This window comes from Pangasianodon hypophthalmus, chromosome 11 (assembly GCF_027358585.1).
Source record: "Pangasianodon hypophthalmus isolate fPanHyp1 chromosome 11, fPanHyp1.pri, whole genome shotgun sequence".
Taxonomy (NCBI): domain Eukaryota; kingdom Metazoa; phylum Chordata; class Actinopteri; order Siluriformes; family Pangasiidae; genus Pangasianodon; species Pangasianodon hypophthalmus.
In genome coordinates this window covers 6,373,793-6,517,971 of record NC_069720.1, presented here as the reverse complement: position 1 = coordinate 6,517,971, position 144,179 = coordinate 6,373,793, and the positions used below count along the sequence as shown (strand labels likewise).

Genomic DNA, 144,179 nt, shown 5'->3' with positions numbered 1-144,179 from the left:
ATTTTCTATAACAGCAGCTCTGACAGTAGCGCACCTACAAATCATAGGTTTATGTTAATATTCTAGTACTTAAAAGTTTATATACTAACGTGCAGCACTTGTAACGTGCTGATGTCTGTAAAAAAGAGAAATGTTTGTGCACTGCACTGTAATTGAATTTATCATTTTTATGACTATTTAGAGTGGAGACGAGTCTTAACATTTGGAAAATGATCCTGGAACATTGCTTTGTTGTCGAGTCTGCAAAACCAACTTGGCCCAAAAAAGCTGAAAATTAATTTTTCATGAGCATACGGTGCTGTTTTCCAGAAATGACTTCCAAAAATTGCCTGGTGTTCTGTATACAATTGTGTAAAGTGGTGGTGGCCTAATTAAATGTTAGGGTGCACTGCTTAAATGGGGCATAACCTTAAAAAATGACCTCAACCTCACCATATTAAACCAGAACACTATTTTTATACAACTTTCGAAACACTGAAACTCAATTCCTTACTTCATATTGTGCAGCATTTCAGTACATTTTTTCAAATAAAATAATTTCACATCACAACATTTTTCTATTCATAAATGCTTAATTTGTTTATCACACATGCACACACACACACACACACACGCACACATCCTGTTGGCTCTCTGTCAGATCTGTGATCTCAGATGTACTCAGCACCTGTTAGCACCCGTCCCTCAGGATTAGTCTCATTATGTCAAGTTTGTATCACCTGCATTTTGATCTGTTGTAATTCTAGTGTATAATACACTGCTTTGTTTCTCTTGTATGTAGCGCTGTTTTCCTTACTACTATGAGTCTTGTGTCCTTAGTAACCTGCATTTTTATTTTTCTATGCTCTTTGGTTTTTGGCTTGTCAGTTGGTGGTTGTTTTTCTGGTTTTAAACTCTGCCTCTGTTTTTTGACCTTGAGAATGGATTTAACTCAACCTGATGTCATGAAAAATAAGAATTTCATACACTAGGTACAAAAGTTAGCTCTGACCCTAACCATTCTTCAAGAATCTTCATTTTTAGTCTTTTGTTTTCTTTTCAGATAGCCTTTAAGAATGTCTTTGACAAAAGAAGAACGTACTGAAATCATTTTCATGGCTGGACCGGGAAGCTGTCTCAAAGTTGTGATGGTCTTTAACAGGAAACATGGCAGGAACATCACACACCTTGTAGATTAACCTTGTCTGCCTGCTATCTGACTCCATTTAAGGACAAATAAAGAGGCTAATTTGTGTGAACAGTTACCCTGACTCCATTTAAGGACAAATAAAGAGGCTAATATGTGTGAACAGTTACCCCTAGGTGTGTATGAGCGTGTGATTGTGTGTCTGCATGGTGCCTCATTATGAATATGGCTACCTTTCTACCTCAGCCTATTGTATAAATACATTTTAAATACTTTCTACTGTTTCCATCCAGGGCATTGCTGAACTGTATTAACCAGAAAATCACCAGATCTGCTCTTATTTCCTCTTTCTCTTCCTCTTTTACCTCCATTTGTATTCCAGTGTGTCCTCTCAGCATGGGTACAGAAATATGCTTCTCGCCGTCTTCATTTTTATTAATTTATTGTATTTCTCTAAACTGCAGAGACCACTTGTGTGTTGACTCCTTTTGGGTCTCTGTTTTCATTTAAATGAACAAATTACTTATGTAAAAATTTCATTGCCACGGTTGCATTGCTCTAAGGATTTAAATCTGCTCCTGGCAGCCCACTTTGTGCAGCACTGAGGCTTCAGCAGCCAGCAAGAAACAGAAACAGCCAATAACCATGAAATGACACACCCTGCACCCGCCTGACCCCAATTTCAGCTCTAAAAAGCCCAAATTATAGCAGATGCTGCACTTTCGAATATTTTTTAAAATGGAAGCAAATGAGACATTTGCGTATGACTCGGCTAACTGGGAAGCTGTCAAATCTAATGTGTTTAAGTGCAAATTATAGGGTTGATTACCTTTGACATGCAGTATGTCTTGTAATATGCAATATTTTCAGTGGTTATTGCAGCTCTAAATATTTCATCAAGAATCTACATATAGGAAAATTTGACTGGTTCCTCTATTCAGGAGTAAACATTGAGGAAAGTTTAGCATAAAACTAACAGCAAGTGGACACAACATAACACTCAGAATCGCTGTACTGCTACATGACTTTTATCACTTGCGATTTGGTTTTTTTTTGGACATAATGATGTGTACACTATCGCTAAATCTGGCTTTCTCTTGAGAATAAACAGCTGTCTATTATATGCCTGTGTCAAGAACAACTGGCTGGAACAACTGGAACTGGAACAACTGGAAAAATTTGGAGGAAATATTGGCTGGCAAGGTGTAGGCAGTGAGGATTGTCTGTTCTGCAAAGAGAACTGGAGGCATAGTTTAAAAAAATGTAGTTATTTACTGCATATACTGTGCGTCACCAGAAATCATGTTGTGTTTGATTTTATTTTTGCTGCTCCTAGCAACCATTTGACATGCCCAAAAATGGCATGTGTGGACATAGGCGGTTATGTTGGGATTGCATAAACACAAACATTCTTCGAAATGAGCTTGAGGAAATATTTTAATAAGATATTTTTCTGTCCGGTAGCATGTGTTTTTTTAATATGTTTCATCATTGCTACTATTGTATTTGTATTTGTTTGCCATCATCCTATACTGACCTTTTATTGGCGGCTTCTAGATGAGCATCGTGGCAGCACTCACGCACTGAGATTTGAATTAAAAAAATTGCTCACACTGCCAGAACCTTGCTGTTTGGTCACAATGGCACTAAATCATTCGCATTATACACAAAATTCATCCCACACCCAAAGAATTCTTTAGCGATGTGTGATTTTTTTTGTCTGTTACAGCAAGATTGTTCTGAAAATCATATGGGGTAAAACTGGTCTTAGTCTGTTAGAGGGAAAGCGGGGATCAGCATAAGGCAAATCAGTTGTCAGGTGCCATTTCAACTCAAATCTTTGAGGCTTAATTCTGACACTGCTCCCATTACAAGTATGCAAATCAAACTAAAGAAAAGGTGACATTTAGACAAACAGAGTGTCACATATTCGATAGATCCAAACTGTCAAAATTGATGGATGTCTTGTGGTCTTTATGGACCCTGACAAGCATCTTCAGCAGGATCCTGCATTTAATTCTCCCCTCAGGTGTCCCTCACACACTCCAGACTATTTGAGCTCAGGGCAGCACAGGCATGTGGTTTTAAATGAGGCGTCCAGGCCGGTTTAGTGCGGCTGCAAATGCCAATTGAAAATGGGAAACAGTGAGCCTGCATCTGGCTCGAGGGCTATACAAATGAGCCTGGCTGTCTGCTGAGCCACTGGCATACACCATTTCTGATGATGCAGTTCTGAAACGCATGGAAACAAAGTCAAACACACATTTCCTGAAAGATGGAGTTATCATGTTCAGAAAGCACAAAACATATTCTTTTATTTTAATACCAAAACAAGTGATTTTACAGAAAGCTTTTTCTTTATCCATTGGTTTTATTTTCTTACTTAATTATGATTATGTGTGATTATGTTTATGGGTAACACTTTACAATATTGTTCAATAACTCACCGGTAACTATGCAGGTGCTAAGCAGGAATGAATGAGTAGTACTATATTAACACCTAGGTCAACTACTATTGACTACTAATAAATACTGAGTAATTAGTCATTAAGTAATAATAACTACTTACACTATGGACTATGCAATGATTACAGAGCATGTAATAAAATAAAATAATATAATGTTCTATAGAATAGAATACAATAGAACAGAAGAGAGTTTGACCAGAATAGAAAAAAAATAGATAAAAAGTCTGACACCACAAACTATCTATGTATTTACAACATATATAATGTCTATCAAGAACACGGATGACATGAAGCAGTGGTGGTGAGGAGTTTTGAAATGGACTCGAAGGAAACAGCTACGGATGGAATAACTGACTTTTAATTACTGTAAATAGCACCAAGAAGAGAGCTTAAAATGAAGAAAAAGAAGTGCACGGGTGGACAAACAATGCTGATCAGTGATTGGTCATTGGAAATAATGCTGATCACCGATTGGTCATTGGAAATAATGCTGATCAGCGATTGGTCATTGGAAATAAAGCTGATCAGTGATTGGTCATTGAGAACAATGCTGATCAGTGATTGGTCATTGGAAATAATGCTGATCAGTGATTGGTCAGTGGAAATAATGCTGATCAGTGATTGGTCATTGGAAATAAAGCTGATCAGTGATTGGTCATTGGAAATAATGCTGATCAGCGATTGGTCATTGGAAATAATGCTGATCAGTGATTGGTCATTGGAAATAATGCTGATCAGCGATTGGTCATTGGAAATAATGCTGATCAGTGATTGGTCATTGAGAACAATGCTGATCAGTGATTGGTCATTGGAAATAATGCTGATCAGTGATTGGTCAGTGGAAATAAAGCTGACCAGCGATTGGTCATTGGAAATAAAGCTGATCAGTGATTGGTCATTGGAAATAATGCTGATCAGCGATTGGTCATTGGAAATAATGCTGATCAGTGATTGGTCATTGAGAACAATGCTGATCAGTGATTGGTCATTGGAAATAATGCTGATCAGTGATTGGTCAGTGGAAATAAAGGTGACCAGCGATTGGTCATTGGAAATAAAGCTGATCAGCGATTGGTCATTGGAAATAAAGCTGATCAGTGATTGGTCATTGGGAATAAAGGACAGTTGCTAATGTCTGCTCAAAAAATCACTAGATTTGTAACTAGATTCTTTTTTGAAATAAAGTCACTAAAGAGAGCTAAAAAGTCAGCAAATCTAGTGAAGTCGCTAAGATTAGTACTCATCATCTTCTGCTTGGTAGCCCCATTCTGACTTTTTGACTCAGTGCTTGGCTTTTGATTTTGATATATCACATTGATGCATTTTCTAATTCTAGTTACTCCCACAGCAAGACTCTTTAATTTAATACCTGCTGTTTGATCTCTAGTACAATCTATATTAATTGTGTGACAGCATTGACATCTGGTCAGTAATATAACTCTGTTAGAAATAAGCAAACATTTTTAGCAGACTAATGCTATGTGAGCCAGTGATGCTTTGTTATCCATCCTCCAAGATGTAGGTGAAAATCCTGCTAACTTTATCTATCCTTTTAAATCAGTTTGTCCTGTTCTGCATCCATCCTCCCACAGCTCTTTGCACTGTGCACTGCCTACACTTCTTCTCATTTTAGTAGAGTTCTCTGAAACCTTTGAAACTCATAGCAACATAAAGTAGTTGATACATCATATGTTCTAGTAAACCTGCCTTTCTCTATAAATAGACAAAGCAAAGCTTCTTCTTGTCATCTGCATCTGATCACCACAGGCACCAGATCAAAATTTGTTGTATGTGTTGTTGCTTCTCAGTTGCTGTTAAAGCGAGCATACTGGTCTTGTTCTTGGCTGATAAATTCTTGATAAATTTGTGGATGGCAGCTGTGCAGGTGGTGGGGTTAGTTTTTCCTCTTGATTTTTTTAAACTTCCAGTTTCTACACTAAACTTAAACTGAAGTCATGCAAAGGTTGCATGAAAAACAGAAACAAACAAAAAACAAAAAAATCAAACAAACTAAACCAAGGCAACCCAAGCAAAATAAAAGCAATAAAAACAAACAAAACAAAAGCAATAAAACCCAAACAAAAGAAAAACGATAAAAACAAGCAAAACAAAAGCAGTAAAAAACAAATGAAACAAAACCAATAAAAACAAACAAAAATAAAAATAATAAACACCAAACAAATCAAAAGTCAGTAAAGAACAGTAGAACCACACAAACCATAACCGATTAAAACCAACAAAACAAAACCAAATAAAACAAGACCAATAAAAACAAACAAAACAAAAAGAATATAAATTAAACAAAACCACTAAAAAATGAGCAAAAATAAATGATTCGTTTTCTAAGGCCATATTTCTAGTTTTAGTTTAGTCATAGTTTTTGACTTTGTTTTTGTATTTTTAATCATACAATTATTTCAGTTTTAGTCCTCATTAACGCTACCTCTTGTATAGGCATTGTATGAGGTTGTAAGTATCACATCCATCTCTGACACTCGTCTAATGTTAAATCTTTACTTTCCTCCTTCACAGCTTGCAGTGTTGCTTCTCCATGCAGCTCGTGCTCATAAACCTCCCACCTCCAGGGGGAAAATAACTACTCAACTGGATTAATAAAGCAGGGAGGATGGGGAAGGAAAAATGATTTTAAAAGAAGAGGCTGGGCTTTAAAACCCTCCCGGATGTTTAGCGGAATTGTCCCACATGACCACACAGAGCATGTCTGTTCTGTGGGTCATTACACCAGGACTAGTTACGTCTGCACAGGATGATTCTTCATCTTCTGTCTCCAGCCTCAGTTACCATGCTGTACTAACCAATCACAACTCATCACTTCCTACTTTTCCACAACATGACAGACAGTAGGGATATCGTTAAGCTCCATCATCCTCTACAATGTATGCAGATGGTTAGGAATTTATTACTGTATGATTTGATGCTTCCTTTATCCTACCTGAATCAAAAGGCAATGACTAAACCTGCCTTGTGAGGTAAACACTTCTCTTTAGCACTGTCAGTCATAGACAAACTGCAGTGCTGAACAGCTGATTGTTCTGAATACTCCATTCCTGAATTTCGTTGCAGTGTATGGTATTATTTTGAAAACCAAAAGAAAAAAAGATGGACTTTATTTGCTCCTTTATAAACTGAAGGATGACTTTTTGTCTACTGAGGGGGAAAAAGAGAAAATGCACACCGAAAAGCTTTTTTCATGGATTTTGGAAAATTGCCTTGAGTTTGAGAAAGGAGCTAAATAAATAGATTTAAAAAAGAAAAAAATTACTACAGATAGATAGATAGATAGATAATATATTTATCATTTTTATTATTATTAGAAGTGGTAGTAGTAGTAACAGTGGTAGAGGTAATAGCAGTGGTAGTAGTAGTAGTAATAGTAGCAGTGGTAATAGCAGTGTTAGGAGTAGTAGCAGCAGTAGTAGTAGGAGTAGTAGTAGCAGCAGTAATAGTAGTAGTAGTACCTTTCAGTGATTTTCCACTAAGACTGGTAGTAGCAGTAGTAGTAGTAATAGCAGTCGTAGTAGTAGTAGTAGTGGTAATAGTAGTAGTAGAAGCAGCAGTAGTAGTAATAGTAGTCATAATAGCAGTAGTAGTAGTAATAGCAGTGGTAGTAGTAGTAGTAGTAGTAGTAATAGTAGCGGTAATAGTAGTAGTAGAAGCAGCAGTAGTAGTAATAGTAGTCATAATAGCAGTAGTAGTAGTAATAGCAGTGGTAGTAGTAGTAGTAGTAGTAGTAGTAGTGGTAATAGTAGTAGTAGAAGCAGCAGTAGTAGTAATAGTAGTCATAATAGCAGTAGTAGTAGTAATAGCAGTGGTAGTAGTAGTAGTAGTAGTAGTAGTGGTAATAGTAGTAGTAGAAGCAGCAGTAGTAGTAATAGTAGTCATAATAGCAGTAGTAGTAGTAATAGCAGTGGTAGTAGTAGTAGTAGTAGTAGTAGTGGTAATAGTAGTAGTAGAAGCAGCAGTAGTAGTAATAGTAGTCATAATAGCAGTAGTAGTAGTAATAGCAGTGGTAGTAGTAGTAGTAGTAGTAGTAGTAGTAGTGGTAATAGTAGTAGTAGAAGCAGCAGTAGTAGTAATAGTAGTCATAATAGCAGTAGTAGTAGTAATAGCAGTGGTAGTAGTAGTAGTAGTAGTAGCAGTAATAGTAGTAGTAGAAGCAGCAGTAGTAGTAATAGTAGTCATAATTGCAGTAGTAGTAGTAATAGTAGTGGTAGTAGTAGTAGTAGTAGTAGTGGTAATAGTAGTAGTAGAAGCAGCAGTAGTAGTAATAGTAGTCATAATTGCAGTAGTAGTAGTAATAGTAGTAGTGGTAATAGCAGTGGTAGGAGTAGTAGTAGCAGTAATAGTAGTAGTAGTAGTAGTAACTTTCAGTGATTTTCCGCTAAGACTGTTCCAAGACCATTTTTAGCTCTTTAATATTATTTTTAGTTATTTACTAGAGTTATTTAATTCTTGTATTGTTACGATGATCATGATGATGATGAGTGTTGTTGTTTTGTTGTTGTTGATTTGTTAAATTTAATCTTGTTATTAAATATTAATAGGTCGGATTTATAGGAATATTTGAGATTCTTCAACAAATAAAATTCATACATTTCTGCTTCATGGTCTTGGATTCAGTTTGAGTGAATAAGAGGAAACAAATCATCTCCTAATGTAAAAATGGCCGCACAAGAATCTTATCTTAATCACAAGAACATAACTAGACTATCATAGCTTTCATATCATAAACATTTTAACTGCAGTGTATATCCTGAATAAAAAAAACTTAAATTCCATACTGAACGAATTGACTACTACAGTCGTGTGTTGAGAATTTAGCTAATATGAATGAGTGACCTGCATGTTAAATGTATAAATATTGTATATCACTAAATGGTTTATGTTTTTAACACCTCAGAAGTGAAAGTGATGACGCCCTTTAAATGAGTGTCTTCAGGACACTTATTTTATAACAGTCACTGCTACTAGACATCTAAAATGATCTGAAAGACTGGAGATCTTCACATGTACATGCACATATGCAGGCACAGAACAAAAGTCCCTAATTACTGCTATTCACAAACTAGACACATGAAAGGCTTTGGGAAAGGATCCTGTTTCATTATTCTGCAATGATACACTGGCAAAAATCCAGACTTGCCTTTGGTTTAATGCAGAGAGTCAGTGAGTTAATGGCTTCTTCCGTATCACCATCAATGGCAGCACTTCTTACATCAGTCAGCAATTAGAGTGACCCATTACAACAACTCTCCAGACATGTCTTAAAACTACATGCCAAAGCGTGTATATTATAAAAATGGGACTTCTTTATGTAGAGACCTAGCAACTAAGTGTAGAAAACAAATCTTATCATGCAGTCCAACATAGTAAATGTCTACACATCCAGCAGTTTCTATCTGCCATAAATAACTAGGGATGCTTCGTTTGTATTTATTTTAGAGTACGAGTACATGTTTTTATGGTACTCAGTGACTAACCTACTTAGTATTAAGTGATCAGTGGCATCAGGGAACTTTTTATTTGACTCTGTATGTTTCAGTGGTTTAAATGAAATGAAAAGTGCACAAGTGTGTTTTCATGCACTTAGACTAATAGATTTGTTCTTTGTACTGTTTATATTTGTGGCATATGGTAGACACCCTTATCCAGAGCAACTTACAGTTATCTCATTTATACAACTGAGCAGTTAAGGGCCTTGCTCAAGGTCAACATACTAGCTAGGTACTTGCCTAGCATCACCTGTAGACATTTTTTCCTCACCTAGCCTGCATTTGCTGCAACATTGTTTGCTGTTAGCGATAAACTCCTCATGCTGAGTTTTATGTTTAAAATGTTTTATCTTGGTTACTTTTATCAGAAGTGGCACCTTGGCAGTGCTGGGATTTTTTTGGATTTTCTCAACCTCCCAATCAGAAGTCCAATGTCTTAACCACTGAGCTACCACTTCCCACGTTAGCTAATTTTATAACATTAGCTAGTGCATTATCTAGCTACATTGGTTACAATGTATAAAGTAGGGTTTTGTTTTCACTTCGGAGAAGCACTTTTGATAGCTGTAAGTAAAGAACGCTTTTGTTTTCATTGCACTCGAATCTGTCGGTTTCGATGACCGATAGCGGCTGATTGTCAGGGTCAACATACTAGCTAGGTACTCGCCTAGCATCACCTGTAGACATTTTTTCCTCACCTAGCCTGCATTTGCTGCAACATTGTTTGCTGCTAGCGATAAACTCCTCATGCTGAGTTTTATGTCTAAAATGTTTTATCAGGTTACTTTTATCAGGTTACTGTAGGAAGATGCTATCGTTCCTCCTGTCATTGATATTTTTACAGAGTACACTTTACACTCTACTTTGATTGCCATCATTAATCATGAAATACATCCAGATTGCTGTCATGTCATGTTGTCTCTTCTTTAGTTTGGCAACATACTGTCCACTAGCTGGATATTAGTATATCCTGAGCATGAGTAAATGAACATTATATTGGATGGAGACCTGATACCAGTATCAGTATTAGTGCATCCCTATACATGATGACGCATTTCCCTTTTGTGAAAATTCGTGTCTGAGAAACAAACTGAAATGGTTAAGTGAAAAATTCACTCAAATTGATTTTAAAGGGGCAAAAAAAGCTTTACAAGCAATTTGTGCTGTGAGAGAAAGGACAAGCAGGCAACACTTGGAGCCAGAACAGAGCTTCATATACTGCAGCATTTGATGTTCAGTATACAGAGAGAGAGAGAGAGAGAGAGAGAGAGGGAGGGAGAGAGGGAGAGGGAGAGAGAGAGAGAGAGAGAGAGAGAACGCTCAGCATAAGAGCATCAAAGTGTGGCCTAAATCCTTAATATTGAAGAAGCACAAAAGTCCAAGCAGCGAGATGCTCACCAGTCCACAGACCCGCAGTTAAAGCATAACAAGGCTTTCATTGCGATTGATTTCCCCTTTTCTTCAGAATTAATTAAATCAGATTTGAGTCTGGGAGCCTCCCTGTCTCTGACTCTGTCTCTTCTGCTTTTGAAGTGTAAAGCAGATCTCAGCGATGGAAGAAAAGAGAATTTCTCTCACATCAGGTCCTGCAGCGTTTTAACAGCACAAAGAGCATTCACAAGGTCTCACTGAACCACTGGACTGAATCCACAACAACTGGATAATTTCCTCACCTGTGTGAAGTTGTAAACACTGGATTTACTGTATTAGTATCTTTTCACTTACTATAACTTACAGGTGATATCAGCACAAATTAAAAGCTCAATCAAGAGTGAAAATTACATCTTTTACTTATTCAGTAAAAGTGATTTTTGTCCATTTACATTTTTTAATGGAGGTCAAAAAATATTTAAGGGCCTTTACACCACAGCACTGTTGAATCCATGAATCTGATTAGTCAGAAGGTGTTACTGTTTTTTTTTTTCTTTCTTCCTAACAGCCAATTCACAGGGACTTTAAAATGTGTATAATTGTTGATATGGTGATGTTTTCTGTGAAGAAACATTTATATAGCATTTGTGGAAGGAGTCTCCAGTGTCAGCGCTTTGTAAAATTCAGAGATAAAGCTCTTTTTTTTGAGTTTTCTGACCTGGGAAAGTGATTTTTGTCTTATTATAGAAAAAAAAGCAAAATGCATTTTTGTCTTTTTAAAGAAAAAAAGAGAGGCTGGTGAAGGAATGCTATAGCTATAAGTGATAACAGAAACTAACATTCATGGTTGTTCCACAACATTAAATGTAACTATAAATGGGAAAAAATTAAAACATCATTCTTTAATAAACAGTCTTAATCACGGATAATTTGCTTTGGTCTCGGAGGAATAAAACACTTTGGGATGTGCTGTTATTGGAAAATAATCAACTTTGGGGTGTTAAAGTAATTTCACTTCATCACACCACCCTATCGTTGATTATTTTCCTATAACAGCATGAAATTAAGAGTTAAACAAACATCTCCTTACAGAAAACTTCACAATATCAATGTATGTTTTTCTTTGTTAACTCACAGCACATTTTAGTTCGTTCATTGTTAGATTTATATTATGTGAAGCGTCTGCTCTACAAGTCCCTGGGTTAATTTCTTAAAGCAAAGGTAGAACATATTAACAGGGTGGAACGTAATATTAGGAGCAGACACCAAAAAACAAAATATGACTGACTAAAATGAAACATCCATTAAAATTAGAATTAATTTAACAGGATTTATGTAGGAGATTGGGCTAATTTATTATCATAACAGAGTTTGAGTAAATTAAGTCGCAAGTAATATATGGGGACATTGGAAACCACACACACACACACACACACACACACACACATATGCGGCCAAACTGCTAAAATAAAGTTTTATATTAATACCTTTTTGTTTCAATAGACAACTAAACAGCTAAATATATAAATAAACCATTTAAACTCAGTCTTAAACTACACTTTATAGTGAATATCAGATGGCTTTCTTCACGGAACAAAGAATGACCCTTAGAGTGATTAGTCATACAGTATAGGAAAGAAATTGATTCTATAAAAAGAAGACTATTATAAGAAAATGGATGGAGTGCTGAGAGAAGGCATTAGTATCATATTACCTAATGGACTGTGACATCTCAGATCAGACGGTACATGGAGCATCAGACAGTGATGACTTCACCTTCTGTCACTGGCTCTCCTAACGTTTTTGAATCTCTGGGTATTTTTTTTTCTGGATCTAAAAATACACCTGCATTGTGTTACTCTGACTGATTGACTGACAGTAAAGGCATAAAGCTGTATGTATTTTAAAGCGAATGTCTCAGACATCGAGCAGCCAGATTGTTCTGCATATTTTACAGACTCAGCACTTGACGTCACATCAAACTGACGGCTTTATTCAGTCATACAACTGTACTACAAGAAGTGCATGAATTTGCCTGCATTTGCAGTTCTACACCTTCTTGGCCTGCATGACAGCTGATTGAATATTGATGTAATACCTGACAATAGCTCTTCTGCAACTCTCTGCCCTCATGTGCCTTGTTGAAATCTGACTTTCGTGACCCCATCAGTGTCTTCATTAGCACTCGCCTCTCACTTTCTCCCTGGGCGGCTCTGACTTTTACTCGGTGCTGATCCGTATTGTTTGGTGACCTCAATTTGCACAGCGTCTGCAAACCTTTCCTCTCTTTACCGAAGGGAGTTTCAACCTGGAGAACTAAATAGGTTTGGAGAAAAACTGTGTTTGCACATATGCTCATAAGTCACAGCAGCTGTGTTTTTTTTCACCAGCTATAAGGATGCAGATAACATGGAAGGACCTAGGGGCATGCTGTTATAGGAAAATAATCATCAACAGGGTGGTCTGATGTAGCCTGACATCAAGAGGAGCTACCTTTACACCCTGAAGGTGTTTGTTTCCTGTACCTTGCTAGAGCAGTAACTAAATGCTAATATGTAATTAAACAAAGTAATCAAAACATTTTTTTTCCCATATAAGAGGAAAATTAACACACGTCTGGAGGCCCTGAGAAGGCCAGGCACACTTATTTAATCATTCAGACTCTCCGATTGCAGTAAATGCAAGTCTAAATTATTAAACCATCAAGAGTCAGAACTCTGGTGCCTGTTCTACATCGATTTTGTTCTCATTTACTCTAAAGCTATTTGAAGGTGCTGTTACAGCCCAGACATGATTGGGTTATCTGAGACCATCAAGGCATCGTGTTTCAAGTCAGTGAATTAAGCTACGAAAAGGCAATTATGTCATGATTCGATAACCTTTACCTTTAATTTGATTTTCCTTCGGGCCAGTAAGGAAGAGGTTTGGAATTGTGTCTTTAAAAGGAGGAGTTCATATTACTTTAGATTGGATCAGTTACAGCATCACTTTACTGGCTTTCAGGGGTAACAGAGTTCAAAGTGCATCCTTGGTAAAATATGTTCTTTCACCAAAATATTTCACCATCATTAAGATAATATTAGTTTTGACAAGTTGATTAATAATTATAAAGGTAGTGCAGAATAGTATTGATAGTATGCCATACCGACATTGCATAAATAAGAGCTCTGTGACAGTTGTTATGTAATCCCCGCAGCCTCGAGCCCTAATTCCTGCCGTCTTCAATCCTAATCTCCACAGACTCCAACCCTAATCCCCACAGACTCCAACCCTAATACCGCCAGACTCCAACCCTAATCCCCGCAGCCTCCAACCCTAATCCCCGTAGCCTCCAACCCTAATACCTCCAGACTCCAACCCTAATCCCTGCAGCCTCCAACCCTAATCCCCGTAGCCTCCAACCCTAATCCCCGTAGCCTCCAACCCTAATACCTCCAGACTCCAACCCTAATCCCTGCAGCCTCCAACCCTAATCCCCGTAGCCTCCAACCCTAATACCTCCAGACTCCAACCCTAATCCCTGCAGCCTCCAACCCTAATACCTGTAGGCTCCAACCCTATTCCCTCAGATTTCAAGCCTAATGCCAAAAGACTCTAATCCTAATGCCAGAAGACTCTAACCATAATCCCTGCAGACTCCAACCCTAATTCCCTGCGTATTAGAGCCCAGCCCTAATACCAAACTCAATCCTAATCCCAGTAGACTCTGAACATAATTCTTACAGATTCTAACCTAGTCCCCACAGACCTCAACCCTAAACTTTGCAGACTCCAATCATAATCCCCCAGAGTACAACCCTAATCCCAGAAGGCTCCAATCCTAATCCCTATGGGTTATAATACTAATTCCTGGACACCCAAACCATAAACCCTGAAGACTGTAACCCTGATCTCCACAGACCCCGACCCTAATACACAAAGATTTCGATACAAATCCCAGAACTTTCCAACAATAATCTCTTGCAGATTCCAATCCAAATCCCATGGGTCACAATACTAATCCCTGGAACCATAGACCCTGAAAACTCTAACCCTAATCCATACATACTGAGCACGAGGCTGAGGGCTTCAAGATCTTGTGCAGAATTAAGTGTATGCTATAAACTCATTATTATACACTATATGGCCAAAGGTTTGTGGACACCTGACCATGACACTCATATGTGCTTTTTGAACATTTATACATTACCTATAACATTATTACATAATAATTATAATGCATATGGTCAGTAAAGTAACTGCTAACTAAAATGTATCTATCTAATGTTATTATCAAACCAGTTAATTAACTGGTGCTAAAAAGGTTTTTTTTCACAAATTGAGCTGATATTCAGTTCTCCCATATCTGTTTTTATATAATAATGGGGGAAGTATGTGGCTATAGCACTGTTTTAAAAAGAAAAATCGACCCATTCATCCTATCTAAATAGGCTTGAGTACCCTTTTTGAGGGCCTTTAGCACACAACATCATAATCAACAGCTCCAGAGCTGTAAGAGACCAGTAATCAATCAGCCATGCAGAAGCTACGGACTGCAGGCAGAGGGGTTATGACCCTGATCTCTGTGAATCACCACCTAGCCGAGCTCTTCACAGGAGAGTCATTCAAAGTGAATTATCTATGAATGCCACGAGCTTTTGAGAATCATGAATGCTGTCATCTGTAACATTTAGACTGAAGAGATGTAGCCTTGGTAAACAGTATGTAGCCACAAGCCTCCATCAGTTTGCTGAATGTATTTCTACATGTTCGTATTATATTAAAAAATGCCCCTGAGGCAAGAAAATAATATTTAATCATGGCCATGTCACAGTGGAATTTAGATTTTCTTGGTGAGTCTCTTTGAATTTTCCTTATCATTTTCCTCATATGATGTTGGAAATGTTAGATTTATATTATTATGTAGTCATTCAAAAAGACTAAATGGCAATATTTTTTGACTACGTACCTTCATTGAATTGTAGCTGTTATAATGAATGTGATGGAGACCCTACTGAGTCCAATGGCAAAAGATGACTCATCATAAATATATGAAATCATTTTTAAACTCCAGCTTTTTATGGTGAAGAAATGGACTCTTAGCAATTGTGTCTCACCACAGAAGTCATGCCAAGAAGTTGTCAGCATTCATTAAGTATATACTCACATGGATAGTACGATGGTGTAGCAGAGGGTTGAAGGTTGTTGCCTCAGGTCTCTAAGGTCCGAGGTTTGATCCTACTTGATCCTAAGCTGCTGTCTATGTGGAGTTTCACATGTTCACCCAGTGTATGTTGGTTTTCATCAGGTTCTTTTGTCTCTTCCCACATCCCAAATCCATTGTGGTAGGTATATGGGCTTCTCTAATGGCCCAGAGATGTGTATACATATGTATATGTATATGAGTATCTGATGTCCTGTCATGTATTATTGCCTTGTACATGGTCTAGGCTCTGGATCCACCATTACTTTGACCAGAATAAATTCAATTCAATTCAATTCATTTTTATTTGTATAGCGCTTTTTTACAAAGGTCATTGTCTCAAAGCAGCTTTACACAAACAAAAGTAAAGTGAAGTGTGTGTATGTGTGTGTGACGTCTCACTAAGACGTCTCACTGACGCTTACTAAGGATAAATCAGTGTATTTTCACCAAATTGACCAAATTTCTGAGCCAGCAAACTAACATGAGCTAACTGGACAAGATTTATGGTAGGTTTTATAAGCTGCATGAATATCATAAGCTAACCTGACAAATATATTTCCGAAAATGTCTTTGAGCAAACTACCCCTACTACAAATACAAAATGTTTGAAGATTTGTCCATCTTTTCCATTCTTCCATTCAAAGACAAGCCCACTTGCCTCACTCAGAGACACATCCACATCCGTCAGGTCTGCAGACAGATTCTCACTCAAAGTGCATTTTGTACTCTGGGAAATGACCTCTGACCTGTGTAGATCTTTTTCTTCTTACAGAAACTAGATTGTAAAAGCTATAAAAACATGTTTCATCTATAACTGTATAAGTTTCATCTACATACACCTTTAATTAATTATAAACTGATTTCAGCAGACTGCCAGAATGTGTAGCGACTTAGACGGCTCAGGTCACGTACAAACACGTTGTTGCATTAGCATGATGGTTTTGGCACCTGTGGATATTTTCAGTCTCACACTGCACCAAAAATGAAGATGGGGAAAAACAACACTGGATTTTTACCATCTGTGCAAATGCTGTAATACATTTACATTTACATTTATAGCATTTGGAAGACGCTCTTATCCAGAGCACCTTACAGGAGTGCTTTATTGTCTGTATAGAAAGCATATCCTCGTGCAAGTACAAATCACTCAGGGTCTAAGAGTACTATCTAGCTCACAACAAATCAAAAAAATTTTTGTTGTTTTTTAAGTGCTTGGTGAAGAGCTGGGTCTTCAGTCTTCATTTGAAGACAGCCAGTGACTCAGCTTTTCATCCAGATGGGATTTTATTCGTCCATCTGCGTGCGGGACAGAAAAGAGTCTTCGGGCATGTCTAGCTTGTATCATGCAAGATGATGGGTCAAGTTGATACCCCCATTCACGACCATTCATTACCATCATTAAGTCAAAGAACTACAGTAGAAACAACTATTATTGGGGAGGTCAATCATTTTCTGGGTTTTCTGAATACATTGCAACTCTTTTCTTAGACTATAGTAATAATAATATCAAAACTCAACAGGAAAAATTTTATTTCACTGTTTTCTCTTTTCTTTTTTAAGTTTTAACTTAAGTGCCACCCAATCTGCACAACCATGTCATATCATATATCCCTGAAAAGCATTCTCCTGATGTTTCCTGATATAAACGTCAATTTACGTGTCATCATGATATACAGTACATGTCAGTTTCCTTTATAAACCTTAACAACACATCAAAACTACAATGTACTTTTCTCAAAATCAGTTATTTCTAAATTTTGGACCAAAAATCTCTGTTTCTAGATAACCTGCATTCATGAAACACAATGAAATATTTATTCCTATTCTTATCTAGAAGGATGTTGCAGAGGAATGTCCAAAAAAGTTTTTATTAGTTTTCGTACTGAAAGAAATGTTATAAAATCCATCAATAAGTGTAGATTTTTGAAAAGGTTCCAGTATAAAATATACTTGTAAGAATATCAGCAATCAGCAACTGACAAAGATTGATTGCCATATCTTTTTTTTCCTTCAACTTGCGTAAAAGCCTGCAGCGTCTCTCCTTAAAACAAGTTTCAATCAGTGTTTTGGGCTTGTTTTCAGGTGACTGTTCAAAATAAAATTCTCACAATGGATTTCACCAGAAAGACCTCAAAACAATACTTGAAGTTGTCTTTGGGGGGCTTTCAGCTTTACAATAAGCCCAAATTGCAGGTTACACAGAGGCACAATGCACCATTTTGGTCATTTTACTTTTCTAATAGACTGTGGCACAACAAATAATTGTTCTTAGATACACAAAAAAAATCATCCTTAATAGCCCTTAGATACCAAAAAAAAGTAAATGTAGCAATCACATCATCTCTACAGTCCATAGTTCTGTTTCAGGATTTACTTTAATGAAATAAATTTCTTGCTGAACTGATCATTAGAAGCTGCCCTTCTTAGTCCAGAAATTCATCACAGAATTATGTATTTCATTCATCCTTGTAGCCGAAGTTGAATTTTCACTTATAGTTTATCCTCCCTCTTATTAACAGTATTATTTTGTATCTGTATTATTATTTTTTTTTTTACATTTTGATGACTTCAGTTTGTAGTTGTTGATCATCTGCACGCATATATAACTGATGATTTAGCCTCTTCAAGGCTTTAGTTTCTCATTTCTTGGTGCTGTAGAAGAAACCAGTTTGAGCCAGTTTAATGTTGCACCAGCACTCCAGTAACCTCATGTAACCCCGTTTACTATTCCTTTGTTAGAATGATATGATCTACTTACTTAGAATTTGATCTACTTACTTAGATTTACTAAGAAGACATAGATCCATAAGCTTTTCTCCATAACCAATCTTGTATTAGAATGATGAAGTACATGAAGTGGTATATCTGTAATTGCAGGTCGGTCTGTTACTTGAATTGCTCTTGTATCAGATGCGCTGAGAGGATATGCCTGCTTTTTTCTATGGTATAATAAACACATTTTTGAATGAGCATCTGGACTCGGCATACTTCTCTCCACTCCTCTTCAGGGTGGAATTTTCTCCAACAATAATAATTACCCAAATATGTATACTATTTCTTTGCTTACAATTTTTTTGGGATTCAAAAACTAATCCTAATTCCTTAACCTCCCAAGTACTATTGGTGGATCCAGACTTACATTCGTCACTGCACAGCTTTTCCCAGTAACTGAATAATTCATAGTAGTCAGTGAATAATATGCTTTAAGACGAATAAATGAATAATAACCTTGGAGAATATATTGAATTGGTTTGGAGTAAGAAGAATTGTTCAGAAAGAACTGGCAGAGTCTGCTGTAGAGCAAAAGAATTTACAGTTGAAATTCAGATGAGAAAATTTCCAATAAAATGTGTAGTGGTCTTGGATTATATTTCACCAAAACAGTGTGGAAGTATTTTTGTTTGTTTTCTGGTTCTGCAAAGACCATGTTGTGTAAGGAGGAAGTTGTGAAAAACAGTCAGTCAGCATAAAGATGTCGATAGCTAACTGATTTCCTCATGCAGTGAATGTCATGCATTGATCAAGTTGTTGGATAGCTACTTGATGTGCCTAAAAAGACTAATAATTTCAGTTTGTAATCAGATAACAGCAGTCAAAATGTCCATGATGCTCCAGTGTTGCCACATCATCATCAAAATAGAGAAGAGCGCTTACACACTCTGAACAGACGAAGACGAGGCTTGTGTTTAAATGCCATGAGTGACTTTTACCTCATGATGAGACAGAGAATGATGTGGATGATGCTGATAATCAAAGTAAGAACTCATTTTCCATAAACATAAATGTAAAATTCTTTAAAATTTATCAGTAATGTTGTTTTTCAATAAGTAGATTAAGTTATAAATGTAGCAGTAGGCGTAGTGTCTTTCAGTGGAAATGTAATGAAGTACTAAGGCGATTTTTCTTAATGGATCTTAAAATGCTAGAACTTTACTTTCGAGAAACATATTTCAGTTCTCAGAAATAAATTCACTATGGGAAGTGTTTTCCGAGACTGCCACACATTATGCAGTGATGGAAGAAGGATGAACCATCAAAGTGGTCAGTGTCTGAGAGATCACATGATTCATCTCAGTCGTGCCCTTGGAAAACCTTTGAGGAAGCCAATAAAGCAGCACAGATCCTCGGGTCCCTCCCACTCCATCTCTTTAAATGCGTAAGCAGCGATATCAGATAAATTAGTCATGTCGGCTAATGTGTGCTCTGTAATCCCACATCACACAGAGAGACAGCAGTCACGGCGTCTGCCTCATTCTGTTTACTGTCTCTATAGTCATCAGCCATGCAGACATTAAGATGAAGTGTTTTCCATGAGGGTGTTGAAAAGATTCTTTAGTCCTCGGTGACCAGACTTCCTCGTACTGTATGTGAGTTTTGTGCTGATGGTGTGCATCTGTTGGTTTGTGTGTTGCATAGTCTTGTGTACCCAAACAAATGAAGATAGATGATATAAACTATGCATAATTTAGCATTTCTGTTCATTATTTTCACCTCGCCTCCCTCCCTCCCTCCCTCTCTCTCTCGCTCTCTCTCTCTCTCTCTCTCTCTCTCTCTCTCTCTGGTGGATTTAGGTGCACTCCCACCTGGCAGGCCATCACAGTCAATAAAGAGACTGCAAGACAAGCTATTTTGTGTAATACACCTGTGTCCAGCCCAGAGTATCAATTTTGCTGATGGATCGCCAAAGATGCTGGTTTATAAAATCAAAAAAAATAAAACCAGATTGATGGCACTTGCTGTTAAAAGAGAGACGCTGACCAATTTGCTTTTATTCATAAGGCAGAAAAGCTGCGTGAATACTGGACGATTTTGATCTGCTGATGAATTCACAAATATTGCCCAGTGTATCATGCTTAATTTAGGTTTTGACAAAAAAAAAAGCCTACTAACAGTGGAGACACATTTTCTGCCAATATTCTGGGATGTTTAAAAGGACTGACCTACTGGATAAATGAACGATAAGTGAGTTCACTTGTACTTTGTACTGCATTTATATCCTCTGATGGTTTTCTCATCATTCAACCAAAATAAACTGCAACATTTCTTTTACACTCTGAGAAGAAAAGGGTAATAAACTATCCCTTTCCTTGTTGGTGACATTGTACCATTAACATACACCTTTAGTCCCTTTAGTGTGTATGTTTTACCTAGAAAGATGCATGTAGTGTACCTTTAAAACTAGTTACATTTTTTGGTTTATATATCCACGTTTCCAGGTGAAAGATACATATTAAAGGTACTAAGATGTGCTCTTGATGTTATCACCCCAAGACAAGGTACAGTTTAGTACCCTTTTTTCTGAAAATGTAGGGTGGTACGGTGGTGCATCTCCAGAGTCTTTGGTTTGATCCTGAGCTTGGGTTACTGTCAGTGTAAGTTTCCTCCATGTTCTTCAGTTTCCTCCTAAAACATGCCAGTAGGTGGATTGGTGGAATCTAAATTGCACCTAGCTGTGGATGAGTGTGTGAATCTGTGTGTGGTGTGTCCAGTGATGAACCAGCATCCTAGTCAATATTGCCTCACCGCAACACTGCCCAAGATACTGAAGATGAGTCGATGGTGTCTATTGTGTGTGTAGGTGAAGGCATGGTCCTTGTATTGCTATGTCTCTTTATCTATTTACTCAGATTTGTGGTGTTCAGTAAAGCTTTTGTGTGCTCATGCTGAAACTAATTGCTTAATTCTGCTGCAACTCAAAGCTTTAGAGAAGCTCAGACACTGAGTGTGACTTGCTGTGATTGTATGCCAGTCATAATTACCACTGAACATCCCAATGCCAGTGGATAAGAATAACACAGCAAAGATATTTGAATGGCGTTGTGTATTCCACAGCCCACGGAGGAGGATGCTTTAGATGTTAGGTGATCTGAAGTAATGAGAGGAGACAGAAGACGTCTTCCAATTAAGCCAAGAAGAACATACAGCATGTACCATTTGTCTCTGTCGCATCTACTGACAGGATGTTCCCAAAGCTAAAACCGCCTGCTTTGGAGCTGAGTTTATTTCCGTGGTGCATCAGCACCTGAATTTAACTCAGGCAAGTAAGGAATAAACCACTTTGGAGCATGCTGTTATAAGAAAATAATCACTGATCAGCAGAGTCACTGTTATCATCTTTAACATCACATCCTGAAGTGTTTTTATTCCTCTTATACCACAGCAATTTGCCAACAATAAGTTTTTTATTAATTAAGGAATGACGCATCATACTTTTTATCCATTTATAATTGCATTTAATGTTGTATTCCCTCACCAGGATCTCTTTTGAAGTTAATAAGACAGAAAATGCATCATCATCTTACTCAGGATGTTACAGCTTTACCTCCGAATGTTATAAAGTGCTGACACTGGAGACTTCCATAAAGACACACGTTTACACACGTTTTTTAAAATCTATTTATGTGAAGTGTTTGCCATCAAAGTCCCTGTATTAGATGTTATTATAGAAATGATAACATAATAGAATGAGCGCATTAATATAAACCTGTGATTTGCAGCTTCACTATTGTAGAAAATTAATCAACCAATAACTTTCTGACCAATCAGAATCAAGAACTTCACAGCACTGTGGTATAACTGCACTCGATTTTGGATCTACAAGGGACACTACAGGGGTCTTTTATGTTTTTTTTTTGTTGTTTTTTTTTTAAATCATGGATCATGGCCAAAATGGCCACCCTATCAACATGACAGAATGAAACAGTCTCAAGTCTGGGTGCTTACTCATGTTCTCACGTTTTATTTTTTTCCACTGGATTCAACTTTCAGAATGATGTGTCAGCTATTTTGGGTGGAGATTTGAGCCAGCTTGCATATATTTTCTTTTTTTTTTTTTGTATACATAAGCAATGCTCTTACTTTTTCAGTGTAATTTAATCAAAATGCTTCCATGGAAACCTGTTTGCAATGTCCGAGCTGTTTGTTACTCCGATGGTGTGAGGTGTGTAGCTGTGTGAATAAGGAAGAATGACAAGGATTTTGAATATCTTCTGTATCTAGTCAGTGTAATAAGGAAAGTTATCAGGATCAATGGAACTCTTAATTAAGCACAGAAACATTATCACCATAACATTAATGTAGGGATGCTTATTGTTTTTGTCACTGCACATTTATTGTTCCTTGCTGATTTTACTATTTTTTAAAATAGATTTCACAAAATAAACCACAAAGTAATGTTATTGCGTTAATTACTAATAAGGTAGATCTCATGGAATAATTTCAGAACAATCATTATTCAAAATATCACAAATTTGTCTGGTTTAAAAAGAAATAAGGCAATGAGTCATTTGGGAGCCAAAAGAGTCAACTCTTATTTGGGTATTGAGCCAAATGATCTGACTCACTGAAAGGAGGTGTAATACAATCACACTGTATCTGTTTAGTGATCTAAATATTCCTTTTTCTATCTGGGCACAATCCTAACCAAATTTTATTATTATTATTTTAAATAGAGGTGTGTGAAGGACTGTTTTTTTTAAAAATTATAATTAGTCAGTTATTATTTTTGTTGGTACCTCCCACGATATTTTCTTGTGAATTTAGTCATTTCTATTTTCAAAACTGTAAACCAACTAGTAGCCTTAAACCACTGTGACCCTGAGCAGGCGGTTACTAACCATGAGTGAATGAACGCTGAAAATGGATTGTTCACATTCACGCCAATGAACGTGGTCTTTCCTTGTAGCTCGAGCTTCATATCTGACCGCTCGCCCACATGAGAGTAAAAACTTCCCATTTGCGTGCGCACCTCTAGTCTCATCCAGATGCTTCTCCGCAAAGCTTTTTAAAAAAAATAAAATAAGTACATCCACATCTGTATCTGTATTTGTATTCGTTATAAACATAATATCAGTTCATTCTGAATAATCTATTTGTATTCAGCATCCCAACTGTTTACCTTGTTTGGTATGGACCAAACTTTTTCTTTAGTTTGGCTCATTTTAACAGACAAACACTCCATGCACACCAAACAACTCGATCCTCATCCAAGTGAACCGTGGTTCAGTTTGTTACTGACGGAAACATAGTTTAATGACAGGTGGTAAGCTTAATTTTATTTTCAACTTGTCATTTCAGCTCTAATTATGTTGAACAGATTGTAGAGGCCAATACATATTTACATATTTACAAGAGTACAACCACCGAGATGAGGCACACCATGATATTGGACATACCCAGTGTTAATAAGAGAGAGAGAGAGAGAGAGAGAGAGAGAGAGAAAAAGCCATTTCTGTGCAGAATAAAGCATTTAATTTTAGGGCAAATGTAGGTCAATGTACATGCATTTGCAGTACATTAAATGCCTTCCATTTTAAGGAAGGATCTAAAAATAGCTCGATGATGTACAGTATATGCATGTAGAAATTGTTATTGATCTAGAACTATGGGGAATATTGGTACTGCTACTTAACCACTATTGTATTCTCACTTTTGTCTAATAAAATTGCACCCGAATGACCTGCAGAAGTAAATCATCGTTTAGAAGAACCAATAAGAAGCTTATATCAAATGTCCAAGCAACCACTGAAGAACAGGGTTGAATGTGAAATTAACTGAACTAAATGAAAATGATGAAAAAAAATCAAACTTTGATCTGGACTTTAGCAAACACAGCAGGTGTGCAAACTTTTTTTAAACATTTATTTAGAAATTAGACAATTACATGTGCTGAAGTGCACTCGAGATAAAAACCGATCATTTTCAAACCTCGGTCACATCTCATGATTGTGTGTAATCTCTCCACGCTGCGACCCCTAACCCCCACCCCACACACACACTGCGATCTACTCCATTCAATCAGTAATGTGAAGCACTTGGGTGATATACAAGCGCAAGACTCAACATAATTAACAAGCAGATCTCCTGGTGGAAAATCAGCCTTGGCTCATAGGCTATATTCAGACTTTGGGTTGTCTTGTTTAAGCACTCCTGCTCAAGTGGAATATTTATTCTTTTTATACTTTCAGTCTGATTTCTTGAGTCATGTAACTGAGTTTTTTTGTATCACATAATCACCCAGCAGATCTCTGCGTTTCTTCAGCTCAGGCCTCTCAACTGAAAGCCAATAACTCGGACAGTGGGCAAATCCATTTGATGAGAATGCATCGATCATGTAAGGCTGAGTCATTCTCCCACACTCCGCTGACATGGGGAGGGAGATGGACGCACTGATACGGCCCGCAGACATTTATCTCCTGGCAAGTGGAGTCCATGGAAACAGCAAATCACAAGAGATCCGCTTGTCTATATTTTTTGCCTTTGAAAATTATTTTGTAATCTTTTCCCATGCACAGATGATTCACTTTTGGTTTTCATCCATCTACATAAAATTCCTGCCTTACAAAGGTCTGGATAAGCAAATATCATGACTGAAAGGCTTTAAGGTTTTAATTCTTAACCATTACAAATTGTTTCATCGTTATAAATAAGACACAACAATTTAAAAGATTTTATGTGTTGCACCAGCTCTTTATGTTACCACTTGTAAATCTTCAGTCTTGGGATTTGACGAGATTAAGGGAGCTACAGCACCTTCTTAGGAGGTATTGTTTATTTGTTACACCACTCACACGTGCCAGACTACATGGCTACAAATCACCTCCTACATAAAGTGTACTAAATGTTTTTCACACAACTTTTTAAATGAAAACAATGCACTTATACCATCCGCAGACAGTTCACCCATTTGATCTGGTTCTGTCCACCAGCAGCGGTAGGTATTTGAATTACTTTCTACACCTAATTCAGTTGCTACACTTATTTGACTACAGCCATGATATGTTTGTTTGATTGTATACTTCTCTGCACTGGCGTTGTCCCTATAGTTGAGAAACATGGTGAAAGTGCCCTATAGGATGTCCTTATGGTAGATAAAATAGGATAAAGTGCCCTCTAGGGTGTCCTTACAGTGCAGAAAATGTGAAGAAGTACCCTATTGGCTGCTCTTCAAATAAAAAAAAAATCAAATGCCCTCTATGCTGTGTGCGAGAAGTTGTGATAAAGGGTGAAAAAATGTGATACCCTCTAGGGTGCCCCTACGTATGAGAAAACATTTCCTCTAGGGTGCCTTCCAGTTGAGAATACATGATACAGCGCCCTATAGGGTTCCCCTATGTGTGAAGACATATTGAATAGTGCCCTAAAGGGTGCCCTTGAAATGGAGAAAACATGATAAACTGCCCTTTAGGGTGCCCTTACAAGTAAAGAAATCTGATTAAATGCCCTAACAGGTGCCCTTGAAATGGAAAAAATGTAATGAAATGCCGTCTAGTGTGTCCGTACAGTGAAGATAATGTGATGAAGTGCTCTAACGGCTGCCCTACAAAATAGAAAAATTAGAAATGCCTTCTAGGGTACAGCTGTATGAGAGAAACATGATGAAATAACCTCTAGGGTTATATCCCGAATATGTGAAGAAACAGGATAAAGTGGCTTAATGGCTGCCTTTTCAGTGGAGAAAACAGATGCAGTGCCCTACAGGGTTCCCCTACATGCAATTAAACGTGAGTGCCCTATTGGGTGCCCTTGAAATGGAGAAAGCATGGTGAACTGCCCTATATGGTGCCTTCTTGTGGAGAATACATGATGCAGTGCCCTATGGGGTTCCTCTACCTGTGAAGAAACATGATAAAGTTCCCTCTAGGATGCCTTTTCTGTGGAGAATACATGATGCAGTGCCCTATGGGGTTCCTCTACCTGTGAAGAAACATGATAAAGTTCCCTCTAGGATGCCTTTTCTGTGGAGAATACATGATGCAGTGCCCTATGGGGTTCCAGTACATGTGAAGAAACAAGACGAAGAGCCTTAATGGGTGCCCTTCAATTGAAAAGAAAAACATGATGAAATACCCTCTGGGGTGTCTTTACAGTGAAGAAAGTGTGATACAGTAACATAGAAGACCCCCTAGGATGCTACTACTTGCAAGAAAACATGATGAAGTGCCCTCTAGGGTGCTCTTCCAGTGGACAATATTTGATTCAGTGCCCTATAGGCAGTGCCCAAAAAATAATGATGAAATGCCCTCTAAGATGTCCTTACAGTGAAGAAAACATGACTAAGTGCCCTATTGGATGCCCTTCAAACAGAAAAAAAATGCAACTACATGAGAGAAAACATGGTGAAATGCCCAATAGGGTGCTCCAACATGTGAAGAAACAAGATGAAGTGCCTTAATGGCTGCCTTTACAGTGGAGAATATGTGCTGCAGTGCCCTAAAGGGTTCAGCTACATGTGAAGAAACATGACGAAGTCCCCTATTGGGTGCCCTTCTAGTGGCAATAACATAATTCAGTGCCCTATAGGGTTCCTCTACATGTGGATAAACACGAGGAAGTGCCCTCTAGGGTGCCTTTCTAGTAGAGAAAACATGATGCAGTGGCCTATAGGGTTCTGCTACATGTGGAGAAAACATGATGAAGTGCCCTAATGGGTGCCCTTCTAGTGGAGAAAACATGATGCAGTGCCCTATAGGGTTCCGCTACATGTGGAGAAAACATGATGAAGTGCCCTAATGGGTGCCCTTCTAGTGGAGAAAACATGATGCAGTGCCCTGTAGGGTTCCCCTACATGTGGAGAAAACATGATGAAGTGCCCTAATGGGTGCTCTTCTAGCGGAGAAAACATGATGCAGTGCCCTGTAGGGTTCCCCTACATGTGGAGAAAACATGTTGAAGTGCCCTATAGGGTTCCCCTACATGTGGAGAAAACATGATGAAGTGCCCTAATGGGTGTCCTTCTAGTGGAGAAAACATGATGCAGTGCCCTATAGGGTTCCCCTACATGTGGAGAAAACATGATGAAGTGCCCTAATGGGTGTCCTTATAGTGGAGAAAAAATGATGCAGTGCCCTATAGGCTCCCTCCTTCGCTGTCCAGTCGTTTTTCCTTTTTTGTATTTTAATTAATGTGTTTTAATTGATCGGTTATTACATGAATCACCGCTGGCTGCTGTTTTTTTTTTTCTAGAGAAGACCATTCATGCAAGCGTTCTACCATTTACATTAACACTTATTCATTTTCCAAAGAGACTTACAATTGAGCTGAGCAGTTGAAGGCTAACGGATTTGAACTCAGGACCTTCATCAGCTTTATCTGCATGGGAAGACATAAAACTGCTGGAAGAAGAAATATCAGAAAATGATCTAATGTTCTGTGGGCTGGCAGAGTGCGAGCGCAGATAAACAATCTGAGTCATAATTTTTAAGCACAGTGCTGCATTCCCGTGAAGCACAGATTTGTCATAATTAGCCATCTTTAATTTGGTCCGGAGAACAGATTCAGCCTGCAGGGTTCAGCTCTCTATACTTCCATCATCCACCCTTCACCTCTGTGCAGCCCTTCTCTCATTTCACTACGACATTCATCATCGTTCTGGACACACTGCTGTTACCTCTGCGTGAGAGTTATGACAGGGAACGCTCCGAGGGACAATAAACCTCCCTGCTTCTTTCAAACCAGATTAGTTGGCCACAGGCACTGAGAACACCTTCTGTAGCTTATTGGCCATGGATCTCAATTCCTACGCTCACAGAGGAATGTGACAGACGCTGTGTGTTCCAGTCAACTCGCATTTCACAATTAAACAGGCCAAAGTGTTTTTGAGGGAATTAAAGATGCATTAGGTGCATTAGAATAAAGTGCCTTTTTCAAGTTCAGGAACTAACTCTCTGAACAATAATTGTACTGTTCCTGGAATAGTTCCTGCTTTGTGTTTTCACTGAAAGATACGAACTGTGACTCAGTCATGACGCACCTGAATAAATGATCTAAAATTTTAGGACAACGCAAGTATGGAAGAGGCTGAGAGGAAAATTATTCTTGCTTTTTCATTTTTTTTTTTTTTTTGCATAAATGTGACGCACATCATTAATATAACTTTAAAGAAAACCGATTTGCATGCACAAAATAGAATTTTATGCATTTGGTTGAATGCATTTGAAAAAAAAAAGGAAAAAAATAGGTTTTTACTTTTGCCAGACAAGGAAAGAATGTGTGATGCTGCATGATGCATTTACAGCATCCTTAGTAACTGCCTGGTCAGGGTTCTGATGATGATGTAGTCTATGAGTTTGTTTATATTTTAAGAAACAGAACCAAGTAAATTTGTTACAAAATATTGCAAAAATAACTACAAACTCTGTAAAACTTGTCTGAATTATATTTTATAAAACAGTCCCAAATTTGGACCAATTATGAACTCAATGATATAGCTGAGGTTGACGAACTTTCAGAACCAGAATCCACACACCAGACTGACTGTGCTAGTATTTCTACATCTGAGTGCATATTTAATCAAAAAAATTTCTGGCCACACCTACTTTGGGTTTAAATCTGAATATAGATACTGATGTGAATATATTTGGAGCACTAAACAGATAGAGATACAGATAATGGCATTAAGACTCATACACTCCTATTTTACAGGATTTGCTAAGTGCCCTTATCCAGAAGTGCTTTATAGTGTCCACTGAAAAACATCCTCACACTAGTACAGATCCTTTTATTTGAACTCCAGGAATCTATAGTCATACTGAATTGATTCTCTCCTGGAAAAAAAAAAAAGAACAATAAAAGCTTGAAACACTTGGGGCTGGAAATTGCGAAGGGAAATCAACAAGGGCGTGTTAGAAACCCATACCGGAATACTTCCCTGAGACTGATGGAAAGACATATTTAGAAACAGACGAGTGGAAACATCCTACTTACAATCCAAGCGAGAGGCAGAAGAAGGCAGAAGTAGGTGATGGCCAACTGCTGTTTTCATTCAGTGACTAAGACAAAAATCTCTCACTATTCCAGTGTTAAATGGAGGATGACGATCCGCTGCACATTTTTAATGGAATTCTGCTGCACTCAATTTACAATGTCATCAATAAGACAATAAAAGAATGTAATGCGCGTCTCAGTGAGAAGTCGGACTGATTAAATGATTGAACGAAGAAAATGAAACCTCATACGTCCAAGTGTAAATCAGAACAATCATTCTGGGAATACAACTCGGATGACAGAAAATGTAGCCTCTCAATCTTTTGTACTGAGGTCATTAAAATGCATTAAACCACAGTGCTGTTGGTGTTGATTAATTTTCTGTAAAAGCAGCTCTGACAGTAGTGTAGTTGCAAATCACAGGTTGATATTAATGTATTCGTCCTAATATGGTATTGTTTCTATAGTAACAACTTACATAGGGACTAATATGGTGGATACTCTACATAATTGCTTTAATTATATGATGGTTTTCTGTAAGGACTCCTTTATGGAAGGAGTCTTTAGTGTCAGATAAAGCTGTAAATTGTTCTAACATCATCAGGACAGAAGAGTTTACAGTTTGCTGTTTCCTGGTAACGTGACAAGTTGTAGTTTTTTGTCTTATTAACTTCCAGAGAGAAGAAGAGAAGCTGGTGAGGGAAAGACTTATATGTTTATAGCTTCTTGAACATAAGTGATAGCATTAAATATAACTACAAATGGATAAAAAGTATGACATGTCATTCTTTAATAAATAAAAAACTTTGTAATTGGTTGTGGTGTAAGAGGAATAAAGCGCTTCACAATATGCTGTTATAGGAAAATAATTACTTCAGGGTCGTTACAACATTAACTCTGTCTTTGATTACTTTCCTATAATCAGACACTACGTTGTGTTTTATTCCTAATGTAAGAACTTTTTAAGATGTATCCAAGGACACGAAGACGAAAATCAACAACGTCACAGTTTCAGTTTAATGTGACTGCTGAAGACTTGTTCCTTTTTTTATGAGATAAAAAGATGAGTCATGGGTGATTTCACATTTATTGACATCATGAACACAGTTGCTTTGATGGAGCTTGACAGAATGCCTAATGAGTTATTGTCATTTCTCACAGAGCCTTCATGACTCCACCTTTTCTACTGTGTTATAACTGTATTATTTTCCCCCTACAAGCATTCACACACAATAGAACATGCCGATAATATAATATCACTTTGCAAAACATGCTAGAAGATGCAGGGAGGAAACAGGAATGAAGATTATTAGTGGTGTAGCTCTACAGCCAAACCCCTTTAGGGCTTATTACTGAGGCACTTACACATCAGCGTGCTTCTTGAGTCCTCGAATCAATTACCAGCATCAATCTTTTATACCAGCCTCTATAAGGCCTTAAAAAGCACGGTGCTTTTTCACCAGCATGGAATAAAACCTCTGACATGCATTCATGTCACAGTGGAGTGCCAAGTATCAGCTCGGGATCAACATCATTCTGAATGAGACCAGCTACGGAGAAAAAAATCATCTAAATGTAACCTTTGCACTTTTCCTCTATTACTTTCACCGACACTTTATATGGAAATGTTTTCTCTTTTTTTTTGGCAGATGATCAACAGGTAATCATTATATTAATGTTCTGTAACTGCGCATGTAGTTTAATAATACATTAAAGTGGCTCTGAATACGATTAAGTGCGTTCACATGAACTACCATTTATTTGAAACAAATGGACCCACCTTTAAAAAGCAATGAAAATATTTACAGGCTTATTTATTTCTCCCTATAGGCAGCAACATACATATGTCATAATGATAAACTCTAAAATATATCTACCTTTTTATGCATAGAGCGCTGTAGCTGCTACTCAATATCGATCATAATTAATTCCTTAATGACCCTGTTTTCTTTCAGATCCCTACAAGCATTAAAATAAATCTTCTGTATCTGCTCTTTGGTGTGTGTTTATGTGTGTGCAGAAAATAGTAACTTTAAGAAAAAACTCAGTCCCTCTACTTTATACTAAATTAAGTTAAACGAATGAGAAGATATATATATTTTCTTTACTGCTGCCATTAAAAACCTAATAACATCATTAAAGGAACAATCCACCCTGAACGACTTGATCTTCAGTGGAGTATAAGAATTATTTTATAATGAAATTCTGAGCTGACTTTTTAGTTTAAATATCTTTCATGGACAAGTTGGTCAATAACAACTTTGGTTAACAGTTTCCTACATTACCCACAGTGCCATTCGACTACCTGCTGATAGTGGTGCAGTAGGATTTAGCCACCTTGTTTCATGTTTATCTAAAAGGAGCGATGCAGCGGCGCTTTAGTCCTTTCCAACTCTCTCACTTCCTCATCTGTACACTCAGCTCAAACAGAACGCTTTATAAAGCTTCAACGTTCATGCTAATACCATGCTAATTGCTAGCTAGCCGAGCTGAGTCTCCTCCGTAACTCAGTATAAATACATCGTGTAGCTGCACTGCATTCTGGAACTTTGAATCCAATGTTTTACCTGCGCTAGTAGTAACAACGTCACCCTGTAACATTAGTGCGAAACACAACCGCCAAACTCCCACAGGAATAATGAAAATTTGTCCTGTAGATCCCACAGATGCTTGATCAGATTGAGATCTGGGGAATTTGGAGGCCAAGTCAACACCCTGAACTCTTTGTCTTGTTCCTTATACCATTCTTGAACTATTTTTACAGTGTGGCAGGGCGCGTTATCCTGCTGAAAGAGGCCACTGCCATTAGGGAATACTGTTGCCATGAAGGGGTGTACTTGGTCTGCTACAGTGTTTAGGTATGTGGAATGTGTCAAAGTAACATCCACATGAATGCCAGGACCCAGGGTTTCCCAGCAGAACATTGCCCAGAGCATCACACTTCCTCCGCCAGCTGGTCTTCTTCCCATAGTGCATCCTGGTGCCATCTTTTCCCCATGTAAGAGATGCACACACACCCGGCCTTCCACATGATGTAAAAGAAAACGTGATTCATCAGACCAGGCCGCCTTCTTCCATTGCTCCATGGTCCAGGTCTGATGCTGACGTGCCCATTGTAGGTGCTTTTGGCGGTGGACAGGGGTCAGCATGAGCACTCTGACCAGTCTGTGGCTACACAGCCCCATACACAGAAAATTGTGATGCACTGTGTGTTCTGACACCTTTCTATCATAGCCAGCATTAACTTTCAGCAGTTTGTGCTACAGTAGCTCTTCTGTGGGATCGGACCAGACGGGCTAGCCTTCACTCCCCACGCACATCACTGAGCCTTGGGCTCCCATGACCCTGTCTCCGGTTCACCAGTTGTCCTTCCTTGGACCACTTTTGGTAGGTACTAACCACTGCATACCGGGAACATCCTACAAGACCTGCCGTTTTGGAGATGCTCTGACCCAGTCGTCTAGCCATCACAATTCGGCTCTTGTCAGAGTCACTCAGGTCCTTACACTTGCCCATTTTTCCTGCTTCCAGCACATCAACTTTGAGAACCGACTGTTCTCTTGCTGCCTAATATATCCCACCCCATAGCAGGTGCCATTGTACTGAGATAATCAATGTTATTCACTTCACCTGTCAGTGGTTTTAATGTTATGACTAAGCTGTGTATTTTTTAAAATTTAGAACTGTTTACTATTTTTCCAGAAACTTTGTAACAAATGTGTTGTTTCCACAAATAGCCTATATATTAAAATTGTAAAAATATTATGTTAATATTAACCTGGATTATATGTATTTATTACAGATTTCATGTACTTTACTGAAGAACAGCTAAAGCAAAAGAGAAAAGAACAAACCCAGAAACGAGAAACAAACAAAAATTTAATTTATTTATTTATTTATTTATTCTTTTTCATTTACAGCATCTCCCGGTTGCCGTGTTTTGGCCACTTAGACACGCCCACTTCATTCTCATTGGCTCGCTGTCTAATTGAAGGCAACTCATTTGTCTCGTCTGATTGGTTGCGAGGATGGAGCGCGCGCGCGGCTCGGCACCGCTGCACGCCTTGCCTGCCTGCTCGTTCCTATAGAGACGCTACTGCTGAGAGAGAGAGCTCGCGAGAGAGAGAGAGAGAGAGAGAGAGAGAGAGCTCGCGATGGAAGACGCGCGCGTACATGTCGGAACAGGAGGAGAGCGGCCGTCCGCGTGAGGGAGCGAAAGAAAATAAACACAAGGGGGAAAAAAAATAAATAAAGACTCGTAAAAGAAAAAAAAAACATTCAGATTAAAAGCATGCGGATAGACAGAAGCAGGTCACCTTGAGGAATGGTACTTTATTAAGCGAGGAGGGAAGAAGAAGGAGAAGAAGAAGGAGAAGGAGAAGCAGAGGGAGGCGGTTCCGCTGGTCCGCGGCGCACCGGCTGCTGAGGCGCTCGCGCTGCACGCAGGCATGTCGGCATGGCGTGCACCAGGAGAACCAAAACTTTGGTGTCGACGTGTGTGATACTGAGCGGCATGACCAACATAGTGTGTCTGCTCTACGTCGGATGGGTCACTAACTACATAGCCAGTGTGTATATTAAAGTGCCGGTGCCTGTCCCAGCCAGGAAGTTGGAGGGCGACAAGAAGGGCGAAACTCTGCGGATTATAGAGCGACTCGACCGGCTGGAAAATGTCGTGAACCAGCACATACAAGGTGAGGCGCTTTCTTTCTTTCCTCTGCATAAACCTGCAAAGCTTTTAAGTTGTTTAAGTTCCTTTATTTATTTTGTTCTAACGATTTGTCCTGTCAGAAGACATTCATAGCCTAGGTCTTTGTAAAACAATAGCGCAAGTGGCTGGTTTTGGGTGATTTTATCTGATTTATTAGGCTATTGTGACTTTATCAGAAAAAAAATCCAGCATAAAAGTACAGACAGTGTTTTGATAGCGTAAATGATCTTGTCCGAAAATGAAACTACATGCAGAATATTGTTTTTCTGTGTTTTTGTCTGTGTTACACCTCCAGCATTAAAATAACATGAAGAAGCATGAATTTAAAGTGAAGTGCGCATGCGCAGAAACCTTTGCTCGGTAAAACACTTTGACAGAAGACCCCTTTTTATTAAGTGTCCATTTCATTTCATAACTCCGAGACTAATTGTTCAGTAATCACCTCAAAGTTTCACCAGGAGCTCTAACATGACACAATATACAACATATTATATAATAATGTAACGTTATAACCTATAGAGCAGGCGCTACCTGGTTGTGCGCATGCGCGTTTCATGTATTTCTTTAATAGCGTTTAATAAGAGTTGTTTGAGTTCACTCCACATTTTATGTCTTTACATCTTGAGCTAGAGTCATTCTCATAGCACAGTATCGGATTATTCCTGGTCCATTTATTTCCACGCTGTCACATAATCAAATAAGCGCACTGTAATTACATCCGCCAAACTTAAAAATAGCGAGCGTTAATCTCGCGAGATTTGAAGTGGTTTCGCGTTGACTGCTGTAGAGAGTGTTTAAAATGATAAGATGCATGATATAAGTTAAGATAAAGACTGATTAATCACTCATGGGGAAATTAAAGTGTCACAGCAGCACATCATGTGTCAGAGGACAGATAAATAAATATAAATATGAATTTACACTTTCATCAACAACAAGGGTACTGAAAAGGGCCCTTTCCTGTTCTTCACTTTTGTAATTTTGTACTTGAGAATGTGTATATAGTATACCTTAAAGAAAATAATTAATGTATATAATTGCTTTTTAGTTTAAAGTTTTACACGTACACTACATGCATCCTTCTAGGTAAAAGATTTTGTACTAAAGGTACAAAAGGTACAAAAGTGTACCATGTCAGCGACAAGGAAATGTACAGTTTAGTACCCTTTTCCAAAGTGTGTATTTGTGACAACATGTCAATAGGAAGAATATAAAAAGAATGGCAGCATCATTGGCAGCATCGTATGTAGTGCAGTAAATAGCTATATCAGAAATAATACAGAAACACGGTCAGTAATGTCAGTAACAAAATGTAAGCAGAAAGAAAGAAAGAAAGAGAAAAATGTCAGAATTTTCACACATACGGTGTCATCTCTTCCCTCGAACCAGCAAAGTGCATTATGGGTATTCTCTCCCCTGCTAAGGTGTATAATTTAGATACCTACTACAGTGCATTATGGGATTACATAATTACACTGGATATTCACTATTGTGCATTTAGGCGGTATTACTAACTCCCAAAACAATAAACAGGGTGCAGGTGTAGACATCTATTATTATTATTATTATTATTATTATTATTATTATTCTTATTATTATTTTGTATTCCGTTTGAATAGAGCAAACACATTTAAGGGCAGATTCTGAAATACTTGTTTGTTACTGCTGATTATATTCAATTTTATTTACAACAGTAGACATTCAGACACAGCAGTTTTACAGACATAGATCCCTAATGAGCAAGCCAGAGGTGACATGGATGAGGAGAAAACCCATGACAGGAGGAAGAAACATTGACTCAAAAGGGTGACACTGGGTAGCACTATTAGAAGTCATTACAGTAATGGATGTAGAAGAGTAAATACAAACAGTTTGGTGGTGAAATTCTAAGCAGAACATGTTTTAGAGATATAGTAGAGTGATTATTAGGTCACATTTGTGTTGTTTTTGTGATTAGACTGCACATTAGTTTTGAAAAGTTACTCCAGATATTCATTTTTTTTCTCAAGGACCTTTGTAACTATTTAAAATCTGTATTTATTATTCAGTTAATAATCTTAAAGCTTATGTAAGGAATAAAACATTCAGTGTCATGCTGTTATAAGAAAATAATCAATGACAGGTTGGAATGATGAAGTGGAGTTAGTGTTAACTCCCTGACATTGATTATTTTCCTATAACAGCATGCCCTGGAGTGTCATGTTACAGAGAAGCACAAACTCCTCTGTCCTGAAGATGGTGGACAAATTAAAATTACTGTGACAAAGAACTGACACCGGAGACTCCTTCTGTAAATGCTAAATAAACATCTTGTTACAGAAAACCTAACCACATCAACGATTAGCCATGTTTTTAATCGGTCTATGTGGAGCATCTGTCGTACAACTCCCTGTGAACAAGCCGTTAGTATAGAAAGGATAAGATATTATAACATGTTAATATAAACTTGTGGTTTGCACTACTGCCAGAGCTGCTGCTATACTACTGCCAGAGCTGCTGCTATACTACTGCCAGAGCTGCTGCTATACTACTGCCAGAGCTGCTGCTATACTACTGTCAGAGCTACAGTGTACTACTGTCAGAGCTGCTGCCATACTACTGTCAGAGCTGCTGCTATACTACTGCCAGAGCTGCTGCTATACTACTGCCAGAGCTGCTGCTATACTACAGTCAGAGCTACAGTGTACTACTGTCAGAGCTGCTGCTATACTACTGTCAGAGCTACAATGTACTACTCTCAGAGCTGCTGCAGTACTACTGTCAGAGCTGCTGCTATACTACAGTCAGAGCTGCTGCTATACTACTGCCAGAGCTACAGTATACTACTGTCAGAGCTACAATGTACTACTCTCAGAGCTGCTGCAGTACTACTGTCAGAGCTGCTGCTATACTACTGCCAGAGCTACAGTATACTACTGTCAGAGCTGCTGCTATACTACAGTCAGAGCTGCTGCTATACTACTGCCAGAGCTACAGTATACTACTGTCAGAGCTACAATGTACTACTCTCAGAGCTGCTGCAGTACTACTGTCAGAGCTGCTGCTATACTACTGCCAGAGCTACAGTATACTACTGTCAGAGCTGCTGCTATAATACAGTCAGAGCTGCTGCTATACTACTGCCAGAGCTGCTGCTATACTACAGTCAGAGCTGATGCTATACTACTGCCAGAGCTACAGTATACTACTGTCAGAGCTGCTGCTATACTACTTTCAGAGCTACAGTGTACTACTGTCAGAGCTGCTGCTATACTACTGCCAGAGCTACAGTATACTACTGTCAGAGCTACAATGTACTACTCTCAGAGCTGCTGCAGTACTACTGTCAGAGCTGCTGCTATACTACTGTCAGAGCTGCTGCTATACTACTGTCAGAGCTGCTGCTATACTACTGCCAGAGCTATAGTATACTACTGTCAGAGCTGCTGCTATACTACTGCCAGAGCTACAGTGTACTACTGTCAGAGCTGCTGCTATACTACTGCCAGAGCTACTGCTACACTACTGTCAGAGCTGCTGCTATACTACTGCCAGAGCTACAGTATACTACTGTCAGAGCTGCTGCTATACTACTGCCAGAGCTACAGTGTACTACTGTCAGAGCTGCTGCTATACTACTGTCAGAGCTGCTGCTATACTACTGTCAGAGCTGCTGCTATACTACTGCCAGAGCTACAATGTACTACTGTCAGAGCTGCTGCTACACTACTGTCAGAGCTGCTGCTATACTACTGTCAGAGCTACACTGCACTACTGTCAGAGCTGCTGCTATACTACTGTCAGAGCTACACTGCACTACTGTCAGAGCTACACTGCACTACTGTCAGAGCTACACTGCACTACTGTCAGAGCTACACTGCACTTCTGTCAGAGCTGCTGCTATACTACAGTCAGAGCTACACTGCACTACTGTCAGAGCTACACTGCACTACTGTCAGAGCTACACTGCACTTCTGTCAGAGCTGCTGCTATACTACAGTCAGAGCTACACTGCACTACTCTCAGAGCTGCTGCTATACTACAGTCAGAGCTACACTGCACTTCTGTCAGAGCTGCTGCTATACTACAGTCAGAGCTGCTGCTATACTACTGTCAGAGCTGCTGCTATACTACTGCCAGAGCTATAGTATACTACTGTCAGAGCTGCTGCTATACTACTGCCAGAGCTACTGCTATACTACTGCCAGAGCTACAGTATACTACTGTCAGAGCTGCTGCTATACTACTGCCAGAGCTATAGTATACTACTGTCAGAGCTGCTGCTACACTACTGTCAGAGCTGCTGCTATACTACTGCCAGAGCTACAGTGTACTACTGTCAGAGCTGCTGCTATACTACTGTCAGAGCTACAGTGTACTACTGTCAGAGCTGCTGCTATACTACAGTCAGAGCTACACTGCACTACTGTCAGAGCTATACTGCACTTCTGTCAGAGCTGCTGCCTTCGACAGTCAGAGCTATACTGCACTTCTGTCAGAGCTGCTGCCTTCGACAGTCAGAGCTACACTGCACTACTGTCAGAGCTGCTGCTATACTACAGTCAGAGCTACACTGCACTACTGTCAGAGCTGCTGCTATGCTACTGTCAGAGCTGCTGCTATACTACTGTCAGAGCTACACCGAACTACTGTCAGAGCTACACTGCACTACTGTCAGAGCTGCTGCTATACTACAGTCAGAGCTACACTGCACTACTGTCAGAGCTGCTGCTATGCTGCTGTCAGAGCTGTTGCTATACTACTGTCAGAGCTACACCGAACTACTGTCAAAGCTACACTGCACTACTGTCAGAGCTGCTGCTATGCTACTGTCAGAGCTACACTGCACTACTGTCAGAGCTACACCGAACTACTGTCAGAGCTACACTGCACTACTGTCAGAGCTGCTGCTATACTACAGTCAGAGCTACACTGCACTACTCTCAGAGCTGCTGCTATACTACAGTCAGAGCTACACTGCACTACTGTCAGAGCTACACTGCACTACTGTCAGAGCTACACCGAACTACTGTCAGAGCTACACTGCACTACTGTCAGAGCTGCTGCTATACTACTGTCAGAGCTACACTGCACTACTGTCAGAGCTACACCGAACTACTGTCAGAGCTACACTGCACTACTGTCAGAGCTACACCGAACTACTATCAGAGCTACACTGCACTACTGTCAGAGCTGCTGCTATACTACTGTCAGAGCTACACTTCACTACTGTCAGAGCTACACTGCACTACTGTCAGAGCTGCTGCTATACTACTGTCAGAGCTACACTGCACTACTGTCAGAGCTGCTGCTATACTACTGTCAGAGCTACACTGCACTACTGTCAGAGCTACACTGCACTACTGTCAGAGCTGCTGCTATACTACAGTCAGAGCTACACTGCACTTCTGTCAGAGCTACACCGAACTACTATCAGAGCTACACTGCACTACTGTCAGAGCTGCTGCTATACTACAGTCAGAGCTACACCGAACTACTGTCAGAGCTACACCGAACTACTGTCAGAGCTACACTGCACTACTGTCAGAGCTACACCGAACTACTATCAGAGCTACACTGCACTACTGTCAGAGCTGCTGCTATACTACTGTCAGAGCTACACTGCACTACTGTCAGAGCTGCTGCTATACTACTGCCAGAGCTACACTGCACTTCTGTCAGAGCTGCTGCTATACTACTGTCAGAGCTACACTGCACTACTGTCAGAGCTGCTGCTATACTACTGTCAGAGCTACACTGCACTACTGTCAGAGCTACACTGCACTACTTTCAGAGCTGCTGCTATAGAAAATGAATCAACATCTGACTAATCAGAATGGAGAATTCAACAGTGCTGGGGTATAATATTTATTCATTGCTCTGAATGATTCAGGTACTACATTCAAACTGATAAAAAGTTGCAGTGTGTCATTACTGGACACTAGCTTAAAGCCATGTAAGATGTTTTAGGTTAAATCAGGAATGATAAGATGATACAGCTTTGATATTGTGATAAATTATGTCACGATGCACTTTTGTGAGATATCATTGGTGTCATGATATCTTTTTATAACTTTTTATATTTACAAAATAAATGGAACTGAATGGAAGCAGTTGATTTGATATAATTTTTTTACTTAATCTTTAATTTTTTTATGTCTTTTTATTTTTCCCCTTTTCAGTGTTACTGAATGTAGTTTTTGTAGGCATTAAATAAAAGTATCATTAAACTCAGTTTAACGGTTCTTTATTTTCACAGTTTTAATGCAGCACTTCTGTTTTTGCCAACTTTTTGTTAGCTGAAATATATATCATGATACATATTGTGTATCATAGAAATACCGCCAAGTATTGTGATATGATAAAGTTTGAATATAGAAACACACAAGAAACATGCACGGATTTATTTATACAAGCTGACTTTATTCGTTTCGCTGTGTAGGAGTTCATATTGGCAGATAGCTGTGATTCTTGTGTGTGTTTGTGTGTGTGTGTGCGGTGAAAAGTTCATTAGCCCGTGTTCCAGATGAGAGCTCACACTTGTGGTTGTGTGCAGAATGTTTTTTTTCTATTATTTTAATAGCTCTTAGTGAAAAAAGCCTAATGCATAATGTATTTGAACAGCACAGCCAATGAACTGGCTCATGTCCTGTTATTATTTTTTGCATATATATATATATATATATATATATATATATATATATATATATATATAAACATCTATAACATTATACTCCGTAATACTGCAAAGTATAAATAGGGGAAGGTTATTTGCATTATTTCTGTGGATTTTACGTCCGTGCATGTGTATCCACGAGATAACAGTCATGGTTCAAATTGCAGTATAGCATGAGTGAGATTTTATATGATTAAAATGCAATATTATTAAATATACAGTTACAGGTCCATGAATATTTGGACATTAACCGTAATGTTAATGTCCAAATATACAGTTACATTAACATTAATTAACATTACGGTTATTTTAGCTGTCTACTACAGGATTTTAAAGTTGAAATTAAATGATGAGCTCAAAGTGCAGACTTTCAGCTTTAATTTGATGAAATTGATCCAAATCCGGTGAACAGTGTAGGAATTCCAGCACTTTTTATATGTGGCCCCTTTTAAGGGACCAAAAGTCATTGGACACTCGGCTGCTCAGCTGTTCCATGGCCAGGTGTGTGTTAATTAAGCAATATCGCATGAGCAAGAGTGCGGTTATAATGAATATCTGCACTAGCTAAATCCACACCTTTTATCTGTTTACCTGTAAGTGAAATAATGAGGGAGTAACACACACCTGGCCGTGACACAGCTGAGCAGCTCATTCTCCGAGTACTTTTAGTCCCATAAAAAAAGGGGGAGCAAAAGTTTAAAGGTGAAAGTGTGCACTTCGAGCTCATATTCATTATGTAATTTCAACTCCAATGTTCTATAGTACACAGCTAACACAACAGTAACTTTATCAATGTCCAAATGTGTATTTATTATCTAATAATTATAATATTTTATTATTACATTTCTTTCTTTCTTTCGTTTCCTCAATGTAAAATTGAAATATAATTAAATAGTATTACAAAAATATTATTACATATACTTATTATATAATCATTATTAAATTTATATGATTATTATTATCTCTAATACATTTTTTAATAATTGGTGAATACAAATTAGTTTATTATTGATAAAGCCAGTACTTTCAATAGGACAAAATTAGATAATACTATTAAAATTATATGTGAATTATTTGTGGCCTCAAAAGTTTTGGTCTGTTATCTCTTTTAGCCAAAAACCCAAAAACGTGGCTTTTTTTATAGCCATTTCAGCCATTTCCATTATTATATACAATCCATTATTAATACAGTGAAAGTGGATTTATTGGCTTTACACTTCTGTTGTTTCCTAAAAATCTCTCTAACACTCCACAGTTTAGATGCTCTTCAAGTCTTATTTATGTGCCCACACTTGACTCCACTCCTTTTTTTTTTATACCCCTCCATCTTTTTTACTCCGTCCATCTTTTTTAAACACCTCCATCTTTTTTACACCTATCCATGTTTTTACACCCTCCATCATTTTATGCCCTCCATCTTTTTTACACTCTCTATCTTTTTTAAACACCTCCATCTGTTTTATGCCTATCCATATTTTAACACCCTCCATCATTTTATGCCCTCCATCTTTTTTACACTCTCTATCTTTTTTAAACACCTCCATCTTTTTTTACACCTATCCATGTTTTTACACCCTCCATCTTTTTACACCTTCTGTTTTTTTGCACCTTCCATCTTTTTACACCCCTCTATCTTTTTTACACTCTCCATCTTTTTTTCAGATGGAGGTTTTTTTTAATACCCTCCATCTTTTTAACATCCTCCATCTTTTTACACCTTTTATCTTTTTTACACCCTCTATCTTTTTTTAAACACCTCCATCTTTTTTTTTTTACACCTATCCATGTTTTTTACACCCTCCATCTTTTTACCCCTCTATCTTTTTTACACTCTCCATCTTTCTTCAGATGGGGTTTTTTTTATACCCTCCATCTTTTTAACACTCTCCATCTTTTTACTCCTTTTATCTTTTTTATACCCTCCATCTTTTTAACACCCTCCATCTTTTTACACCTTTTATCTTTTTTACACCCTCCATCTTTTTACACCCCTCCATAAAACATCACCTGCTCTTTCTTCTGTATCTATTCTTGTGTTAGTTCTGAGCTCTGGATTTTTTTGTGTTTCTCATCCAGTATGAACACAGAGAAGTTTTTTTGGTTTAAAACGTGCCGTGACAAATGCTCCACCCTGGTGAATATTCTATTAACACAAGTGTTTGGATTTGAATAGAAGGTGTAGTCCAATTAAAGGTCTACCAACTGTTTAATTCATTGTGGGAGGTTTAAAGTTTAAAGTTCTTTCATGTTTTTCTGGATGCTGTTTTAAAAATGTTAAACATGGTTTAAAAATGGAGGTGATTGTATTTGTTGGTGGCTGTTCTCCGAGCTGTGTGTATGATTTTGACTTCCTCCTCCTCCAGTAATTTGGGAATGAAAGTCCCGGCACTGGCGCTTTGTTCTCCGCTAATCCCCTTGTTGGCTTTAAAACTGTGACAAAAAAGCTTTTGTATTGCAGCAGATTAGCCGCTGCCTCAGTGTCTGCTTTCCAGTTTGTCTTCGTTCACTAATGATGCGTCCACAGGCCAGGCCCGACAGGAATGTGTGTGTGTGTGTGTGTTTCAAATTCTTTTCTTTCAACATGAGCAAAATTCGAGTCCTTCTGCCAGCTATAACATGCACTGACAGTTAGATTACATTTTTTTCAGCTGCTTTATCATCAAGGCTAGACTCATGTGTAACAGGCCCAGTGTTTGATTTAACAATATGCAGCTCCCAGTAAAGGCTAGAGGTAGATATGTATATGTGTGTGTGTGTGTGTGTGTGTATATATATATATATATATATATATATATATATATATATATATATATATATATATATATATATAGTGAATGACTGATTAACTGATTTATTATGGGCCATGAACAGTATTTTTGTTTATAATAAGCAGATAATAGTAAATTTTAACTCTATCTATCTATCTATCTATCTATCTATCTATCTATCTATCTATCTATCTATCCATCTATCTGTTATTTAATTTATTTATTGTGGGTCATTCACAGTATTTTTGTTTACGAACATTTTTGTTTATGAAAAATCTTTCTCTCTCTCTCTCTCTCTCTCTCTCTCTCTCTCTCTCCCCTGGCAGCTGCAATTGTTCCAGCTCTAAAAATGTGTCTCACTTTATTTGTCCACATGACGTGCTGATGTTCATGGGCTTTAGACGTGTGTACGAGCTCAGATGAGTGTGCTCTTGCTGTGTGAGGTTTCACACATACACACACACACATACACACATACACACACACACTCATGGTGGCACTGGACGCTGAATCACAGGAAGAAATGAGAGCAGAGGCAGCTATATTTATCTGATTACTTATCGGACATTTCTCTCACTGAGGTCCAGTACACATCTCTTTCAGACAGCTCTGTCTCCACACCTCACACTCCACATTTTAGCACAGAGGTGCTGTTACACTTTATAACTATAACTATATATATATATATATGTGTGTGTATGTGTGTATATATATCATCATTTGTTTAGGAATCGGGAATTTAATATTCAATACTTAATGTTACACAATTGTTCACGACAAATTAATTGCTTCTCACTGCAACGAGCATTTGAGTCATTTTAAAATTCACTCACAGCTTCCTGACGTTGTCTCTCTGTGCTTTAGTTTTGTGTGTGAAGTCATGTGCTACATCGTCTGTCCTCATTGGTCTCAGTGAATAAGGTGGGCTCTAGGTGGACACAGCTGAGGACTGGGAAAGTCCAGGAGATGATTTCTTTTCCCCCAATTTTTCGACTGTCAGGTTTCATTGCCCACTGTAGCTTCTGATTCCTGTTCTTGGACTTTCGTTCTTGTATTCTAACTCAATTTTTGACCTGTTGACATGCTGTTCTGCTCACCATGGTCGTAAAGAGTGCTTATTTGACTTACCGTAGCCTTCCTGTCAGCCCAAACCTGTCTGACCATCCTCCTGGAACATTAACTCTTTATCTTTATCTGCCTGGTTTTATCCGTTGTGCTGCTATCACTTGATTGGCTGACTGGATAATTGCATGAATGAGCAGGGGTGCAGGTGTTAAACTATTGAACATCACGCTTTATCCTCCCGTCATTCGTCTCTGCCTCATTTATTATTTTCTCACATTAGGACACCTACACCTAACTAATTATTGATACGCACCTGCTTAACGGGTGAGGCTGCTTAATGGGCGAGTTACTTCTAAATAAATCACTGCTTCAGTCTCCAACTAAACCCATGAGCTGGTACAGAAATGAATGATTAATGAATGATTAAAACACACACACACACACTCAAATTTCCACCTCTCACAGTTCTGCTATATAAAAGCAAGGAAACATCGCTGTTAAAATGATCAATATGTGCCACTATATTTGTACAACACTCTTTAAAACCAGTCTTTAATCCTGAGTTTTAGCATTCTTGTGTTCCTGGTTGTCGCTGAAATCACTGATTGCAGATCTTGGGGTCAGTTTACACAAGGAAGTGCTCTTAGGTTTCTGCTCTTTGTGTGGATTTCCTCTTCATCACAATGTAGTCCAGTTTTCCTGCTCACAACCGAATCAGTATTTGTGTGTGTGTGTGTGTGTGTGTATATGAATGATGTCTCATTTCCACCACCCCCTCCTCCCCCCACACCATCTTATCATTGGTTTGTTTTTCTAATGCGTGCACCTGTTCCGTGTTCAGCAGTTGATTTATACCCTACTGTCTCCATTAGGGGTGTGCTTTTTGTCTTTATTTTATTTAATGTGTACAAAAATAAATTAACACTGAAAAAGTGGAAAGAATGGTTAAAAAAAACCTCAGAAAGTAACATTTGTACATTTTTAACATTTTCACATGCTTTCACGTGAAGCCAACCTCTGCATCTTTTCGAACTGTTGCTTGTGCTACGTCACAGGGCGGTGTAAGTCACGCAGACGAAAGCGCTATGCGTCTTCTTCCGCATGCATGAGCTCACAGGGCTACATTTAACCCATGCAGTTCACTTTCTCATGTTTGTTGTGAGGTTTTGTATGTTGTTTCTGTTTTCATTTCCAGACTTTTTTATGGTTTGTTTTCCGTTTTTGTTCTTTACGTGTTTTACCTGTTTTTTTCCTTTAGAGCTGTTTTCTTAAATTTTTGCCCTTGGACTGTTTACTTGGATTTTTCCATAAAGATTTACTCACACTTACATCTGTATATTGACATATGCTTGTACCTGATATTATGATTATGATTCATGGATTGGCGTTAATAAAACACATGCTACATTTATGCACTCGCTCCTGGCCTCTAAATACTTGTTACAATAGTAACGTGAAGCATCACTGAAATATAACTAGTTCAGCTACTTGTGTTATTTGTATCAATAAATGAATCACTAATGTTTAAACATTACAATTAAAATTCAGTATGTTAGCATGTTAGCTGGAGCTTTGCAAACAAAAACGGGACCTTCATAAATTTAAATCAAATACCATTGATTTAGTTTAAGTAGAATTTCTGCATTTTAATTTTTAAGGCTGTTACTGAAGATGAATTAATAAATGAACTTCCCGAGCATCTTTCTGTTTTTAATTGAAGCTCATTTTTTTCTCTCGGAGAACTGAACTCTTCACATTTAGCCGTGACATTCGGATGTTTACTTCTTACCCGGAGCACCACAGGAGCACGGGCGCACAGAGCAAGTTAATTCTGGAACAGAAGTGCGCTTTGTGGAGCGAGGAAAGCATGACGGAGTCTCACCGTAAATAAGAGGAAGCTGTAATTCACGACTTCCTGCTACATCCTCAGCTCCCTGTTGCTTCTCCCTAATAAGCAGCTGCTGAAGGCTAATTATCTCAGCAGTAAAGCATTCAGCGGAGTCGTGGAAACAAATAATGCATCATCACGGACATGTCGTGTTTAATGCCTACCAGGAGACTCCTGAACTTTGTAAGACTCAGTGGCTGATAAATAACCATTCAGTTGGCATTTTGGGCTGAATGATGCCTCTCGCGGCTGATTTACAGCTGAGGTGCGAGGATTACGATGAGCTGTCAGGCTCAGATGTTGCCGAGTCGTCCAGCCAGAGAGACAGAAGTCATTAATCAGAATGGTGCTCATATTTTTAGAGCTGTGTTTGTTTGGAAAATGGAAGTAACTATCCACATCCTGATTAGTTTCCTTCTTCTTTTGGAAGAGGTACAGAATTTGGCGTGACGCCTTTTTTTTTTTTTGTAAATTCCCCTCTCGTTTCTCACAGAGACCTGCCGTTTATGAGAAGCATACACATTTACGCACCAGTCGGAGAATTCTCTCCAGCCTGCACAGAAGCACCAAGCGAATTTCAGTAAGCCTCATAGCATGTTGATTTTTGTCACCATGAAATGGATCAGGCATTTAATTACCGCAAATGGAGCGCAAGGAGAACTGATAATGAAAACAATTAATTACTGTGAGGCTGAAGGGCAAAAGCCCGCCAAGACAAGAACAAGTATCAAATAAATTGATTCTCATGTAGCGCCGTCATATTTCATGGCTCTCGGGTGGAAAAGCCACATGTCAAATATGTGACGCGTAGAACAGACACTCATCGATTTTACTCAGTCAAAACATTAGATAAGATACAAACAGCGAATTGACCCACACACTGGATGTGGTCAAGTGCATGTGAAATAACCAGGGCTATGAATATATTCAAATGTGTGTGAATGCTAATAATCATTTTATTGTTGTTTTTGTTGCTAATGTTGAGCTCAATTTTACATTTCTTACCCCATGGGAAATCTGCCATCTTCAGTTCTTCTTGATCTTCTTCTTGATCATCACACTCATATGTGCTTGTTGAACATCTCATTCCAGATGTAGTCCCCCCTCTGCTGTTATAATAACCTCCACTCTTCTGGGAAGGCTTTCCACTAGATTTTGGAGTGTAGCTGTGGGGATTTGTGATCATTCACCACAAGAGCATTAGTGAGGTCAGGCACTGATGTTGTGTGAGGAGGTCTGGGGTTCAGTCGGTGTTCCAGTTCATCCCAAAGGTGTTCAGTGGGGTTGAGGTCAGGGCTCTGTGCAGGACACTCGAGTTCTTCCACTCCTACCTTCACACACTGTCTTCATGGAGCTCACTTTGTGCACAGGGGCATTGTCGTGCTGGAACAGGTTTGGGCCTCTCAGTTCCAGTGAAGGAAAATTGTAATTCTACAGCATACAAAGACATTCTATACAATTGTGCACTTCCAAATTTGTGGCTACAGTTTGGAGAACCACATATGGGTGTGATGGTCAGGTATCCACATACTTTTGGCCATGTAGTGTATATGCTTACTAAAGATGGCACTTTTTCTTTTACTGAAATACTGAAAGCTTGAGTACCAGTGATATACTGATCCCTATCCCATAGTGTTTTCTTGAGAAACTACTAAGCTTTATTTATTATTATTTTTTTTAACTTTGCAGTTAAACTCTTTCAAACAAAAATCACTTACGGCCAAGGCTATTTATGTGTAAATATTTCCACTTGCAATCTCCACCATTTTGTTACAGGATCCGATATCTGATATGCTTTCTCCGATATCCGATCCACCATGTTTTTGCGGGCCTCATACTGACACTGGGTATAGAACTTGCAGAAATAATATTGAAATGGCTCGTAGTACCACCTACTCAACACTTTTATCTATAACTACAACTAGAATTCACAGCAGACTCGCCCTCGTTCTAGATGTACCGGTACAACTAGATGTGTACAGCGCACATCTCACAATGCTGAAACACTGCTTAAAGCCTGGGTGTAAAAAAAGATTCAGAAACCTTAGTGAATTTAGTGCAATTCAATTATTTACTCCAAATACCGAAAAGTATTGCCAGAGGGAGCTAGGCTATAAATATGTAGCACCTCCTACACCTGTCTATCTACATCCATAGTTTCCTGGAAAGTGTAGATAGATACGTATATCAGGCACGTATGCAGATAGATATATCATTTTTAACTAGGATGTGAGTTTCACCTCATTGATCTAATATTGTTAATCTCTGATTAGGGTAATATATAATGAAATGCAACACCAGAGCACTAAAAGTCTCTGCAAATGGAATTTCACGGGCGAAAGTCTAATCAATATCGGAAAACATGTTCTGCATCATGTGCCATCGATGAAGTCCTCTAACAAAGCAATACGCTTTCCTGTTCCCAGATTCCTGCCTGTATTTTTTCTCTGTTCCTCCGCTGTTGTTCTTCACTTGCTTTTTACACACCATGACTAATTACTTGACAGTTTATAAATAGCTCGCTTTATAAATAGGTTTTGGACAAGAGTATCGTGAATCACTGATACATTCCAGTCATCGCGTCTGTCGGAAATCGTAGCATCTGCAGCTATAAAAGCGTTGTATCTCCTAATATGTGTTTCCTTTTAGTTTGTTTTTTAGGTGAGCATTAATTTGGTGCAGAAGAACAATCCATCTTTGTCTGATGAATCTTAGCTTCCCCTTGTCCATAGTTCCACTGCTTTTATTATGAGATTAGTTACAGATAATAATTTATTAATTTATTTACAATCCCGACTTCAGTTTTGCAAGCATTGCTAGTATTGGTAATTAATAAATTAAAAAAAAAATTTAAATAAAAAAATTAAATAAAATCTAAATAAAAAAAAAAAAGAATAAAAAAACGGATTAAATGCTAATAGAAATGACTACTAGCTACAGCTTACGTATGTCTGGCCACGCCCCCTTCTTTTCCCCGTCAGTGCTACGAGCAATACGATCGTCGATTGGCTGTAGTTAGGGGCACGATAGGACAATGACATACGACTGCACACGATTACACAAGCCTAGTTCGTAAGATTCTATTATGTACGTCTTTATAAATGAGGCTGCTCATCACTGGGGAAGTATCAGAAATCGTCTGAGATCTGAAATTTAAACTAAATACAGTGCAGATTAGTACATTATTGGCTAATTCATCACAGATGTACCTCACATTTGGGATGATTAGCATTAATGAGACGATTTTCTTAAATAACAGTGAACATGCTGATTTGTGTAAATGGAGATCTATTCAGTATAAAGCTTTTGTGTTTCTCTGACTCTACCCCTTTTTTATAAAAAAAGAAAAAATATATATATGTATTTATTTATTAATGGTAATTCAGTGCAGTCAGTCATACCACTTTACTCCATTTCCTGAGTGCACTTGGGCACAGAGGGGGATTATTTTCCCCAGCAAACATTTTATATGTATGACTCCAATTTCAAACTGAAACAGAAATCACTGTCACATCCTGATAAAAGCACATGCTGATCGTACAGTCCCGTTTTTTTTTTTTTTTTTAATATGAAACCAATATCAGAGCTGGGGGTCTCAGCTGATACCTGATACTGACATCCGAATAACAACCCGAATGACTTTCTGTAATCCAAGTGTAAGTGGTGTAGTTGTGTTCTTCGTTCACTAGACTTTTAATCATTTCTACAGCTCGAGTACAGAGATGGAAGAAAATTTCCAATATACAAGCTCTTTGTTAATCAGAACACGCTTATACACCAGCCACAGGTAGAAGTGGCTTTGCAGCGTATTTCATGGGCTGTGTGAGGGAAAAGAACAGGATGGGGTATGCCGTTGTAGGAAAATAAATAACAACAGGGCTGTGTGATGAAGCAGAGTTACTGTTAGGACCTCGAGGTTGATTATTTTCCTATAGCAGCATGTCCCAAAGTGTTTTATTCCTTTCATACAGCAGCAACAACTTGCCAACGATTACATTTTTATTTATTTATTAAAGAATGACGTGGCATAATTTTTTATCCATTTATAGATACACTTAATGTTGTGGAACATTCATGAAACAGGTTAGCTCCTGCTATCATTTATATTATAGCAGCTACTAACACCAGCTATTAACTTCTTTCCCTCACCAACCCGTCTATTTTGTTAACGGGAAACCAAAAAGCGTAAAATTTCTCTGTCCTGAAGATGTCGGAAAACTTTAGAGAAAAAGTTACAGCTTTACCTCTGACTGTTACACAGCGCTGACACTGGAGACTCCTTCCATAAATGTGAAATAAACATCTCCTTACAGAAAAGGCCCATATCAACAATTAGACTTTTTTCCTTGTTAAATAATAACCATTTTTTAAAAATGATTACATTAGATTACGTGAAGCATCCAGAAGTCCTTAGTGTAAGTTGTTACCATAGAAATGGTAACACATTAATATAAATTGAAAATATATAGAAAATTAATCAACACCTTCTGACCAATCAGAATCGAGAATTCAAAACATTATTGATGTTAAAATAAACGAAGCTCCATTTCCATTTTGTTGATTGATCCTGCATTTCTTTTGAGGTGAAATTTATGTTTGTTTACTGTATAGTCATGTGTCACGTGTGATCCGTATCGTGGCACTTGATATATGACGTGTTTACAGCCTAAATCTAAAGTGGTTGCACGTAACTCATGATAGCAATCGAAGGCTGGTGATATTTCAATTTTTTTCTTGCACATGCTTGCAGTGGTGATTTAGAGACAGCAACCTGCTGATCTCAGGAGGAGAAAAAAATGTTCTTAAGGACTTCATATGCAAGCTCTCTTAGAAGCAGGACAAGGAGCAGAGCGCTGGAGCAAATCGAGGTCACGCTGCAGTAAAACACACGATACCTGCATTTCTGAAGTGCAGCGAGACAGAGAGAGAGGGAGATTGAGAGAAAGAGAGAGACTGAAAGGCGGGGGGCTCATTTATCAAGCTGGATATTAAGGAAGTTATTCGTAAATCATTTACAAGAACATTTACACAAGAAACGTGTGTAGAACATTGAAGCACATCCCGTTAGTTCGGAAAGACGTTTGAGCTCCTCATACTAAGAGCTCCTGAGTATGTGTAAAATTGGAGACACAGAGAGTAAGACAGAGACACAGAGAGACAGAAAGAGATGCAAAAAGAGAGAGAGATGGAGAAATGCAGAGAGAGACATAGAGAGAGGTGCAGAGAGTTGGAGAAACAGACAGAGAGACACACAGAGAGATATCTGAGAGAGATACACAGACAGAGACAGAGAGAGTGACACAGAGAAAGAGAGAGAGAGACACAAACATCGTAAAATTTTCATCGTAAAATTTTTGAATCAAGATACATCGTCACGATACATTGTTACACCCCTGCTATATAGCACTTTTAACAATTTCACATTGTCACAAAGCGGTTTAACGTCGATGATTGATGAGCAATGCGTTATATGACTAGGTAACTGGAATGATATGAGGCAAATTATTACACACCCATCGAGCTGTCGGTGCTTCTGCATGCACAAGTAAATTTGGCACATGTCAAATATAAACCAGACTGCTCTGCTTCGCTTCAGGCCATATCACTCTATCCCAGCATGGATTATTTTCTTGCAGCAGCACAACACTTCCCACTAGCCCGCTGAGTCAGTACAAAGAATATTCCTTTTTTTTTTTTTTTTTTTTTTTAGTCACTTATGTTGCACATAGGTATGTTACTAATGTAATAAAGTGTTTAAATGTTACAGTAGCTCTAGATTATAACTGATTATATCAGCCCAAATGGAGACCAAATCTAGATCTAGGAGGTGTGTTACTCTGTGTGATCACCTGACATGACTGTTATTGAAGAAGCTACAGTTTGGGCTAGAAAGAAATCAGCCAAAGCTTCACTGGGGCAGTGGTGGCTCAGTGATTTGAGGCAATAGGTTACTGATCAGAAGCCCCAGCACCAACAAGCTGCCACTGTTGGGCCCTTTAGTAAGGCCCTTAACGTTCTCTGCTCTAGAGTGCCATATCATGGCTGACCCTGTGCTCTGATCCCTTGTTTCTAACAAGCTGGGATATGTGATGGAAAGACTTTCACTGTACTGTATTGTATATGTGCTAAAAGCTACTTCATTCCATTCTGCATATTTTTCTTACGGTGATACTGTTGCGCTCCGTTACACAAAAATCCAAATTGAATTCATGTTAAGGCATTTACTTATTCACAGCAATCTGACGTGCATGCCAAAAATGAAACCTTTTACATAAAAATTGATGTCTTTTTATACTTTTTAAGATATTTATAGCACATTTATAGCAGTTGCCATCTTGCCCACTCCTACCCGCTACACATGCATCTGTCTTTCCTTCCTGTTGCCATGCTGGGATTGTAATTAGAAGCCAGTGATGTCTAATTAGTCATTAATTAAGACGCGAGCCGTGCACCGCTGAGGAAACGATGCAATCGAAGGGAATAATTTAACCTCATATCTGTTTATTACCTAGCAATCAATGTCTTGTTGACCCCAAACCATCTTCCACTTTATGGCAATTAAAATTTTACCATTCCTACGTTATCTCATGTCTGTTAGCAGAAATCTTTCCAGTAGGTTCAGGACTGTTCTGACTCTGCGTGTGTGTGTGTGTGTCTGTGTCTGTGTCTGTGTGTGTGTGTAGGAGCACAGTAGGAGCGCAATTAAGAGACGGAGGAAATCTGATTTTATTTTTATTTTAATTTTAACATTTTTATTTAAACATTGAATTTTATTTCAAACTTTTGTTCCATAAAAGAATCTCAATGTAATATTTATTAATATTAGAATGTGAATCAAGCTCTTAAAGTTTCATATTAATTTAAAAAAATTTAAATGATATTCTGAGTCAAATTAAGAGTAAACTGTGATGAAGAAAAGGCTGAGACAGATGCAGTCACAGTTATTTTCCTTTAATGAGAGAGGTTCAGACAAATCCAAAATGTTAGGCAGGTTCAAGTTCACAAAACAGAGTTAAGTCAGGTGATCAACAAATAGGACAAACTAGGCAGAGACTAATCACAGGAATCAGGAAACTAGGCAAGGTCAAACGAGATCAGCGAACTCAGATAAACAGACTTGGTAACGTCGGGTGACCAAGTGAGTGTACAACGTGAGTGTAAAGTGAAAACAGGTGCAAGTAATCAGGAAACATGACAGAGACAACCAGTGACAGGACATGGGTGGAGACAAGACATGAAGCAAAACTAAAACACGTGGAAACACGCGGGCTGCTTATGCGTGCTGAGCGCCTCTGAGGGGGAAATACGTGACACACGTCAGGAACAGTACCGAACGTCTCTTGGACATTTACGGCTTAATTATCTTTTCTCTCCTCATTATTTTTCCACATGAGTTTAATTTCCTACACTTTTGAACGTACGATATGTTTCACTGGTACTCGTATGTGAATGTAGTCACGTGAGTGATTGCAGGCGTAGGTGCTCTACAACAGCGAGAGACACATCAGCCTTTTTTTTCTCCTGGTCAGTGGCATCATTTCATCATGTGCAGCTGCTGTCAAAACTGTTGTGGTGTGTTATTTTATTATCCGTCCCCCCGGGGCGCGTCACTTTCTGCCTGTTTGCCTGTGTGACATTAAATGACACTGAGGATCGTCTCATTATCTAGATCCAGCACATGTCACATGACTGGAAGGCTGGAAGTGACCACCATTACATATCACTATATGTTGGCAGGACAAGAGGGACCTACACAATATTAGGCAGGTGATTTTAATGTTATGGCTATACATATATATATATATATATATATATTGGTATCTATTGAGAATAATGGAGCAGCAGCACATTTTTACTTTTACAATTTACAGTGTACAATTGAAAGCCCAATTCGGCTTGGATTAGTTTATCACGTGGACGTCTGTAATTTTTTCTTTCACACGTCTCTTTAGTGTTAAAACTCTCACATCTGGACAGCGATAAAATGCCCACAGGAGGAGCGTGTTTTGATTTTGCGTGGGTTGTATTTTCTACTAACCCAAAGGTTTTCTTCACATGTTTACACTCCACAACATGTTGTCCGAGTTTTTATTGGAAATTTGTCCAAATGCTTTTGTTTTTTTTTCTCCTCCTGAAAATGCTTTCCCAGCTAGCTAGTGTAGTCAGAGGTTTGACCGCCAAGACCGAGTATACAGTTGACTGCCTCTTCTAAAGCATCCGTTTTTTCTTTTCACGTTTTGGAAAGTGTTTAATATCTGGGGGCGGGGCAGTGATGCGCGTAATGATATGAGACCAAATACAGCAAGCAGCAGAGGTCAAACATTTTTTCCAATGTGAGGCGAGATCTGCATAGAAAATCACAGATGTGTGTATCCGGACAAGACTAAAATTCTCAGCCGAGCGCTCTCTTTGAGTTTGGTGAAAAACAGTAGGTAATTCAGCCTGCAATATTTTTAGAGGAGGACAGAGAAAAACACTGACATGGCCTATCCGGATTGGAAATAAAATTACAGAGGAGCTCCTGTAAATTAGGAAATTACCCCAAGACCACATATATATTTAAATTCTGTCCGAATAGGACTTGTATCGCACTTTTCATTTTTGAAGGTTTTCATTTGGCTCAGCTTTGTACATACTGTGTATACTGCCATTTTTTTTTTTGCCAATTTTGGTATTTAAGGAGTTTATTTTATTGTTAAATAAACATTACAGCTGCTTTATCAGAGGTTTCCAGCCTTTATTGTCAGCCGGACCCCTTCAGCCTAAATTATTTGCCTTAATTACCTTTTGAGATTTCAAGCATGCAAACTTTAAACTTTGAAACTTTTGCTTATTGAAAACTTTTTCTCACTCATCACTCAGCTTTTACAGGTGTTTTAAGCTTACCTTGAAACTTTTGACAGGCTTTGTGACTAGGTTTACATGTTTTTTTTTTCCAAATGTCTTTTCTAATGAAAGCATGAAGGAAGCTTTCTTAAAACCTGCTCTAGATGTCTCACACACTTGGGGAAGGGTTTGGCCTTGTCACTGTCTCAGCACACTGAGGACTTACAGATCACTGAGTACTTACAGAACACATCTCACTTTGGAATGTTTGTTGTCTGATTTGTTGCTTGGATGTTGCCTCTTGTTTGTGATTTTTCTTTTACCGACAACATATCTGTCCATTTTAAGAGATCTGAAGTTGTTGTAAAGATGAAGATGTATTTAGCCACAAAGAATGAATTAGCTAGCTAATGCTGTATTTAGGTTACAGTAAAAAAAAAAAAAATTATGTGTATTATTAAATGTGACATAATTTGTCACTGACATTTCCATCACAGTCTCACAAAACTACTGCAATACCACCACGAGCTCCTGCTTTATAATTATGTCATTATTACTTATAAAGACTGTCACATGGCATTAATTCAATTCAATTCAATTTTATTTGTATAGCGCTTTTAACAATGAACATTGTCTCAAAGCAGCTTTACAGAACATAAGAACCAAAAAAAAATGCAAACAGAAACAAAAACATGCAAACAGTCCTAGATGTTAGACACAATTATCCCTAGCGAGCAAGCCTGAGGCGACTGTGGCAAGGAAAAACTCCCTTAGATGATATGAGGAAGAAACCTTGTGAGGAACCAGACTCAAAAGGGAACCCATCCTCATTTGGGTGACACTGGAGAGTGTGATATGAACAATGTCCTTTCTGCATTTATGTATAGTCATTTATAATTTTATGTGTATATTAATTTGGAGGTTGTTGTCTTCCTCAAAGTCCACATAGGGTTGGCAGCGTTGCTTAAATACCCAAATCCTCATGAGGCAGAAACAACTGGAGCTGGTCCATCTCTGGATGCCTCAGGATCCTCGTAGGGTTGGCCTCTGTCTACTGGAGCTGGTCCATCTCTGGATGCCTCAGGATCCTCGTAGGGTTGGCCTCTGTCTACTGGAGCTGGTCCATCTCTGGATGCCTCAGGATCCTTGTAGGGTTGGCCTCTGTCTACTGGAGCTGGCACAATCTCTATGTGCCTCGGGATGGGTAGAAGAAGGGAAACAAGTGGAAAGGAATTAGTGTAGCTGCTGTTCATAATATTAGCAAGCACTAAATCATAATGTGCAATCAATCAGATGTACTGAAGTACAAGGTTATGGTATGTATTAAGTGTGTGCCTGGCTAAAGATACATGTCTTTAATCTACATTTGAACTGGGAGACTATGTCTGAGCCCCGAACACTGTCAGGAAGGCTATTCCAAAGTTTAGGAGCTAAATACGAAAATGCTCTTCCCCCTTTTGTAGACTTTGATATTTTGGGAATTACCACAAGTCCGGAGGTTTTTTTTTTTTTTTTTTTTTTTTTTTTACTGTTAATCAATAATTAATAGTGATATTTGCATTACAACATAATTATAAGTTATGAATTAATTATTTAAAACATTATTATAATTATTATTATAAGGCATCTCCTTTCTCTCTGTCTCTCCCTCTCTCTCCCTCTCTCTCTCAAGAAACAAACCTCGTCAATTTAGAGAAAAATTGGAAAGCATAAATCCTCTGTCCTGAAGAATTTGCTGTGCTGGGAAAATATACAAAGCACCATGACTGTTACAAAGCTCTAACACTTGAGACTCTTTCCATAAATGTTAAATAAATATCTCTTACAGAAAAATATTGCACACCTTCTGACCAATCAGATTCAAGAATTTCACTGACCTGTGGTATAATAGAAATTTGTACAAAGAGTCATTACCAAATTGCAAAGAATTTAGGCATGGCTGTAATGAAAAAAAGGGCTTCCAATATATATATTTTTTGCTGAAACCCTGTATATCCATCAGAAATACCAGAATCCCATTGGATTAGAGATATCTGTTAAGGTGTCATGTCGAAGCCGGAATCGGCCTCTAACTACACTCCCCAGAACTCAGCGTGGCCTACAAACATGGGCGCTGAGAACTACAACAACTAGATTCTCTCATGTTCACACTCACCAGATTACTGATTACACACACCTGGACTCTATTACCTTCACAACACAGTCACAGTATAAAAAGACTCTCAGTACTCACAGTGTTTGCAGAATATATGCTCTGTGTCATTGTGCCAGTGGATACCAAGCCTTGATTTACTGTTTGCTTCCCTGGTCTGATCTAGTTTCTGATATTCAGATTTTGCTCTTGCCTTCACCAGTTAATGTTGTTTGCTCATTGCCTGACCCTTGCCTGTTTTGTGACTACGTTTTTGGATTACGTCTCTGTCTTGTTTGCTACGGTCAATAAAATCATTACCTGCACTTGTGTCCTCAACTGTTTCCTGACAGAATACTTTGCCATTCAATGGACGCAGCAGGTAATGACAAAAGACGCTAAGCACTGGCGGCACAAGGCCGCATCATAGGAGAGCAGCCGCAACGGATCAACATGTTGACTGAACAAGTTCCACCACCAACTGCCTCTCCGTTTGCATCTCCACTCATTGCGTGACCTGAAATTCTGGCGACCCGGCGGGCTGCAAGGGTTTACTGCTACAGTGCTCACTTTACTTTGCTGCTCAAGAGAGGGTCCCAGACAACACCAAAATTGTCCAGTTCGTCAGCCTGTTGATGGATAAAGCATTAGAATGGGCGATGGCTGCCTGGAACCAAGGAGGAGAGCACACCGTCTCCTACGACTGTATCTTATGGCTTTTCCAGCAAGCGTTTAATCATTCGCCTGAGGGCAAAGAGGTTGGTGAGCAGCTAATCCCCTCAAATAAAGTAATCCGAGTGCTGCTGAGTGTGCTTGTCGCTTCCATACATTGGTGGCAGGTAGTGGCTGGAACGAGCCAGCCCTCAAAGTCATCTATCGCAAGGGGCTGAACGTAGACCTGCTCACTGAACTGGTCTGTCATGACGACCAGATAACCCTCGACGCTTTGATTGACTTGTCCATCCAATTTGATTCCCCGATCAAAAAACGTTGAGCTGTGAAGGCAACCATCACTCCTGTTCCTGCATCAGAGCCCATGCAACATGGTTAGATGAAGTTCGACGATGTGGAATGCCAACGGCATCAGAAAAAGAGGTTATGTTTTCACTGCGGCAGCCCTCAACACCAGATTGCGCAGTGTTCCTCTTGACCCGCCACCAAAGTTCCACAGTCCTGAGCGAGCAGCCTCCAAGTCTTGCTTCTCCACAGTGAGTCCTGCCAGTTTCTTTTCTCACCACAATCATGTAATTCCTGTTCAGATCTCGCACTCAGGAAATCTCTATTCTGTTTTAGTGCTGATCGACTCTGGGGTGGAGGGGAATTTTATAGATGGTGCCCTTGCCCAGAAACTCCAGCTGCCCTTACTGCCACTGCAACATCCATTAAAAATCTAGGCCCTGGATGGCAGACCCATCAGTGGAGGGTCAGTAACCCAAAGCACCGAACCCATCACCCTCCATATCAGTGCGCTACACCAAGAACACATCCGCACATTGACATGCGAACTGTCTCCATACACCCTCAGTCCAGGTGGCCTCCACCTCCATTGAAAACCCAAAAACCACAGCCCAAGTGATCATACCTCCAGAATACCAGGAGTACAGTGAAGTATTTAGTAAGGCCAAGGCCAGTGGCCTCCCTCATCACCCCTACCACACCCTCACAACCGTAATTACCCCTTATCTGCCAAAGAGACACAGGCTATGGAGGCATACATTGAGGAAGCCCTCCAACAAGGGTACATCCACCCCTCTACATCACCAGTTTCTGCTGGATTCTTTTTTGTGGAGAAGAAGGGGGGTGAGGTAAGGCTATGGATTGACTATTGTGGGCTAAACCAAGTCACTGTCAAGTATAGCTATCCCCTGCCTCTGGTCCCAGCCACCCTGGAGCAGCTTCGTGAGGCAAAAATTTTCAGTAGACCAAGTGTTTGCAAAACTTAAGAAAGCTTTCACCACTGTGCCCATCCTGAAACATCCTGACTCTACCAATCACTTCATGGTAGAGGTTGATGCTTCAGAGACTGGACTGGGGCTGTACTCTCCCAGTGATCAGGAGAGACACCCAAGCTCCACCCAGTGGCCTTCTTTTCTAAGAAGCTGTCCCCTGCCAAGAGGAACTAAGACATCTGCAACCAGGAGTTCCTTGCGGTGAAACTCGTCCTTGAAGAATGCATCGCTGGCTGGAAGGGGGTCTCCACCCATTCACCATTTACACTGACCACAAGAACCTAGAGTATATCAAGATGGGCAAAGGTCTGAATTCCTGTCAGGCATGCTGGGCATTATTCTTTGCAAGATTTGAAATTCACTTTCTCCTACCACCTTGGATCAAAAAACACCGAAGCTGAGTCCCACTTCTGTATGTACCCAGCAGCCCCTCATGAAACCACTGAAGAATGCATCCTGCCGGAATCACGCTTTGTTGGAACACTCACTTGGGACACTGAGGGTGTTCAGGGTCCCCACTCCCTGGTCGTTTTCTACAGGCTTTCTGTGCTGACAATCAGGACGCCTGGGCACAATTCCTCCCTTGCGCTGATTTCGCCCAGAACTCCCTAATGTGTACTTCAATGAACCTCACTCTGTTCCAATGCATTCTGGGGTACCAGCCATCTCGGTTCTTTTGGAATGCCAACCCCATGGACTCATCCACTGTGGACAGCTGATTCCAACAGAGTGAACAGGTGTGGAAACAGGCCCACCAAAATCTAAAATCAGCCCAGGTGAACAAGAAATTTGCGGATAAACTGCGTGGAGAGACACCCAGCTATGAGCCAGGTATGGCTGTCTATCAGAGACCTACGGGTCACGGGAGGACCCCGAAAGTGGTCACATCAATACACCAGCCACTTTACAGTCTTCCAATGAATAAACAATGTCACCTACAAACCAGAGTTACCATTCCCCAGTCGCCTAGCCCCGTCCTTTCAAATATCCCGTCCCAAACCAGTCACTCCAGGTCCCCTCGCAGATGGCATTCCCCTCTCCACCCCGCCAGCACCCCTGGACATTGAAGGTGAACCAGCTTACTCTGTAAAGGGGATACTAGAGGGTATCCGAGAGGGTAAAATAAAAAAATAAATAATTAATAATAATGGACAAGGGAAGAAATAATTTAAATTGTCTTTAATAATAAAATGGAGCAATAAAATTATATTTATATACAGAATAATAATAAATGTCAGTGATGTTAGGATACCTCTAGCTTTCTGACTGATGTGAAGAAAAAAGATTTTAATGCAGTGAATAATCCACGAAAAGATTTTGTTTTTTGTGTGCTCAGTAAAATGACAAAATTTCTAATCTTAAATTAATAAAATTGTGCCCACATGTTGGGTTAATTTGTGCTATGCTTTAAAGGTAAAGTGCCTTTTGTCTTTTTGTGCATAAACCACAGAAGAGGACAACTAAAAAACAATCATGAAATTAATATTTCAGATTGATTTTTATTTTTTCACCCCCACCTGCAACCCATCTTCTTATTCTACAGCTACTTATTCACTATATACGCTCATTTCGTCATGTATAATGTAATGTCTTTGCAGTGTCTACATAGTGCACATACACTTAATTAGACTCCCACAAAAAGGAACAACTTCAACTTTAAATAAATAAATAAATAGAAACAGCAGAACATAGAGAAAATATAGTAGAAAAATTTTAACATTCTAAAAATAGTAATAAAGCAGGAAAATAGCAGGAAATTAAATTAAATATTAAATATTAAATTCAATATCAAATACAACTATGTCAAATGATACAGCAAATATAAAACTAGAAAAAAGCTAAAAGACAAGGATATGATTTAACCTATTTTCTAGAATTGTCAACTGAAGATGGTTATTGTTTATTGAATAGACTTGTGTTAAGAGTAACTGAATCTTTTGAATATTGTAAATATCATGAAGATTGAAATAATATTTGTATAGATCTGTATCTAGTTTGCGTTCATTTACAGCATATGCAGTCAGTGAACATATTTCATAACAAGCTGAGTCTGCTGATTAAGAGGAAGTGCTGCAGCAAAGTGTAGCTGAACTGTTTTTCTGAAATTCATGGCATTTTAATGAAGCAAAGCATCTTGGTCTCTCTTCAGCGCTCGCACAAACATAATGATTGCAGTGTGTTGCAAAATCGAGTATAAGCATAACTCATAGTGAAGGCCTCTGCTTTCTGAAACACAGTTCCTCTTGTTTTGTGTTTGTGTAACAGCACACCTGCGGTGTTTGCATTATTGTTAGGTTTTTATGTCTCATTTCTTATGTAGATTACTCCGCACTGTCCCAAGGCCCATTACACACACAACAAAATAAAACCGTTTGTTTTACGCAACTCCGCGTTAATCAGTTGAAGCAGGAGCTTGTTCATTTTCCGACTGGAGAAGCCAAGGAGCCTAAACGGAACAGGGGAAGGAAAAAAGTGTTGGAGGAAATTGTATATTTTATTTGTCTACAAGCTGTTGAAGCTGTTAGGAGGTGCAGTAAATTGTGTCCTGATTGTGTCAAAAAGACTTGTTGAGATGTAATGGAGTCTGAAACGTTATTAGAGACGTGAGAGCAGAAGTGCTATTACTAAACAAAGCCTGCAGGTGATCATCTGTTTCAAATGACACGAGACGCTGTCCTAAACGAGGCACTTAGTAGCCCATACCAGAACTAACAGGCGGGGGCAGTCGTGGCCTAATGGATAGAGAGTCAGACTTGCAACCCGAAGGTGAACCTGAAGGTCGTGGGTTTGAGTCTCAGGTCCAGCGTGGATTGTAGGTGGGGGGAGTGAATGACCAGCACTCTCTTCTACCCTCAATACCACGACTGAGGTGAGACCCTTGAGCAAGGCACCGAACCCCCAAACTGCTCCCCGGGCACCGCAGCAAAAAAGGCTGCTCACTGCTCCGGGTGTGTGTTCACTACTGTGTGTGTGCACTTGGATGGTTTGGATGCAGAGCACAAATTCCGAGTATGGGTCACCATACTTGGCCACAAGTCACTTCACTTTAGTTTGGTCCTGCTTTTGGCTTTAAAACATAGTTGTTTTTTTTATTGCAATTTGATGCAAAGGTAGGTTATGGGATTGATACAGAGACATAGGTGAGGGGTGGAGTTCAGGTTTGAACACCCCCTCCCCGCCTGAAATATTTTCCAGTTCCAATTGCTTACCCGGGGATGATAACATCATAGTACAGTCTTCTTTTTCCCTCAACATAACAGTAGATGAGCCAATCAGCACATGAATCTGGAATGACTGATGGTCACGTAGGTGTTTTGAACCCTCCAATATTAACTGTCACTCTGGAAGCTTCTCCCCCTTCCTCCCACCTTACATCACGTCTCCACGAATTTCCCTCTTGAAATATGCTCCTCGTGTTCTGTCACCGGAAATGGAGGAGGTTTTGAGTTCATTAATGTGAAACAATATTTATCAGTGTGTTCAACTTGGCTAATGCTAGACAACATCAGTTAACTATATTTATTAGTAATGCCAGTGAAAAATTAAATAGAACAAAAAGCCTGGAAAAAAAGTGTAAAAGATTGCACTTCACAAATAAACCTGGTGTGGTAGAAACTAGAGTGTGTGTATAGACAAAAGTTTTAAACCAAACATTTAAAAACACCTGATATCCTAATCATTATCTGTTATGTTATTGTCAGTTACTGTTAACTGACCTCACTGTGTGGTAGAAGAATTGTTAATTGCAAACATTATTAGAATGATAAATTATTAGATTTTATCATGTTGGGATTACAATTATTGGATTTTTTCATATTGTTTTTTCAGCATTTAAAAAAAAATTGGCAAGTCACAAAAGTTTGTGTGTTACAGCAATTTTGTATCATGGGTAAAGGGGATTTTAGGCACTCAGCTACATGCATATCATGTAAAGCATGCCTTCGAGTGGCTTATTGTTTTTAAATTTATTGCAGGAGCGTGAGAACGAGTAGCATCAAGGCCCACTGAAACTGGACAGTTCGGACAAATGATTGGAAAATCATCACCAGGTCTTTTTCAATGATGTGTAGATGTGTTGTGATGCTTTTCTGCACAACACGGTTGTAAAGATTGGTTATTTGAGTTAGCATAGCGTTCCTGTTAGCTCAAACCAGTCTGGACATTCTCCTCTGACCTTCCTCATGTACAAGGAGTTTCTGTAGTATCTACACAGTGTGTAAGATGCAAGAAATTACAAATGTTGGTGAATGAGAAAAGAAAAAAAAAAAAACATGCAGGTGACCACCAGCCTACTGAACCTACTTGTTTACCCCTGAAGTAATATTAGCCTATTCATGCCTCTCTTGTTTCCTTTCCAAAACAGTCTGCCAAGCGTTAGTGTCGATTACGTGTCAGTCATTGCTCAGCTCGAGACCCAACATCACAAAGACGAGTAGAGAGCAAGAGAAAAAAGGCTGTCGATTTTCACCCAAACAAAAAAAGAAAGATGTTAGTGCAGAGCAAACAAATTGCGAATTGGAGATGTTTTATCTCCACAATGTGTCTCCGATGCGATAAGATATCGGAGCAGTGAAACAGGGTGTTGTCGTATTTAAACATTCCTCCAATGCTGTGCACCATATCATTGAATCGACAGAGAGCTGAAATAGAAGCTGCAAATTGATTTTTTTTGTTCTTATTTTTTGGCGAGAATTTTCTAATTTTCTTTTCTCTTTGCCCTTTGCTCTCTTTCCTTAATCTTTGCTCTCTGTGGCATTTCATTTGTACGCATTTTAATTCCAGGTTAATGTTTGGTACTGCAGCTTTTCTGCTGTTTCCTCCTCCTTAAAGCGTTCACATCCCTGTGTCACACCCGTAACACACTCACGCTCTTCACTGTGGGGAGGCCAAGCGAAAAAGCTGCTGTCTAAAGGAGCTGATATGCAGTTTTTCAGCAGTTTTATGTTGCGGACAGTACAGTGGAAAGAAAATAGAGAATATGTGGTCAGTCACATTTAAGAGAACATATTATGTATAGTTTATGTATAGGTTATGTAAATCAATTTTAAAAAATATATGACACACTACTGTTTTGCTGGCAGTTTGTGAGCAAAACTATACACTATATTGTGATACATATCGTATCATAGAAACGCCTTTGACAATGGTGATATATTTTTGTCATATCACTCACCCCCAGCGGTCGTTCTGCAGCTGAAACACTTCTTTGACATTTAACACTTTCACATGAATTTTGCCAGAAGGACTTTTTATGGGTTTGAATGCGTTCTAAATGTTTTAAACAGTGCTAATTTAGTGATAATGTGTTAATTTAGTGATTATGGTCTTGTGAGCCAATAGAAAACAAGAAGGCAGGACTGTGGTATTTTTGATCTGCAAAAAAAAATAAAAAATCGAGGAGAATAATAATCCTTATTATTAAGCAGCGCTCACACTGAAAATTTGAATTGCTGTTTTCCAAAAAAGACAGAAAAATAATTTTGAAAAAAAAAAAAAATCCTTGTCGCGTCCACTTACATATGCTCAGGTTTTTGGAACTTGAAAACTTTTCCACACCTTAATCCCGAAGTGAGGCCGGTCACTTTGTCATAGCTTCAGGCTCCACCTGTGAAAATAACATCCTGTAGGGCAGGTTGGAGTGACCCGCCTGTTCCTGTGAGTGTAACTGACAGACACAGGTCAAAGGTCGATGCCCACCAGACTGCCAGCTACAGCTTTCTGTCTTATCCTGATGGGAAATTGCTTGTCTGAAGTTTTTCTGCTTGTGGTGAAGGAAGCATTTTTACAAGTGTTTGTTCCTGAACAAGGGTGTGGAGTGTGTGACAAATATATCATGATATTATGTACTATATATATATATATATATATATATATATATATATATATATATATATATATATATAAACAGTAGTGTTTATTTATATAAAAAGAAAAACTCAAATTCAAGGGTACGTTTGAGATGAAAAGAAAATGCCAACATTTCAGAAATCAGTGCGTAATTTTAACATCTAAAGAGCAGTCAGTCTGTAATTTGTCATCAGTTTGTCATCAGTTCATCATTTCATTGATATTGAAAAGAAGAGTCCTAGAATTGGTATAAAAAAGAGAGATAAAATACAAAATTACAAAAGGTAAAATATTTTTAAAAGGTATAATCATTTTTAAAACAAAACCAACCAGAAGTAAGTGATTACATGTTAGAATTTTGTACTTAATCTTTAAAATAGTAAAAATTTAAAAATGTCTAAATGTTTCCAGATTTGTTTTCTGCTTTTCAGTGTTACATTTTTTTTAATTGTATAATTTATAATATTTTTGTACTTAATCTTTAAAAGAGTAAACATGTTTTTTTCTTAGATATTTTAAAAAATGTTTTTGAATACATAAAATAAAAATATTTATGTACACAATAAATAAAGTATCATCATACATTTTAAAAAAAAAAAATGCAACACTACTGTATTGTGGCAGTTTGTGAGCAAACCTATACATCATGACACATATCATGTATTGTAGAAATGACTGTAGAAATTTGTGATATATATATATATAATGCTGTCCCACCCCTGTTATCATCCCACCCCTGTTATATGATAATGCCTAGGCTTAGCTATGAAAGAGATAACACATAAGGAATTTAACACTTTCCTGAAGTGTCTTTAAGGAGTTGGAGTGAAACTTCCATCTTGTCATCTTTTGTTCTTTTTAAAGTGAAAAGCTAACTCGATTGTCGGATCTGCTTTAGCGCCTGAGAAATGGTTTTTAGCTCTCCATCATGGAGGATGTTGTTTGAGAGCCGCAGCCCACTGCAGTCAGAAGTGGTGGTGTGCTGGGGGTCCGTGTGGAGTTTCGCTTTCAGCACGCAGCCCACACTCAGCCCTCTCTCGCACTCAACTTCACCTGTGCGGGGCATCAGATATTCACTGCAGCGTTCAGCACACACAGCCACAGGGTAAAAATAGAATTTATAATGGCGATGCAGAGAGATACAGAGAGCAGGAGGTCATATACACTCAGTTATACACAAAGCTTTCTTAACACTGCTCATATCTGTATCAGAGCATCTTATGTAAGTGTAGATACATGCAGTACTTCAGGATACTTTGTGTGTGTGTGTGTGTGTGTGTGTGTGTTTCCTACTATGCTAATACAACACCAACAGTGCCATTGCATGCGTAAATAAGTATGAGTGAAAGGCGGCGAATAAATTTGCAGAACTTTGTTTCTCAGTTTTAATACTGAGAAAATTCAGCCACATGGAGCTCATCAGGATGCATGTAGTAGGAAGTTTGCTTTCTTTTTAATGCCTGGGCCACACTACAGGATTTATATTATCATAATCCTGTTGTAAATGTCAGACTCCATATATAATGTCAGATTTCCTGGATTGCGTTTGGTCCTGGATCGTGAGGATTTGCCTGGGTTAAAAAACATCAGAGTCACTAGAAATGGATAAAAAGTATGACGTCATTATACTGTATAATTAACTAAAAATTGTAGGCGTTATAGGAAAATAATCAGCTTCAGAGTGGTAACAGTAATTCTGCTTCGTCACGCCACTCTGTGGGTGATTATTTTCCTGTAGCAGCATGACAAGTGTTTTGTTCCTTATACACGTCATGCTTGATGGCAAGATAGCCTTTTCACACATGACTACAGGATGTTGAGTCGTTGGTATTGATAAGGTAATTGTAATTAATTATCTCTGATCCCCGGGAGAAACGCATCAAAATCAACCCGATTTTCTCTATTGTGCTCCAGGCATAAGGGGATGAATACAGCCGAATGGAAAACACTCATGTGTGAATAAAATACTGTTTCACTGCAGCGTCTAGTACATTTAATGCCATAGGCCGAGGATGTCGCAGAGGTTTTCAGTATTTACTCAAGGCTAATCTAGTGCTTTGTAAATGCACATAAGTGCACTATGAATAGAAACCAGCCACAGAAGTCATAACATGGCCGTTACTTTCACTAATGCACCCAGAGTGAAAAAGAAGGCTGATAAAAGCTTCAGATACGGATGCACTGGAGACTGAACACATGCCATTTTCAACGTGCTCCAGTGTTCCTGCAATCTTTTATAGAGACACAGTGTACAGCGTGTGGAACAAAAACTGCACAAGAAAGCAAGGAGCTGTAAAAACCGAGCAGGTCAGCTGAGGATTGTCACTCTCTCTCTCTCTCTCTCTCTCTCTCTCTCTCTCTCTCAGCTGGGTGCATTGGTGAGAGTGGATATGATTTTTGGTCTTTTCTTTATTCTGAAACTTCTGAAATAATATCTGGATTTTTTCCCCCTTATTAGCCAGTGAAAACCCATAGTTCACAAGTTTGTTGAAAAAAGAGAGAAATTCACCGATTGCGGCGTGATTTGCAAAGGCCAGTATGGCGTCTCTTCCCGCGAAGTGAACTCCATTCCTATCCCTCCGTAATGGGTGCATGTGTGTACCGGAGGCTGGCGTGACCATGGAAGACCTGCTCTTAGCAGTAGGAGAGAAGGTCGGCTGTGGTAATGTTGTTTCAGCCTCATGTATGAGCATTACAAGCTTTTGGTTTTGGTAATGGGTTTACCTCCATGATAAAAAAATGCTTTATACTGAAGCAACTTGCATGGTAAAAAAAAAAAAAAGTGCAGAGGGCCAACCTTATGGCATAGCCATTGGCCGCTACTATGCCAATTGAGGAGGGTGCTGACAGGTCTACAACCTAGCTCTCTGACTTCACAACAGCCTATAAAAGTCTCTGCTTATGCTAATGATGTTACAGTGATCATTAGACCTGAAAGAGATATCCGGGTAGTACAGGAGAATTTAGAGGTTTTAGGCAAAACTTCATCTGCTAAAATTGACTGGGGAAAGAGCGATGCTCTCTGGTGTGGTTCAGATGGTGCAGGACGCCCATTGCCTGGCGGATTGCAGTGTTGGGGATGGTTTCAAATACCTAGGGGTGTTTTTAGGGGCAGAAAAGTACATAAGACAAAATTGGGAGGGAGAAGGTGTGTGCTCGGTTGTCTCATTGGCAGTGGTTGCTACCCCAGTTACCCTACAGGGGCAGGGTCTTTATCTGTTACATCCTGGATGCCTCATCCCTGTGGTGATAGCTGATTGATGATGATAGCTGAACCTCCAGAAGATTTAGTAAAGAATATTCAGCAGCGTCTAGTAGATGTTTTTTGTTCTGGCCAGCACTGGTAAAGGGCACTAGTATTATACTTACCCATGCAGGAAGGAGGTCAAGGCCTGGTAGATATTAAATCTAAAATCAAAGACGTCAGACTTCAGACAGCTCAGAGACTTCTCTATGGAGAGAATGTGCACTGGGATTGTCTGGGATTGCTTGTGCCCTTTAAAGGAGAGCGGGGAAAAATGGAATTAGATCGACATCTTTTTCTAATGGACATTAAGAATCTGGACCTGACAGGAGTAATACATTTCTGCAGGCCTGTACTGAATGCATGGACAGCACTCAAGTTCTCTTGGGAACCAAGTGGTGTGCAGGGTCTGTGATTTCAGGAAGAGCCTCTGTTATGCAACCTTCACTGAACATGGATATCTTGAAATCAGCATACCTGAGGAAGACACTGCGGGATGCGGGTATCACTAAGGCTGGACGTGTAATGAACGCAGACGGATGGATACCTGCAGAAAACCTGTCTGAGGTCAGTTTGTCTAGCACAGAGACTCTTAACAGAAATTTCATCCTTTTTCCCACCAGACCTCAAAAACACCTCAGTTGGGACCATTTAATGATACCCATAAGAAAGTGCTCTATACTTTTTGTGTGAAGGTGCTATATCAGCAATCAGTTGGAAGTATTAAAGAGCCAGAATGGCAGGAGGTGTTCGGACAAGATGTTTCCCCTGAAGGTAGCTGGAGGACCTTGTACAAACCTATTGAAAAAAGGACTGGCGATCTATAATACGTACATGAAGAGTAGGAAGGATGTTCATGTCCTATTGAGTTTATTATTTGGAGAGGCAAAACTGGCAATATGGCTGTCAAGAAAGGGGAAATTGACTGGAAAACAGCCAACTGAAGTTGTTCCAGTTTACAAGGGATTAATAAAATTGCGTGTAAAAGTAGAATATGTTTATTATCAGCTGGTTGGGGACATAGAAACTTTTAAATGTAATTGTGGAATGAAGAGGTGCATTTGTGACGTTGATTATGATGACCTTCTGCAGTTAGAAGTTTGAGATCTAAATGGAAACAGTTTGTTTTCCAAAGGTTTTTGTTTATTTTTCTTTTTGTTTTAGTTTTTGTTTCATTTTGTTTGTCTCCTTATTTAACTTTGCACATTTTATTTAAGTACTATTTTTAATCTTTGTTAATAAAGAGACCTTACAATTCAAGTCTTTCTTTCTCTCTCTCTCTCTCTCTCTCTCTCTGTTCTTTGTCTCACTCTGTCTCTCTCTCTCTGTCCTTCTCTTTCTGTCTCTTTTTCTCCTTCTCTGTCTCTCTCTCTGGCTTTCCTGCTGTCACTCTATCTCTATTTCTCTGTCTCTCTTTTTGTCTTTCTCTCTCTGTCTCTTTTCTTTGTCTATCTCTCTCTTTCTTTCTCTCCATCTCTCTCCTTCTCTCTCTATCTCTTTTCCTCCTTCCCTGTCTCTTTATCTCTCTGTCCCTCTCTCTGTTCCTCTCTCTCTGTCTCTCTCTCTCCCTCTGTTCTTTTCTCTCTCTCTCTCTCTCTCTCCCTCTCTCTGGCCCAAGGCAGTAGTGAACTCTACACACACACAGGTGACATCTGCAGTGTGATGATAAGCCTCGAGCTCTTGCTTCTCAGTTTCAGCACAGCAATTTGTTTTGAGTCTGTTATTCATAACCAAGTGCTATCAGAAACGTTCTGATTGAGGTGCTTTGGCCTGCACGATCGCCGTAAACTCAGGAATACAACAAGACAGGATGTGCTGCTGTAGAAAAAAACGATCAACGACAGGGTCGTATGATGTAGCAGAGTTGATTTTTTTTCTATAAAAAAACCGCACGTCCTGCGGTGTTTTATTCTTCTTCTAACACAGAGGATCCTCCCAGCTATTACAATTTGATTTAGTACAGAATGACATGATGTACTTTTTATCCATTTGTTGTTACATTTATTGTTGTGGAATATCCACAAAACAACTTCCTGTTATTACTTATGTTATAACTCCTATAAAGAGTCATTCCATCGCCAGTCTTTTATTATTATTATTTTTTTCAGTCTTTTTTTTTCCTTTATCATGCTACAGATTTCAGTAGTAATGTATTTTAAGTGGTGATTCTAAATATTGTTTACAATGATCACGATCAAAGGCACACTTGTTGGGTGTAAATGTGAAAAATCTGTAAAATTTGTAAAATGGCTGTTTGTATTTCACACCACCGCCTGAGCATTGCAACCAAACAAGCCTTCGTTAGAATTTTACACGACTATATTTTCGTATTTGTGACACCAAAGGCCATAGACCCATGTGACCTGCTTCAGCTTCTGCCTGTTTTATTTATTCAGAAATGGATTTTCTTCTCCATCATGGAGGATGTTACTGAGAGCTGTAGCCCATGATCTTTTGTTTTTTCTTTTGTTCCTTAAGAGGGTTGGGCAAAATGACAAAAATATATGTCAATACATAACACATTTACACATTTATACTTAATACATATATATCACAATATCTGGTTTACTAACAAACTGTACGTGCTACATAGTTGCATGCATAAGTTTGGGCACCCCAGCCAAATGACACATTTCATTAATTTTTGAGGTGAAAAGAAGGAAACACAATGACTGCACAAACTATTTTCATAAAATCCTCCAATGTTATTGCACAGTTACTTCATATTTGATGAACTTAAAAAAAAAAAAGAACAAAATTGTAATTGTGGTATGTGCAAAAGTTAGAAAAACCCTACTAGTTGTAAAGTCTCAGAACCTAATTAACTCCTTAGGCTGAAATTGACTCATTAGGACCTGTTACTCAGGTCAAGTACTTCCAGCTCATGATTTCCACTGTACGAAACATCATTAAGAAATGGCAGTTAAGGGGAAGGCAAGATCTGGAATGCTGGGCAGAAAGACAAAATAAATATGACACTAAGGAACTGTAGGAAGGTTTAGCTGACACAGGAGTGGTCTACACTGCTTACACAAACATGATCTGCAGGGAAGAGTCATCAGAAGGAAACTTTACTTGCAACCTCAACTCAAAAGTGAATGTCTGAAGTATGGAAAACAATATTTAGATAAACCAGAGGCATTGTGGAAATAATTTCTGTGGACTGATTAAGTAAAAATGGAACCCTCCACAGTCATCAAAGGTATGGAGATTGGAGATTTGAAGATTTTATGAAAAGAACACCTTGCCAGCTGTTAAGCATGGTGGTGGATCTGGTATGCTTTGGGGTTGTGTGGCAGCCAGTGGCACAGGAAACATTGCACAGGTAGATTGAAGAATGAATTCCTGTAAATACGAGTAAATTCTGGAGGCAATTGTGACACAGTCAGTCAAGAAACTTTTACAAGAGGCAGTGATCCAAAACACACTGAACACACCAAATCCATCATGAACTACTTCAAGAAATGCATGCTGAAGCATTTATAATGGCCCCCACAATGGTGTTCAGTGACCTTAACATAATCGACAATGTGTAGGTAGATCTTAAAGATACCGTGCATGCAAGACGGCCCAAGAATATCTCAGAACTAGAACTTGCTCTAGGTTTTTTAAAGCGGCCTGCGAAGCGAACTCAGTTGCCAGATCTGCTTTATCGATTGAGAAATTTTTAGTGGAACGTAGATTGAGAGCTGCAGCCCACTGCGGTCAGAAGTGGTTCTGTGCCGGGGGTCTGTGTGGAGTTTCGCTTTCATCACGCAGCCCACACTCGGCCCTCTCTCTGACTTCACCTGTGCGGGGCATCAGATATTCACTGCAGCGTTCAACACACAGAGCCACAGGATAAAAATAGACTTTATAATGGCGATGCAGAGAGATGCAGAGAGCAGGAGGTCATATACACTCAGTTATACACAAAGCTTTCTTAACACTGCTCATATCTGTATCAGAGCATCTTATGTAAGTGTAGATACATGCAGTACTTCAGGATACTTTGTGTGTTTGTATTAAGATTCAATAATTCACAGTGCCATTGTGTGTAGATGAGTATGACTGAAGGGCAGGGAATAAATTTGCAGAACCTTTCTAAGTTTTAATACTGACATTTCCCAAAAGGCAGATTCGTAATCACTGTGCTTTCATATCAGTGATTTGCTGCACATTCACACACTCATATTTGACATTCATATAGCATTGTGAACATTTTTCGACACATCTCACTGCGTTTAATCAGCGTTGTAGTCGAAACGTAATTACACAGACGTGTGGTAGGCTTTCGTTTCAGCTCCACTATTCCAAGAGTCTGTCTGAGAGCTGAAGTTGTTCAGCAAATGCAGATTCCTCCTTTAAATATTGTTTCATGTTCTTACTTTACACCATTTATGCAAATACGCAAATGAGCTTCTTCATGTGTCTTTAATGGAGACATGATGTAGAGCTGTGCAAGAAAACAGCACTCTGTGAAACCATCACAACTAGACCGAGACGTCACCTCTCTCTCTCTCTCGCTCTCTCTCTCTCTCTCTGTCTATCTTGATCAGTTTCTGTCTCTGTCTCTCTTTTAAACTCTGTGTCTCTCTGTCTGTATGTGTGTGTGTGTGCGCGTGTCTCTCTTTTTGTGTGTTTCTCTCTTGGACTCTCTTTTTATATCCCTCTGTCGTTTTGTGACTGTCTCTCTTGGTCCCTCTTTTTGTCTGTGTCTCTCTATCTCTCTTTTTGTCTCTCTTTCTCTGTCTCACTTTGTCTCCTTATGTCTTGCTTTTTTTATTTGTCTGCCTCTCACTATGTCTCTTTTTATGTCTCTTTCTTGTTTTCTGTCTCTTTGTCTTTTTCTGTTTCTTTGGTCTCTCGCTCTCTCTTTCTCTGTGTTCTCTTTCTCTCTTTGTTTATACCTTTCTTTGTCTCTTTCTTTCTTTGTGTCTGTCTTTCTGTCAGTGTCTCTGTCTCTCGGTGTCTCTCTCTGTGTACAGTAGTCTCTCAGCTGGTTTGATTGAGGTGCTGTGCTGTAGGTGTGTGTATGACACGGAGAAGGCAGCGTGATAGACGTTAGCGTATCACCACAGCTCGGGGGTTGAAACGTCTCCTTACTTCACCCGAGGCCAGCAGATTTTTGTAATTGCTTGCCTGCGGATTCACAACGAGAGCTTGTCCTGCCAGTTCTCTTCTCCTCTCCATCGGTCACGTTTACACAAGATTTCTTTATTTGTGTTTCCTTAAGGGCTTTTGCTCCAAATCCCGTCTTACTCAACGTGCAGTCTTAAACGATCATCCAGTGATTCTTCCAGATCAGTGCTGAGACTCATGCACAAAGAGCTGAGTGAGCATCAAACAGGACTGCAACACGTTTATTTTTATTATCATCTAGTGATTGTTTCCTCTTCCAATGACTATAATGAATAGAAATTACAAATAAGTAATTGACAAAATAAAGTATTAACATAAGAAACGTATAAGAAAGTATTCAAATGAATCCTGGGTATGTCTCTGTCTCTCTCTTTATCTTAAAAAAAATTAGAAAGCTTGTAGTAACATGTCAGTAGGTGGATGGCTGATTTTTAAACTGCGCCTAGGGCAGAACGTGTGTGTACATGATGCTTTGAGATGCATTGGCGTCACATCCAGGGTGTATTCCTGCCTCACGCCAAGTGGTCCTGAGATAGACTCCGGATCCAATGACCAGGAAAAAACACTTACTGAAGACAAATGAATGAAACTCTTATCAGTGTTTGATCAAGGACAAAAACAAAACCCTGTGCGTGTGTATTGGTTCTCAGCATAGTCTTCGATTAGCATAAACACAGTGTCTGTGCTGTCCTCAGATAAGTAAGCACTAGTGACCAGGAGAAAATAGGACCTTAGTCAAGGTTTGGGGTTGTTTTCTGATACTTCCTCATTTAATACTGAAGTTTTGGTGGTTAACTGAGTCATAACTAAAGCAAATAAATTTTAAAAAAAGGCAAACTCATTATTAGCCTACTTTCTACAGGTGAACGTTAATGCCCTGGAGTGTCAGGATTGTCAGGCTTTAACTCTGCTGATCTCATTCCTCCAAAGTTCTGTCTCTACAGAAAATTAAAATCCATATTTTTCTTTTGTTATCGGGGAATGCGATAGTGAAGGCGACAGCACAGCCTGAGCGTAAGCCATTATTTATATGATAAACAGTCAGGAGCATTGATTTAGAACTGCGATTAAATTGTGACTGGATTTCGGCAACATCGGGAATGAATACACACCTCTCAGAAGAGAGTGTTTGCAAAAGTGATTATACTGTTCTGTTTTTTTTTTTCTCCCATCATATGACAGAAGAGGGTGAAGGGTAATATGTTTTCTCTGAGACACTTACAAGCCAGCCAACTACATCTTTTTGAACTGCTGCTCACGCTGTGTCACAGAGCAGCGTAACACAGTCAGGAGAAAAGCGCTATCTGCCCTCTTCCACATACAGGAGCTCACAGATGCACACGATTGGCTGGTGTCACTTTGATTGACAGCAGAGAGAGAGAATGCCATCCAGTTTCAACGTCAGCACCGTTTAGATAGATCATTCGCTTTTTTGTTGCACTACTCAGGAAACAATACAGTTCTATTCGTTTCTATGTGACAATTCCACACTCGAATCAGCTCACTCTCTGTACGAGTCATACATTGCAGAGCAAGATCGAAGAAAGCCTCGCTACAGTGACGGGAGGCCATTTTATCATACTCTGGCGAGCTCTTATCCACTCATAAATATTTCAGCAGTGGAGTGATGAGTATTTGTATGAATCATGTGCGGTAACACCTGAAGCAGCTGAGCTGCAGTAAAGCCCCACTGCTTCTGTTTGTTCACAGCATGATGGCATTTCAGTGTTTTCATGCTGATCAGAACAAGCAGCTTCAAGGGCAGGCATGTCCCCGTAATCTCTTGTTTGATACATAAGGAATAAAACACTTTGGGGTGTCACTAATGTCACTAATGAAAAAACAATACCGTTTGTGTATTACATTTCACTTTTTTTTTTTCCTTGGTGTAATAGTATTCTTGAGAGTGATGCGGCGGTGCTTTAGTCAGTTAATCTGTACACTCTTCTCAAGCAGATCAGCTTCTAAAGCTCTAAAACTTTCATGCTAATACCACCATCAGTAACATTGCTAACTAGCCGAGCCGAATTTCTGCCTTAACTCAGCGTCGTATACCTCCATTGCATTCTGGGACTTTTGAGTCCCAATGTTTGCCCCAATGTCTCCACTACTTCTATATTGGATTTCTTGTTAATATGATGTTAAGTATGACATCGCTGGAAAATGTTGAGTGACAAAACAAGCTATTGCTCTGTTGTTTTGCGTAACAATATTGTAATCGTAATGTTGTAATGAAATATGTTTTTGATTCATCACTCATCACTAAAGGCAACAGGTTTCTTCTCCATAAAAGTTCTTCTGAGTCTCGTCACATGGACATCCACCGCCACTGTGATGTTCCTTGCAGTGTTCTCATGAGCCAGTGCAGTAACAGTGCAGCTTATTAGATGGCTATGATTTCAGATAACAGTTAAAAAAAAGATAAGAGTTTTATTTTACAGGTTTATTTTAGTGATGGAGGAAAATTCAAGAAGGTTTGAAAGTGACCTGAAGGATTGAGGTGATTTATTGTGACATCGAGGTGAACCAGCTAGAAGTGACACAAGATATCTTTAAAGCTCTCTTCTCAGCTAAGAGAGCACAGCACTTTGAACTTTACGTAGCAGCTTCTCTTCAAGATCAACCTCGCTCAAGCTCGTGTGTGATGCTCTTCATTTCGAAGTGATTTATTTCTCAGTGAGAAACTCATTTCATCAATATGACGGCGACGAGATTTGAGTGACCTGTAGCAGATTCCCAGCAGCTCGTTGTGCTGGAGGCAGTAATGGTCTCGGCTTGTGCATTATTTATGAACGCCGGCGGTGGCTGAAATAACCGTGCCGTGATGAGAGGCCTCGTTCCCGGTCATGGAGCTCACATTCATTTGGGCGATCTGATATATGAGCCAGTGGTTCGGTGGATGAAACAGAGCCTGAGCTCTTTGCATAGTTTACCAGTGAAGTTTGAAAGAGAGATGAATTTATCAGAATCTACTCAGATCCTTATTTCATGCAATTTCTGGTCAGGTTTGGTAGCTTAGATTAATGATCTTTAAAGGAAGTAGCATTCCTTTCACTTCAGTAAGGGCTGGGCAATATTTCTGTGTATTATCAGTATTGTGATGCACTTCTTTGTACTACAACACTGTTGAATTCTCAATTCTGAAGGTATTGATTCATTTTCTATAGCAGGAGCTCTGACAGTAGTGCAGCTAGTTCTAATATGTTATGGTTACCATAGTAACAGCTCATTCACAGTGATTTGTACACAGGACGCGCCACGTGATGTAAAATAACAGATAAAAGATATTTTGTTATTTAACAAAGAACAGTGTATAACTGGTGATGTGGTAAAGTTTTCTGTAAGGAGATATTTATTTAGCATTTATGTGTCAGCGCTGTGTAACAGTCAGTAAATCTTCTGCCACAGGACACCTTCAGGACAGAGGACTTTATGCTTTGCGGTTTTCTCAGTAACATGAGAAGCTGGTCTTATTAAGAGAGAAAAAAAGAACCAGTGAGGGGACGACTGTTTATAGCTGCTATAACCTAAGTGAAAAGAGTTTGACGTACGTTGCACAACGTTAAATGTTATTATAAAATTAATAAAAAGTAATTATAATTGTTGGCAGATCGCTGTGGTGTAAGAAGAATAAAACAGTCCATTCTGAGTGTGTCTAGTTTCTTCATTTAAAAAGCTTGTTTGTCACGTGTAGTTCCTGTTAACGGACAGAAGTGTGTAGTGCTGCAAGAAGCGTTTTTTTTGCAATTGATGTCACCGAGCGCTTTTCTGAAAATTTTAACTTTTTCCAACTTGCTTTTTGATAGGACTACTTGTAAAATGTGAGCTGATGAACAAAAATGCAAGGGCCTGCCATTTTTCTAGCATTTCAAAGAAGTGTCACTGTTATGCTGCCTTTTTATTAGCATTTTAAAGACATGTCACTGTTTTGCTGCCATTTTGTTAACATTTTTAAAAAGTGATGCTGATTGCTGCCATTTTGTTTGGCATTTTAAGAAACTGTTTTGTTGCCATTTCATTATTATTTTTAAAAAGCGTCTCTGTTTTGCTGCCATTTTGTTGACTTTTTAAACAATTGTCATTAAGTTGCTGCCATTTTGTTAAAGTTATAAAAGTGTCACTGTTTTGCTGCCATTGGGTTAATGCTTTTGCCATATTGTTGCCAAATTGTTAATGTTTGGGGGAAAAAATTGCTGTTCTGCTGCCATTTTGTTGACTTTTTGAGGAAGTGTCGCCGTTTTGCTTCCATTTTTACATTAAAAAAAAAGTGTCACTGTTTTGCTGCCAATTTGCTAACATTTTTAAGAAGGGATGCTGTTTTGCTGCCATTTTGTTTGTTACTTTAAGAAACTGTTACTGTTTTGCTGCCATTCTGTTAATGTTTGGAGAAAAAAAAGCATTGCTGTTTTGCTGCCATTTTGTTGACTTTTTAAACAATTGTCATTGATTTGCTGCCATTTTTTAAAAGTTATAAAAGTGTCACTGTTTTGCTGCCATTGGGTTAATGTTTTAAATAAGTGTCACTGTTTTGCTGCCACTTTGTTAATGTTTTAGAAAAGCATCACTGAATATGTATGAATATGTATGATATTACATGTCATCTATTGTGAAAATGTCTTTTGTTTATGCAAGATGATTAGACCTATGCTTTCATGTGTCAGTTATAATTTTCTCTCAGTGTAAGTAGCCTTTTCAGAAACCTCCAGTCAGAGCTGTGTTTGTCTGTTTTAATCCTTCACTATAATCTAATATCTACCTTCGCTGGTGGATATAATTGGATAGGATAGAGGTACGCGCTTCTACTGCAGCAAGACTCCAAACACACATCCTCCTCTCCTATTCTTGCTTTCCTTCACTTATATTATCCCATGATACAGTGGAATGTGATTATTTCCCACACAAAGATTCAGCTGCTACAGCACAGACCCAGAGATCTCTTTATTCACAGTTTTTTTTTTTTTTTTTTCGATAATAGGTAGGAATGAAGGTTTTAACAGCACTCGCTCCCTAACCGGCTTTGGATATTTTGATCTAATTTGAGCGAGGTGAGCAAAAGCTCCATTACCAAATGAGAAACGTAATATAAATATAAAATCCACAGGAAGAGCAGAAGCGTACGAGTTGGACGGAGATAATTATCTCCACAGTAGCTTTAGGCTGTGGTTCAGCTGAAACTCAAGTTATTGTCGGATTTTTCTTTGAACAATTTGCACAAATTGAGACAGACGTCTTTTTATAAATGAATAAAAATAATGAAACGTTCTTGCGTCTTTTCAGAATAATCAACACTGAAAGTTTTCAGCTTATTCCATGAAGGCTTTTTTTTTCCAGCTCATTAGATTAACAGTGTTGTGTCCACTTCAGGGTGTTTAGGCTCACTGCCATCCACTGATGCATATTGGGTTAGTTTTGCTGGCCTCGGCACACACATTAAACATGATGGATGAGTGCAGGGTTGCAGGATGTAATAAATTAAACCTACGGGCACGATTAAGAGCACATCCACCCCTTCACGCTCATCAGATTAAAAAAAAAAGTTATCGATCACTGTGTGTGTAGACAGAGCAGGTTTGAAGACCTCAGGAGCCATACAAGACTAACAACTCCTGAAAAAAAATGTTACTGTATATATTATCATCCAATAAGCTGAACTAAAAATATCATTTATAGCACGGATGTATGCTGTTGTTTCTATAGTAGCAAGTTACACACAGACTTGTACGGCGGATGCTCCACATAAACGGCTGAAAAAAAATATGTGTATAATCATTGATATGGTGAACTTGTCTGTAAGGAGATGTTTGTTTAACATTTATGGAAGGAGTCTCTAGTGTCAGCGCTTTGTAACAGTGAGTTTTTTGACACAGGAAAGTCTTCCGCACAGGGGAGTTTACAGTTTCTCTGCATTTTTGGTATTTTTTACATCAAGAGAGTGAAAAAAGTCAAGCTGGTGAGGGAACAACTGGTTGTAGCTGCTATAACGTAAGTGAGAACAGGAACTTACTTGTTTCGTGAATGTTCCACTACATAAATGTAACTATAAACTGATAAAAATTGTAATTGTTGGCAAATTGTTGTTGGCAAACTTAAAGACGTGCTGTTATTAGAAAATAATCAACTTCAGGGTGACTTTGCTTCTTCACGCCAACCCATTGTTAATTTTTTCCTACAACAGCATGATAGAGTTTTATTCCTTACTTATTGGCAATGTATCATGAATTAAAAAAATTATTGTTGCTTTTCATATATGGATTATAGGGACAATTAATAATATATTTAACATAAATTATGGTGACCAGTGAGCATAGATGTTACCACATGACCTCACACACTCCTGAAACACAGTAAGTCTGAAGAAGAAAAAGGGGGAGAAACAATTATTTATCAATCTTTTAGTAAAGTTGTGTGTAAATCTTAGCGTAAACCAAACCATACAAGAAGTTTCCACTGGATTTACAAAAGTTCAGAAACGCTGATTTTCTTTATACTTGCGTGCATATGTTGATCAATGGAAAATTGCAAAGCTCATTTGCATGTAGTGACACCCATTTTATAATATATAACAACAATAATAATAATAATCCTTCATTCATACAGCACCATTTCTTTTGTCATAACTGAATGACTATTTTTATTTACCTTAATTTATGGTTTTGTGTTGGCTCGATTTCTTTATTTTTCATATTCTTTAATTAATGTCAGTAATATAAAACAACTGATTTTTTTTTACAAAATATTCCTGATCTAGTGAACTAGCATGAGGATGTGTTTTTGATAGAGACTCCAAAGCACTTCTGTAAGTCACTCTGGATAAGGCCATCTGCTAAACGCTGTAAATGTAATGCCATGCAGCTTAGATTTTTATTAGATAATTGTCAAACAAATCCAAAACATGAAGCAAAACTCGTAATCAGGAACAGGCAAAAGGTCAGGTGATCTGTAAACAACCACATCAGGGCTAAATCCAAAGCATGCAAAAAACCAGATAGCAAGCCGAGATCAAAACCAGAATATCAACACACAGTTCAGGTAATGGACACTAAACGTTACTTCGCAACGAACAAAGAAACACGGGGGTTTAAAGACAAAACCTAATCAAGGGGGAAACTGAAAACAGGTGAAAGTAATCATCACACACTAGGGAGATTACCAATGACAAAACATGGGCGGAAACAAGACGTGAACCAAAACAAAATGCACGTTAACGTAAACAAACATGACAACAGAGAAGTAGGCGCCGTAGAGCTGAGAACTGCGATGCACACTGAGAGCCGCAGCATTCAGCGCTCGGCATGAGGGGGAATACGTGACATGTAATAACAATATCAAATTTAACGACTGTATATTCCATATATAAAAGTGCAGTAATCCATGCATAATATAGGATCTGAAGTCGATCAGGTTGAGGTTTACATTAGTTAGTCTTCTTGTGCGTAAATTTACACACCCTCAGGAGCGCAAGTAGGATACGAACGTTTTTCAGAATTCACAGGATTTCATGAATACCAAATTTCTTGTGTAAACGCTCGTATGAATGATTTACGAATAAATCCATTCGTATCCAGCTTCATAAATGAGGCCTATTGTAGGAAAGTCAAATGCTCCTAAACAAGCATTCAATATTATGTAATAACGATTAAATTTCCAATTACTAAACAAGTTAAATATACGAAACTAAATACATGAATGTGACAAGTGAGTCAAGTCTGTATTGCTAAAAACTCGCCAGTGACTATTATATGTAAAAGGTATGTTTAGTAACACTTACTGTAAGGCCAATCAATGACCAGGTTTTCAAATACTCACAAAGCAACTCTTTGCAATAAGCAACTCTTCTCTAATAGCTTCAGTTTTGGCTCAATCCGTGTGAGAAAGAGAGTTAGTTAGCTGTGAGCCACTGACACTCGAGTCTGTTGTGAGCATAACCTTCCTGCACAGTCCGTCTGAAGTGTTTTCACTTGTTCCTTCATTTCCACAGAAAGCAGAAATGCCGCAGGAGAAATTGCATTGTTTATGAAACTAAAGAAAACTGTTCAGCTTTCAAACACGGCTCTCTAACACAAGAGTCAGGAGAAAGCAAAAAAAAAAAAAAAACTTCATGTAATCTGACTGATGTGGATGACATGACTGTGTCTGTGAACAAAAATAATCTATTTTGACCTCTTTGTTTTTTTTCAGAAATTTCAGAAAAAGTTTTTCTCACATGTGGTACAAACTCAGAAAACTGGAGTGCTTTTGTGTTTGGGGAACTCACGATTTTGTTGTTTTTTGGACTTTAATATGGTCTAGTAGTAAACTCGGGTAGTACAATTGTGCTGTAGTTCAGATGTTTTTGCTGCTCATTCAAGACTTCTGTCATCATCAGAACTGAAGAAGTTCCTCAAATGACACAAGTTCGGTAAATTTAAATCATAAATTTATTATGTAAAACACTGGCCAAGTAAAAAGCTCCAGTGTGCTTCCCAGTCCCATGTTTTCACTGCCAAAATGCTACTTATAGGCTAGGTTAAAGAGTGGCAGCAAACGTAATGTAACAACATATGAGAAGCTAGCTAGTTAAGTGCATTAATATAGACTACGAGTAACGAATGAGTTATGATCATCATTCATCATTATTTTAACAAAGTGTCAAAGGTAGAACATCATGTTTGTGACCTCAGCAAAAAAGCCAGTTTTAACCATAAGATGTAGTGTTCTATCTTCATATTACACATAAAAAATATTATTTGATTATAACTGGCATTTTTATTTTCTCTCGATATGTTTAACCATGAGGTGACTCCATGTTGTGCTAGCAGAAGAGTAACAGTGGCTTGCGTAAGTATTCACCTCCCCTAAAAACCTAACGCTGCCTGAGAATACTATTCCCACAGTGAAGCATGGTGGTGGGAGCATCTTGTTGAGAGTTACCCTTGGCCCCTTGTTGCTTCCTCTAGGCAGAGTCGCTTGGCAGTTGGGCCATTTTCTTCCCGTTTATTATGACATCATAATTATATGACAGCATTGTGCTGCTGTTTATTTTGCTTGGTTCTATTACAAGCTAATTAATCAAAATGAAAACAGTTTATTGAGGGTTAAACACAGCTACATGCCAAAATGAAAACTTTTGTTTTTTTTCTGGTTCTTAAAACTACCAGAGGACAACTTCCACTGGACAACTATGAATAAAAAAAGAGTCTGAACACAAAATCAGCTTGTCCAGGCTACTGATTTGTCCACCTCTGCTTTCACTTTATACTAATACTCGAAAGGACCACAAGAACTAAAAATAATCACAGCCATAATTCTTTTTTGAAAACCTGTGTTAACACCATTTCCCTTCTCTGGAAGCCGTGTATTTTTGTGTGTCTATACTCCAGCCATCCGGTGTCTCCTCCTCTTCCACCATTTCTGTCTCGGATGTGTGCTAATGGAGAACAATGTCAGGAAGATGTGTGTGTGAGTGTGTACACCACTATGAATCTGCATTGTTATGTTTTTCAGTAACCAGTTTGATTTTACACACTTTTTTTTTTTTAACACAAAAAGCTCTGGCCAGAGCACTTTTCTAGACTGATATGGAAAAAAAGCGACTCACGACATGCACACTGTAACCATAAAAACTCTTGCACCAGTCTTAACTATTATCGACTAACTAACTAGCCTGGCTTGCAGTAACTCTGTGGAACTCTGGCGATGAGGAGGCTGTTTGTCTTCACTGCAGTTTTGGAGGCAGAAACTCATAAGAATTTGAGCTGCTTGTGACACTTCACTGCCCAGTCCCACAGCCAAAGTTTCTCAAAAGATTATTTGTTCTTGACCAATGTTTCATTGCCAGATACAACAGAGCAGAATTCAGGTTCTGAGAAATACCCAGATATGGTGGACGTTTCAGCCTCTGACTTGTCAAAAAGACCCATAATCCCAGGTGAATTGTAACTCTGTTTTAATTCATTTGTTTTAATTCTCTGTTCTCATGTTCTTGTGCGTTTGAACATTTTGTCACGTTCTTGCTGTTGAGAAACATCGATCATCTATTAAAAGAAGATTCCATCACCCATCTTTTATTTAGTGCCATTCCAACTTTTCCACAAAAATAAAGCCAGTAGTTATTTATTGTCCAGTGTTTCTAACATTTATCATCACAGACTTAAAATCCACTGTAACAAGTCTCCTTGGGTCGTGGCTCTTATTGTGGCGTGTTTCATTTTAATGAAATTTTGGCCTGTTCGTCAAACCATTCCCAAACAATGTGTGCGTTGTGGCAGAGCGCATTATCCTGCTGAAAGAGGCCACTGCTGTCAGGGAATACCATTGCCATGAAGGGGCGTACCTGGTCCGCAGTGATGTTTAGGTAGGTGGCACGTGTCAAACTGACTTTCACTTGAATGCCTGGACTCAAGTTTTCCCAGCAGAACATTGCCCAGAGTATCACACTCCCTCCGCCGGCTTGCATCCTGGTACCATCACTTCTTCCATTGCTCTAAGGTCCAGGCCCAGGTCCATTGCTTCAAGCTCCAGTCTGCGGCTAAGCAGCTGAATACACAGCAGGGTGTGGTGCACTGTGTGTTGTGACGCATTCCTCCCGTAAAGGTCATTAACATTTTCTGAGATTTTTTTCTGAGATTTTCAGAGACGCTGTGACCAAGTTGCCTGGCCATAATGATCCGGCTCTTGTCAAAGTCGCTCAGGTCTTCACGCCTGCCCATTTCTCCCGTATCCAACACGTCGACTATGAGAACCACCTGTTTACTTACCATCTAATATATCCCAGACCTTGACATGTGCCGCTGTTACAATATAATCAACATTATTCACTTCATTTCAAGTCGATTCAAGTCAAGTGGCTTTAATGCCGTTTCAACCATATACAGCTAGTACAGTACACAGTGAAACCAAACAACGTTCCTCCAGGACCATGGTGCTACATAAAACGACACAGAACTACATGAGACTACACATTACTACATAAAGTGCACATGCAAACATGTGCAAACAGCAAAATACAGTACAATAACTACTTAAACAGGAACATCTTAAAAACATCTTTGTATGGTCATAATGTTTTGGCTCATGGGTCTATATTGTGATACATATCGTGTATCATAGTAATGTCCTTAAGTATCATGATATGATATTTTTGTCACACCACCCACCCATAATCCTGTCCAGGGTTCTGGATTTGATCCTAAGATCTTAAGCTGTGTGGAGTTCTCCCTGTGTCTGTATTGGGGTCCACCATTTTCTCCAGTTTTTCTCCCACTGTTTACAAATATGCAAGTAGGTGGACTAGCCACGCTAAATTGCCCCAGATGTGGAAGAGTATGTGAATGAGTGTGTGAACGATGCCCTGCGATGGACTGGCGTCCCACTTGGGGCAATTTTTCCCACCTCGTACCCAGTGTTCCCAGGATATTCTCTAGATCCACGGCCACACTGAAGAGAATAAAGCGCTCACTTGAAGATGAATGAAGATGAATGATATCCCTTGATTAATATTGCCTGCTTGTGATTTGACCGATGCTATGAATTATGACCACGAGGACTGGAATAGCCTAAATAAAGAACATGCGGTGTTCATGCAGCTCCAGTTACATTAATATAAAATCAAGAGAACTGGTCCCCTGACTACTGACTGTCGAACAAAATGCACAAGTCAAACTATAAGGGAAAAAAAGGAGAAACAAGTGAGAGACAAACCGACTTTCCACTCGTCATCCCATTATGATTTTGTTTTTACACTTTCTGCTTTGCTCACGCTATTAATATGATCACGTGGGAGGTGATTTAGCACCACACGGGGACATTTGGATCATTCTTGGCCACTCAGTCCTGCTGCCTGTCGAAAACTGGCGCAGACTCGGAAACTCCCACACAGCCAGCCTACACCTTCCTGAACACCCCCATCTCTCTCTCTCTCTCTCACACACACACACACACACACACACGCCCCACTGTGGAGCTGCTAGTGCTCTCTGAATAAATATCAGCACAGTGCTAACAGTAAGAGAAACACACACACACGAGCACACACAGCTTGGAATTTTCTCAGCTTGTCGCCAGACTCCACAGAGGATTATATGGATATGGACTAAATATTGAGCAGTTTACAAGCGGCCGTTCCCAGACGGGAGAAAAAAGAATAAAAATCTCTTAATGGGCTTCACTATTTGCACATGGGAAACATTATAAAGGGGAAAAGTGACATTTTAAATTGAACGACATTATTTACCACATGTTGAAAATATCAGTATTATGGCCCATTGTGTTATATAAAGCTTGACACATTAATATAATCATGTTCTCTTAGTATTTTTTCGGCCATTACTTTGATTTAAGCAGTGCTAGAGTGAGAATGAAAAGCGTGTGTGATGAATAAGAGACCAGGATAATTCATACTGAATGCATTTCTGAAATATTTTAACACCAGCGTTTTATGCACTTACACTCTCAGAAAGAAAAGGGTACTGTTAAGAGTACACCTATTGTCCCTTTATGTACGTATCCTTTCCTAGAAAGGAGCATGTAGCGTAGTTATAAAGCTTTACTGGATTTTTATCTCTATATCCAGGTGATAGAGGCTTATTAAAGGTACATTAGATCTACTCGATGGGCACTATGACAAAAATTGTCATTCTCTCTAAGGTTCCTAAGGTTCTTGCGGTGGAAACATGACTAAAGTTCCTGAAAAGGTTCCTGTGGTGGAAACACAACTAAAGTTCCTGAAAAGTTTATTGTGGTCAAAACACGATTAAAGTTCCTGACAAGGTTCCTGTGGTGAACTAAATTTTCTGAAAAGGTTTCTGTGGTGGACTAAAGTTCCTGGAAAGTTTCCTGTGGTGGACTAAAGTTCCTCAAATGTTGTTGTGGTAGAAAAATGACTAAAGTTCATGAAAAGTTTCCTGTGGTGGACGTAAAGTTTCTGAAATGTTCTTGTGGTGGAAACATGACTAAATTTCCTGAAAAGGTTCCTGCAGTGGACTAAAGTTTCTGAAATGTTCTTGTGGTGGAAACATGACTAAATTTCCTGAAAAGGTTCCTGCAGTGGACTAAAGTTTCTGAAATGTTCTTGTGGTGGAAACATGACTAAATTTCCTGAAAAGGTTCCTGCAGTGGACTAAAGTTTCTGAAATGTTCTCGTGGTGGAAACATGACTAAAGTTCCTGAAAAAGTTCAGTATGTCCTGAAAAAGTATCAGTATTATGGACTATTTTGTTATTATAAATCATGACACATTAATATAATCAATTAATTTACAAAAAATGAACACTGAAAGGGAGAAAAAAATGCATTAAAAAAACTGAAAATCAGTAAAAAAAAAAAAAAAAAAAGATAACTTTTCGTAATTTACTTTCAAAAAATAAATAAAAAAAATGTTTGATGATACTGACAAGATCTCAGAAGAGTGTCATGATATCATTTATCACGATACTGATATGATCTTTTCACTCAGCTCAAGTGCACAAATCATCAGCTTCCTCAGCATCTACTGTGTTTGTCTCGACTACATGATCACCTGTGTTTGCTAGTGCCACTCAGTGTGTGTGTGTGTGTGTGTGTGTGTGTGTGTGTGTGTGAGAGAGAGAGAGAGAGAGAGAATCTGAACCTTAACAATTACAATTAACAGTATATCTGTAGGAAATGCTTTTACATTATGAGTTAAATTAGTTGTATTTATTTATTTATTTCTTTGTGCACGCTGCCTCAGCGTTCTGTTTTCCCGCTGTAGTCTCTGGCTATCGCACCACCTCTCTCATCCTGACAGGGGAGTGTTCGGTTGTCATGGCAACTTTTGTAGAGAAATGTGAACAGTTTTATGTGGTGTCATGGAAGTGGAGGGTGTGAGCTCGCTGATCTCTCTGTTAATGGGCTTTATACGGTTTATAGCTGTTCTTAAACCCATGTGTCGACACGGCAGGACTGCAGCTGTGACCTTTTCAGCTTTAATGGACACACACACACACACACACACACACACTGAGAGTTAGGCTTAGAGTGAATTTGATTGTCAGTGATTTTGCCACCATTCATTATATCATGTCCTTTTAGTATCCTGAAGTGTTTTACTCTTCTTATACGACAGCGATCTGCCAACAGCTACAATATTTTTTTTACATTAATGAGCAACATCCCATACTTTTTATCCATTTATAGTTACATTTAATGTTGTAGAGCATCACTTCCTCACCATCCTCCGTTTTTCCTCACTCTCTTGTAGTTGTAGAAAAAAAAACGCAGCTTGTCATGTTCCTGAGAAACCGCTAAGTCAAAAAACTTATAGCTACAGCTTTAACTCAGATGATTTCAAAGTGTTGACACTGGAGACTCCTTCCATAAATGTTCAGCGCTGTAGTATAAAATATGTTCAGCATTACTCTTTATACTAGTCCTCACTTTTTTCCTGTGTTTTCCACTTTTCAGCATTGATGCTAGTGTTCACTGAGGTTCAGGAACTTTCTGACCAAGAACTACACAGTTCCTGAACAAATCCCCCGAATTCCTGCTTTGCATTTCCACCAAACTGTAAAAAAATAGTCAGTGACACATCTGGGCAACTGACACTGTATAATATTTCAGCATGCAGAAAAAACTGCGCCAGCAGCAAATCTGGATGAGGCAGCGTGAAGCTGTTTATTGCTTTTATGTTGTTGCGCTAATATGGTGTTAGCATTAGCATTCGACTTTTAAATCATCTGCATGCAGACAAAATGCAGTTTCACACTTCAGGCCTTTTTGCTGTGAGCTGCTAGAAGTGAGCACAGAACACACTCCTTCAGAAGGAAAAGGATGGAAAGGTTTGCTTTATCACTTGTGCTGCACCACCTCAGATATAAAACAAAGTTTAATAATATCTTATTAGATTGTTATAGATATTTTGTAGACATGCTGGGACATTAGCTTAGAGAACTTAGACACGTAGACAAGCAGGAACTTAAATCTGTTCTGTTTTTTCTCTGGTGGAAACATGACTAAAGTTCCTGAAAAGGTTCTTGTGATGGACTAAAGTTCCTTAGTTGAAGGCACGACTGCAGTTTGCGGAAAGGTTCCTGTGGTGGATCTGAGACTGGATCACAGACTGAATCTCACTGAATCACAGACTGAATCACAGACTGAATGTCACTGAATCACAGACTGAATCACAGACTGAATGTCACTGAATCACAGACTGAATCACAGACTGTATCTCACTGAATCACAGAATGAATCTCAGTGAATCACAGACTGTATCTCACTGAATCACAGACTGAATCACAGACTATCTCACTGAATCACAGACTGAATTGCAGACTGAATCTCATAGAATCACAGACTGAATGTCACTGAATCACAGACTGTATCTCACTGAATCACAGAATGAATCTCAGTGAATCACAGACTGAATCTCACTGAATCACAGACTGAATTGCAGACTGAATCTCATAGAATCACAGACTGAATCTCACTGAATCACAGACTGAATCACAGACTGAATGTCACTGAATCACAGACTGAATCGCAGACTGAATCTCGTAGAATCACAGACTGAGTCTCACTGAATCACAGACTGAATCGCAGACTGAATCTCGTAGAATCACAGACTGAATCTCACTGAATCACAGACTGAATCACAGACTGAATCTCACTGAATCACAGACTGAATCGCAGACTGAATCTCGTAGAATCACAGACTGAGTCTCACTGAATCACAGACTGAATCGCAGACTGAATCTCATAGAATCACAGACTGAATGTCACTGAATCACAGCCTGAATCTCACTGAATCACAGCCTGAATCTCACTGAATCACAGACTGAATCACAGACTGAATCTAATTGAATCACAGACTGAATCTCATCGAATCTCAGACTGAATCACAGACTGAATCTCACTGAATCACGGACTGAATCACAGCCTGAATCTCACCGTATCACAGACTGAATCACAGACTCTCACAGAATCGTTGACTTTTTATTCATTAAAGTATGACACATTATACTTTTTATCCATTTATACATCTGTAAAACAAGTTGCTGTTTTCATTACATTATAGCATCTTTAAGGAATCATTCTTTCACCAGCCTCTGTTTTTCTCTTATTAAGGTAATAAGACAGAAACGCAGCTTGTCGTGTTCCTGAGAAACACCAACGTTACCTCAAACCCTAAACTCCTCTGTTATAAATCTGACTCTGAACCCAGGCTTTGACTTAAGAGACGATGCAGGTTCTCGTCTTGTTTTTCTTTCCATTTCCTGTGAGAGCAGCGACTCTACAGAGACCGGCTGTGTGTACACGGCTTCAGTTTGCTCAGCACCACTCCCTGATATTTACGTCTTTAATTTGCTGTGCTATTTTTGCAGGCAAGGCACATCTCTTTTTTTCTGGAGTGTGTTAAATGGGTTTAACAGCATTTCTAAATAGGACATAAGGACATAATGATTTAATTACAGCACTTTTTTTTTTTTTTTTTTTTTTTTACAGATTACAGATTCATCGAACACTGTTAACTGCTTTAAGGTTTATAGCATGTATCACCCTACACTGTGACATTTGATTATTAGCCAGATTGTATAGTATACAGCTCACTACGCAAACTATACACACCACTTCTGTTTAAAAAGCATTAAAATTGATTTACATGCTATGTGCTCGGCTTCATACTAGCTTCATTGGCAATAGCTATGCAGACACACCAATGATCCCTGCTACTTCCTTCCAAGCTTATTTTTCTCTGTAACATCTCTATAAACAATTAAAGAGCGGTCTAATGTTATGAGCTTTTCTTCCAGTTTTTCATGCATCAAACCATAAATGCCGGTACGAACTGAAGTTACGAGCGGGGAAGTGAAGAAACGTCGGACCATACGCGCCATAGGGTCGATCCGAGGAATCATACATCATACCTAATTTGCATAGAAAATCATAAATACCACGTTGTCGCTTTTTTGCTGAAACTGCAGCTCCAGGGGGGGGGGGATACTTTTGCACCAGCGAGAGGGTCTAGACGCTGAAATGACATGTTGTGTAAACAGTATACAGGCTCACTTGATGGCTTGAAGCAGACATTGTACCAGCGTATGAGTGTGTCTCGGTGCTGGTCAGGGTTCAACATTCACTCCGAGGCGCTGGAACAGAAGTGTCTTTGTTTCAGCCCGAGCTCCTCCCGTCTCACCTGCATGCTGAAAACTCGCACTTTCTCCACCGCTGGCTCTTATTTTCACCTCCCTCACACACACACACACACACACACGTCCCGTACGGCGTGTAACAAGCGTAATAAATGTGCGCCGCTACACAAGCCCACAGTGACACTGATTTAATTACAGCTCATCCCGGCTTTCTGTTTTTCTCCATCCTACTGTATGCTGAATGTTTGTTACAGCACACTGACCTCCCACAATGCCTCTCTCTCTCCCTCTCTCTCTCTCTCTCTCTCTCTCTCTCTGTCTCTCAGGATGTATAACCGCCTTCAGCCTTAGATTTCTTCAGCAGTGCTTTAGAGGAGCCTAACTAATTAACTACATGACATTTCTACACAACACGACAATGGCATTGATTTAATTACAGCACATTTCTGAAATGCCGGGAACGCAAACTGCACATTTCTCGTTCTTACACGTTTAAATCCTACTCTGTGTGTGGAGATTTCTCTGGCTACTTCACTTCCTCAGATACATATTTGCACTTGGATTAAAATGATGTAGAATCTGTGAAAAGGGGTATTACATTTGATGATACTCGGAAAAAGACCGTCGGTTACGGATACAGCTTCAGTGATGCCATCTTTCCGATGCCGTTTAGTGATTTTCCTCATATCTTGGCCTGTTCAAATCCTTGCATCTCCCCCTGCTGGTGACCTTCGCGTGTGTGGATGGAACAATTTTCGTTTTTCGTATTTCCCATTTTACTCTTCAGAATGGAAAAAGCTGCGAACTCAGGATTTGAATGCTTGCTTCATCTGAAATAATAATAATAAAGCTGTGTTTGTTTTTGTGGAAATAAAATGGAACAAAGAAAAAACTTGTTTTTCGTTGTCTGTTTTTTTGTTTGTTTCTCTATTTCAAAATGGTCATGAAGTCAATCCCGCAACGAGTCGATTCACTGATTCCAGGCTTTGAAAACTAAGAGTCAACCCCAAGGCTTTGGAGTCGATTCCACACACCGAAAATGATTCACACTTTTAGTTTTACATTTGTTTATTTCAAAATGGATATTGATTCATAAAAGAACATACACAGATTATTATGTAATGACGGCTGGCGATTAGTAAACCTGTTTGAATCAGTTAGCTCGTAAGTAGTTAAATTATATTTTCATTAAAAAAAAAACATTGTTTAATTTTCTTAGCACAAATAATACTGTATATAATGTGAATAAATGTCATTGAGTCACACTGAAGTCAGTTCCAAAATGCTCCAAAAAAATTATTCTCATTGCACACACATTTATTTTAAATTTTTGTCCGATCAGAATTGAACAAATCAGGGCTTGAAGTAGAGATAAGACAGATTAAGTGTGCTAAAAATGAATAGAATAATGTCACCTTGCATTTCTGTGGGTTTCATTTGGTTTGGCACGAGCACTGATCATCTAAGCAATAGTTGCAGAAGATGTTAATGTGTGTGTGTGTGACCTTTTCTGACCCTGACAGAAACTCCGCTGAAATCAGACAGTAATCAGGAGGACCGATCATTCTCAGACTCCTCGCTCTTCAGCCACTGGGGTCAGGATCTGAACTCCGAGAGTCGCCGCGTCGCCCTCAAGATGTTTCAGTACTACGGTTACAACGGCTACCTCAGTGACCGCCTGCCCATGGACCGAGCCATCCCCGACTACAGACCTGAAGGGTGAGACATGCTAAAAACTAGCTTGTCCTGAAAAATTTATCACATATGGCATGTATGGCTGCCACAAGCTGGTTAGAAACCTAGAACCACTATGTATAAACGTTTATGGACCCTGGCAATCACATCTGTATGTGGTTCTTCCACAAACTGTTGCCACAAAGCTTTAAGGACACAGCTGTATAGAAAGTCTTTGTATTCTGTAGCTTTATAATTTCCCTTCACTGGAATTAAGAGGCCCAAACTTGTTCCAGCATGACAATGCCCCTGTGCACAAAGCCAGCTCCATGAAGACATGGTTTGCTAAGTCTGGAGTAGAACAACTCGAGTGTCCTGCACAGATCCCTGACTTCCGCTAATTACTAATATAGCTAATGCTGTTTTGGGTGAATGAGCAAATCCCAACAGCCAAAATCTAGTGGAAAGCCCAGAAGAGTGGAGCTTATTATAACAGCAAAGAGGGAATAAATCTGGAATGAGCTTTATTCTACAAGCACATACTGTATGAGCGCAATGGTCACGTGTCTATAAACTTTTAGCCATATAGGGTATAATAAAATCAAAAAGGACTTAAATTCTAAGTATGTTCTAGAGGGCTGTACTCAGAGTTACATCAGTATTTCCACAGGTAAATTTGCACTTTATCTAATTGTAATTATCACATAAATTAAACCAAATTTGCTGTGATTAAACAAAATGGCTTCCAGCCTTATTATTTAACAGCTAATAAAGTAGCATTTGATCCAGCACGTCATATTAGTTTGCTTTTTTCATATCACACACTGATAATTATTTCATACACACAATTTAATGAAGCCACTAGATACTAAATCGAGGTCATGAACTTGTAATGTGTGCGATGCTTTTATTTCGTTTGGCACTATTTTGATTTGTCACATCAATAAAATAATGATCAGGTCTTGGTTAACTCGATGCACTCTCCTGTTGATGATGGTTTGAAGGATAAGCTGACCAAGAACTCATCTGCTACGCTTATTACTCACTAAGTGTTCATAATTTTATCCATTAGATTCTGTCCTTGACTGGATTCTGTCCAGAAACCATGTTTCTGATTAAGAGACTGTGCAAAAAAAAAAAAAAAATTCATGCACTTTAAAGTGACGATACTGTTAATAAATTAATGTTGTCATATTTATGTGTTAAATATTGGCCTCAAATGGCATTCCTTAGTTTGTTTTTTTTTAGTATATTTACAGCCAAAATATGTATTTTAACATATAGTTGTTAGATGTAACTGTTAGATCGTGGCGCTGGATTTTTTAAAAACCCTGCCCCCTTGCGTAACTTCTGAATTATGCTTAAATCTGTAATTACGTCTAAGCTCAGTATGCAGATGTGTGCATTTCCGAATGAAATCCTTATTGCGTGTGCTTAACTCAACTCTGAATATAGCCCTTAGATGAGAAAGTTTGAAAAAGGTGAAAAAGCTCTCCTTCTCACACGTTTTTGAGGTGTTGAGGCGTACCGCTCTGCAGCTCCGTAGTCGACACCCTGCCGCTGTTTTGACAATCCGTAAGTGTGAGGTGTTAGTTTTGAATAGAAAAGTGCTATTCTGCCACCTGTAATTACCGCATGTCTCTTTTTCACCGAGGTGTGAGAGAGTTACTCACATCTGGTTTTCTCCACAGCGAACAGAGTAAAACGCGAGTGAATGTCATGGCTGATGTGTGAAAAAACACTCTCGCACTCTGGTTTTATTAAACCCTCGCCTGTAACCATGTCAGAGCACGGGGTCAGAAATGTCCTAACGAGTGCCGCTCTGTTTGTGCAGGTGTAAGAACATGTCGTACCCCTCGAACCTGCCGCAGGTCAGCATCGTGTTCATCTTCGTCAACGAGGCGCTGTCCGTCATCCTGCGCTCCATCCACTCGGCCATGAGCAAAACCCCCAGCCACCTCCTCAAAGAGATCATACTGGTGGACGATAACAGCAGCAGCGGTGAGTCTGGAGAAAAGATGTCACTTTTCATATGACTGTTAACATTATGCACATCATGAAGCACACAAAACACTAAAAATATTCAAAATTATCACCAAAAATCAACATAGTTAAAATAAACAGAGTAAATAAAATAAAACTTTTTATGATGTTCAGGTTAATCGACCTGGGAATGCGAAATACAGTATAAAGCAAAAAAGTGATTTTAGTCTCTTTTTAGTCAGTTTTAGTATTTTACCATTTTTATCTACACTTTTTCTTTGTGCTGATGTGTGTACAGAAAGTATGGAAGCCCTGAACTGCAAGTTGTGAAAAAAATGAAGTGCTGTGTCCTTATTTTGACATAATATCTCATTATTTCAATATATAAATATCTTGTTATTTCTGGTTATGACTCCTAACACTTAGAATTCCATAACGCTCATAGTGATCATATACTGTATGTACAGTATATATATATGTGTGTGTGTGTGTGTGTGTGTGTGTGTGTGTATGTGTGTGTGTGAACTGAATTCCACTAAATCAACATCTGGCTTATCTATGATCTGTGAAACAGTAGAGAAATAAGAATTATAAGATAATTTCCATAATAGACATATAATAAATTCAGTAATGAAGGCAGTAAATTCAATAATATTCAATAAATACAATTTATTGATAGATTGTGGACTATTAAATATTACGTTCAAATACCCTGATTGGTCAAAAATAATGAGATATTAAGACAAAAATGACTTGACATAATTCTTGAAATAGCGAGGTATTAAGTCAAAATGATGATACGTTAAGTTGAAATAATGATGTAGCAATTCAGTATTTATTTCTTGTTCTTATTTTTTTTTTTTTGCAGTTCAGGGCTTCTGTAAGAAGGATCCCCATTATGGGAAGATTTTTTGTATCCATTTTTAGTAATATTATTTGTACTGTTAATAATTTCAATGAAATATTATTCATTCATTCGTTTTCGGTAATCGTAGTCTGTCGTAGAACGTCATGCACGTTTCCACGCACTGACACCGAGGGGTAGTTTAGCGTAACCTGTCCATCTACCGGCATGTTTTCGGGAGCTAGGAGGAAACCGGAGACCCCGGAGGAAACCCACGCAGACACAGACAGGAGCTGTGAGGCGGGAGAGCTACACGCTGCACCAGCGGGCCACTCTTATGTCACTTTAGCTCCATTCATTTTCATGATCATAATAAACGTTCAGACATAAAGCAAGACGCATGACCTTTAGAGCAGGAGAGAAATTGATAAAGCGTGGTGTGGTTATCAAAAGAGGTGGAGATTATCAAAATACGCTGATGTTTTAAGTTATGCCTCAGCCTTTAAAAAGTAAAAGAGAATTATATGAAAATAAATAAGAAAAATATTAAATAGGGAGATGTGTATGCTAATTAGGAGTATAATGACACACAAATGAAAAAAATACATGTTGTAATTTTGCATGTGAAAAAGAAAACACCGTAACAAAAAAATGACAGTCATTTTGCTTTTTTTTAAATTTATTATTTTAAAAAAAATTATCACTTGCTTTGGCTAGTTGTTTTCCAGTCTGATTTTTTGTTTTGTTATAAAGTGTAAAGTTAGAAAAATTTTTTTTATTAAAATATTTCTTTTTCCAAAGACCAGAGATTTGACCTGAGAATGGAAAAACTGATTTTACTCTCATTCTAATCTCCATTTTTTTATCACTTAATCATGCAGCTCGTTTTTTGTTTTCATTAATATTATTTATATAAGTATATGATTATTATATTATTTATTAATAATTTATTATTATATTGTTTACTACTAATTACTACTAATTTAATACTAATTAATAAATATTCAGTACCTTAAAATACATTTACAATTGTACAGTTGTATCAGTTTAATAGTAATTGACGTCCATTTTGAAACACTGAACTGATCCATAGTGTTATTTTTCACCCAGTAAGCGACTGATAGCTTGCATGTGGCTCAGGAAGAAGATGACGGTTAGGGGTGTGCAATCTTATCACGCATCTCAATGGCATTTCTTATGTATCACGATATAAAGGTTTTGCCACAAAAACTCTAAAAGAGTAGTGCTGCTAAAAGCAAATGAACAAACATTTAACATCATGTGAGCTCCTTCCAGTCAGTTTGTGATTAAAGTTTAAAAAGTGACATAATTTATTGACATAATTTATCACAATATTGATGTTATATAGTCATTTTGCCCAGCCCTAATTACAGTTCTCCAGCTGAAATTCACCACACACACACACACACACATCCGTATGTGTTCATTAACCTGCGCATCCCTGAACACTGCTAATCTTTCCTCCCCAGAAACCTAAAATAAGAAGTTTTTGTTTATTTTTGATCCAAAAGAAAAGCCCCTGCAGCTGGATCTTTATGTCACCTCCTCATGTGCCCATTCTGGATCTTTATTTGTTTGGTTCTGTTCCTCCTCAGGTAGTCAGGTCACGGCAGAGCTGACATTTTGCTAACAGCATTCTGCAGCGTGTGTGCCGGAGCATTGTGTCAGATAGATATACTTCTGTCATTATGGCCATGATAGCGAATCTAATCTTATTGCTGCTTATCAACGCAAACACGGAAACTGTCAGGACTTTTCGCACGCTGTCGTTATCTACCTGCCGTGAGATTTGTGCCCAGTTCATTGTCTGTTCATTAGCATGCTTCGAGCAGCGTGACCGCTGTGGCATGAGCGCAGGGCGACCAGACTGGCTTCTCGCTAATTGGATGATTTTGGGGAGCCGAGGGCCTTTCACGGGGGCATGGAGCATCACGGAATGTCTCCATCCTCTGACAGCGCCGTCTGAGCACTCACTCGAGAACCAGACAGGAAGTCAACAATGTCGCCATAACAACGAGACCTTTCTCTGGGAGCGGGAAAATGGATAAAAACAGGCTTCTCTGTAAAGTTCAATTCAATTTTATTTGTAAAACGCTTTTAACTGCAGACACTGGACTTCATTTAGCAATCTTTTAGTAAAGTAGCTCTGGATTGTTAAACTAATCAGGTCTGTATGCAGCCAGGCATCTCTTTTTGTTTACAAACACTAAAGGAGTCTATTGGATGCCACTGTGACAAGCAGGAGGGAGGGGCCAGGCTGTGAGGACACACGCCTGGCACCGAGTCGGCCAATCAGCGGGAGAGAGGGATAAAGGAGCGGCTGGAGACGCCGAGGGAGAGAGAGAGATGCATGCATGTTTCGAGTTTTACGTTATGTTTATGTTATGTTTGCGATTAAACGTTACGTTTATGTTCACTCGGTTCCCGCCTCCTCCTTGCCCATCGTTGAGATTTATTACAGCCACCTTCGTAACTATAAACGGTTTTGAAGAGTTGCTCGAAAGAAGCTCTTCCTAAAAGAAACCCAGCACTAGAACTTTCTAAACATTGTTAAAGATAGAACTGACACCAAAATCAAGAATTCGACGAGAACGTACACGGATGTTTTAGCCCAAAACCTGTTTTTTTTCTCAGTCTGGAGGTCGAGATGTCCATGCTAGTCGTAAAGGAATCACTTGGGGTGAATACGAATCTTCTCATCTCAAGGACTTTCGATTCAGAATCACTTTGAATCTGATTCGTGGAGAGCATGGGCGATTTGTGTATAATACATCCTCAGTAGACAGTTGGTTTTTTTTCCACAGGTCAAATGATGGATGCCCAGTCTTCTTCAGTGACAGGTAGCTGAATATTACGCAGCACAGAGAGAGCTGTAAATGTCAGAGACACGAGGGGGCGAAATGAAAATGTCACTTTTAAAACAAAGGCCATCACATTGTTGTAGTTACGGTGGTAGGCGTGTGACGATTACAGTCGCGTGTCCTGATATAATAACTGCACCTGAGGTAATGCTTTATGAAAGATTGATCGTGCGGCTCGCTCATAATGGACCTCGTATGCTTTGGTGCTTTATTGTGATTCATACCAAAGCATTACTGGTAACCCATTACTCCTCATTTTAATCAATTTTCCTTCATTTGAATTTGTTAAATATTAACATAGTATAAATACAGAGGAGAATAAAATAAAAGCGAAGCTGGAAGTCAGAAGGCAGGAATGGCCACGGTGCTCTAGAGATTTGTGTTTTCTCACTCTTAACAGACTAAATTCAGCTCATTAAAGCCTGGAGAATGAGTTGATCAGTTGATTTAGGTGTTTTAAACGAGGTAGGAAGATAAACTGTGCAGTGTTTCGGCCCTCCAGGTCTCGAGTTCTGCCGCACGCTCTGGCTCTTAGGCGTGTGGAGGAAATTATTTGCTCTTTGCCTATGAGGCTGGAAGCAGGAGAGGACAGTGGTGTGGTATAAATCAGGGCAGCACGAGAAGACAGGCTTTAATGCAATTTTGTGAAAAAGCAAGAAGCTGGAGAAGCTCATAGCAAACTCTGTGTAAAAGAAAACAAAAAAAAGAAGAAAAAATGGATTACAGCCATTCTGTTCACGTTCCCTCGTGCAATTGCACTTTCTCATTGATCAGTGATGAGCATGGTGTGAGCAAGGATAAAGCACACAGGAGTGCGTGTGAATCCAACGACGGCAGAGTGACGTGCTGCTGTGTGGCAGAGACACAGGACGCCTCAAAACAGGAAGGAAGGAAGAAGAAGAGGAAGGAAGGAAGGAAGAAGAAGAGGAAGGAAGGAAGGAAGGAAGAAGGAAAAAAGAAAAGGAAGGAAGGACAGAAGGAAAAAGAAAAGGAAGGAAGAAAGGAAGGAAGAAGAAAAGGAAGGAAGGAAGGAAGAAGAAAAGGAAAGAAATAGAGTAAGAAAGAAAGATGAATAAATAAAGAAAAATAAAGAAGGAGATAAAGAAAAAAGTGTAATTTTTGCTATTGTAACATGTTCTTTAAGCAGGCATTCATGTAACTTGTTTCATTGACGTTCCACAACATTAAATGTAACTATAAATGGATAAAAAGTATGACGTGCTTTTCTTTATTTTTAAGACAAAAATGTAATAGTTGATGAACCACTGTGGTATAAGAGGAATAAAACACCTCGGGGCATGCTGTTACAGGTAAATAATCCACTTCGTAAATAATCCACAGTAACTCTGCTTCATCACACCACTGCATCGTTGATTATTTTCCTGTAACAACATGACACATTAAATGCCTTTTTAAAATGTCTCTCGTTATTTCACACTTCAGTGTGAGCGTGATTTGATTAAATAATTAATTCTGTGTTTGGTGATTTTTTTTAAATGTATTTTAAAGTAACCCCAGAGTATGAAAGCATGCAGCGAAGCACGCTGTTATTGACGTGTAGTTTAACTGAAAAGTGATAACAGCTCCTTATATTGACCACATTTTAATTATTTATAATCCACTAATTTAACACACCTGATTTAATGAATCGGCTCATCGGGGAGTCCGAGTGTGAGAATCAGAGTGTCATTAAAGCAGGAGATTTTGATGAATGTAAAATGGAAAGCCTCAGGGAGCTCAGATTCGTGATTGCTTTTAAATGAAGTTAATGTTGCTCTGCTGTACAACGACTGAACAATCTGTAACTGGTGAATTTCCAACATCTACGCTGACTTTCAAAATAGGCGGGGCTAATCTTGGATAAAACGCTGATGTCACTCATCTTTCCCACATTGTTGTGTCTTTAGCTTTGCGTTGTGTCTCATATGTGTTTCGTTTCGCCTGTTTTGTATTCTATACGAACGTTAAGAGCAATGAAACATCTTTATCTGATGAATCTTAGCCTCTCTTATCCATCCTGCCAAACAGATAAAGTCGTACTAGCCTTGCACCCAAAACATGAACATAAATTAAGAAAATGAAACATATTGTTAACTTCACTATACAAGAATTCAATAAGTATCTCCACTGTTCAACACGGAGCACATGTTTATACACTTTAATTTTATAATAAGACAAGTTACAGATAATAACTTCTTACGTTTATTTATAATCCTGAACTTGTTAACAGGTAATTAACCAAAAAATATATATATATATATATATATATATATATATATATATATATATATATATATATATATATATATATATATATATATATTGACTAAATGCTACAGCCGACTCATAACCAGCTTTTGGTATTTTTTTCTGCTCATTGACGTGGCTCCGCCCCTTTCTTTACCTCCTCAGAGCCACAAGCGATATTATCATCAGTCAGCCGTAGTTAGAGTGCACAACAGGACGATGGCATATTGCATACCATCTCACGATCCATCAGAATAGACTGAGTGTATCAGTTTTAAATTTCAATATGCTGCTTCAGTTTTTTATTTTATATTATTTTTATATTTTCAAATACTGCACAGTTACACATTTAATAGCTATATCAAAGAGACTGGACTTGTGTTTTAATCTGAAGCCTGCTGGATTTCATTTTCCTGCAGATGTGAAGACATCCTTGATATACTGTTTTTTTTTTAGTTAGTTTTTTCCTTTATTTTGATGTTTTTCTGTTTTTAAGAACAATATCTTAATAGTGCCATTAAAGAGACTGGACTTTGTTTCTACAGTTTGATTTGATATCAGTCAGTTAAGAATGACTAATATTAAATACCTACTAATACCCACTAAACTGATATAATGCTCATCTGTCTGTCTGTCTCTCTGTCTCTCTCTCTCTAGAGGAGTTGAAGGAGAAGCTGCAGGACTTTGTAGAAGAGACAAACGCTAAACGTCCAGGCTTTATAAAGATGGTGCGGCACCGTAAGCAGGAGGGTCTGATCCGGTCCCGTGTGAGCGGCTGGAGGGCTGCGACTGCCCCCGTGGTGGCCCTGTTCGACGCCCACGTGGAGTTTAACACTGGCTGGTGGGTGACCATGAACTCTGTCTGAGAAACTGAATATCATTAACCCTCATGTTCTGTTCACTACTTACAAATTTTTATATTATTTTATTTGTTTTAATTGAAAAGCCTGTTGACTATTTCGACAAATCTAATGATTATCCTCTGAATCTTCTGGAAATATTCAGTAGCTTACATGTTTTTGTAAATGAAATAATAATGATGTGTTGACTATAAAAATCCACACTGATGAATTTTTATGATCAGCATACCCCATTTTCAGTGCAATCCTACAGGGTTTATTTTTTTGTATTGCAAAACAGCCGTAGGGTCGGTTGTGATAACATACAGTACTGATATATCAAATGTTCTTCTCATTTACTAGTAATATAAATGAGTTTTATTGAAATAGAGTCAAAAATTCTTAACCTGCTTGGAACAGTAATATCTTTAATATAAATCTGATTTTTAGATTTTCTTTTAATAAATGTTCACTAGAGAAACTAAACCAAGCACTTCTTAGTTCGTTTCCTGAGTCGATTCAGAGCAAAATTGATAGTCTTGAATTGTTTGCTGTTTGGTTTCACACTACACATAATTAAATGAAAAAAAAAAAAAAAACGTTGACTGAGGGGCGTGTAGGGTTGAAAATGTCCTCGTAAAACTCTTTCATTGAAATGGAAAATGGAAAAACCTTTACCAAGTGTGTGTAAAACTTAGAAAACTCGCACAAACTGGTGATGAATGATTTAATAATTATAAAAAAAACTATCCCATCTAGTGTTTATTGACTCTTTTTGTCCATTGGTCAGAATCTCCAGAACTTTTGGCTTTTGTATAGTTCTACAGCTCTGTGCTTTGTCTCAGTTTTCTCCTCAAGGCTTAGTTTAGCAGCTCAGATACTGTACACACAAAAAACCTGCAACAGAAAGTATACATCATGTTCGATTCATTTCCTACAGCTGAGTCTATTCAGAGTCGTTTTTTTGCCGTAACCACTTCGATCAGACGCTCTCGGATCTTTTTTTTTGGTCTTCACCAAATAAGGCAAGCATTAAAGTGTCCCTTAAATTAAACTTCAGAGCTTATCTTCACTCCCTTAGTGTTATGGACATTAGTATGGCACTGTATCTAAAAAAAATTGCAAAAAATAAAACGCAAATGTTTCGGAGACATTCCCGTTTTAATTTCTTACTTCATCACTTCCGGGAAAAAAAAATCAAGATCAAACATCTTTGATGATTCATATCTAGACATAACATCTTTACTGGATTGTCCAATTAAATATATATCCCTATAAGCATATTTTTCCCGCCCCTCATGAGGCAGGTCTTGCTCTACAGTAGTAGCTTGTTAGCTTGTTAACAGTAAACATGATTTGTTAGAGTGTTTTGAGCTGTGCATCTTTCTGCACACTTTTCCAAGCAAGGGAAAAAATAGTTGGAGTTTATTGTTTAGAAGATGGAGGGATTTGTACGAGGTGGCAGTTACGTGGCAGGTGATTTTCAGAGGTGTTTTACCAACGTATTGATGTTCGATGCTGGAATGTCACTTCCTCAGACAGAGTGAGATTTTGTCTTTATGCACTGTCCAAGCTTCTCCTTGAGTAAAAGTAAGTAAAAGCCTCTCGTTAATGTCTTTGCTGTTTGCACTTGTAGCTAGCTCACTAAGTGTCAGGTTTGTTAAGCTTCACCGGGGGAGGTGTGATCATATCTCAAACGCTGTTAGCTGATGTGTAAGTCACTCCAGCACTTCAACATGCTGTCGTTGTTTCAGAAGGAAATATTTCAACATATGGAATCAAATCCCAGCTAAGAAGCCGTTCACTTTAATACTGAAATAACACCTTTCAGAATGCACATTGTTTGCTAGAAAGCAGGTGCGTCAAGAAGGGTGTTATGAAGGTTCACTCAAACACGTGGGATGAAACATCTGCGCTGTCGTTCAGGATTAACTGAATCCCTTTGATCTGTGGAATGCGTCCAGGTGTCTCACACCGCAGACAAAACATGATTCAATATGTCCCCACCCCCCCCCGTCCACATCCACTTCATCATTACAATCACATTCCACAGCTCACGTGGCCCGCTGCAGTTACTCGCTTAACAACCTGACCCAGAAATGTCAGCACAGATGGAGCAGTATCCAAAATATTTCTTTAATGAGCTTCCAAGTGATCCTTGAGCCATGAAAATCCCCAGTCCTAAAATTACGTCCTAAATTCAGTCAGGATTTTAGATGCAGAGCTGTTCATCTGTGATGTGTATGGAATAAAACATGACATGGTGTAGTGTTGTAGGAAATTAATCAGTGACAGGATGTTGTGATTTGTTACTGTCAGCAAAGCAAAGTTGATTATTTTCAAATAACAGTACATTCTGAAATGTTTTATTCCTCTTATACAACCAACACAGTAAATAAAGAATGGCATGTTGTTTTTGTCCATTTATAGCTACACTGTGGAATGTCTGCGAATCAAGTTCCTGTTATCACTTATGTTATAGCAGCTACAAACAGTCATTCCCTCACCACATCTTTTTTTTTCTTTCTCTTGAATTTAATAAGACAGAAAACACAGCTTGTTTCCAAGAAAACATTCTGACTGGTACAAAGTGCTGACACTGAGACTCTTTCCATAAAGAGGTTTAATATTGTAAACAAAATGTACGACAGGTTCACCATATCTTAAAAATAAATAAATAAAATTATGACTTATCCAAAAAAAATTGATTGAATAAACAAAGTTTAAGGTCGAAATAGAGCTCCAAAGTCGGCTAAAATGACCAACTGCCGCAACCTTTTCTCAGGCACCGTAGATCACAGCCGTGAGGAGCTGGTGTCGTTTGAAATGTACTGAAGAGATATTTTTAACAGTGTAATAGGCCTGCAGATTACTCCGATTGGGACCTCTGGTGTCCAAACAGTGCAGTTGCATAATTAGATGCACACTTAATAAAATGCTGATTTTCACAATGTGAATCACACATTTCCACAATGCACATCTTCAAGTTTTTTGTAACACGATGCATTGTTACACCACAAACAGTTCCACGTTTTCTTTGTTAAACAACAGCACGTTTTTTTCCATTATACAAGTCCCTTGTAAGTTGTTACTATAGAAACGATGATGTATTATATCGAGTTCATTAATATAAACCTATGATTTGCAGCTGTTCTACTGTCAGAGCTGCTGTTGTAGAAAAATAATCAACACCTTCTGACCAATATAATTTGAGAACTCAACAGCTCTGTGGTATAAAGTATATATAATTGATGTGATAGTTTTAATGGATATCTTCAGGTGTCAGTTGCTAATACATATATGTTTTTGCCATTGTATTCAGGGCCGAGCCGATTCTCCAGAGGATCAAGGAGGACCGGACGCGGATCATCTCACCATCATTTGACAACATTAAATACGACACATTTGAGGTGGAGGAGTATCCGCTGTCTGCTCAGGGCTTCGACTGGGAGCTGTGGTGTCGCTACCTGAACCCACCCAAGTCCTGGTGGAACCTGAACAACACCACCTCTCCAATCAGGTAGCATGCTGTGTACTCACACCGACCTCTAGGGTGGACAATGTGAGAAAAATGATTTAAAAAAATATCATATCATGATACAAGACATTTCTATAATACAAAATATACTGTACATTATGATATATGAGTTGAAAAACTGTGAATAACTGAGTTTCCTACTTGTATTTTTTGTCTAAAAAATTAATTATTTACCAAGGAAAATTGAAAAAAATTAAAAGCGGATATATTATTTTGAATTTTAGAAAAGATTTAAAAAAAAAAAAGTTAATCAGAGTTTGTAAAAAAAAAAAAATAGAAATGTGCATTGTATTATCATATTGCTCAGCCCTAGCAGACATTTTATGATTTATGAAAAATTATTTAGTAAATGATGATGTGTGTATACAGTATACATGTGCAAAAGTACAAACTGGTTTATTAAGAGTGTCTCTGGAAATTTCAGAATTTCTGTCATAGGAGTAAAGTGTCATGTTTGGTGTAATGAATATGAAATTTGGGACAAGATTCCGGGCAGAATCTATGCAAATACATTATCACCTGCAGTGTGATTTACAGGAAAAGCTCTAAATTAATACGACTGAAGGGCAGGTAATAAATTTGCATAAGCTTGTTTAAAGTGTTGTTTAAAGACAAAATAAAAATATTGCTGTTTAAAGACAAAATAAAATCAGTTGCTAAATTTTAATCTTGAGAAAGATCATAATTATGCCTTAGTGTCTCAAAATAATCTGAAACAGATTATTTTGTTTTATTTAGTTTTATTGCTCTTATACAACAGCAACTTGACAACTTTATTTATTAAAAGAAAACAACACACGGCATATATCAGTTTCCCGCTCATAGCACCATTGCTGCGTGTTTCTTTGCAGGAGTCCCGCTCTGATTGGCTGCTTCGTCGCAGACAGGAAGTATTTTGAGGAGATCGGGCTGCTGGACGAAGGCTTGGAAATCTACGGCGGTGAGAACGTGGAGCTGGGTGTCAGGGTGAGTGATGAGCTCTCTCTCTCCGCCGACCACAACTAATGAAGATAATGGCCTCTCTCCTGACAGATTAACAACAATAACGATCTCCACTGCTTTTGGCAGGACGCAGAGGAACGACTTATCACACTGATTTCTGTTGCGTGTCTGAGTGCGGCTGGGCAGCGTGGGGCAGATGAGTGCAGCTGTGTAAACTACAACATTAAGGCCACTGTTATATATGCAGGGTTTAGTCAGGTTTAAATCGAATCCTGGTGCGTTTATTTCCTCAGTGCCGTTCCTTTAGGGAGGTAAGAACGCATCATCGACCAAAACTGTGTGAACTTTAGCAGTGAGAAATAATTGAACCCTGTTAAAACCAGGAAGTAAAGCAAATATGTTGCATTGTAGGTTACAGGCAGCATTCATTCATTCATTCTTTCATTCATTCTTTCATTTATGAAAAAAGTCAAAGAAAAAAGCTGAATTGCTGCAGAAACATGACATGGATTATAAAAGGAAATCAGTTCACAAATATTGATGTAAACTAGTTATTAAAATAATTATTGATTCTTTTATTGAATCAATTATTCACAGCACTCAGCTGTTTATATTATATATATATTATATATATATATAGCACTGTATATATTTTACAGCTATATTAGATATATTAGATATATTATATATATCCCTCAAACTTAGCCCTAGTGCAGTGTTTTTTTTTTTTTTTTGCTTTTTGGTTTGTTTAATAGTTATGTTCAGTGTGAAACTGTAGCAAACTAATTAACAAACAGCTAAAAGAATCACTTTCAATCTGATTCCGACTCAAATGGAGTCATAAGTGAGAAAAGCAGCAAAAATCGTAACATTTTGTTAAAGCAACATGTTGTATCTGTAACAGGGAATAATTCAGCAATCACACGTCTAGCCCTGATAATCTACGAGGGTGAGTTCAGTGAAAACCCTAAAAGTATGATGTACAGTAGAATTGAATCGAATTTTTTTCTACAGGACTCTGGACACTCGTTAAGTGTCTGAACAACTTGAACAAAATGGGGATTATGTAGCAAAATGATACATTTTATGACACCTCTTTGCAATAAACAATGCGAAATAAAAAATTAAGGTACATCTTCACCCTCGTACATATGATGAAAAAAATGACGGACCACTGGGAGAGGAAGAAAAAAGTGTTCTGTTTCCCCTTGTGTGTAGGTGTGTTAGTGTACAATTAGGAAGTAAAGCTATAAAATAAAAGCTCTTTAGAGTAAATCTGTAGCACTGTTGCCAACTACTTCAATGGAAAGAAGCTAAAGCCTGTGCGAAAGTCGCTAAGTGTCGCTAGATGATGTCATGTGCTAATCAGCACATTCGTGACGTCATCACGTCGTATTTGCATTCTGCCTAATGTCAGCCCTGTTTGCTTCTCTCTCTTACTCTCTATGCTCACATGTTTTAATGCAGAATTCCTAATAAACCTGTTCTTGTTTACATATTTTTCTGTTTCTGGTGTCAGACAACGGAACGAATATGAAATGACTGAAACGCGGCTCGTAAGACTACAACTTAGCCAGCAGTCACTTCCAAGCCATCTCCAAGCTGCTGCTCTGCACTGTTAAAATCCTGATTTTATAACCGCGACATCATCTGACAAAATCACATACACAAAAGTTAAAGACAACGGAGGACAATTTATAGACAATTTAAAACAAAGGAAGAGCAAACAGTACACATTAGTGATTGGTAATGTGGCAACACTACGTCAGCTTCCATGCTGTCAACTGAATGTGCTGCTCCTCTCTGATCAGAGTAGACGCAGAGAGAGGTGTGTGTGCGGTGGGAAAGCAAGACCTCGCACTCGCGGGGCAGTACGGGTGACTCTCTTCTAAGCAAAGTGTCTAGTCCAAAAAGCCAGTAGAAGAACCGTTTTTCTTTTCCTAAACCTTTCACTTCATAATTCTTTGACCTTTTTTGCTTTTTTCCGCAATAAACTGAATAATCAAGTTCCAATTCAAAGATGTTTTCCAAAGAATACTAACATTTATGTTGGGAAAAACATTCAGTGACAATGATTTCATTCACTCGTCTTTATCCTGGTCACGGTCACAGCGGTTCCAGAGTCTATCCCAGGAAAACTGAGCATGAGATGGGAATACATCCATGGATGGGACACCTGTGCATCACAAGGCACACACTCACACACATACATAGGGGCAATTTAGTGTAAAGAATCCATCTGGCATGTTTAGAGAGGTAGGAGGAAACCGGAAAACCGGGAGGACATCCATGCAAACATGGTGAGAACATGCAAAACTCCACAAAGACAGTAACCTGAGCTCAGGATCAAACCATGGACGCTGGAGCTGTGAGGTGGCAGCGTTCCCAGCTCTGCACCACCTTGTCATACTGAAGCATTTCAGTTAGGATTAAAAGTTGCAGAGTGTTACTACAGAATGCTAACATTTATGGTGGAGTTCTATAACAACAAAAATGGTGAAAGATCCATCAGAGAGGTGATTTCAATACCCAAAAAAAGGTTCTTCTCTGTCATCACTCTAAAGAATCTCTTCTGGCAGCATTATTTTTCACACTGTGTGTGCAGGTTTATCCTTTTATGCTGTGCTAGTCATTCTGAAATGAAATCAGTCTGGGATTTATAAACTCTAAACTGTTGCTTGGAGATAAAAAAAAAAATTAGAGCAGCACATTGCCTCAATTTTAACTTAGTTTCATCATTTTGTTTGCTTGCGTTTTCTGAGCAGGCTGTAATATATTCATGTGAAGATATTCTTTAACTCTGAACTGAGCGCTTGATCAGACGGGGCAGAGGAGTGGTCAGAGGCCCTTAGGAGAGCTAATAATAGATAGCCAGAAAGCGTTAGAGGCCAGAGCGCTGCAAATACTCATATCTGATTCCGTAATAATCATCTTCTGCTGATCCTGTAGCCACTCGGTGTTACACATACACGCTGCTTTTCACTGCAAGCAATGGTGTAATCATCAATCACTCTAAAAAGAGGAGGAGGAGGAGGAGGAGGAGGCTGATGTGGCTCCCGTTGGCAGTATTCCTACCCTGAATGACACACTTTTACAATCTCTTTTTCTCGATAATGGTTTGCTGATTGCTTTCCTGTGGGAGCATGGTGGGCTTTTTTTTTTCTTTCAGCTCTCTTTGTGTATAAATGGAAGGTGAATCGTTTTGATTGCATCAGCAGTCACAAAAAGAAAGTCAACATAGTGGACCAAAATTCCCTGATGATCGTCCTGAAAGCAGCGGTAGGCAGCATGTTTGCAGTAGGAAGGTGACCCTTCTCCTGAGAGTTAAATATTTCTGTGCACGGAGAACTGCAGGACCAGAAACAAGCAGAAGTTATCAGGGAAATCAGCTGTGAGGTTCTGGCACTGATCCCAAAACAGTAGCTCCACTTCAGCCTGTGCTGCGAGCCACAGTTAGAGCTGTAGTCAGGAACTCCTTTGTCAAGTTCAAGACCAGGACTAGCAGAGATCGAGTCAGGACTCGAGTCCAAATCGAGATCGAGTCCAAACCAAGATTGAGTTAAGATCAAGAGCAAAAACCATCAAATCCTTTTCTTGGTCTTTGCTTCTTTTGTGCATTGAGCCACTGATTGAGCTGTTATCCAGAAGAAGGAATGGCTTCATCTAGAAACTTTGTGCACATGAAAAGAAAACAAAAAAATTATTTTTACAAACTCTGAGTCAAGACCAAGACCATATTTAGAAAGACCAATGCCCAAGCCCAAGACAAACCCAAGCACAAATGCCAGTAGATCTGAGACAATTCAGAAAACATCTCAAGACCAGACTCGAGTCCTGCAAAGGAGTCTCCAGTGTCAGCGCTTTGTAACACTCCTGTAACGTTAAGCTTTCTGACATTTTCAGGATGGAGGAGTTGAAGCTTTGCGGTTTCTCTGTTACATGACAAGCTGTGTTTTGTTTGTTTGTTTGTTTGATTGATTGTTTTTTTGTCTTATTAACTTGTTAACTGCGTATAGCTGCTATAACAGAAGTAAGAACTTGTTTCATGGACAGCATTCTTCAACATTAAATAACTACAGTATAAAAGGATTAAAAAGTATGACGTCATTCATTAATAAATAAAATTGCTGTGGAATAAGAGGAATGAAACAATTTAGGATGTCCTGTTATTGGAAAATAATCAACAGCACATCCTGAAGTGTTTTATTATTTTTTATTTGCAAATTAGTTAGGCGAATCTAAATAATTGGTTTTAAATCGATTCTTTGGACTTTTTTTTTTTTTTTTTTTACACCTTTCTTGTATCCGGTTTCTATCAGCCTCTGACTAGCGATTATTTCAGCAGAAAGTGATTAAAGTGAAATTTTCATCAGAGAATTATTAGTGTAGAATTATTAGTTTAGAATTATTATTGACATCCTGTAGAATTATTATTGACATCCTCGTTAAATTCTGTCCCAATTTTTGCAGTAGCCCAAATAAATCAGATCTCACCGACGCCCCCATGGTGTTGGATGGAAGTTGTAGTGTGTGTGTTTGTGTGTAGATATTATAGTGCCAGACTCCCTCTTGGGAAGAAAAAATAGAGGGTCATGGGTATTTTTATTTCCAGCACCAGTGTCTGAAGGACACTAAATAGCTCTGTGTGAGGCCTTGCCCTCTTTATTCCTTCTCTCTCATCTTTCTTATCACCCTCTCTCTTTTTATTTCTCGTATGACCTTTCGTGCTCTCGCAGTCTGAGGGTAAAGGGTTCACTGACTGCTGATGAAGCAGCGACACGATGATTTAGAGCTTCTGTGCAATCAGGGACAGATGCCACTGCTCTTGTCATGTCGTCTTTGTGGGCGATGCTGAGTAAAGTGGCTTTCACCGCTGTGTGGTTTGGTCTCGGGTTTGGGGTTAACATGCCGGAGCTTTCACAGACGAGACGTGAGCTGGGAGTAGAGCAGCGTACTTTCGAAAAGATTTATTAGCAGCTCCATTTTACACAAAGTGTATCTTTTCAGATTAAAATGCATTTTTGCGCTACAGAAAAGCATGTTTCTTATCGTCTAGCGATCAAAGTGATGAAAGTTTGAATCCCAGAGCCAAGGGAGCAAAATAGTCCGTGTTCTCTGGGTGGGAGGGATGGTGCACTCTCTCTCCTTGCCATTCATCGGTGTCTGTGAGCTCATGTATGCAGAAGAAGGCAGTGCTTTCCTCCAAGTGTGTTATGCTGCCCTGTAACTCAGCGTGAGCAGCAGTTTAAAAAGATGCTTCATGTGTCTCGGTAGAAACACGTGTTAGCCTTCACCTCCCCTGTGGGTAGCTGTTGTATGATATAGGAGAGCTGAATCGTGGGTAGGAATTGGCCAAGACTAAATTAAAGAGAAAATGGGGAAAAAAACATGTCTGTCTATTACTATCTACCCGTAATTTTATTATTATTTTTATTATTATTATTATTATTATTTAACCAGATCAAGTTCCTTATTTCAGTGGTTCTCATCTGTTTTTGTGTCTAACTGTGACTCTCCAAAAATGTAGGTTGGATTTTGCAACGCCTCTCCCTCTGGACTCGCCCCAAATCACACTACAGCAACCTCTTTTTGTAAACATGTTCCGTTGCTACCTTTTTTTTTTTTTTTTTACATTTTTGATTAACCGTTTCATGTAAAAACTATTTATAAGCACATCCAGCCTCTTTAGATTTTTTTTTTTCATTTCCTTGGAATTGTTTGACATATGACATATGAATGTTGACTTTCACTAAATATCATTTATACAGGGTGTCCCAAAAGTCTCCAGACATAGGGGAAGTGAACACGTCTTAGCAAAATGTAACTTTATTTACAGAACATCCTCTACATGATTGCCATTTCTTTGTTCACGGAGTCGTCTCTCGCGCTCATGATGAACTCGTGTTAACGCATCTGGTGTTATGCGTGTAATTACATGTCCATCGCAATCTTACGACAGCTTCCCGATCCAGCCATGAGAATGATTTCAACACGTTCTTCTTTTGTCAAAGGCATTATTAAAGGCTATCTGAAAACAAATGTAATAGAAACTAAGCATAAAAAGTGTTAATTTCCCCTGTGTGGAGACTTTTGGGACACCCTGTATTAAAAAGTAGGATTGTCCGTGTGTAGGAATGTCATGAAGATAACACAACACAAAAACACATTATAGCTAAACTAAACTAAAACTAAAAAAAAAAACTTGTTTTTGTAAACAATTTTGTATGCAATTTTTTTAAATAGCAATATCACAATGTACACATTTAAAGAGGTAAAAAAAATGATCAAAAAAACAATTATCTTTAAAAAATTTAAAATGGTGAGTGTTGCACAAAAATTAATTAATTGTTTTTAAAATTATATTTGTAAAGTTAGTAAAGATATACTGGAGACATGTTCAGAGAGCAACAGAAAAGAATCTGGAAAATAATTTATACGGTAATTTGGAGGTGAATTACAACTTTCTAAAATATGAAAAAAGCCTTAATTTGACTGTCTGTAAGTGTGGACACTATGCATGAAAGGGTTAATTTTGCTGGTCAGACTCCGAAGGTTTGCTTTTTGTGCTTCATGTACAAGCAGAACACAAAACACTGATGGCTGTCAAATGGCCAAATCTGCGTTTGACGTGTTAGACGAGCCTGATGGAACACCAGGACACTTTGACTGGCCCGCAAAAATCTCTGAATCTCAGTGTCTTCGAAAACTTTTGGGGATTTTACTCCCCATATCCCAAAATACACAAAGAGTTGTTCTTACAAAGGTCCATGCGAGTAATTGGTGCTGAATCAATGTTGGCGAGAGCGAGGCAAAGTGAGTCAGCTTGAATCACTGAAATGAATCACTTCTCAGAGCATTGAACTAAATTAGATCATTCCTGATTCACAAAGAAATTGCTTTCGAGTCAGACTGAAAACCAGCGAATCGTGAATCGCACAGCACAAAGTTTCTTCTTGAATACTGTGTGTATGTGCTCGCTCGAGCAAAATGAATGAATGACACTTCACTATATATGAACTGATGTTGTATGGAATCAGTATTGGCACGGTGCAATAAACCTGATTGAATCACGGTTTGGGAGTAACTGTTGAGCGACAGAAGCGTGTGTTTAGTCAAAGAGCAGAACAGATCTCTCTTTAGACCTGGCCGCATGCCGAGTACTCGCACACACACACACACATTGCAGCATAAACACGTGGTGATGTGTCTTTGCTGCAGTCTGTGTGTGTGTGTGTGTGTGACATCTTGCATTTTTGTCTATTCTACCTGTGTATATTTCAAACATCAACAAATATTTCAGAAAAACATGAAATTGTGCCATTACTATTCAGAACCCTTTCTCTTAAAGGACAACTCATAAGACGTACAGTATGCAGTTTCTCTAGACAGGCTAGAGTCAGGAGAACACTTTAATGTTTTATTTGAATTGCCGTTCACTTGACAGACTGCACAGGTCTTTACACATCACACACTGCTGTTCTAACATCAGGAGAACTGTGAGAACCTGGGCTGCACTTCTGGTTGTCTGCTGCTTTGCAAAAAAAGCCAGACCTTCCACTGACGAGTCCTGAGTAGGAGTTGTTGTTAGTATGGAGGAGGTGCTGAGGTGGTACATGCGTAAACCTTCGTCACTAGTAGAGAATGAGATGTCAATTTATAGGACGTAAACTAGGAAGAAGGCGGAGCTTCAGGTGTGGTCTTTCTCCCAAACTACAGCTATTTCATAACTCTGTTTTTCCAAGAGTGCCACTGAGCTGTTTTTTTTTTTCCTCTTCTGACCAATCAATATTGAGAAACCAAGCTAATCTTTGCTGCACAGATAAATTAGATAATTAGCCGGAAAGGGCTACATCGTTTTAATAGATTGAAAATGGCTCATGTTGGATATGGTGCCGCTGAGGTCTGATGTAAAATGGGGTAAAGAGAAGCTCCAAATTGAAGGAATGGAATATAATATAAAGCATAGAAATATATTATATATGATCGTTGGTAAAATTTCTTGCGACCCCATCTGGATCTGAGGTAAGCTCACAAGGGGTTGAGAATCTACAGTTTACACCATTAGTTACAGCGTGTTAGTTGTCGTGTGAGCCACTTTTTTTTTTACATATCAGCACAAACTGCACTCCAGTCAGCAGGGATTCCCAAATTCTTTGTGCAAGCAAACCCAAAGATTGAGGTTATGAATTTACTGCGACCCCAAGACTTGACCACCATGCATTTTTTTTTTAGATTTACAGCTTATTACTTGTAAATCCATACGCAGTGCTCAATATATTTTCATGTTTGCTTTCTTGACTTCTGTTGTTCACTTAGAGATGCCAATGTTTTTAGAAACGACACTGCAGAAATGACATCTTAGCAAGTGAAAATATCTTTAAAGTAGTCAAATTTGGCTAGCATTTCCTAATATAAAATTACAACAAACCAAATAAGCTTATTAAGCAAATATTTCTAGCCATTGTTACTAATTTCAAGCTTGAAATAGTCTTGTTCTAATGGCAGATCACTTTGCAAATTTTTAGCATTTATTTCTAGAAAGAAGCAAAATTATCTACCAATATTACAAGATAATTTACAGCTTGAAAATAGTAAAAATGCCTAAGAAATAGGTTTAATCATCTTCTATTTGGTTTATTGTAATCTTATAATAGAAAATTCTGGATACGTTTGGCTATATTTATGATACATGGCCAAAAGAATGTGGACACCTGACCATCACATCCATATGTGGGTCTCCAAACTGTAGCCACAAATTTGGAAACACACAATTGTATAGAATGTCATGAAGACATGGTTTGTCAAGGTTGGAGTGGAAGAACTCGAGTGTCCTGCACAGAACCCTGACCTCACTAATGCTCTTGTGGTGAATGACCAGAAATCCCCACAGCCACTGCTCCAAAGTCTAGTGGAAAGCCTTCCCAGAAGAGTGGAGGTTATTATAACAGCAAAGAGGGGACTAAATCTGGAATGAGATGTTCAACAAGCACATATGAGTGTGAAGGACAGGTTTCCACACACTTTTGGTCACATAATGTATTTTCACTTGCAAAGATGGCATTTTTTTTGCTATATAGTGGAGGTAGATGGACGAGGAAATTTGTTCATTTTTATTGCTGAGCTCCTAGCCGAAAAGACAAAAATAGCATGTACACTCTTAAATTAAATGGGGCTTGTTTGAATGCGAGTTGAAGTAACATTTCAAAATAGTAGCACACACAATCAGTCTTCATAGGTAGAGTGTAATATATTCATAATAAATATTAATATTAATAAAAATGTTAATATTTATAAATGAATAAAATCAAAGAGGAGATTTGTAAATCAAACACAACTTACAGTCTGTTTTATGTATACAGTACTGTGCAAAAGTCTTAGACACCCTTTTTTTTAGTACAAACTTTTTTTTTTTTTAATTTAATGACTTCTACATTATCGAGTCAGTACAAAAACATTTTAGATTCCAAACATTAGTTTTCCAGCACAAAATTAAATATTACAGAAAAATGTTTGTATGTCAGTAAAGAAAGCAGCAGATTACATAAGAGACACTTTTCAGACAGAAAAACAGAATGAAGGCTGCTGGGTTTTGCTGCAAAAATAAGAAGCGAGTGTGACAGTCAAAGTCTCCAGAAGAACTGTGGCTGCTTCTGCACGATGCTCAGTAACACTTACAGCTCGTTTCCTTATAAAACTGTACAAATTATACCTGAGACTACTAATTTTTTTTTTAATCGAAGGGTCGTCACACCAAAAATTGACTTTATTTCATGGTTTACTATTTACTGATTGTTATAGTATTTTTTTAAATGTAGAAATATTTAATTTCATTATTTTTGAAAGCATCTTTGCTCTACAGCATTTCTTTGCCTGTGCCTATATATATATATATATATATATATATATATATATATATATATATATATATATATATACAAACACACACACACACACACATACTGTACATCATTAATAAATCATCCTACCTCATGTCCTACTTTACATTGTATTATTGTAATATTGCGCTTTGTAACAGTTCCTCAGCAGCTTGATGAACTTACTGAGGTGCGGTTTGTCGTTAATGTTTGCTGCTTGACAAGAATTTTGTGGTGGTACTTTGTGAGACTCCTCTTGTGTGACTTCCCTCAGTGTGTCTCAGCGTGCGTGTTATATCAGTATGTAGCAGAGGAAGTGCTGAGGGTTAGGCAGCCGTAACACTCAATCTCACACTACACACTCTGCATCTCTGCTCTCCAGTCGAGTCCCAGCTGCAGCGCTCTTTATTATACAGCAGCTACAGGAGAGTGGGAGCACAAAGTTCTGCCTGGCTAGTCCACAAGACATGCTAGTCCAGGAGTTGCAGTAATTTACATAAAATGAAATCACACCCAGCTGAGAGTAAGCTGATGGTGCAAGGACATGCTAAAAGGGGAGGATACAAATAAATGTCGTAGTTTCTTCATTGGGAGAAATTGGAGTGAAGTGAAGGTTTCAGTATTAAACATTGATGTGTAATATCTTGATAAAGATGGACATTAAATATAAAAAAATAAACTGTACTAAACTAGGTAGTGGAAATAGTTTTTGTACAAAATGTGCAACATATAAAGAATAAAACATGATGAGACATACGGCTCAGATCGGAAAATCTAAACACTACCTACTACTTCCTTTAAGAAAAGGATATGGCCAGATTGTCTATTTGTCATGTATGTGATATGTGATGTGTGTGTGTGTGTGTAGGTGTGGCAGTGTGGTGGCAGTGTGGAGGTTCTGCCCTGTGCCCGTATCGCCCATATCGAGCGCGCCCACAAGCCGTACACCGAGGACCTGACTACACACGTGCGCCGTAACGCCCTGAGAGTGGCCGAGGTGTGGATGGACGAGTTTAAGAGCCACGTCTACATGGCCTGGAACGTTCCGCAGGAGGTGACTCCATCCCACACTGCTCATTTACCACTTACACACGCGATCTGACTCCGTGTAAATAGTTCTGACTTGTATAAACAGTGCTGCATCATGTTTTCAGAAAGCTGGCACTCATTTTATCCACTGGTAGCTTAGGTAAAGAGATTAGATTAGCATAATCAGTTCCAAGCAGATGTTTATTTTTCTCCTGGTGGGTGTGGAATGCAAATACGACACAGCCTCGTTTAATCTGCACACTAATGATGGATCACTTGGAAAAAAAAAGGCTACATGGAGAAATACATGTTGTTTTTGTTTTCCTTTTTTTGTGTGTTAAGCAAGCATTTTGTGGTTTGTAGTTGCTCAGGGCCGATCGTGTCCTCCAGCCTCTCGTGCTGTATTCAGGAGCCCTGGCTCAAATCGAGCGTTTATCAGCCACACAGCAATTAAGATAATTTGGAAGGAACAGAAGGCATAGTGAGCCCGCTGCCGGTTGCTTGGCTGAGGCTTCGCTCCGAGAAGAGGAGAAATAGAGATGGCAGGAGAAAAGCTTGGAGGTCAAGCAGCTCGGATGTTCTCCTGAATCCTGAGCTTTGAATTACATGAGCACATATTTCAACCCTTGTGAAGCTAAGCTCGTTATCCTTCACAGCACTGAGAGCTAGCATAAAGAGGTTCACGAGTTCAGCCTCGGCTGCTGACCTTAGGATTGGGTTGAAAGTGTTGTAGAAGGTGAGAAGGTTCAGGTTCATGAGTATCTGAGCTTCACAGGAAAGGAGAGTCGACTAAAGAAAGGAAGATCAGAATCGTACAGCAGAAGTTACGCGACACGGCTGAAAGTCATCCATTTTCAAAAGCTTGGACCAGGAAGTGGAGCGAGGAGTGAAAAAAAAAAGAGCAAAACTTTGTGCAAATGAGAAGCAAAGATGTGGCTCTGACCACTCAGAAAAAACTTTTTATCCCCACTGTGAAGCATCTGTTTTTCGGCTCCTCATATTCTTTCCTCTGTGCAACTGCTGAGCCGATGACTGATGCTCACTGTCCTATAACAATATTATCATCCCTACATGATATTATATTGCCATGATATCCAGTGAGGTTTATCACCGATTATATTATATTATCAGACCTGTCAACAGTTGCGCATTTTGCGTAGGAGCTCCTCAAAAACATCAGAGTTCGCTAGTACAAGTTACCACTCACAGATATGCAGACTTTTTCTCACTAATAAAACAGGAGGTGAGCTAATCCACATGTGAACCTGGATTGGTTTGCTCTGGTGTTTTGAGCTCTTCGATATTTACCGACACATCCTGGAAGCCCCGCCCCCTTCCTCCATCTCCCACACTCTCAGCTCGCTCTGGCTCCCTCATTAGCGTGAAATAAAATCTATCGGTTCGTGTTCGATCTAGCTAACATTAGACAAGTACATATTTAACATCAGTTTAAAAAAATTCATCCGAAAATTATTCAAAACGGCTTTTTTGGTTTTCGGCTGAAAGTGAATATATTAAATAGGCCTACAACGAAGTGTCAGATCTAACACTTATATTCTAACACTAATAATGACAAATACTGTTAATGGTGATGATAATTAGAAATTGATTACGTGCAGTTTTTTTTAGCTGCGCTCTACTGTGCAACACTTGGCAGCTCAGCAGTGAAAACATCAGCCTCATGGACATTAGTCAACCAGTTTATAAAAGGATTATATCATAATGTGGTGTTTCTTCTGCTTTTTTAAACGTTATTAATGGTTTATTTCGCATTACTGCAGAATCACTTAAAAATACATCATCCAGCTGATGATATATTATATATGGTGGATTGATGATAGATGGAATTGCCACTGCCACAGCTGGCAATATTATTACACACTCCTGTACTCTCCTTACACATGACATGGTGGAAATGCTCACTTGCCTGCCTTTCTTCGGTTAACAGTTCTGGATAATTAAAATCGCTTGTCGTGATATTTTAAATTGGAAAATCGCACACGCCTACTTCTTGTTTATGATGTTTCCCTAAAATAAATAAATATGTGAAACTGTGAAACTTTGAAATCTGAAGATGTAGTGAATTTTATACACAAGAATTTCTACACATACTTTTATACATTTCATTTTTAGCTGGATAATGTGATTTGTGCTAAAATGCTTGGCTTTGTTCATGTTGTCTAGCTAGATGTTTGTGTGGCCATCAACCTTTTTTTTTGCTCTCCCTCTTTGGAGAACAGTAAGGACTTTAGCAATATATAAAGTTGAATTTATTTTATGCAGCTTACGTTAGCAATATGTAATGTTATGTTACGTAAAATATATTTTACATTAGCAATATATAAAGTTATTTTATGGACTGTTAAAGCCACTCGTAAGAGAAGGAATGAACATATGACTAAATTTTAAAAAAAAAAGATTTTTGCATGTATGCGTGTTTGATGAAACCATAGTGACCGGAAGTGTTTTAGCTCAGTGGTATTCTTAGTCCCTGACCTAGAGATCTAGCATGAGGATGAGACTACGCATCACTTCTGTAGGTTCCGCTGGATAAGGGCATCTGCTCAATAAATGTAAATGTAAATTACGAAGTGTTTTTGCTAACACAGGTTAAGTTACTGGCTCTTTACTGCTAGCTATTACAACAGTAACCTATTGACTTTAACTGCTCCCGTGGACGAGATGTCCATCACCTAAAGTTCTTTTCAGACCTACATCAGCTCCGATGGAAGTAAACTAAAGACAGAAATGCCCATTAGTGATGGACTAAGAGCTATTTGAGAGATGTATAGTGAAAAATCAGTGAGCGCAGTATAAGGATAAGGATCTTAAACTTTCATTATATTTCTGAGCCAAACTTTCTATTTGCTCCCATTTAGAGTCTCTACTTTCATTTTAATGCAGGTCCATTAACTACAGACACTCAGAAGTATCTCTCTTTATATTGGTGTGTGTGTGTGTGTGTGTGTGTAGGACTCAGGTATAGACATTGGCGATATCTCCGAGAGGAAAGCCCTGAGGAAAAGGCTGCAGTGTAAGACGTTCAGGTGGTACCTGGTGAACATCTACCCCGAGATGAGGATGTACACAGACACCATCGCTTATGGAGTGGTGAGATGTCACACACATTACCGTCAACTTTTATTCATCACTCATTCACACACACACACACACACACACACACACACAAAGCACTCTACAGTGCATTATAGAAACATTATTATAGATTTACAAGTATTTATTTCTTGGAACTTACAACCTTTAAGTCATGACCTCAAAACATATTTTATTTTCAAATCATCCAAACCATTTTAAAAACTGAATCAGAATGAGAAGTGTGCTTTATTGGCCACTTGCGTATATGAGGGATTTGACTCTTGAGGGTTGTTAAACCATCCCTGCTATCTACAACTGTTGCACTGGAAGCAAAAAAAAAAAAAAAAAAAAGGTAAACTGATTTAAAAATGCTTTTTTATTAAAGTTTTCTTTAAGGAGATATTTATTTAATATTTATGGAAGGAGTCTCCAGTGTCAGTGCATAGTAACTGTCAAAGCTAAAGCTATAACATAATGTTTTCCACTACAGTAAAACTTTTATTTTTTTTTGTCTTATACAAGAGAGAAATGCAATAGAGGCATAGAAATGCAATAAGGCAATTTTTCAGATTTTATTTTAACCGTCTTAATTAAGGGTGCCAATAATTCTGGAGATAAATGTAATTCGATAAATATGACAACTGAGACATGTGCACAGAAAGTTTTTGCACCGCAAACACAAAAACAGCACTAACATTGACACAGTCATCATATTTATGGAATAATTTCATTCAAGTCCAAAATTATTGGCACCCCTGAGTTAAGATGGGTTAATAAATTATAAAAAAAAAAAAAAAGGTCTTACTTCACATACAAAGCCTTGCAGTGGTGAAAAACCTAAAGTTGCAGCTTTGTAACAAAGATCTAACACTGGAGTCTCCTTACAGAAAGCTTAAGACACATTTTTACACATTTTTAATCCTTTTATTATTAGGATCAGATTAGGTGAAACGTTGGCCATACAAGTCCCTGTGAATAAGCTGTTACTATAGAAACGATAACGAGTTAGAACGAGTGCATTAATATAAAGCTGTGATTTGAATTACAGCTGGCACAACTGTCAGAGCTGCTGTTACAGAAAATTAATCACCACCAACACCTCTCGGCCAATCAGATTCGAGAATTCACAGTACTGCTGTTGAGGTTTTATAATTGAAAGTTTCTGAAATAACGCCATGGAGAAGAGTTGTCATTTTTACAAGCCCGAGGCAGGAGGATGCGTGTGCCGAGTCATTTTATTTCGGCTTTTCTTAGAACAAACTCCCAAGCAGGCGCGGTAATCAGAGACGAATTCATAATCCGAATCCCGAAGGCAGGCTGAGGCCGAGACACAGAAACACTAGAAGCATAAAGAGGGGGGAAGTGGAGACAGTGAGAGCAACATTAACACCACAGCGACTACACACACACACACACACACAGGGTGACATAACAGCAAGACACAGGCAGGTCATGTGACTGAGGCAGCAGATTGTGTGTGATTGCGAAAGATTGATGTGCCTGTGTGAGACATATATCGATGTTGTGGTTGTCACAATACATTTTTCTCAAATAGCGTCAGTATCATTATCTCCTTTTCAATATTATTTATTATTATTACTTTTTAAATAAATAAAATTATAGTTTTTAAATTGTAAAAAAAAATAAAAAGAAATTCAATTTTGTAGACAAAATCGTGATCATGTATCGTAGAACTGCCTTAGTGACTCGTGGTATGATATTTCTGGCATATCGTCTCCGCCTAGTGAGACATGAGAGAAAATAAAACAGGTTAGCACCAGGACTGAGCAATGTGATGATATAAAAGCAGTATCGTGATTAAATTATGTCACAATACTCTTTTCTGAGATATCATCATTATCGTGATATATATAACTTTTCTAACTTTTATAATAACTCTGAACTAAATGGATTTGAATGGAAGCAGCTGACGTAAACAAAAAAAAATTTGCAATTAAAATCTTTAAAATTGTACATTTTTGTGTTAGAAATAGTTTTTGTAGATATTAAATAAGCGTATCATCAAACTTAGTTTAACAGTTGTTCATGTTTACAGGTTTAATGCAACGCTTCTGTTTAGCCGGCAGCTTTTTAGCTAAATTTTATATCGTGATATGTGATATGATGCAGTATTTTTGTCACATTGCCCGCATAGTTAGCGCTGAATTCTCTCATCCATGCTAACGCTGCTTCTCAAACTAGCCCCAGATTCAGGTCTTAGCACACACACACACACACACACACACACACAGCATTTGAAGTTTCAGTTCTGAAGCCACGCTGTCCTGTCTCAAGCTGCTGAACTTCCTGAATCAGTAAAATCTGTCCGTGTTTTTTTTTCTTTTTTTTTTTTTCCGGCGCTCGACCCACTCGACATGGCCCTGATTTTATATTCATGTCAAATCGCGAACAGAAAATGGCCACGTCTTTTCACCTCTCACGAACTGCTGTGTTAACACACGTGACTCGGCTCTGTGGTCGCGGCCAGTTCACCTTACACCTCGCAGTTCACCCGTGGGGTTTCCTCAGGTAGAGAAAATGGGTTAGTCTTATTAAAATTAATTCCAGATTGTGAAATAACTCTTGCCCTCATTACTCTGGGAGCTGTCAATCAAACCGGAGTGTAGGAGCAGAATGTAGAAGAGTGTATTGCGCAGTCACACAGGACTGAGTGTCAAAAGTTAAAGGGAAGAAAAGTAGCTTCCACAGAAATGTCCTTTTGACAAAACACTGAAGAAGTGTGTAAATGTATGACCTGTCTTCCACATGTCGTAATCCATGAACACGGGTTAAAACCGCTGTAGATATCAGTGCATACAAATCCATATGTAAACTTTTTTTTTTTTATTACATGAGGAATAAAACACTTAGGCGTGTGCTGTTATAGGAAAATAATCAGCGATGGTGTGGTGTGGTGAAGTGGATTATTACTCAACACCAGCATGTCCCGAAGTGTTTTATTCCTCTTATACAACGGCAATTTTCCAACAGTTACAATTTACATTCATTAATGAATGACACATCATTTTTTTATCCAGTTATAGTTACATTACAATGTTGTGGAAGCTCTGTGAAACAAGTTGCTTCCTGTTAGCACTTACATTATCGCAGCTATAAACTATCATTTCTTTTTATCTCTCTCTTGTGACGTTAAGTGAGACACAAAACACATGTCTGAAAGCTTTACATCTGAAACTGGAGACTCCTTCCAAAAAATGCTAGCTATATAAATATCTGCCATTCAAGTCCCGGTGTAAGTTGTTGCCGTAGAAACGATAACCTATTAGAACAAGTGCATTAATATAAACCTGTGATTTGAAGCTGCACTATTGTCAGAGCTGCTGTTGTAGAAAATTAATCAACACCCTCTGACCAATCAGAATCAAGAATTCAGCGCTGTACCCATGTGAAGTAAATGCAGACGGGACTTTTAGTTTCTTCAGATGTGGTTTTGATAGTGTTTGAGAGAGCCAGGGAGTTGATGTTTGGTGTGTGAAGTGTTTGTTGTTTAGCCTCAGGCAGGAAGAGGACGTGATCCCGCTACCCGGGGGCCACAGCTCTGACACAGTGACCGTTTATAAAAGGAAAGCCCTGAGCCATGAGTTGAGCTGCGAATCTAAAATAAACGTGTACGTGTTTCTCTTCTGAAGCTGTAGTGTCCCAACAGTGAGCGTGGCTCTGTGTCTGTCCTGTGTGCAGCTGAGGAACTCTCTGAAGAGCGAGCTGTGTCTGGATCAGGGGCCGGACACCGACAACGTCCCCATCCTGTACCTCTGCCACGGGATGACTCCACAGGTGAGCGGTAATATCTGTCTGTCAATCTGTCTGTGTCTCTCTCACACTGTCTCGCTCTCTCCATGTGTCTCTCTGTCTCTCTTTTTGTATCTCTTTCTGTCTCTCTCTCAATCTCTCTCTCTCTCTCTCTCTTTCTGTATCTCTGTCTTCCTCTAGTCTGTCTCATTTTCTGTATCTCTCTTTTTGTATCTCTGTCTTTCTGTATCTCTGTCTCTCTCTCTCTCTCTCTCTCTCTCTCTTTCTGTATCTCTCTGTCTCCCTTCCTTTCTCTCTCTGTCACTCTGTATCTCCCTTTGTGTCTCTTTCTATATATACAGTATATATCCCTGTCTTTCTCTCTTTTTGTATCTCTTTCTGTGTGTCTCTCTCTCACTTTCTGTATCTCTGTCTCCCTCTCAGTCTGTCTCATTTTCTGTATCTCTCTTTTTGTATCTCTGTCTTTCTGTATCTCTGTCTCGCTCTTTCTCTTTCTGTATCTCTCGGTCTCCCTTTCTATCTGTATCTCCTTGTGTCTCTCCTTCTTTCTCTCTCTCTGTCACTCTGTATCTCCCTTTGTGTCTCTTTCTATATCTCTCTGTCTATCCCTGTCTTTCTGTATCTCTCTTTGTGCCTCCCTGTCTCTCTCCCTGTCTCTCTCCCTGTCTCTCTGTCTGTCTTTCTGTAACTCTATGTCTCTGTGTTTCTGTATCTCTATGCCTCTCTCTGTGTCTATATTTCTGTGTCTCTCTGTGCATTTGTCTCTTTCCTTGTCTCTCTCTCTCTCTCTCTCTCTCTTTGTATCTCTCTTTTTTCTGCATCTCACTTTGTGTCTTGTTGCCTCTCTTTCTTTCTCTCTTTCTGTATCTTTCTTTCTGTATCTCTCTGTGTCTTACTTTCTCTATACCTCTTTTTATATCTTTCTCTGGGTGTCTTTCTCCCTCTCTCTCTCTCTCTCTCTCACTCTCTCTCTCTAGTGATCATGTCCTTCATCAGTGTCCTGCTGTCCTGCTGTGTTGATCATTCATCGTGCTTTAGGAGTAAATTCAGAGCACATTTATATCCCTGTGTGAGAGAGCTGTCCTAAATGTCCTAAATGTCGTAAACATCCTAAACCTCACCTCTCATGTGCTGAGGATTTTTAGGTCAGTAGGGACCCATGCTAGTGAAGGTTGTGTGTGTGTGTAAACAGTGATCTATTCGGGGTGTAACTATTCATTTTCTCAAGCCAAGGACACAGAAAAGCCGGAGCTTTATTACAGACAATTCCCATGAAAAGAAAAAAAATCTTAAGATGTGATAAGTGCAAGATGTCTTAATTTAGGAACAATATCTCACAGAATCTTATCTCAGCTAAAGGAATCCCGAACTAATATACGCAGCTCCTGCTGTAGCCAAGTGGAACACCTCAGAATCCAGAGCTGCAAAATAACAGCATCTTGCTCAGCTACAACCAGCTACAAGCAATCAGCACGTTCTGACCAATCAGAACTCCACGTCTTGGCTTTGGAAGAATGTAGTTTGAGTGTGAAAGCCTGCTGACTACACACATTCTCCTCCAGATGTTAAAAACTCACCGACTCACAGCGTAGTGCTGCAGCATGTGTGCTGGTGGAGTTATTAAAAACGTGAAGGCGTCTCACTCTTCCCTCACATCCCTCATACACATCGCTCATTTATATTTCAGGATTTATTTTAAACTCACTCCAGGCCTTCACCCCCCTGTTCACTATTAGAGGTCTTGAATAGAATTTATGGAGACAGCATCGTTCCTGTGGAGATGAGCTCAGACTCCTCCATCTCTCTTTTTCTCTCTTTCTCTCTCTCTCTGTCTCTGTCAGTTCAGTTCAACAGTGCTTTATCTGTGTCTCTGTGTTTGTCTTTCTCTCTGTCTGTCTCTCTGTCTTTCTCTCTGTCTCTCTGTCTGTCTTTCTCTATCTTTCTGTCTCTGTCTCTTTCCTTCTCTCTCTGTCTCTCTCTCACTGTCTGTCTATCTCTCTGTTTCCCTCTTTCTGTTGTTCCCTCTCTCTCTCTCTCTGCCCTTTGTCTCGCTCTTTCTGTCTCTCTCACTTTTTCTGTCATTCTGTCTCACTCTTTATTTCTCTTGTCTCCCTCTCCCTCTCTCTCTGTATCTCTGTTTCTCTTTGTCTGTCTCTTTGTCTCACTCTTGTGTGTGTGTGTGTGTGTGTGTGTGTGTGTGTTTGTATGTGTGTGTGTGTGTGTGTGTGTGTGTGTGTGTGTGTGTGTGTGCAACTTGCCCTCCATTATGGCTGTATTCCCGTCTCACACCCAGTATTCCCAGGATAGGCTGCGTGTGTGTGTATGTTCAGAGCAGATATGTGAGCAGTCTCTGGGTAGACATTGGCTGGTAACAGTGTGTGTGTGTGTGTGTGTGTGTGTGTGTGTAGTGTTTGAGTCAGAAGGGTGGACTGATATGAAGACACAAACCTACCTGAAAGAAATCACTGTGCTGGTGCTGTTCAGTGTTTCAGGGCAGAGAGAGAGAGAGAAATAGATAGTGATATCTACATATCTACAAATCATGTTCTGCATTAAACCGGAAGACAGAGGGATAGAGCTGACACTGGAGACTCCTTCCAAAACTAAAAAAAAAAGATTTAAATAAACATCACCACATCAATGATTCTTAATATTTTAATCAGTTCATTTGGAGCATCTGCTGCACAAGTCACTGTGTATGTTGTTACTATAGAAACGATATCATATTAATATAAACCTGTGATTTGCAGCTCCATTACTGTCAGAGCTGCTGTTACAGAAGATTGATCAGCAACTCCTGACCAATCAGAAACCTGTAAATCAGTAAATCACACAGGAACCTGTAGATGAAAGAGATGAAGCCATTTTCAACACTGATTTGCCTCGAAGTGAAAGGCAGGTGTGCCAGATGTTCTTCAGACCCTCGGGTGTGTCCCCAGGTGTTTGCCATCTGCGATGCCAGGCTGCGTTCTGCGTGCTGTAAACAGATGCCTTGCGAATGTCCTTGAAATGGCCATTTGCAGGCAATAACATCAGAAAGAGCGCTTTCCTGTTGGACGTGTGACTCATTCTTCTGCTTCCATAATATGCGTCACGTCCTGCGGTGACCAATCCTGCTCAGGAGACACAAAAAAATGGCAGTATTTTTAGTGCACAGGCTCACTCAGTGGAAAGGTAATTCTGGGATGTTTCCTCAGCGAGAGAAAGCTGACTCGAGCAGAGCGAGCAGGTTGTAGTGGAATATTTGCTATTTTTGATGGACGTTGTCATGGTTACACATGTAAGGGCTGAACTGCTCCAGTTTTTTGAGATCTGTGTGTTTTGGGTGGCCATGACATGGTTCTTCTAATTAGCTTCTGCACATTTCCATCTGAAAAAGCACTTCAGAAACTCCTCATAGTGATGTGTGTGTGTGTGTGTGTGGACTTGCTTCATTTTTTATTTAACCGTAACGTCCTTTGAGGGTCCAAATGACCCGTTTTAGATTTGTGCTAAAATTCATATTATTTATTGCACGTACACTGTACAGAACATTTCGATCATTTTTGACTTGAAAAGAACTAGGTGAAATAATTAAGTTTTTTGGTGATCACATGACTTTAGTGCAAAAAAAAAAAAAAAAAAAGAACTAGGGAAAATATATCTTGAATATATGTGAATTAATCCAATGTAATATTTCTCATTAGGATAAAACAAGAATAAGATTATGAAACCAAAAAGACAAGACTATTTTAAGCTTGAAGTAACTCAGTAATGTGCATTAAACCACAGTGTGTTGTTGAATTCTCAAATCTGGTTGGTCAGAAGGTGTTGATTAATTTTCTGTAACAGCACATCACAGGTTCATATTAATGCGCTCAGGTCAAGTCAAGTCAAGTGAAGTGGCTTTATTATCATTTCAACCATATACAGCTCCAGGACCATGGTGCTGTATAAAATAGCACAGAGCTACATGAGACTACACACTACTACATACAGTGCACATGCAAACGTGTGCAAACAGCACAAGACAGTACAATAACTACTAAAACAGGACAATAGGCACAGTAAAAGACAGTGCAGCACCGAGCAGTACACAGTTCTAGTGTGGAAGTGTCAGATAGAACAAGTAGTGCAAAAGAATATAACAAACAATATAATAAAATGCTGTGATTGTAAACATAACATACAATGACGTCGTATTCAGCAGATAAGCTTATACCATATATGGACATAGCAGTTATTGGGGTAGCAGCCAGGTAGAGAATATAGTAATGACAAGAAATTAAATACAATCTATTTTACAAATACGGTAGCAGCAAAAATGCAGCAGAAATGCAGAGACGTGTGCAAAAATTTGGACAGTGGGATGAAAAGGGAAAAAGGGAGTGGGATGATGTTCAGCTGAGTATGAGAGTGTGTGTGTGTGTGTGTGTGTGTGTGTGATGTCAGTCTAGTCTCTGAGTATTGAGGAGTCTGATGGCTTGGGGGAAGAAACTCTTACACAGTCTGGCCGTGAGGGCCCGAATGCTTCGGTACCTTCTGACATGATATATTAGGTATTATATAATAAATTGTATAACTTAGGTGTTCTCCAAACTAAATGTCATGCGAGAAATTCACAATCTCCTCTTTTGTTTTATTCATTGATTTTACAGATTAATATTAGAAATATCGAAGATGGATTTTATGTGCTAATGTTATTGGGAGTCACATTCAGACAAGCCACGTTTAAATTATTAGGGTCCATGTTATTTTAGTCTTTTCACTATCCTGACATGCTGCAGTAACATAGTTCAGCAATAAAAATGATCCTGTCCATCTACCTCTACTAAACAAACTAGCACTGTGTCTCACATTGCATATTTATGTGCTATTCTGGACAGTTATTGAGGACTAACACTAACAAGTTTTCCTAGTACAGTTAGTCTTTGAATTTTAGAAACCTCTCATGTCACGTCCAAACCTACGGAAAGCTCTGTTCCGTGTGCTAGCTGTCTGGATTTTATAGATTAGTAAATTCTTTCGAATACAAGGTCAAGTTTTTGATTTGAGACAAAGCTCATGACAGCAATCACGACGACGGCAGAAAATGAAACAGAGCGACTTAGTGTGTTCATTAAACATTTTACAGTTCGACTTGAAAACCTGGTGGACAGGGATGTTTTGTCTCTGACGTGACGTGAATGTGGCTTTTAAATCTTCTGGATGTACACAAGATGCAAAAGTGAGTGTGGGAATAATAATATCGCCAACATTACCGCTGCTTTTGAACACACACACAAAATCCTCCGCAAAGTATAAACCAGACCCCTCTGCTTTGCAGTGGGCCGTATCACTCCACCCCACTGTGGATTATTTTCCTATAACGTAGACTAGTGAGACACTGCAAGGAATATGAAGTCCCTTTCGTTCCACATACTTACAGTATATTACTGTTAAAATGACACAATAGTCCTATATTATAATTCTGGAATTTAAAAAATGTAAGGTAGTCAAGGCTTGGGGTTGCAGAAAATTCACAATGTCCTTTTGCCTAAAAAGTTTGGAACTGTTATTGCTAAAAAAAAAAGAAGAAAATAGACTGTATTTGCTGTGTAGTGAGCATAGCATGAAGGTTAAACTGTAATTCCAGATGTGCTTAATGTGATTCTCAGTTTATGCTGATTATTAGCATCACTACTTCTGAAATGTTTAACTCTAACTGTTTCTGAATTTCCACATCATTTCACATGAAGCGCTTCACACCACTGTGTTTCTGTTGTCGAGCTGAACGACGGTCGTTATTACGAGCTTCAGCTTTGCTCAAGCTTTATGTAACTATTAACACTTTGCAGTGTTTGTTTCTGTTTTTATGGCTCTCTGGTTCGCTGCTAAAACACAATCACAGGCAACTCTGCGTCTCTGGATGTGTTTATCAGTTAATGTGGCTTCTACTGGAGCGGAAAGTATAACAGTGATTTTTTTTCCCTCTTCGCTGGTGTAATTTTAGGACTGTGACAATGCAATCTCCGTTAGGATACACTCTCAGATCAGATCCTTTTTTTATTTACCGTGGCTCAGTGTTTTTCAGGCAGCCTCAGCTGTACAAACAAGGCTCAACTTTTTTTATCTTATCATTTAATGGTAGTAATATTTTTCTTTTTATTACTAATTTGAGATCTTGGAATTATAAGTTCTATCTGAATTGTTTAATGGGTTAATGTTATGTATACGCTGCTGAATATACTGTATGTGAGACGTTCTACACCAAGATATTGCTTAAACATATAAAAATATTATAATAATATTATAGTTTAAAGGAATAAATTAAATTGTATGTTTTGACTTTAATGAAGGCTAAAGTTTTATGCCTCAGTGTCTTAAAATCTTAAAATCAGAATTATCAGAATTATCACTTTACACTGTCATGATATATTAGTAATTATTTAATATCTTTAATAAAGGCAAATGTGTGTAATATTTCTCATTATTAGATTTTCATATTAAATATAATATTATAAAGTCTATTTCTGGAAATTGTTACTAATTCCAAGCTTGAAAATATTCAAGTTAGCGCTGCTTCTTTTTAGAAATAAATGCATGAAATACATGAACAAAAACTTATCTGCCAATAGAATAACAATTTTAAGTTTGAAATGAGTAAAAATGTCAGGAAATAGGCACCATATTCTTATCTTTGGTTTATAATAATTGCACAATAAAAAATTAGAAAATGTATCTAAATTATATATATTTTTAGTGGCTAAGAGCATTTTTGCAGCGTAATGTCTTGAATTATTATAACCCTATTTAATTGTTGTTAATAGTTTTCATTTTTCTTTAAATTTTACTTTACTTCTCCTCACATTTTGCATTTGCATTTCACTTTATTTATTTCTATATCTTCTGAATAAAAAAAAGTTCAAATTTTTATTTGATTTTATATTAAAATGTTTTGATTATTTATTTTATTTTTATTGCAATGTAAGTACAAAAAAGTCGTGTGAGATTAAATACATGTAAAATGCTATATATATATGTAAATAACCTCATTACTCCAGGAGTCTGCTTTATCGTATGCTCTGTCAGAAGCTCAGGTCTCAGGAGCGTGTTTCGTTGTCGTGTCGTTTCAGAACGTGTACTACAGCAGCACGCAGCAGCTCCACGTGGGCGTGCTCAGCCCCACCATCGACGACGACGACAACAAGTGCCTGGTGGACGTGAACGGGCGGCCGAGGCTGATCGAGTGCAGCTATGCCGCGGCCAAGCGCATGAAGCTGCACTGGCTTTTCACTCAGGTAACAACCCTCGTAAGAGACATTACACAACTATGAAGTAGCAGGGAGCTGAAAATGAGCATCGTGGGAGGAGTGTGTGGAACCTCTCAGAGCTAATCTAGAACCCTCATTAGAGCCTGTAGAGGGAAGCCTCCTACTACAGAAGCACTCACACATTCTTTAGCTTCAGTCAGCTGTGAACTGTAAGTACATCATAATGGCAGTTCAGTTCAGCTGTGAACTGTAAGTACGCTGTAATGGCTCCCCTTGTGCTTGGGCCCCGCAACATCACACCATAATAAAGTGCACTGCTAAAGTGAAGATGCCAAGCGGAGATGTAAGTAAAGCAGTTTATTATTTTATTTAGAAAAAAAAAAGACAGCGAAAATTCCTGTGACTTTCCATCTATGAGGCAGAGAAAAAGAAATAAGCTTGTAGAAATAAAACTAACAGAAGATAATGACTCCTAACACCTCTTAACACCGCTGATTGCACCATCTGCCACTAGCTAGATGAGGGAGTTGGTTTCTGTTGATTACCATCACGTTTTTTTTTTTTTTTTTTAACAGAAAATATGAAAAAATGATGGCACTTTTTCTTTTTTGGCTTTTCATTAATTAGTTTTGCATCAGTACAAAATTACAGTGTCCTGCTGATACTGTGTAAAACTGCAGAATCTTAAAAAAGTTATCATGACAGCTAAGCGGCTTATTCTTTAGAGCTAATCAAAGTATTGGTCTCTGGTGCACATACAAACACACACACACACACACACAGGAGTGGTGTTAGTATGGGTTCATTTTGTGTCTAAAGCATTGAACAAATTAGATCTACAAGCCAAATATTAAAAATATATATTTTTTAAAAAATCCAAAAATAGATGCTGCCTGTACAAATAATATGAAGTAAAATGTATGATCATTTTTTGTTGGTATTGTATTTATTTATTTATTTATTTATTTGCTTAAGAATTTTTGTCTGGATTAATATTTTTACTTCACTGTGTTTTCCTTTTTTCATCATGTGCATTGGATGAAAAGTTCATTGAAAGCTCAGACAACTTCTTACTGCCTATTTTATTTTGCAGATCTTAAAAAATTTTATACACACACACACACACACACACACATATATATAGACATATATATATATACATATATATGTATATATATATATATGTTAGAATATAGATAGATAGATAGATAGCCACACACTCACCATCCACTGTTTTAGGAACACGTATAAACTGACCCGCTCATTCAGTCAGACTTTCGATTCATTTTGTGCATTCTGAGATGCTTTTCTACTCGGTAATTTGAGTTACCGTTACCTTCCTATCGAACCAGTCTGACCCTTCTCCTCTGACCATCTCTCATCAGAAAGTGTTTACATCCACAGAAGCGCCGCTCGCTGACGTTTTTCACACCACTCTGTAAGTGTGAACTCTAGAAATTGTTGTGTGTGAAAATTCCAGGAGATCAGCAGTTTGTAAAATACTCAAACCAGCACCAACAACCACGTCACAGTCAAAGTCAGAGTTCACTGCCATTTTTTTGGGTTTTTTTGCAATTTATTTTTTTTATTCTGAGGTTTGATGTGAACATTAACTGAAGACCTGTATCAGTCTGATATATTGCTTTGCGCTGCTGCCACATGATTGGCTGATTGGACATTTGCGTGAATAGGTATGTGTAGAGGTGTTCCTAATAAAGTGATATAAAACGTGATTCATTTTGAATATGCAACTTTAGCATTAATTTACACTTTACACTTTTGTGCACAAATGGTGATGTCACAAGAGACAATAAAAATGCTAAATGCTAGGATGTTTTAAACCGTGTGTGAAGTGCTCGATATGGATACGTCATGGTCGCAGTGTTTAACTTGCTCTAAATCACGTGGAGACTCAGCCGTGAGTGTTTAGTGTCAGTGTTCACTGGAGCGCTAAAGAAAGCAATCGTACGTCACCGGTGCAATTTGTCTGAACGCTGTAATTCTAACACGCTTCTTCACACCCAGCATGTGCGCCGCAGGAAGCGCTGCGCTTTAGGTGATTGTGTCTGGTGTGAAGCGTCCACTGCAAATCAGAGTGAAATTACACTGAAATGAGGAATATTTCCCAGGCAAATAAACGTGTGTGAGTGTTTGAGTGTGTGTGTATGAGTGTGTGAGTGTTTGTAACAAGAGGAGAAGATTTTTGACACGTTTGGTTTTTTTTTTTGCTAAAATAGGACGACACCGAAAGGCAAAATTTCATGTTTAACAATTAATGAGCTCAACAGGAAATAAACAAACACACATTATCATATCATAGGAACCCTCTAGAAATGTAGCCTCAGGAAGTGTTAGGGTTTTTTGTTTCCCTTTTTTTTTAATCATTGTTGTCTTTTTTTTTTTAGGTTCGGTGAGGTTTCCTTTTTGTCGAAGACAAAATCCTTTGTTTGCATTTTATCCTGAAATCCCAAAACATCTGAATTTTTCTTTTCACTTTTGTAGCCCAGATTGATTCAGTCTGCTTAATGTTCTGATACATATTCGATGATTAGCAACAACTTACAGCAAGAAGTGATAAGCAGCTTTATCACCCAACACACAGAAACAGCAATTACATTGTTCAGTAACCTGAAGGCTAAACTGATTCGCTATGATTAAGAAGCGAGCAGCAGGAGGCCTTGTACTTCTTGATGGTAAAAAAATACAATTAATTAGCCTCGCATTGAACTTGAACAGCTAAATTATTATAACAAGAACACAGTCATTAATGAGCCGTTACACCAAACTGCTTACAGTATGCTTTTAGAATATATTAATGGCATTTGAATGCATTGTGTACTGAGGATGTGAGTTAAGTACAATTAATACAAAACCAAATAAAATGACATTTTGACCAAAATCAGAACAAAACCAAAAGTATTTTTCCAAGAAACTTTGTTTTTAAATCTGATGAAAACTCATGTTATGGATCATCCTTATATTATCTGAGAGTAATGAGATAATAAATTTTTATAATGAGATATATATATATATATATATATATGTGATGAGATGTAAATATTTGTAAATGTCATGTTGTATCAAGGTTTCAATAACCTTGAAAATTTCTTACAGGGTTTTGTGTTTATTTTTCATCAGATTTATTTACATTATTAATGATAGAGACAAAGATCACAGTATGTATATGTGAGCAGTAAGCTCCTTGGTTGCATGCTGTGATAGGAAAATAATCATCGGCCAGATGGTGTGATGAAGCAAAGTCATTGTAACCACCCTAATGTTGATTATTTTCCTACAGCAGCACGTCCAAAAGTGTTCTATTGCTTGTATACTACAACAATTATTATTATTATTATTATTATTACTTTTTTTTTTTTTTTGTACAATTTTTTTTACCCATTTATAGTTACATTAACTGTTGTGGAAGACTGTAGTCATTCCCTCACTTTATCTTGAAGTTGTTAGACAGAGAAACCCACAAAAAACCCACGACATTCTCCGTCCTGAACACTTTCCTTTGTAGTAAAAATTCAAGCTACAGCTTTACCTCTGACAGTTACAAAGCGCTGACACTGGAGACTCCTTCCATACATGTGAAATAAACATCTCCTTACAGAAAATGTTATCATATTAATTATATGATTATATATTTAAAAAAATATTTTATTATTAGTCTTATGATTAGCGTAAGTAATCAAAGCAGTGCTGCTATTCCGTATAACCGCATGCTTGTGTGTTATATTGCTTTTATACAACAGTTTTATTAATAAGAAATGAATATTGAGTAACTGACATTTCAGGCATTTCATTTGCATGTTGCCATGCCAACGCACAGACAGACTGACTGACAGCTCATAGTAAGTGTATAACGAACTGTTGCTTGAAATGAAATTTTACATAGCAAACACAGACAGGCAGAGTGATACACACTGTGAATTGTAGCAGTGCTGTCATACTAAACCCTCTTGGAACGAAGCTTGACCAATCAAATTAGCAATAATAACATCATAACATATTAGAACAAGTGCATTAATATAAACCATAAATATAAACCTGTGATTTGCCTGAACTACTGTCCTGTTAAAAAATTCATCAACACCTTCTAACCAATCAGAATCAAGAATGGAGAACATTGTTTAGTGAATATAACTGCAACGTTTAGTTTATTATTGGTATAAAATGAAATGGAGTGATGGAGTGGTCAGTAGCACACGCCGGTCAGCAGGTCTGAGATCAGTGCTCCAGGCTGCTAGGCTTCAGTTTGATGTCTGAGGCTTCACTGTTTCCTCAGGCATCAGGATCCCACGGAGGAAAACGGGCAGCGGATAAATGGACATGGAAATGAATTTGGTTTGCTCGATATGCCGTCTTGCCTCAAAACTTTCCTCAGCTCTCTTTTTCTCTGTGCTGTTTTGTGATTGCTGCCTCGGCCTCAGTGTCGTTTCGGTGTGAAGGGTGTTGGAAGTCACGCTCGCTGCAGCGTTTGTGATCCTGTAGCATGGACACATGCTGAGATTTTGAAATGAATCTGAAATGAAGTGGTGCAGTACCAAAGAATGGAGAGTGAAATAAGTTTTTTTCTCTCTCTCTTTTTTCCCCCCAGAGAGGCTCCATCCAAAACAGGAAGTCAAAGCGATGCCTTGAGCTTGTGGAGAGCAATGAAAGTGAGTTTGGCTTTGAGCTCACCGTCCAGAAATGCACCGGACAGAAATGGACTATCACGAGTGTACTGCCTGGAAGCACCTTGTAACAGGACGCTGAGAGAGTCGAGGACACTGGACAGCATCGAGAAATCTGGATAATGTCGAGGAGACCATGACACACCTGGATGTCTCTATTTGAACTTGACATCGTATGATAAATGTTAAACATTTTTATGCCTAGCTACTGTACATGTGCATACGGATCAGCCACGTCTGGCAGATTGGACAGTGGAATATAGGTACATTTATCTAATATTTTCTTATTATAAGATTATTATATAACAAATATGATATAGTTAAGCCTATTTATGGATATCGTTACTCATTTCAAGCTATTTATCAGTTATTATTATTCAAGCTATTTACCATTTACTATTTATTATTTATCAAGATGCACAAAAAATCGTATTTCATCTTCGATTTCGATCCAATTGCTATTCCTCTTTATTCGCTGTGACCAATGAGTGTAGAGAGGTTGTACCACATGACCTCATACACTTACCCGAATCATGGAGAGTCTAGAAAAAGAGAAAAAGGGGAAAAACAGTGTCAGAATGCCGAGTGAATTTTAAAATGACCCAAAAGCCCACTTGTAGTGAGAAGAGGAACAAATTAGTCCATAATATTATTATGATAATATGAAATCATGTGAAATATTAATGAGTCACTGAATCTTAAATTCCAAATAACTAAAACAAACAGTGATTAAATGTGTGAAATGGACAAACTGACCAGCGACCAGTAACACGTTATATGTAGGGCATGTTTACTAAAGACAGATTTTCACCTGTAAGTAAGTGATAAGTCTATTTAATAGTAGTGTGATCCATTGATTTGAAAGGTTACAAGTGAAATGAATTGAGGCAAAATTTGATTATTATTGGAAAAAGTCAAATACAAAATTTATTCAGATTCTCAATCTGATGTGGAAATAATTTAATAAGCTAGCAAGGTGATTTTCCCCATAACTCTGATACTTATATTCCTTCTGTACGCCCTCATTCACAGTTTAACAGTTCCCCAGATTCTGAACAAAGCTGGTCACATATCGACCAGAGGATACTAAATCGTATCGTATCGTCACAGATTCAGTGGTATGGTACAGTTGAGGTCAAAAGTTTACATCCCCCTTTCAGAATCCCCCCGGCTCTTAATGCATGGTTTTTCCTTCTGGAGCATCAGTGAGCGTTTGAACCTTCTGTAATAGTTGCATATGAGTCCCTCAGTTGTCCTCAGTGTGAAAAGATGGATCTCAAAATCATACAGTCATTGTTGGAAAGGGTTCAAATACACAAAAATGCTGGAAAACCAAAGAATTTGTGGGACCTGAAGGATTTTTCTGAAGAACAGCAGGCAGTTTAACTGTTCAGGACAAACAAGGGACTCATGAACAACTATCACTAAACAAAAAAACACAGCTGTGGATCATTCAGGTAACAACACAGTATTAAGAATCAAGGGGATGTAAACTTTTGAACAGGGTCATTTTTATAAATTCAACTATTATTTTCTCTTGTGGACTATATGTAAACATCTTTTATGTGAAATATCTTATTCAGGTCAACACTAAATAAACAATAACATGCATTTTGTATGATCCCTCTTATTTTGGTAAAATAATAAACATTTTGCAGATTCTGAAAGGGGGATGTAAACTTCTGACCTCAACTGTATCGTCAAATATCAAATCATCACCTTAAGAATGGAAATCGTATCGTATTATATGGAATCTGTCCTCTTATGCTATGTACATTAATACCATATTATCAGTTATTTTTGCTCAGGATTTCAGCGTTTGCAGAACAGATGTCATTCACAGATATCCACTAGGGAAATGGAGCTACAACACTCTGCATCAATCATGTACTAATTTATTAAACATACATATTATTCCCTACAAAATTGCTCATGATGTTAGTTCTAAGACAAAACATGCTGATTCCTGTTTCATCAAGCATGTCTAGAAATAGGCTTATACTGTATATTATATTTGTTATGAAAAAATCTAATGATAATGAGAAATATTGGATAAACCTGCCTTTATTACAGACATGAGATTTTGCAGTGGACGTTCCGCACTGTTCTATTTTGTGCAAGGTATAATTTGGATTTGTGTTGACTTGAAGGTTTTACCGGACTTGATGCGGCGATTTTTTTAACGCATTCAGTTCGTATTTGCTACCGTGTAGCAGGCTTTGGCAACGTTTCTTGCTGTATTTCTTTCCTTCTAGTGTCTCAGGTTCGTAGGTCGAGATTATTTTGGAATCGAGCTGTACGTTTTGGGGACATGCCAATACGTTGGAATATGTCTGGATACAAATCAACTATTTTATATCTTCATGTAAATCTCAGTATTTATACTATATGCCATTAAAAAGAACAGATGGTGAGCAAAGACATGGCACGTTTGTTTGTTTTTTTGCTTAGAGCATGATGCTAAGCTCTTGCTGTAATTAAAACTCCCGTGACAGTAATTGACAGCTGAGTAACATGTCAACCCTGTTGGATGCCAGTGTGATACATGCTGTTTCTCCGAGTGTCCTGTTATCCAGCAAGGTTAACTGCTAAGCATAGGTGTGTTAACATGGTCATAGTTTGTATATCAGGATACACACATCTTATACCACTGATAGGATAATATCAGGAAGTTGCAAGTTAAGAATCCTTACTTATCCAAAGAACCCTTTTTCTCAGAGTGGATGTATTAGCTGGGTAAGTGTCCATCCCTCCATCCATCCATTCTCTGTAAGGCTTATCCTACACAGGGTTGAGGGGAGCCTGGAGCCTATCCCAGGGGACTATTGCGGGGGCAGGGGACACCCTGGACAGGGTGCCATTCCATCACGGGGCACAATCGCACACACACACACACACACACATGCACTAGTGACAGTTTGGAAATGCCAGGCAGCTTTCAACGCATGTCTTTGGACTGGGGAAGGAAACTGGAGTACCTGGAGGAAACCCCTGGACCACGGGGAGAACACGCAAACTCCGTGCATGCCCCGGAGGCTAACCACTAAGCCACTGTGCCTCCTGCTAGGTAAGTGTATGGTACAAAATAATCAACATTTTTAATAATTATTTTCTTCAAATTTTGCTCGTTTAACTACCTAATTACAACCTCTCGTTAAATGTGTATAGAGACAAAGAAAAATAAAGCTTGGAAGGATGTAACTGAAATGATCAGGCCCTGCACGGAGTGGAGTGCACATAGCTAGTACAGTTAGCTAATCACACATCAGACCACATAACGTGGAAATCAAACTACTAACTTTCACACCGATTAGTGCATTATATAATTTGTTTTTAATATATATATATATATATATATATATATATATACATGGAAACAAAAAAGTTTCAGAAGTAAAAGAAAAGCTACGATGGATTCGGAAGTGAAAAAAAGAAGTTGCTACTGTATTATAAGTTAAAGAAAAGCTACTACAGTTTCATTAGTAAAAAAAAAACTACTACCATTTCAGAAGTAATGAAGCGTCACATGTTCCACAGTTTTATAAAGTTTCAGAATCTTAGCAGCTTGTTTGGATTTGCGTAATGATCTATTTTTTACGAGGCTGCATAATTTTGCATAGCAAACATCACACTTCATTTCCTTTTCTTCGCCTCCCCGCTTTAACTCACAGATGCCTTCTGATGCTTATTTATCTTCTGCCCTACAAAAAACGAAGCGTCTCATTTACAAACATGATTGTCAGTTAAAAATGCCGTCCTTGAATTTTTCATGATGTTGGTGTAAAGATGAAGGAGGCAGAGAGCAGACACGAGGTCAGCGGCTATGTGGAAATGATCTGTTTTAAAGAAGCCTTACAGGATCAATACTTCATTCAGCCATTCATCTTACCTCGCCCTTGAGAGAGAGAGAGAGAGAGAGAGAGAGAGAGAGAGAGAGTGTGTACATATATCTCGTGCTATTGCGTCACGCTAACCTGCATTGCGTTTTTCTAGAATTCTAAACATGTGCATAATCACATGATGCACATCTGTAATTTACATGTGGATTTTATTTTAGACACTTCGCGTTATGTTTCACATCTAGCGCACATTTTTTTCCACGTGTGATTGTTTCACGTGATTAATTTATGTTCACGTGATATTTTTCGCATGATTCATTTGTTTTCATATGATTCTTTACACTTGATTGATTTATTTCCATGTGATTTTTTTTCATGTTTAATTTTTTTCACATGATTTTTTCATGTGAATTTTTTACACATGATTATTTTTTTCATATGTGACTTTTTTACACGATTCATTTATTTTCATGGGATTCCTCACACTTGATTAATTTGATGTGTTTTTTTTCATATGATTCATTTCCAACACTAATTAATGGAGAGAATTTAGAAAGACATTGTTTTTACAGTAGTTAGGAACAGGATGACGTTGAAATTATCTTCTGTATATCTCAAGGTGCAACACCGTACATTAATCATGATATTTATCAATATTGACTGCAATGTTAAATTTTATTGCCAATGATTTATATACATTTGAATGGCTGCAGGTTTCATGGAGTGACCCGTATATGTTTTTCATTCTTACCCAGTTCATATTCACGTTCAGAGTCTCCGTATTGTTTGTTTTCATCATGTTGCATTTATTAATAAATCATCGATACCCCTGAAAACTCTGACGATTTTCACATGTGATTTTAATTATTCATTTATTTTCATTATTGTTATTTATTTTTCATTTATTTTCATGTGTTTTTCACAATTCAGTTTCTTATGTGATTTTTTTCCACGTGATTTTTTTTTTATGTGATTCATTTGTTTGACACGATTTTTACACGATTCGTTTATTTTCATTTGATTCTTTACAAATGATTCATTTATTTTCATGTGATTTTTTACACATGATTTATTTATATTCACATGCTTCTTTACATGAATCGTTTATTTTCATGTGATTCTTTACACATGATCCATTTATGTTCACGTGATATTTTTCATGTGATTCATTTATTTTGACGTGTTTTTTTTTTCAATGAATCATTTCATGTCATAAGTGTTGATTCAGTTATTTTCACAAGTTAATATGCAGGTTTTTATTGTCAGATGTGATTGCCTTCCACACGTGATCACATTGTTTATATCATGTCACGTGTTTACGTGTGCACTTTCAGAGAATAACGTGCTGAATGGACTTTCACATGTTTTCCACATGATCTCATATCACTCACATAATCACACGTGAAATGTGTGAATATTCCATATTCCACATGTGATGAATTTTTCCTCTTTATTTTATTAATAATCCTGCCTCATGCCTCACAGTTTACTTGTCTTTAGAGCATTTGTGATGGAAGAGGAGAGGAGAAGAGGAGAAGAGGATGAGAGACTGGAATGGCAGACTCTGCAGTCGTCATGCATTAGCCTGGTGTTTAAAACGCTTTAATTTCCTTGAAATAGCGATGCTTTTATGATTTGTGCTTTCAGTTTTTTTTCTTTTTTCCTCAGGAATCAGTGTGAGAAGAAAAAACGCCAGCAATAAGCTGGATAAAGTGCCTGTGTCTCTCTTCCGCCCCTATTTATATCTATTATTCAGGTGTCCCGAGGGGGAGCGACAATGAAAGAAAAGACACGCATACACACAGAGCACTGACACATCAGTAATAAAACACAAAAGAAGAAAAACCACCTAGGAGTCAATGCAAGTGATGAAGAACTGATAAAGCTCCTTGAATATATAGCCAACATCCTTGAGAATATCCACCTGAGTGAGTGATTTTAACAGGTTTTTCATCATAATATTCATAACAAATGTAACATTTAAGTTAATTCACTATGGCCTGTGAGATTTATTATAAATACAGTCATTACTCAGAGCCACAGGGAGGCCGAGCGGGGCAGCGGTGTTAATGGAGTTTCCCATCAAAAGCTAAGAGGAAAGGCCACTTCAGAATGCAAACTCTCTTTTTCCCCATAAGGGCTGTGTTATTATGTTTTCGAGATTAGATCACAAGTCCAGTCGCCTCGAAGACGATTCACTGCAGCGGATCCTCTGTCATGATGCCTCATACACACAGCTAAAAGTCAAACACACACCACACCATCATGTTAACAAACAGCACTGATGTTGAAACCAGGTTTCCATGGAAACATATTGATTAAATTATACTAAAAGGGTAACAACATTGCCTACAAAACTCTCTCTCTCTCTCTCTCTCTCTCTCGCTCTCTCTCTCTCTCTCTCGCTCTCTCTCTCTCTCTCTGTATGTGTGTATATATATATGGTACCACTGAATCTGCTACGATACAATAAAATATGTTTCGATTTGCAAGGCAATGATCCGATATTTGACAATACCACTGAATCTCATATGATATGCTACAATACAATTCCAATTTGCAAGGCAACAATTCAATTATTTGACAATACCACTGAATCTCATATGATACCATTTGATTAAAAAGGCAGTTATTTGATATTTGATGATATCACTGAATCTCCTATGATACTATTTGATTCTTAAAGCAATCATTCGATATCTGACGACACCAATGAATCTGCTATGATTCGATTCTTTGATGATACCACTGAATCTGATACAATACAATACAATTCCAAATCATTAGGAAATTATTCGATATGTGACAATACCAAAGAATCTTCTACAATCTGATTTCGATTCACAAGACGACAATTTGATGTTTGGCGATACCACTGAATCTGATGTGACACAATACGATATGATTATGATTTATAAGTAAATGATTCAACATTTGATGATACCACTGAATCTGCTACGATACAATTTTGATCCGTAAGGCGACAATTCGATATTTGACAACTTCACCAGATCTGATACAATACGATTTGATTTCATTTCATAAGGTGACGATTGATATTTGACTATACCACTGAACCAGATACAATATGATTCAATTATGATTTACTATCCTCCGATCCATATGTGACCAACTTTTTTTTTTAAGTATCAGAGTTACGAGTAAATCATCTTGCTACCTATTTTCCCCTTAGCTTAAAAATATTTTTTGATAATAATTGATTTATGATTGTTACCTCGATTCATTTCACCCATTGCCTTTTAAATTGATGCATTGATCCAAATCGTCCAATCCTTACACCCCTATCAGATAGTCCTGTTAGTGTTTGAGAGGATCTGGGCAGTGCTGTATGTTAACGATGTTCTGTATGGAGACGGCGACGAAGTATCAGGAAAAAAGGAAATGAATCTTCTTAATGTATCACACACAGCAGCACAACAACATTGATGCAGGGCTGCTTACTGAGTTTGTCAGTGCCTTGCTGATGTAATGATGATTTAGTAGATTTTAGGAAATGTTGAGTAAGATTTCATGAAACAGTTTCAGCCAGAATTAGACCAAGAAAAACTATCACTACTCATAATATTGTAAACTTTGTCCTGTTTGCGGTTATAAATGACAATGAGTCTTTTGAGAGCTGAAAGAATCAACTCTTATTGGTGATCTGAGACAAATGATCTGACTCACGAAAAAAAGAGGCATAATTTCCATCACTAACCCACAAACACACACACACACACAATGGAAAAATACCAAAACCTTTAACAACACAATAACCTCATGCCTTAAATCTAACACAAAACAGGAACTCCTGTAGTGCTTAACAGTAAGTGAGGGGTGTGCTGTTATAGCAAAATAATCAACTACAAACTACGGCAAAGTTGATTATTTTAATTATTTTCCTATACCAGCACATCCTAAAATGTTTTATTCCTCTTATACCACAGCAGTTTTCTTACAATTACAAGTTCGATTAATTAAAGAATGACACGTCATAATTTTTATTTATGAACTGTTCAATTTAACATCAAAGAAACAGGTTAGTTCCTGGTTTCATGTACGTTATAGCAGCTATAAACAGTCATTTCCTGAGCAGCTTCGGTGTGTGTGCAGCTGCCTAAAAAGCCCCTTTTTATACAACCGTCCAAAAACATTGGGGCATGTGTGCACCTGATTTACAGGAATTAAAGAGCTTTTACCTGCAGCTGCTTTAAAAATAAAAGGGCTTTAACATGGAGCCACAGTTTCTGTTGCTGAATCGCAAATATACGTTCTATTGGACACATTCTGCAGGGGCAACATTATTATATTACACCCTGTGTAGTGAGCATGTGTAGTGAGCATGTGTAGTGAGCATGTGTAGTGAGCACATGGGATTCACTGTTTCAGAAGCTCAAACAAACAAAAATCCTAATAAATCCCTCTTAGTGAAGATGGTGACTGGACAAAAATGACTAAAACCCCATTAAACAATAAAGTTTGAAACAATTATCACATTAACTCCTCGTGATTTTTCTTGTTTAAGAAAACGACTGAACGATATAAAGGTGTAGTGCGGGAATTTGCCAGCCCTCGTTTATGATAACACTAGCTGCTACCATTAGTGAGAGAGTAGCTTAAATGATATTCATTAAGATTATTCACAGAAAAGAGGTGTCCTGTATGTACGATGTAATACGTGTTAATACACGTCTTTACACCAGTTCATTACACTGAATTTCGCTCTTATCATCATCACTGAAGCTTCTCACATATTCACTTTCTTCTACTGTTTCTCCTCTTCACACATTTTCACTTCGGGCTAATCGAGCCACGCCTGCTTTTCCTTGGTGAAGTCTGCACACAGGTGATCAGGAACATAAAGACCACGTGTATCACCGTATCATATAGATCATATTTATCGACACACACACATGTGAGACGCAGATCCTCAGCAGGTGGTTGTATTTTCAGGAAGGTTTCTCAACCTAACGAATCAATTCTTTTTTTCTTTTTTACATTTTCCAAAACAAATCTTCAGGAAATTAGTCTTTTCGCATTATTAAATGTGAGA

At 38.4% G+C, this 144,179-nt stretch overlaps 1 protein-coding gene across 1 annotated transcript; it reads left to right on the top strand.

Moving 5' to 3' along the window:
- The first annotated feature begins 33,471 nt into the window (after nt 1-33,471).
- Nucleotides 33,472-137,708, top strand: galnt18b (UDP-N-acetyl-alpha-D-galactosamine:polypeptide N-acetylgalactosaminyltransferase 18b). The gene is made up of 11 exons (XM_026930872.3): nt 33,472-34,061; nt 92,180-92,375; nt 94,165-94,331; nt 100,944-101,127; nt 104,448-104,645; nt 105,515-105,629; nt 116,349-116,534; nt 119,483-119,620; nt 123,305-123,400; nt 130,471-130,635; nt 135,212-137,708. The coding sequence occupies exons 1-11, from the start codon at nt 33,824-33,826 to the stop codon at nt 135,356-135,358; spliced, it is 1,830 nt and encodes a 609-aa protein (XP_026786673.1). The 5' UTR covers nt 33,472-33,823; the 3' UTR covers nt 135,359-137,708.
- Nucleotides 137,709-144,179: the final 6,471 nt, after the last annotated feature.

What these genes read in the sequence shown, in the direction of transcription:
- galnt18b (XM_026930872.3), top strand. Translation starts at nt 33,824, where the DNA reads ATGGCGTGCACCAGGAGAACCAAAACTTTGGTGTCGACGTGTGTGATA. An exon ending in GTGGAGTTTAACACTGGCTG is followed by an intron (nt 101,128 to 104,447) that starts GTGGGTGACCAT and finishes CATTGTATTCAG; the next exon opens with GGCCGAGCCGATTCTCCAGA. An exon ending in ACGTGGAGCTGGGTGTCAGG is followed by an intron (nt 105,630 to 116,348) that starts GTGAGTGATGAG and finishes GTGTGTGTGTAG; the next exon opens with GTGTGGCAGTGTGGTGGCAG.